Below are 144,179 nucleotides of genomic sequence, written 5' to 3' on the forward strand. Positions count from 1 at the left end.
CAGCCACTTGCCCTCTCTGTGTCTCAGTCTCCCGTGGTGGGATCATAATATCTACCGCCCAGCAGAGCTGAGAGCATTGAATAAATGATTATCTCGAACGCCCTCTGAGCTTCTGGGACAAAGGTGCTATGTAAATGCTCAGTACCCTTCTTCGTCTTCTTCTCATTAGTATTATTCAAACCCAGATGGCATTATTATTGTTGTTGATTGACAGCCCTGCATAGCCCCATTCATGGGTGTCAGAGAGCCAGGCGGTAGTTAACACAAGCAAAAACCATGTTTAAAACAAAGCCCAAGGAACACTCCAATAGTCTGTGCCTTGGGTTGCTATTAAAGCCACAGCAGCTGCGGTGGCAACACGGAGGGACAGGGCAAAGGAAACGCATCCCAGAGCACAAAGAGGGGAAAGTGGGTCTTGACACTGATCATATAATCGTGCTGGGCTTTTATAGACACTGGGAGGCCTCAAACAGAATAAATGCTTGAACTTGATCCACAGTTTACAGGCAGCGGCTGTGAAGGTCTTTGTTGCTGTCACTGCCATGTTAATGACCCAGCTTGGGGCTCTGCCGCCACCGCCACTGCTTCTTCCAAAGAAAACAAATCAAAACGAGGAACTCCATGTCCAGCAATGAGTTTTCCATTATACAAAAATTAAATATAACCCTTTGGTAGCTGGGCTGTCACCTTGCCCTAGTGGAGGCCGATGAAGGCATCAAGGTGCCTGTGAACACTTTGAAGAGCTCTAACCAGTTCATCCACAGGGAGGCCTTGTGTTTTTAATTGCAAATAAACAAATAGAAATCCATGATGGTGCCTTCCAACTCTGAGGATGGTGTCTGCTCTGAGGGAGCCTAGAGGCAGCAGCTGCCGAGGGAGGATAGGACCATTGGCTGATTTCTTTACACCATTCTCTCTCTCTGTATGGATAAGACCCTCCCCAGAGTACATGCTGACCACACAGGAGCTTTAGTATGTGACACTAGAGGACTTGAGTCCTACGGGTAGTCAGGGGGCATACAATTCACAGCCTAGGATTTTGATTATTTATTTGCTGTTGACACAGTAGCTCACGTAGCCCAGGCTGGCCTCACTCGATACGTAGTCAAAGATGACCTTGAACTTCTGATCCTTCTGCTTCCTTCTCACAAATGTTGGGATTCTAGGTAGTGCTGTGAATAGAAGCCAGGGCTTCATGCATGTGAAGCAAGCACTCTCCCAACTACCTTTCCCATGCCCCTCCCACTACACACACAGAAAGGGACGTGTAATGCACCTTTAGTGGGGCATCTGGACAAGTGAGTAGATAACATATCTCTAGGATATGGGCACACGTACATGGGAAGGTGGGTGACTGTTATAAAATATGGTGAGGCAGAAGTAGGGATGGTAAGGCAAGAGAGAAATCTTGGGAGCAGATCACTCTTGGGGAAGGTTTAGGAATGCAGTAGAGGGCATGAAAGTAAGTGAGACATCTGAGGTCCAGGAAGGCTTCCTGGAGGGGGAGGTAAACTGGTCCTTAGAGATGCTGGCTGTCTATGCCCCTCCCTCCATCCCCATTTTTCTTAGATACAGCATTAGGAGCCCAGTGTGTTTCTCCATGAAGCAGAAGGCACCGATCCTAGTCAAGGGGAACATTTCTTTGAGCCAAATGCATTGCAACTTTGCTTTCTTCTCATCTCTGTATTTTATCATGCTTTACATTTGTATCAAACTCTTCTCCCTCACTGGATCCTTCCCGGTGGTCCTTCGATTTACACTAGGAGGGCACCCACACACCCATCCATTCATCCATCCATCTTCCCATCCATCCATCCATCCATCCATCCATCCATCCATCCATCCATCTTCCCATCCATCCATCCATCATCCATCCATCCATCCATCCACCCACCTGGTGGGTCTTTTGCTTGACATCCTTCCTGATGGTCTTTCACTTGACACCAGGAGGGCACCTACACACCCATCCATTCATCCACCCATCTACCCATTCACCCATCTATCCATCCATCCACCTACCACCCTCCCATCCATCTTCCCAACCTTCCTATGGATTCCCTTCCCACACCTTCCTTATAGAAACTGTGTAAGTATACTAGATGCTAATTAATAGGCTCTGTCTTCCAGCAGAGCTGGTTTCTTTCTTGGGTTGGGAACAGCACCCTAGTGGCACAGAGTGTTTTTTTTTAAGATTTATTTACTTTATTTATATGAGTACACTGTCACTGTGTTCACATATGTCAGAAGAGGGTGTCAGATCCCATTACAGATGGTTGTGAGCCACCATGTGGTTGCTGGGAATTGAACTCAGGACCTTTGGAAGAGCAGTCAGTGCTCTTAACCCCTGAGCCATCTCCCCAGCCCTGTGGCACAGAGTGTTAATGCAGAAGCAAGCCCAAGCACTTTTGGCAGCTTCAAAGGGATAGAGATGAGGTAAAAGTTGTGATCTGAGACCAAAAGCAGGTTCCGCAGGAGTCACTGGAGGTGTAAAGGGATGCAGTCTAAAGTAAAGGGTGCAGGAACTGAGAGGAAAATGGGGTGCTGCCATAATATAACACTGGAGCAGTATTGGCAGAAGCTGTAAGGAACTATTAGTGGAAATACACAATGCTCTATGTTAGCGACTTTTCTTGTCATGGTGATAAAATGCTCAACTGAAGCAACTGAAGGAAGGAAGGCTTGATGTGGCTTACAGTTTCAGATGACAAAGTTCATCCTGTCAGGAAAGAACGGAGGGCAGGGTCAGCTTCATCCATGGCAGTGGAGGTTGCAGCCTACCAAGCTCACATCTTGATGGAAAATGGGAGAACACAAGGCCAGAAGCTAGACGAGGTGATAACCCTCAGAGGCCCACCCCCAGTGGCCTACTCCCACCAGTTTGACCTGCCCAACACAGGGAACCAGGTTTTCAAATCCATAAGCCTGTGGGGGTACATTTCACACCCGGACTGGAGCAGGCTCACAGAGACTGTTGGCAGGTACCTGAGGTCTTAAGACGATTGTCTACCACATACTAAAGAATCCTGTGAAAAAGATGTTTTAGGGACTTTGAAAGAGGAAGATCCAATATGGGGTGGCAGCAAGTTTGGCATCAACCTTTCCTGCAGTCACGTGGGAAAGAAGTTGCCCCTAGAGGACAGGGTGATGCAGATAAGGAGATCTCCAGGGTTACAGGGGACTCTGGCTGCTTCTTGCTATAGTGGAACTTGAGGCAGGGGGATAGCTCAAACTAGAGACTAAGGAAGCAGGTTTTCCAGAGTTTGAAACCCTCCTGTCCTTCCAGATAGAAGTAGGATGGATGAACAAATGGCTCTGGACAAGATTAAACCTGGGGAATGATGAGGAGAACTTGGTCTGAAGATGGAAAGAGGGTGTGACCGTAGCATCCTCTGTTCAGACCTTGGAAGAAGCTGAGGGAAAGCCCTGGAGAGTGGCTCATTCAGAATAAAATGGAGAACAGGATGGCAGGACGTTTAAGACTCCTGGGCAGCAGCTGGGGCTGGAGAGATGGCTCAGTGATTAAGACACTAACTTCCCCTGCAGAGGACCCAGGTTCAATACCCAGCACCCGCACGGAAGTTCACACCCTCTGAGACTCCAGTTCCAATGGATTTGACACTCTCTTCTGGCAGTCAGGGGTACCAGACACAGATATGCCACAGACATACATGCAGACAAACACTCTTACACATAATATAAATATAAGTATTTTTTTAAGAATTCTAAGTAGATTCAACAGGAGCTCAAGGTTGAGAGTGGTTTACCTGGGAGAGAGGCATTGCTGTGACCTTTTCTCATGCTGTGAGCTAAAAAATGTACAAGGTTTTTTGTTTGTTTTATTTTATTACCTTTTCTGTCATGTGGTATATACTAAAAACATCTTCTAAATTGTGACTGACATATGGGAAGAGGAAGTGGGAGTATTCTAGATGCTTTCTAGTGATGATGTTTTTAGTGAACGTTTTGTTTACAGAGTGGTGTCATTGGGAGGGTGGTTTGACAGCATCAGGACAAGACTTCTAATGGCTGTGTTAAAGATGCCTGTCCCCAGAAGGCATCCTACATCTGAAATGTAACCCTTCCTGTGTCTTGGGATCACCCCTGAGAGAGCCCAAGGCCAAAAGCTGAAGTTTCTTATTGTCAGGACAACTGCATCTGAAGACCAGTGAGCAGGCCATGGAAGAGTTGGTCCACTATGGACTGAAGAAAAGATTCTACCAAAAACATTTGCTCATCTGCTCTCTTTCTAATCCTTCGAGAAAGCCACAGAATCCAGACCTAAGGATTACCATAGGTGTGTACATCCCAATCTACACAAGACATATGCAAAGACGGTACAAGGTCCTGCCTGCAAAATGTATTTATGAGGGAAGAGGAGGCCTGCTCTTTTCCAGGATGGCACAGCTCTGGGTGGAGCTTGGACGAGCAGCGTGACAGTGACATAACAGCCTCACTCACAGCCTTGGCTTCAGGTGTCGTCTGAGATGTCAGACTTGCTGCTCTGGAGGCCATCACCCCAGCAGTTGGTTCTGTGCTGTGCAGGCACTCCTGGATATTGAGAGATGAGGATATACACGGCTCTTTTAAGCGATCAAGACACTATGTATTGCTAAAGGATGATGACCAAAGAACTAGCAAAGAAGTAGACACAGAGTCTTGCTGTTTGGATCTGAACTGATCCCTGTTCATCATTCTGAGCTCTTGTTTCTATGGCTGGTGAGGATGCTTGGGGAGGCTGCAGAACCATGAGGAGGTAGCAGCTGCTGGAGCCAAGCTGCTGGGAGTTTTCTTTGGGGGTCTGCTCTCAAAACTAGCTTCTCGTGACACAGTCTCTCTCGACTTCCTGGCCCACCGTGCTCTGAGAAGCCTCTGCTATGCCTTCCTGTCCCCATAAACTGAACTGTCCCACCATGGTAGGCCAAAAACCTTTGAAACTGTGAGCCAAAGGAAACCTTTGTTGTTTCTGCCAGGTTTTGGTGACAGTAAGGTAAATAATAGAGCAAGAAGCATGCGCAGGGTGGCAGCATCGCCCATAGAGGCAGAGTTGTTAGTAGGCCACCAGATGTCCCAGAAAGCAATGGTCACAGTAAAGGGGAAGGATAAAATGCTATTTGGCAAGCCCTAGTTCCGCCTTAAACCTGAGAATGGAGACACAGGCGCACAGCTCCAGAGATTTTTCTGGAGTTCATTACTTCCTGGGGTATCTCTACCTGAGCCTTGAAGCCTGACTCGAAGTCAGGCAAACTCAGGGTGGTAGAGAGGGCTTAGCATGGAAGGAGAAACAAAAAAACAGCCATGGATGAACAGGTAGTCTAAGGTGTACGGGCAGGGCTCTGAGCCGGGCAACTCACAGTGCTCTGTGATATGTAGAAGTTGTATTGGTCCCTGTGCATGTAAACCTTCAGCTCTCGTCTGGCACAACCTCGCTGTGGGATGCAGGGATTGGGAAAATCCTGTTCTGTGATAACTCCATATACTGTGGTGTTTATGGACATAAGGCTGCCCTTTCCTCCCATCTAGCAGGCAGAAATCTGCGGGTGAGGTAGGAGTGAGACATTTATTACATTGTGATAGTTGAAAGATGGACTTTCAGAAGTTAAGCGGTGATGGTATGTCTTTATAGTGCTAGCACTTGGGAAGCTGAAGCAAGGGCACTGCAAGTTCAAGGCCAGCCTGGGAGAAAAAGGAAGTTTAAGGCTACTCCGGAATAGAATATTCAGTTATTTTTTTCGGGAAGCATCTTCCATTGCTGCCCAAACCTATTTTTTTTTTTTTTGGACAAAGTTCATGCTTTGCTTCTGGCATAGCAGGTTGTCCATGAGATCAAGGCTCCCAACAAGGTGGACATCGGAGCATCATGGATCCCTGTTCACTGCCCCAGAATTAGGATGTAGGACCTGGGCTGGGGCAGCAGCTTTAAAGGCCAGGGGTTCCCACTGACCTCAGGCAAGATGGCTGCCATTGTGTAGATGATAAGCCATCCCCTAGAGTAATCTTGTAACAGGGACACACGTGCTTTCATACCTGTGTTGTCAGCCGACAGAGACCCCGCTCTTTCCTTAAGGCTCTGGTTCTTAGATGTGGGCCCAGAAGAGACTACTCAGTGCTGGTGTTACTGGTTAACTCTGGTTCTGGGTGACCAGTATGGTCACCAGAGATGCAGCTGGCTCCTGAACCCCTGACTCTGAGTTAGAACAACTTAAGCCGTGTTGTATATAGTACTCAATAAACCGGGTATGGTGATGTATGCCCTTCATCCTAGCATTTAGGGGGTGGGAGGAACTAAGGCAGTAGAGCAGCCACGAGTTTGAGAATAGGCTATAGAGTGAGCTCCAGGCTATCTATCCCGGGCTACAGAATAAGATCATGTTTCAAATGAGCGAACACACACGCACACACACCCCCCCACACACACACACACACACCCACACACACACATCTTGAAGATACCTTGGGAATAAGCTTATTATCTTTGTATACATTACAAGTTGAAATGATAATGTGCTAACATTTTGGTTGTAGTGGGTCAACTACAAACATGTATATTAATATCATATATTTTCTTTTATTATTATTAACTGCTACTAGAGGTGGACCCCTGGTCATCCTCTTTTCAAAGCACAGGCTCTGGTGCTGAGCTACACTCTGGCCTAACTCTTTCTAATGCATTAAAGTATATAATTTTTGAATGTAGCCGATAGAAGCTTCAAGTTCACACAGCGATCTATTCTGTACGTATTTGTGATGAATGTGGCTGTTGTAGAACTTAACTCTATTCCTAGTGCGTGATGGAGCTACTACGCATGGTGTGAGGTGAAGCTAAATGTCAATGGTTTGTGTGTGGAGCTGTGATTGGTGCCTTTCCTTAAAGCTACGGTCTTTCCCTAGTGGCTACTATTTTGTCTATTTTGTTCTTTTTTATTCTCTTCTCTCTCCCTTTTCCCTTTCCCACCCCCCTCCCCCCTCCCACACCCTCTCTAGACCAGACTGACCTTGAGCTCTGAGATCCCCCTGCCTCTGCTTCCCGAGTGCTGGTATTAAAGGTGTGAGCCATTTCTGCCCATTGATTTCTGTTTTAAACATGTATGGTTGCTTAGCAATAAAAATCAAAATGGTAAGCCCAAAGCATTTTCTTTTCCTTTCTTTTCTTAAGATTCCAAGCTTTCTTCCCTCTTCCTCCTGCGCTGTATTCTGGGTGTCCCCACTCTCCAGCTCAGCAGGAGAGATGGCCAGCCTTGGAAGAAAGGCAGCCTGCTGACTTTGGTGTTAAGTTGGTGTTACACTGCGTATGCATTATGTAGAATGCAGAGGCTGGGTCTCCACATTCTAAGTGGTCTTAAGCTAAACTCTAAATCATTTCCAGGGATTTAACCATGGATTCAAAATCTGTCTCTTGGAAGTAAAACATTGATTGGGGGCAAGTTATTAATAATTATCCATTAAATATGGCACTGTGAAATAAAGCTGGGGGGTTTTAATTAGACATGTGCAGAAACAGCAATTTGGAGAATTTTAAGTCTGGATTTGTTAAATCGTCAGAGAAGAAGACAGGATCTCATGAGTTAAATCCAGATTTTCAGAGAGGTGAGATCCTGGAAGCAAGGAGCAAAGTTCAAGTGGCAGAATGAGAATAGCATATTAAACTGCTCTCCTGCCCAAGCTTCCAGCATGGGGGCTTTGCCGGGTACATCCCTTGCTTTGCACAGGGCATGCTCTCCCAGTAAGAGCCCTTGGCCTGGTGGGAGTGCTGCAGGGGGACTGTTGGCCAGGCCGTTCTGGGAGGAGCCTCTAGAGGGATGCAGACAGGCACCAGAAGGAGGCTGTGGTTTTAGGGGATTTGCTTCTTTGTTTAATTCCTTTTTTGAATGCATTAAATTTCTTTTCCCAGCAGATGCACAGATTTGAGATGAAATTAAGATTTTTTTTTTTAACAGCAAAAACCCTACTCAGTTGACTTGACAGTGTGACTGAGCTGGGGGGCAGGGAGTGACTCTAGTCACTTTCTGAAGATGAAAAGAAAACTCTTCTGTTTGTCTCAGGCCACCATATCTTTTTTTTTCTCTTATTTTGCTGTAGAGAAAGGGAAAAAAAAAGAGCTGGAAGGATTCAGGGAAAGTTGGGCAATTAGGCAAACACTGCTGTCTGCACACTACAGCACTGCCTCCCAATGTCCTTGACAACTGACCTCCTTGTCAAAAATGGACTCAAATGTACCCCCCACCCCAGATCAAACTCTAATCTGCGGGAGAGACACGTTGGGATTTTATAAACAGCAAAGCTATTAAACACACTGGAGCCTGAAGCAGCTGAGTGCTTTCTATCATGTTTCGAGCCCTCTGAAAATAAGAGGGTTACCCGTGCTGACATCTGTCTGTTCTTCGGTAAAGCACACAGCCTGAGGAACGAAATGCGATTGCTTTCTCCTGTGCCTCAACAGCCCCCAGGCCCCCAGCACCATACTTCTATGAGGGGTTTCTTAGGAGAGCACAACTGGCTTTGTGTCGCCAGTTTACAACCCAGAGGGTAGAAGTTTTACCAGGAAAAGCCATGTTCTGTTTCATGTCTGTGTTTCTAAGTGCAGTTGAGTAAGGACAGCGCATTAGCAGAAGCACAGTGACTGTTACTGCAGAGACAACAGCACAACAATAAAGCATGTGTTTTCTCTTTTTCCCACATGCTTCCTCCTTGTCATTCACTCCCTCGCTCCCTCTCTACCTCCCCCGCTCACCCATTACGCCCTCATGGAGTGTCTAGCTCTAGCTGAGCCCTTTACTGACCTCCAGTCATGTGGCTATGGCTTGAACAGCATTTGACTTGAGGAAGCGCTCAGCCCCACTGGGGAGATACTGAGAACTAAAACTTTTTTTTTTTGACTACTTAAGCAGTCTTTAATGAAACCGTGCACGAGATTTCTACTCTTGCATCGTCTTGATCGTTTCTTCCTTGTATTTGCCTTTTTTCTACTTGTCGGGACTTGGCTTTCCTTTCCAGGATCCTCTTGCTGTCCTTGTCCAACTTTAGCCTGCTAATACCCACCATGATGGGATAGAGGCCCACATGGAAAGTTGGGCCATTAGCCTTCTCTCGCTGGACTCGTTCGATATACAGGACGCATTTCTTCCTGTACACTTGGACCACTTTGCCAATCTGCTGGCCTCTGTAGTGTCCTCAGACAACCTGAATGTCATCATCCTTTCGAACAGGCATAGACTAAACGTTATACTTCTGTCTCAGCAATTTGGAAAGAGGGGAAAACATGATCTTCCAGATGTGAGAAGGTGCATTGAAATGCCGTTTGCGGTTCTTGCTTCGGTCAGAAGTCACGAAGGGATAGAACTTCATTTTGGCGGCTACAATCCAGGAAGCTTGATAACATAAGCAATGGGAAAAGGTGAACAATAGTAGACTAGGAAAAGTGCTCTATGGTAGTACGCAATAGTACTCTCTTGCCCCGAGAAGAAATAAACAAGTTTATATGTAGGATTGGGAGCCAGCTTCCCTGCTGAAATGACTTCTGAAAGATTAAAGGTACAGCAAGAGAGCTGTGTGGCAGAGGAGACAGCACATGCAGACAGGTCATCCCTCAGTGTCCACCCATGGGGTGGCTGCCAGGATCTTCTGCAAATACCAAGACCCATGGATACTCTAGTTCCTTCTGTGAGCCAGTGCACTGTTTTACAGAGCACTTTAAATCATCTCTCGACTGTGAGTGGCACCCTGAGAATACTGCTGGAAGTAACTGTCATCTGCATTGCTCTGCGAATCAAGACAAGAAAAGTATGTGGGGGCTGGGGCGATGGCTCAGCAGTTAAGAGTACCTGTTGCTTTTGCACTTGTGGATCTGGGTTCAATTCCCAGCACCTCCGTGGTAGTTTACAACTATCTCTAACTCTATTTCTGGAAAGCCAATGCCCTCTTCTGACCTTTGTGGCTACCAGGCATACATGTGGTGCTCATATATACAGGCAAAACACTCATACACATAACAGAAAGTTTTTAAATTTAAAAATTAAAAGTACATGCACTAGAGAGAGAGAGACAGAGACAGGGAAAGAGAGCGACAGAGAGAAAGAGACAGAAAGATAGAATGAGAGAATGAGAGAGAGAGAGAGAGAGAATGAGAGAGAGAGACAGAGACAGAGACAGAGACAGAGAATGAATTAAAACTCAAGTACTCAAGTACAATGATGATCAGGTCTCTTCTGAAATCATACCACCAATGTCCACTGGCCAAAGAAATCTCACAAACAAGACTAGAATAAAGGAGGGAGAGACAGATTCTAATACACACAGACACAGACACAGACACAGACACACGTACACAGACACACACACACACACACACACACACACACACACACACACACGCACACACACACAGGAAGCATATGGCAGACACATTGCAAAGGACACACAGGTAGAGATAGGATGAATTCGTGGCAAACCACACAAGATCAGGAGGAGCACCTGCTAACAATCGAGGCTGGGATCAACTAACACGGTGAGTGAAATCCAACCATGCATCAGACCAGAACCACCCACGGGGACAGCATAAAGCCAAAGCTTTAAGATCAAGGATGAGAAAAACAAATTCCAATTCCCAAAAGAATGTTGAGCGGCAACATTCGTATTTGATAATAATGTTAATTTAGCTAAACGGACAGAGAAAAAGAGGAACATCAGGTAATAAAAAATGGATCCCACAAGTTAATGAAGCAATCATGATATTGCATGTACCTAACAATTCTTTATTTTTGGTTTTTTTAAACAGGATCTTACTATGTAGTTTTGACCGTCCTAGAACTCATTCTGTAGACCAGGCTGGCCTTGAACTCACAGAGATCAACCTGCCTCTGCTTCTTGGGTGCTGGGATTAAAGGTGTGTACCACCATTTCTCAGCTCTAATAATATATTTTAATGATATAAGAAATATAATGATATAATAAATTTATAAAAAACAGTCTTGACATTGCTCTACCAGAAAATGAGCCCAATAATCTATAACTTTTGAAGAATGTAATCATAACTTTATTTATTAAATTTATATAGACTCCTGTATGCAACACATTAAGATTATAAAGCTTTCATATTGAGATATTTATAAGATTGGTTTTGTTAATAATTTATATCACACACATTTTGGCCATCGTACACTTACTTAGACATCCACAAACAAAATAGAGAGCTTTAAAAGAAAGTGAAACAAATCATGAAAGAAAACTGTCTTCAAAAACAGAAATAGATTCACAGTTAATATTTGGATTCAAGAGGAACCGTAATGGAAAGTCTAAAATAATCTAAACTAAATCTTTAGTTTAATAAATAAACTAAATTGAGTGGAATAAGAGAGTGATTAAACTGTATTTAACATATTTACATATATGCATATATAACTTAATTTATATATAATTTAACTGTATGAAATACAAGAAGTTCTGCATTTGCCCTCTATTGAAAATGCAAGGTAAATTGAGTGTGGTGGCTCTCGCCTGTGCTCAGGAGGCTGAGGTAAGATCTCAGGCCTTAGGCACATCCTCCATCCCTGAGTTTTTACAACCCCACAGTAGATTTCAGTGCGTCTTCTTGACATGTGGAGGAGAGAATGGGGAACAGCTCCACAGTGGCACTGTCTTTATAGCCAGAACTGCTTATCTCTGAGCATCTTCAGTGCGAAAAGTAAGCCTCCGCCTCACGTCTGTTGCTCTTCAGCCTGTTGTCATACTCGTAACCAAGCCTCATCCCACGAGCACAAAGAAGGCACATTAGCTTAATGAAGCATGTTTATTAAAAAATATATTGCAACATTGATTGTAATGCCCAACACCCGTGTGAGATCCCTGCTGAACTCCCACTACGGATGATCTAGAATGAACCTTTATACCTAAGCCAAGAAAGGAGTGTTGCTGTACTTGAAGTCTTAGCTAATACAAAAAGACATGGGAATGAGTAATAGGCGTGAGAACTTTAAAGTAAAAGGAGAACTGCCCTATTTACAGGTGACATGACATGCTCTACTGGACTTCATAAATTGTCAGCATCAAGTGTTCTCTAAACTTAATCTTAGACCAACAAAGAAATCAATACTTTACCTGTCTCCAGGAAAGCGCAATTACAAGTATAGAGTTAAAATGTACAAAAATTCACAAAATGTCTCTATACATAAGTGGTGATAGGTTATTGAAGGAAATGAAAGACACCCGACTTGTTAATTAGGATGCTTTTAAATGTAAGCTAACATATCCAACAGGAAATGTCTTAAAAATATTTTTAGGTCTAGGTATAGAGCGTTTTCCTGGCATTCATGAAGCTCTAGTTCCATCTCAATCAATGTAAGATCAGTTAATCATCGATCAGGCAATCAATCAATCAATCACTAATGTACGCACAGCCTGATGGCTCAACAAGTAAACAAGGTGACCACCAAGCCTGATGACCTAGATTCAAATTCTGGAACCCATATGGTAAAAGGAGAGAACTGACTGCCAACACTGTCCTGTAATCTCTAAATATATTCGCAAGCATACACACAAAGACACAAATAAGTGTATTTTTAAAAGTGTTTTACACAATAAGACGTCTAATCTAACTGAACTGGGTCCAGGATTGGTTAGCTTGGCAACTCAAACATGCCATCAAACTTCTTTCAGGCTGTCTCCAACTTTATTTTCAATCACTCCAGCATGGTTTTATGCCCAAGTCTCTCCTCCCAGTAGGGTGAACTTCACATGGAGTCTTCACATGGCTGTTATTATCATGTATCCACTCAAAGTTAAGCCTTTTCTATAAAACGCTACTGTGTGTGTCACTGTCATCAAGAGATGATGAACGGTACCTCAGACCTGCACAGTATCTATTCAGAGAGGAGAGTTTCCTGCCAGAAGAAGAGGGGCAGGGTGCAGTCATTGCTGTGGGGTAGACAATCGGCAGACCCTGCAAATAAGAGATGAAGGAACCACTGTTACTACAACTCCCCATGATCTATGAGTGAAGTCTAATTGATATAAATAACATATGAGGACAAAAGGGCAAGAATAGCTACAACAGTTCTATAGGGGGGAGATGAGGGGGACTTGATCTACCAGAGATCAAACATCTTGAAGAGCCATGCTGGTTCAGATGGCAGGGCTTTTGCACAGGACAGAATAGGCATGGGACCATGATTATTTGAAAGTTGGCTTGTGGCAGAGGTAGCATTATCTTATTCTTTAAGTCAATGTTTCTGTGATGGCTAATCCTACTTGTCAGTTTGACACCCCTGGGAAGGGGGAACCTCAGCTGAAGAATTTCTTCTACCGTGTTGCCCTGTGGGCATCACTGTGGGGGAATTTTCTTGATTGCTATTTGATGTAGAAGCATTAAGCCCACTATGGGCGGTGCCATCCCTAGGCATTTTGGCCAGGGCTATATAGAGTAGCTGATTGTAGATAAATCTAGGAGCAACCAGGAAGCAGTGTTTTCCCATATTTACTGTTTTCTGATCCTGCCTTATGCTTTGGCTTCCCTTCAGAATAGGCTGAAGTCTCTAATAGGAGACAAAGTATTTTCCTCCCCAGGTTGTTTTGGCCTGTGTTTTATCATTGCAACAGAAAGTTAACTGGGAGAGTTTTGAAAAGAAGCACAATAGTCAAATCTTTGACTCCACTGATCAGAATGAACAGTATACTCTTCCCAAACTTCAAAAATACTGTGTTCTCTCACAGGCCGTGAGTTCTAGGACCACCCAAGATGCCCTACCAGAAAGGAAAGGCATTTAGGAAGCAGCTATTTCAAGCTTTTTTTTTCAATGAACACATTGTGTCTACTGCTTCAACCCATATTTCATTTCCTCCCAGGGTTTGGAAATGGATACTAATCTCTTGTCCCCAGTTCCTGTTCAACTGGGTTAAGAGTCAGTGTGGGAGAGATGAAGAAGTTATGAAGAATTCAAACCAGGAGGCTGGCAGGACCAGATGTGCCTTTTATACAGATTGTTGGGCCACAAGAGGATAGGATACAAAAGCACAATAACAGATAATCTTACCCTCAAGGGTTTACAAACCTACCTGAATGGATTCTGAATACACACAGAAGAACAAGAAACCGTGCTTGCTGGCTCACGAAACAAAAGCCTGGGAACTCAGAGAGGGAGGAGGGGGTCTTCGCTTCATGGAAGCTGTTAGGGAGGAGCTGGGGACTGGGCTTGGCCAATTTACTCATCACTTTGGAGCTCAAATTTCTTTTTAATTAATTAGCTAACTATTTGGGGTGTGTGTGTGTGTGTGTGTGTGTGTGTGTGTGTGTGTGTGTGTATGTGTGTACATGCTACAGCATGTATGGAGATCAAAGAACAAGTTCTAGGAATCTGTTTCATCTTCCCATCTTGTTGAGGCAGGATATGTCTCATTCCCACTGAGTGGTGCACTCCAGGCTGTCTGGCTTCTGAGGTTCCAGGTGATTCTGCTTCCCACCTCACTCCAGCAGCTCTAGGATTGTAGACTCACACCATCAGACCTAGCATTTTAGGTGGGTTCCAGGGATGGAGCTCAGCTAGTCATTGCACAGCAAGAGACTTTCTCTGCTGAGCCATCATGCCATCCTTGAACTGGATTCTTGCCTATAAGAGTGGAATAATGTCCCTTCCTAGCCCAAAGCTGTTCTAAGAATTATGTGATGTGCCTTGGATCTCTGAACTATAACACGTACTCATACCAACAGTAAAGTGAATGACATTGGCTTCTTTGTCACTTGTAGTCATATTCATCATGACCCCTTTACAAATGAGGGAAGGAGCACCCAGTCTTCCTGCTGGAAGGAACATAGGAGTTTCTACACACATTCTTCATCCAAGTGGCTGTCTTGTCTCCAACTGTCCACTTTCCAGGACTGCTTCTCTTTTCCATTGTAAGGTTCCTTAGTCCGCTGCTGTGCTGCAGGAATTTTTAATCCATGGGGATGAAACCAGACTCCCTCCCACTGCATCTCTGTCCATAGTTTGACCTGTGGGAGCCACACAAAATGACCTTACTCCCTTCCCCATTTGACAGCATTGTGGGAATTGATGGACGGCTGTCAGGGCTCCTCTGTTGTATCAGCCTTCACAGGTGTTGGAACTGCCCGTCTTGTGACATGGTTTCTGGGACAATTCACTAACCCAGTGTCCTTGGTTTGCCCATTACTTTGTCAGTAAATTCTTTAACATGAGGATGCCACCTTCGCTGCCACTTCTAACCAGAGAGAGTGTAAATGTTCAAGAGTGAGGCATTTGAAACCAAGCATGTTCCTAACAGAGTAATGCATATCTATCAAAGCTGTGTTTTCAAAGACTATATAGTGACATGAGGGAGATAGTCATTGTCTAATGAGGAAATGATTATTCTACTGTGAAACGGAATCAACTCCATGGTCTTGCATGTTCTAGACAACCTATTTACTTCTGAGCTATACCCCCAGCCCCAATACCAAGTTCGTTGGTGCAGAATGTAAGTACATAAACCTCACTTTAGATAGTTCTCTCCACGTAGCTCCTTGAGGCATGCAAAATAAAAAATTGATGAACAAACAAAATGCTAACCAATCAACTAACCAACCAATCAAACAAACCTTCAGGGATATATAGTAAGCAGACAATAGTTGCTTATGTTGTGTGTAATTTTAAAACTCCATGGTATCACCTTCTTGGGCTGTGCTCTCACTCAGCTCAGCTCCATGAATTCACTGCCACTGGTCCCACTCCAGTCATAGCTCTGCCAATGGCCAGCTTGTTCTCTGACCTCTAAGAGCTGCCATCAGTCCTCCAACCCCTCCTGGCTCGCTCCACCAAACCCCCAACAACTGCCCAGGCTGCGCCCTTTCTTTTGTTCACTTGAGTCACTGCAGAGGGAAAACACCAGACAGCTTTCATATTAAAACCAGTCAGATAACTCAATGGCTGGGTGAAGAATATCCTGCCCTATCCTCCTTCAAAGGAGGAGACCTACCTGTCTCATGCTCCTCTCTCCAAAGCCTGGCTGAAAAGCCCATTCTCTATATATTTCCCTCCTCTTCCTCCTGGGACCCAGAAATTCCACCTCTACACCTTTGCCCAGTGATTGGTTTCTGCCGTCTTTATTGACATAATCAAGGGTCATTAGGGAACCAGATTTTAGTTATCAGCTCCTCCCTATAGTTTACATGGTGGCGGTACAGTAACTTTTCTCTTATTTCAATTGCTCTGCCCTTTGTGATGATAACTGTATTTTTCTTTTCATGACTTAAAAGACATTACAAATTTGACAGTGGAGGAGAAACATGGTACCCATAACAAGTCATGATGCTCAAGTGGCAACAAGGCCAACAACAGCCCCAGCCTCCCCACCCTCGCTCTGAACAAATTCCTATCAAACATTAAGGTTTGTTCATTTTTTGTTGTTGCCTGTTTGTTTGTCTTGCATCTGGACCAAGAATTGTTTCTCTGGTCATGCTGAGATTTTCTTAATAATTTTTTTTCAAGTTGTTTTGCCTTAGTGCTTCAAAGAACTGAGTTGTTTTTTTTTTTTCAGTTTGTTTTTTCTTTTTTAACCACAATAAAGAGCCTTTGTTTCCCTTCATTCCACCGTGCTCTGTGTCTTTTGGCTTCTTGTTGGTGGGAGCCCATCCTGTCTCTGATGCAAGGCAGAGTGTCAGTTACTCTGCTTGCTTTGTGTCTGTCACTGGACCCAAACAAGAGTTGGTGGCATCCTGTTCAGTCCTTCCCTGAGTTAATGAGACTCTGTTGGCTTTCTGGGTACAGCGGTTGGTCCAATGGCACCTTCAACCAGTAGGTTCTTCAGTCTCTAGATATTCAGCTTCTAAGATGTGTTGTCCACAGCCTTGCTGAGAGACTTGCTAAAAAACAACCTTGTGAGTTCTGGATCGCTTTCAAAGGAGGAAAATGAGAGACATGATAGCGCGGTGTGGTTTGTTCTACATCGCTTGCCCTGGCTGCTGGAGATCACCACTTCCTTTGCTAAGCGATTACAATCTCTTTAATAATGTAGGTTAGAGTTTGCTGTGGATCAAAGCTAAGCTAAGCCGGGCAGGGCAGCATTTCACTAACCTACACATTCCTCACTTTCAACAGCTCGGAGAGTTGCCCATCACTAATCCGTTGGCATGAATACCAAGACTCCTGCAAAATTCCTGACGATGTCTCTGTGATTAAATCTCCGAGTTCTTTCCATCCCCAGGAATCTGCCTTAGACCCAAGGTGGGTATTCGTTTTCTGTGAAGCTTCACACCCAGGGCTGCAATTTCCTCTCCCCCATATTTATACCCCCTTTCCCCCTTGGACCATTCTTCTTGGTCAGAGTTGATAGAAGCTAGGTAGGTCTTGGGTAACTCTAGCTGTCTGTCTGTCTGTCATCTGCTGACATTACACCATCTGCTCCGAGCACTGGCCTTCGCTCTTCCCTCTTCTTCCTGCTCCCAACTTGCACAAAGCTGCTCTTGCTGTCACTGGTCAGTCTCTGCAAGTCTCAGGCTTGTTTTGAGCCCTAGTCTTGGAATGTTATAGCCCTGGACCCCTCCCTTTCTCCTTTAGTTACGTTTCCCTCTTTCCCCTTTGAAAACCTGAGAGAAGGTTCTGGAGAGCTTCTCGTCACTCTTTTGTCAGGACCACTGGTGAATACATTGCCAGAACTTAATTTTGGAGATGTTGTTGCTTTACTATGGCCGCTGTGCTCTTTGGAAGAACACATGAGTAAGAAGACAGAAAGAATCTCTTTAGGTTTGCATCATACGATAGCTCCAAGGGGAGTCGGGCGAGTAGCTGGCCCGGTGGTGTGCCTTTTAGGATGAACATGCTAAATTTCCCCGGAAAATTGTGTGACAAGTGAAATTTTAAAAAGTGTTTCTTAGGGTGTGGAAGAAGGGTTAGTTTCAGTTTACTGTGCAAGGAGAAAGAGGGGAGAATGGAGAGAGCAGAGAAAGAAGGAAACTGGGGCTAGGTTTCCAGCTGCCTCACCTTCGGATCAATCCTTGAAGCTCTGTCCTGATATTAGAGGAGGGAACGGAGCACGGGTTACATGACTTTGGATAACCTTGCTTACAACACAGAACCTAGAGCCAGGAGTCAGGCCCAGGCAGTTCGCCTGGACTCTTCACTCTCACAGGTGGCTCATAGGCAGCTTATGGGACTGCTCAGCCCAGAAATGGGGTTCACTGTGATCATTTAAGAATTCAAACTTTACATCAAACTCTAGATTGATTGCTTCTTTTGAAGATTTCAGGACCCATGTTTCTGCTTGGTAGGAACCTTTAACACCAGGCTCAATCCCTTCAGAGAGTTGGGCTCACTCTAGCTCCTAATATTCCCCATGTTTTTGTTTATTTACGTTCTCTTCTGGGCCTTGATAGACATCAGAGTCTGGAGTGCTGCTTCCCACTTCCCGTGGACAACTCGTCCCTTTTCCTGGTTTCCAAAAGAAAGCCTTTGGCATTATAGAAAAGGAGAAAGCAAAAACAGTGAAAAGTCAACTATATGACTGCTATGCTACACTGAGGTTAGCATTGTTAAGCCCCTGGAAAATGGCAGCCCAGAAACTTGAGGGGTTCTAAAATGTCTGGGATTCATTTCCTCAGCTCATCTCTGGCCCCTTCATTCCCAATGACGTATCCACTTTCAGCACCATGTTCTCAAACCAGAGTCTAATGAGGACACCACCGGAGACTGTAGAACCTCTAAGAGTGGCTTCTGAGACAGGAGGGCACCAGCGAGGAGAGCATTTATTGTGGACTCTTGAAGTTGTAAGATAAATGAGGCTCCATAGAATGAAGAGGACAAGTGAAATCTGAAAAGCCACGTGAAGGGAAACACTGTTTATTTGTTCATTCTCTGATATTTATATCTTGCTGGATACCTTTTTATTCTGTGTCCACTATGCACACAACTAGACAATGGTAACTCTGGCAATTCAAGTGATCTAGATGGTGAGAACTTGTATATGAGCAGATAGATAAATGTCTTTACTACAGAGGACTGTATGTTAGTAAAGAGGTTGGAAGACAGGGTTGGGATGAGAGCAAGGACACTGTGTTCAAGTTTCGTAGGTGGTTCTGGTGGATTTCAGCAGATAAGAGTGCCAACAGAAATCTGGACAGGAAGGACTGTTCTGGAGGATGTTTAAGCCACATTCAGTAGAGCCTCTGGGCTTTTTAACGAGGCTGGAACTGGGAAGACGTCTATCACTCTTGAAGTTGAATTATGTGCATTTTAAAATTACCAAATGTATGTGAATCTCAGAGGGTCAGGGGTGGAATGTAATAGTTTGAACTGAACCATTTTAGGGGCTTATGCTTTACATGCTCAGAAACCAGCTGTAGTGTATTTTAAGGACTGTGGAGCTTATAGAAGGGGGCACAGTCAAGAAGAGCTCTTACTGCTCTAACAGATGAAGTGGGCTTGGTTCCCAGAACCAAGGGGGTATGACACCATCTTCTGACTTCCATGGGCACTTGTATGAACTTGATACATAGAAACTGATATAGGTGGACTTGCGCACACACACACACACACACACACACACACACACACACACACACACACACACACAAAACCAAATAAATAAAAAGAAGAAGGTAGAGCCTGACTGGCAAAAGTAGACCACTAGAGGTGAGCCTTTGAAGGTTATATATTTCTGGTTCTGGCTTTCTTCCCTGAGAAGTTCAATGGACAAGTCCCCACACATGTTCCCACTGACACAACTCTTCTAGTCGCCCTTCCTGCCATGAGGAACTGAAATCTCTGAAACCACTGGACAAAATAAAAATTTGCACCCTTATATTACTTTTGTCAGGTATTTGCTCATAGTAATATGCCCCCAACCTTGTGTGTGAGCATGTGTGTGTTGTGTGTGTGTGTATGTGTGTATGTGTGCATGCACATGCATGTGTGTGCAAGTCTACCTATATAAGTTTCTATGTATCAAGTTCATGCACTTACAAGCACATACATGTAGGAGTGAAAGAGGCAATAAAGACAGAAATAAGGCATTGGACTTGTGAGTCTCTGTGTCTCACAAAACAGTGAAAATATCTGTACCTGTGTGGAAGACTAGGATGCAGAGTGTGTCCTAAAGGACAAAGCCATGAGCAGAGAGCAAAGAGGTGGCTCGAGGCTGAAGAGCACTTATTGCTTTATCAGAGGATATGAGTGCAGATCCCAGCACCTATGGAGAGTTAAAAGCACTTTCTCCTTTCACAGGGAGCCCAGGTTCAATTTCCAGTACCAACATGATGGCTCTCAACCATCTGTAACTCCAGTCCCAGACATTCCGATGTCCTCTTCTGGTCTCTGCACACACATGCGGCATAGTCACACATTCAAATGATACACATAAAATCAAAATTAAAGCTAAAAAATCCAAAACCAAAACATGGGTAAAAATCCAACTACCCAGGGAGGCCTAGTGGGGAGTAAGGCTGAGAACCATCATGAAATTTAGAGAAAAATCCCTGATTCGTAGAGAGCAGGAACAGTGGAGGATTTGGGGCAGGCACCCAATCCCAGAGGCTTGAGATGTGATGGAAGGAAGGAAGGACAGGAAGAGGGTGTAAGGTCTTACATGTTTCAGTTGTGTACCCAGGACAGGAAAGCGAAGCATATAGTGACCCTAAGAAACAAGCAAATAATCCCAAGGAAGTCCAGGACGCCAGCAGGAAAAGGACCCACAGAGAGGAACAGGTAAATGCTTGGGGGTAGCAATGAACCTGTTCTTTCTTGGGTCTTCTGTCCAGCTTTTCCTTGAAGCACCGTGTAAGCTCCGTGTGGCAGGACAAGGGATGTTTCTAGAACTTTCGTTTGCTCAGTTGACTTTGTACAGTGAGGGATGGGAAGCTGAGACGTTGTCTCTTAAACGCCCCCTCACACGCCCCCATCTGCTGGGGTGGGTGCTTCCTGTGCCTTTGGAGACACCAACTCGGAATGCCACCATCAAATCTTCTTTGTGACCTTTGCTTCTTAGGAACTCTCCTGAGGTCCACGAAGTCTGGATGCACATGTTTCTCTGAGACTCGAGGCGGCACAGCATGGGTCCAGTTGGTGTGAGATACTTGAGTCTCCTGGTGTTGATGACTTTAGGGATGGCCTGATGTATTGGGGAGTAACAGGTCACTGTGCCATGGGCTCTGAAACATTTCCTTGGATCCACCAAATAAAAACCTGTTTGAACCCTCAGAGGCCAAATCTTTACCCACAGCATCCTTCATCTTACTTTCCTACTGTTGATTTCCTGTATAGCCTTAGACAAGGTCTATGAAGTCCTCAGAGCTACAATCCCAGCAGCGTGTTTTGTATTTGTTTGTTTTGTTTTTAACTCTGAGGGGGGGGGCTGGAGGAGAAAACTTTCATTTTTATAAAACATAATAGTTGTATTGGTTCTTTGGGGATTTCCCATCATGCACCTCATCATGCTCATTTTCTAGCCCTTCTCTACCTGTCCTGACCCCTGTGACCTCTTCCCCCCAAATAAAACAAAAGAAAAATTAAAACAACAACAATAAAAACCAAGTTTGTGTTATGAATATATTCTCTCGAGCATAGTCAAACTCTCTGGTCATCCCCTTAAATAGAATTGAATCCTTCCTCTCCTTACTCTCAAGAAGCCATCAATTGTGGAGAGCTCAGTTTGTTATCCCACCTCCAATAAGGATAAGAGCAACCTTATCACACTTTTTAATAGTTCCCTTTGATGGCTTCCTCTTTAGGCTGCTATTTTGGGGTAGGGGGTGGAGGGGTAGGAGGCTGTCACAGAAGCCTTCCATGTTCCTCTTTCTTAACCACGCATATCTGCAAAAGTAGCTTCCTTGCTCTTTACAATCAGTGGGAGCGTGGATCATGAACTTCCACACGGTTTCTGGCTACATGGCAGACCATGAACACGGCCCCTGGCTGGAGTCGGACGACAGATCCAGAGAAGACCCTCTGGCATCATCATGACCTCAAGTGGCAGCACGGGCTACTCACATCAATATGTCTCCCTGTGGCAGTGTAGCCCACATTACAGCAAAATGGCGTCAGGCTGCAGTGGAAACCAGGGATGTCCACACGGCCATCAGTGACGGCAAAAACTATGGACATCGACACAGACCCAGGTTGCACCAGGACCTTGGATTCACACTTGGCCCTCAGCAACAGCACAGACTTGGACATTACTGACACGGCCTCGGGTGGCAGCATGGGCCACCCACGTCACTACAGACTCCAGCAGTAGCAATGCCAAGGGAGTTTAAAACAGCTGCGGGCGCCAGTGCAAACCACGACATCTACATGGCCTCCAGTGGTAACCCAGACCCTGGACCTCAGCCCCAGACATGGTCCTTGATGGCAGCACAGATCCAGACATCACCATGGCCTTAGGTTACGGTGCAGGTCACTCACATTAGCCCGGTTCTCACTGCTCTTACACCCTGTCTCGGCTTCCATTCTGCCTCTCTCCACAGTACCCGTAGGTACCTCCGTGTTTTTTCTGTCTTTTCCATCTCTCCATTATGTACTTGTTAATTCTAGCGGTGCCTGCCGCCTGCTTACTTATTTGTAGATGTATTGATTCATGCTTAAAGTTTAGGAAATGGAATTTTAAGAATCAGGCATTCACTTAGGGAAAAGATCGCTTCATGTCATAAAAACGATATTGTTCAACTCCTGGCTTGTGCCAGTCATCAACCCACATGCTTGGCCTGGCTTATCCCTTTGACTACTTAAGACAAATTAGTAAGTATTTATCAGCTAGATTTGTTTAAGATGTAGAAATGAAGCCTTAGAAGAAGTCATAGACTGGAGACCCAGAGCTGGAAAGCCGCACTGGGTTCAGTCCGAATCCTACTCCTCAAATGCCTGTTGCTATGGAGATGAAAGTGCCTGCTGCGATTTAATGAGGTGGCTGTTTTGTTTTGACCGCAGCGGCTCAGCTTCCTGTCACTATCAGCTATCACAGACACCTGAGAGAATGAACTCAGGAGGAAGGAGGTTCGTTTTGGGCTCACAGTTCTGGGGATGCTGGTTCCTGATGGTTTCCTTGGTGCTTTGGACCTGCGATGACACACTGTGGAGGAACATGTAACGGGATAAAACCCCAGTTGATGGCTATTGAGCCAGACTTCACGGTTGGGGCTCCACAACCTCCCTCAAGGGATCAGCCCCAACCCCCCTCAACCCCTTGGATCTAAACACCTCTTCCTAGGCCACCCCTTGAAGGTTCCATAGCCTCTCAATAGCTCTGCTGCTATATGGCTGAATAGAAAATGTCCTCCATAAGTCTGTGTATCTAAGCACTTGGTCCTCAGCTGCTGGTGCTGTGGGTCGCCGGAGACGAGCCTTGAAGGCTATTCCTGTGTCTGTTCTCTATTCTTGTACGCGGATGGCAGTTCCTGGAATCAAAAGAAGCTGGGTAGGACACACCTCGCAGTAACAAATCATCTTCTCTTACATTTAGTGGCAGCCAGCCCCAGTCATAAAGGATGCAAAAACCTCCACGAATGTGTGACCTGCTTACCTGTCTCTTCCCTAACACTACCAACGTCTTGTGTCAAGGTCTGCGAATTTTTACAATTTTGCTTTGTTTTGGTTTTCGTAGGTGAATTAAAAAATATTATTTTATGCGTATGGTTGTTTTGCCTCCATATAGGACATTAGAGTCCCTGAAACTGAGTTACAGAGGGTTGCGAGGCACAGCACAGATGCTGCAAATCAAACTAGGACTCTCAGCAGGATCAGCAACTGTCCTTACCGCTGAGCCTTCTCTCTAGCCCCCTGTAGTTGAATTTTTTTTGAAAGACTTTATTTTTTTTTGCTTGAGGATTTTCTTCTTCTGGTTCTGGGAGCTGGACTCAGGGCCTCACCCAGTCAGTCAGACAAGCACCCTGCCACTGAGCAACATGACCAGCTTTACCCCCTCACCCACCGTGCTGAAGTTTTACTGACTGTCACTTCCCATGTAAAGTCACAGCAGTGGCGGGAACCTAAGTGATCTGTTCAGAGTACTTACAAGGGCTGAGAGATGACTCGGCTTTTGAGAGTGCTTGTTCCTCTTGCAGAGTACCCAGGTTTGGTCGCCAGCACCTGCAAGGTAGCGTACAATCATCTGTAAGTCCAGTTCCAAGAGGTCCAGGGTCTTCTGAACTTCTCAAGCACCACACGCACACCTGATGCACATGCAAGCCTGTTCGCCTGCAAAACACTCAAAAAAAAATTCTAAATTAGAAAAAAAAAGCAGACTTGTAAGTTATAACTTGATGAATATTGTGGAGGCAGTGGTATTTTCCCCCATTTTGTGCATCAATATATTTATACTTTCCATGTTGGTTGAGAGTTATACATGGTATATAACATAGGACACTGGAAAGTCCTTTCTCCTCCTTAGTAAATGTGAGTAGGGGTTAGGGATATAGCTCATGTCATAGATTGCTGCTTCAGAATACCCCAGGCCTTGGTTAGATCTGAGCACTGGATAAAACCGGTAGTGACAGCACACGCCTATAATCCCAGCACTAGAGAGCTAGGAGGGTCACAAGTACAAGGGCATCCTTGGCTACACAACGAATTCATGGGAAGACTGAGATGCAAGAGAGACCCCGATCAACTAACCAAAATGCCACTCCCTAAATAAAATATAAATAACCAACTAAAACGCTACTCACTAAATAAAACACATGTTTGGCCTTCGATCTGCAGATTGAAGCTACGTCTGACGTTAGGTATTCGGCACAGTGGAGAGAGTGCCTGCTTCATGTGCGTAAGAGTTTGATGCCCAGCTCTGAGAAGCAGGGGGAGGGTGGGGAGAAGATCGCCCATCAAGCTGCTTTGACCCCACAGGAAGGGTAAGCTGGGTGAATTCCCAGTGAGTTAGACTCAGTCCTGAACCTGTTCATATTTCTGGCTATTCTGGAACTCTTCTCGGGTCCCCCTCACAGGGTCTTTGTTTTCCCTTATTTACTAAAATCTTTGCCTTGCCTTCAAGTAAAACAGATTTGTTTTTTAGAGTTAACTCATCTTGCAATGGCTCTACTTCCTATGAACCCTAAGCTGAAAAATACAAACACTTTTTTGCGTTAATTACTCAAACATTCTGATTAGGAGGCAAAATGCTGATAGTGATTTCAAATTCATGCCATCTTCCTCCAGGAACTCCCTGAGTGTCACGCAGAAAACTGATCATCTCTGAGTAGGCGGAAGGACAGGTCTCAGACATGTGAATCCATAAGGGGGAAATCCCGTCGAGCATCCACACCCGGCTGGCACAAGGTATTGTGATGAGTTATCAGGGATGTTCTTGGAACACGGAGATGTGGGGTAAGGAGACTGCTGCAGCTCTGGGCGTCTACACCTCCTACAGGAGGATTGGAACTCGGTGCGGCCTGAGTACAGGGCTGGTGTCTGGCTGAGAGACACAGCTGCTGAGATAGGACACCTTAGGGAGCTGACCTTAGCCAAAGGCCCAGAGTACCATGCATAGGACACACATGTTCAGGGAGTGATTCGGGGTGCAGGGTTTTGTCCTCCAGAGTAATAGAAGATACAATTGTAATGACCATGGTGTCCAAATTTTATGGTCCCCAGGTGCTGCAGTAAGCTTTCTGGATTCTCAGTCAAATGGTGTACAGGGTTGTCAAGGTGGATTAGCAGGAGCTTGCCACCAAGCCTGACGATCTAAGTTCAATCCCTGGACCCACATGGCAGAAGGAAAGATGGACTTGCACAAGTTGTCACCTGACCTCCACAGCCTTGCTGTGTGGCATGTTAGCATACACACAAACACATACAGAATAAATAAACAAATCACCGTAAAATAACGGGTGGTCAGAATAAAAGAGGAGAGGAAAAAAAGTCTATTGAGAGGACAATCAAGAGCCAAGAGAAGTAAGAAAAGTAAGTAGGAAAATGTTTGCTGACTTAGGACACAGAAGCCATTAGACCTTCATGTGACCTTCAACTTCATCCGCTCCAAGAGCCTTATTTCACAGATGGGGCCAAATCAGACTAAAACAAAATCAAAAGCTGCCTGTGCTCTCCAGGCTAGCGAATGGCAAAGCCAGGGCTGGAAACCAGTGTGGCGCGCTTTTCACCCCCCTTAATAAATTCAAATCTCCAGACTTAGACAAATCACGTCCCAGGTTGTTCAAAGGACTCCCAGAACCATTGTCAATAACCTTTGAAAAAGCATGGAGAATGGGGGAACTGTTAGCAGACAAGAGAAGGACAAAGTTGTCCCCGTTTTCAAAAGGGGGGAAGGGGCATATTACAAAAACTATAAGCCAGTCAGCCCGACAATTACTCCTGGCAGAATTCTAGAACAGAATTTTAAAAAGCTATTTACTCCACAAACATTATTATAATAATAGAAACGAAGGGGAAATAACCCACAATTTCGCCACTTTTAACCCATCAACTGAACAGACTAGTAAGTAGACTCTTTGTACGTCTTTAGAAAAGCAGAGATCGCTCCGAGCCAACCCCAAATCTTTGGAACAAAACATGTCTTCATTTATTCCTTTTTTGATAGGGATATTAGATTGGTAGAGAGAAGAGACATCAAAACTATCCTTGCTTTCAGCCTGGCCTTTGGCGAGACCCCTCGTAATTGCAGTGTGATAAGACAGGAACTGGCGGCTGGCCAGGAGGACAGGCGAGGCTGGGCTGGCCCTTACACCTGCAGAGGGCTGATTAGCGTGTGGAGCAGCCTGAAGAGACACTGGTGGGGGCATGAGTTCTCTTATGCTTTCAGGAGAATATATTCTTTTTGTCTTAGAGAAGATAGTCATCAGATTTCCTTGTGTCACAAAAGAGAACAACCGGCGTGAGGGCTAAGCGGATAACCAGTAACAGTAACAAATGGTTATCGATCGCTCACTAGGTGCTATGAATTGTGGGAAATAGACTTTTCCTAATTATCACATAGCACTTGTAACCCACCTACCGAGAAGGTAGCAATAATATCTCTCTCCATTTTAGAGAAAGCTTGAGGGAATTAAGTCTTTTGTTCAAGTTCACAAACAGGGCAGGCATGTGAGGAAAAGAGGGAAAGAACAGACTTTTGCATGCCAGAATATCTCGTAGCCGACCCAGTACTACACAGTTCTCAGTAAGTCGCCCAACTTAAAACCTTATGACGACATCAGGTTTAATGCTTGTATTTTGGTTTTTGAAATGAATTGTATGGGTTTCGAAGTGACTGAGTGAGACGAGAGCTTACTGTGCAAGCATGAGTGTGGACCCCCAGCTCCTGTAAAAGTTGACTGCTGTGGCACAGGTCTGTAACCCGAGCCCTCAGAGGCTGAACAGGGTGACTGTCTCTTACTGGCCGGCCAGCCTAGCTGAATCTGTGAACTCCAGGTTTAATAAGAAACCCTGTCTCAAATACACCCAGTATTGACCCCTGGCCATACACACACACACACACACACACACACACGCGCACATGCGCGCATATGTGTGCATGCACACACATGCACATGTACACTTACATATAACCTACATCTCTCTCTCACACACACATGCATGCATGCACACACATGCATAAACATAGCACACACATAGCACATCCATGCACAAGCACACACATATGTGCACACACCTGCACAAATGCACACACACACACACACACACACACACACACACACAGGATTTCATATACAACAATGACATAGGACTCTTAGTTGACCAACAGTTCCAAAGAGAAATCATGAAAGTTAATCATATTTTGGCCCCAATCATAGAAACACAGCAAGACATACCACTGTTGACAAGATCGTAACATTTTAATGGTAAAGCAGCCACACTTTGGCTCTAAGAAAGAACATTCAAGCTCTTGGAAACATCTAGAAACTCAGAAGGCTACTTGCTTCTCTGAGTGGGCAGTTCTAGCATCTGAAAGAGTTTAAACAGATTGGGGGGGGCGGGGTTGTAATGTGGAGATTCATGTAGAATCAGGGAGGAAAGCTGAGGCCTGGCGAATTCCTTTAAAATCCCAGCTTTGTCCCTAGATGTTAAGATATCAGAACTTGGTTGGTGATTATAGATCCAACAGTGAACTGTCTATCAAAGAACCTCCAAATGACCCCATTGTACATCGAAGCAATCTTACTACCCCAGTCTACATTGGCATGAAGTGGTTGAGAGACATCCTATATCAGAATATAAGACTCATCACCTTTGATCACAGTGACCCAGCAAATGTTCCTGACGACCTACCTCTGATTTTGACAGATTGTTTTAAGGGACTTCTAGTTCAAGTTGTTAAACTTTTACTTTTAAGTACACATTAGAACTACAATTCCCACCGTCCTGGATAAAGCAATATGGACAGCAGAATCCTTTGGAAATGGCCTTCACAAAAGCTAGCTTGTCCATCCAAAAAACCACAGGAACTCTCTGGCTTATTAGAAAGTTTGTGCCTGCGGCTTAGTCTCTTCGTCCGCTTATCAGGAAAACCGTCGCCTGTGTAACAGCGCCATCTTGTGTTGGAAATAAGCAAGACTTCCAGTCGCAGAGGAAAAGAGACCACCCATTCTGTACCCAGAAAAGACAGATTGGAAGAAACTCCAAGTCAAATATTGTATGCCCCAAGCCATCTAGGCAAGATTTATACAACATCGTTTTTCAAGCATGGACGCTTTCTGTCCTCACTCTGAGTAGAAGACCAGATAACTAGAGCCGTGGGAAACATCCTTCGGAAGAATAAAAAGGAAAGCACTCAATGTGCGAGATCATAGTGGAATTTTTTTTCCTTTTAGTTTCGCTTTCTTAGAACCCCTGGCATGTTCAGACATGAACAGTGTGACTAGAAAATGTTCAGAGAAAATGTGACTACAGGCCTTTGGAAGAGGTCAGACATCACCCTGCAGGGCAAGACTGGTGCCGGTGCAAGGAGCAGACCGTAAGCTGCATGCAATGCTCTAGCAGAGGCTGAGGGTTCTGGTTTTCCCCTCAGCACAGCGCTTTTTGAGAACTGGTTGCCAGGTGGGTCTCGTTCAATGCTACGCCAAACTATTCCAAATCATATTTGCTTTATTGGGCTTTGGGGAATACAGTATCATATGCGTTTCTATTGCAGCGTTGGTCTTAGTCAGGGTCTGGAATAATATCAAGAATCGTCTATTAAAAATAATATATTAGGAGTTATGCCAAATCTTGCACATAGGTGGGGCAGGGGGTGACTTCCGAGATCCTTTCTCTGTGACTTGGGGCGATCCATGAGGTATAGTATGGTGATCTGTCCCAAAGGGTCCAGCGGGTGCTGGGTGAGTTTCCAGGTCAGTTCTTTGGCACCAATGTAAGTTGGTCTCAGCGCAGGCGTTCCTGCAGCTTCCTGTCTTCCATTTTGTCTGGGTGGCTTGTGCCTTTGTAAGCCATTTGTGTGGGAACATTTGAGTCTTCTGTCTGTGGGAAAACTCAAAAAAACAGAGATAAGAACATTTGCAAACCGGTGGGAGCCTTGGTAAGGATGAGCCTTACATCTGATTGTCTCTTACTACAGACAATTTCCCTCCCTTTCCCCTGAAGCAGCAAGTCACAAGCAAGAAAGGGCTTCAAAGCCGGAGGCCAATGTGGCCTTTTGTGTCCTAAGAGACAGGTTTATTTAAACATGAAAGGCTAGAGGTTTTTTCCTAACAAAATGGGAACTGAAAGTGTAATGAAGAAAACCCCTGCCCCCACCCAGTGGCACAGCGCTACCAACGCCAGTCAACACAGTTTAACTATGGGCATCCTGGGATCTAGGAATAGTGGGCAGCTTTCAGAGCTTTCAGAGAGGCTCTGGACCCCTGAAAGCCCTGGGAAGGAAGAAGGGAGCCAGAAGGAAGACAAATGGGAGGAGAAAAAAAAGATTCTAGCTTTTAAAAAGTAACCGTTCAGATTTACTGATGGATAATTCACTCACCCTAAAACATGCTCAGTTCACTAACTTCTAGTGTGAAGGTACCCAGCCTTGAGAGAAAAGGTAAAAGAACACTGTAAGCCAGGAGTGGGGTGGGGGCACCACACCCTTCCCCATGTGGTATCCTTTATAGTAGGGGTAACGGAAAAATACAGCTTTAAATGCAGGTCATGCTTTCTTGCCTCTGACCTGATGGCATTATTAACCAACAGAGGCACCCCTTCCAACCCCATTGACTGGTGGTGGGGGGAGGCCAAAACTCCTCCCTCAGACGTGTGCTTGACTTGGCAAGCAGAGGCCTTGGCCACCAAGGATTAGCTACCAGGAAAGAGTGCCTCTGGAGCTGAGAGTCAGGAAGAGGAGCAAAGAGCTAGGGTAAGGGTCACAGGCAATGCCACAGCAAGTGACAGGTTTTTTTTTGTTTTGTTTTGTTTTTGAGAAAGAAATGCATATGTCGTTCTTGGGAGGATACCCCAATCCATTTGGGGTTGAATAGTTAGAAGAGGGTGGCTTAAAACCACACGGAGAGATCGTGTAAGGGAGCCATGAGAGTTTGGGGCTCTAGAGTGAAGTACCAAAGTTAAGCTTCCTTTCCCTTGAGCACAATAACTTTTCTGTACCTTGGTTTCCTTGCAAGAAGAATAGGTGCTATTTCATGAGATCGTTGGTCCTTACACATATATACATCTATAAATTCATGGATACACACACACTACTCCCAAAGTTCTCTCTCTCTCTCTCTCTCTCTCTCTCTCTCTCTCTCTCTCTCTATTGTTGCTATGTAGGAATTTTGCATTGACTGCCTCCTCTGCCTGAACACATCGTTAAGATCTCTATGAACTGTTCACTCCTATCTCTTCTGAGCTGTTCCCAAATGTTCCCTTTCCCAGGCCTATCCTGGGTCCTCAGAATGCTATTTACCCTGAACTCTGTAACGCACTTATTTATCACACATGTTGTCAGCTTCCTCTCCGCTCCATCTTGAGGCCTTCTGAAGCCTCGGATGTAAGTAGCACAAAGGTAGGGGTTTTTGTTTGTTTGTGTTTTTTAGTGCTTACTGACCTATGACAGAGAGAGAGAGAGAGAGAGAGAGAGAGAGAGAGAGAGAGAGAGAGAGAGAGAGAGCGCCTCAGACATGGAAGGCACCCCATAAATATTTGGAGAATGAAGAATTGAGGAGTAACTCAAACTAGATAATTGACTGCAATCCCTTGATGTCCCTGGGTGTGCTAAGGAACAAGCTGGACCCAGAGACCTGGAGTGGACTAAGTGTGGGCAATCCAGCCTCCACCTGCTCTCTCCTCTCTACTCCAAAGCTTTCTTTCCCTCACCTTCTCGCTTGCTTTCCTAGATGCCCTCTCAGGCTAGCTTTGTTTTTGCAAGCTTCCTGTTTTCCATATCAAAGCCTCAGGCACCCTTTCCTGAGTCCCTCCTGCTATCTCTGCTCCGGTCTTTAAAGTCTAAAAAAGATCCCATGATGTGGTCTCGATGACCAAAACCTGGATGTGCTGTTCCTTGAAGGAAAGCCCCAGCCGGGAATGGGAATGGGGCGGCTCTGGGCTCTTTTCAGAGCGCTGCATCCTCTAATTAGGATAGACACACATCTCAGCTGCTGCTTTTGCCGGCTGCTGTGAGCTGAATGCTGATGTCCATCTTTGTGCTTGGATAATTTCCCCCAGCAGCTAAGGCTAATAATCACCGGTATTTTCAATAGAGTCCTTCCAGTGAGTGTGGGGAGTTACTTAGCACTTCATTTTTTTTTAAAGGTCGAATTTAATTCCTTGTCATGTTTCCTAATTAAAATCTGTGGGGATTGCATTTTGATGTTTTTTAAAGAGAATTCCTTCCCAGGAATGCTTATCTCGGCTTCTGCAAATGTTTCACCTGCTTCTTTCACCTCTTAATTCCTGTTGGGGTTGTTAACTGTCAGACTTCAACAGCAGGGCAGACTCTGGGGCCTGGCCCCATTGTTGGCTCCTTCTCAGACAGCGGCTGGGTCTTTACATTCAGTAGGTGCAAATGTGCTTTCTCCAGCACTCCCTCGCTCTTCTGTCGGCCCCTCCTCTCCCCCTTTGAGCCTTCTTCCAGGCCCCTCTCCTTTCTGATACAAGAATCTGTCCATCATCTCCTTTCCTGGTGCCCCTCAAGTTCTGGCCACGAATGTGGCAGTTAGAAAAGCAACCAGGGGAAGGGGGTGAGACAGGGGAATGGGCATGAATATAATCAAAGTATGCTACAGGCATGTGGGAAATGATCACAATGAAATCCAGCTAATGTGTGGTATTAAGCTACAGCGTTAACATTGGAGAAACTGAACGGTTGGATGGAAGTCCTATATAGCCTGATTAGTTTTTCTCTTTAATTCTATCAAATTAAAAGGCATTCTGGGATTCAAAGGTAGGAAGGCTCACTTAGGTGGGAGGAAAGGGAAGACAGTGATGCCTAATACCTGGAAAAAGGGAAAGGAAGAGAGGGAGGGAGGGAGGGAGTGGGCAGGGAAATGAAAGAACTGAAAATTATGGTAATAATATTAAAATAATATGCAATGTTGCATCCTGTATCCTAGCGTTTGCTTGGCTCTCTTTTCTCCTTATTGGCTTAGGAGAAATGTATCCTCCACCCCCATAACTTCAATCTGAGCCTGCACATTCATCAGTGCATCTGATAATTTTCAGGTTCCCTAGTGGGGTTTCTTTCCTCTTCTTTATCTCTGATCTATTGGTTTCCATTCTGCATTTTCTCCAACCCTCCCCCAGGCATTCAAAGACCTAAAACATCTTCCAATCACCCAGTAATCCCCAGGCTGGGTTAGAAGGTTGGTTTATTCTCATACAAACACTGGAACCTGAGAGGTAGAAAAAACAGTCTAGTCTTCCTTAGGACCATGTGATCAGCGCACATGGTTGTCAGAGCTCTGGCTCTGGGTCTACAGTCCAGTGAAACAGAGAGGTGACCCCTGCTGGGTGTTGTGCTATTACCTAAGAAGGAAACTGCACACATTTCACATGGAAGGTGGTTTCTCAGAAAGCCGTGACAGGTTGAACCCCAATGATTAGCACCCACCTCCCCTGAAACTGGGAGGCAGTAATGAAGTCATTCTCCACTGGAATATTTTAGAGAGTTTAAGATTCGTTTCATTCTTCAGCAAAGTAAGATGCAAGTCTTCCTAACTCATGACTCCAAATACCTGAAAGGGCTCAGGCAGGTCCAGTGAGGAAGAGAGCCAATCTGTGAGTTTTATTCATAGAATAATGTTTGTTGCCTGCAAATAAGATCATATTCTAAAACCTCAGAAAATTAATGTATGCCTTAAACACACTATTATTTATAAATCAGTTTCTTTCTGTCCCTAGTTTAGTACATGAAAGGCTATTAAATTCTATCAGTTGCTTCTTCTAGTTCATTGTTCTATCTGCTTCCAACTGGGCCATCAATATAAAGAATGACATGAAGAGATTTACTAATCTCCTATCTGCCCTCACATTCCTGAAATTAACTGTACTTGTCATAGTGTATTTGTTTTATAAGACTTTCTTAGTTCGATTTACCTTTTACCTATTATTATAATTTATACTGGGTATGATGGCATATGACTGTAATCTCAGCCTTTGAGGGAGGGGAAGTTTGAAGTGACCTTGAGCTACACAAACAGATCCTGATTACTTTGAATAAGCTGTAGTATCAGGATGGTGCTAGCCTTGGGAAGGGAGCAGTAGCAATTGAAGCAGCTTTGGGATTAGTCTTCTTCGAAGGCCAAGTAGGTCTCTACAAGGCAAGTTAACTATGGAAGTTAGGACAAAAATCTTCTGTGGGTTAGGGGTTAGACCACATTTCCTTAAACCTTAGAGTTATCAGGGTAGTTTGACATGGTACATTTATAAAAGCCAACAGCTTTCCTGAATTAATGAAAACTATTTCACTTGAAAAAAAAGCTATAATATATCCAGAACAAACACTTATGGATTGTTGTAAAAATATCTTTAAGGTATTTAAAGATACCAGAGAGTTTTAGGCAGTAGAGGCATAACCCAGTGGTGGAACATTGTTTGGCATATGTGAGGGTCTGGGTTCAAAAACCCAGACCACCCCAACTCCCGACACATGAGCTGGACACAGGAAGAACTGTTTGCTGGATGAGAACTCATTGTTTAAAAAAAAAAACTGAAAAAGAAAATTAGGAGATGTTCCTTATGAAAGAGCGAGTATACTGGGAATCTATATGTTATAATAGCATAGGAACAAGCAGGTGATTAGAAGACAGGTAAGAGTGTTCAGAAATACACATATATGCAGGTGCATGCAAATTTAGCAAACGCACTTCAAAGTAGTAAGTTAAAAAGAATTATGCTATGTAGTATATATTTGGGCAACTGATTAACCATATGGCAACATTTTTTCTTTAGTTTCTTATTGCACAGTATCATTTCTAAGAATTAGTTCTAAAGAGGTTAATGAATGAATGTCTGAACAAAAAGTGATTATTTAGAGTAACCTTTGTTACATAGTAACTTGTGTCTGTTACAGTAGATTTCTTCAGGTATGTGTACAAAATGCAACCTATGGAACACTATCAGTCTAAAGAAATAGACTCACACATATGGGAGCGGAAAAGGTCGTATTAAAACGTAAAAAAGGAAAATATCAGGTTCTAAATCCGTGGGTATTCTTTGGCCTTTTTTTTTTTTTTTTAAATACACCTACAATCTCTCACTACTTCTTCGTCTTTAAGAATATTTGACCTATTTGTGACCTTAACTTTCAAGGCATTCTAGGTAAACGTGCTTGGAGACCTCCATATTTGCTATTGCTGTCTAAAATTTCACGTTATGTGTTCTTGCGTTTCCAAACTACTTTTTGCTTTCTTGATTCTAAAATCCACAAGGACAGAGACAACATATAGGTCAGTGTGGAGTTCCAAGCCCAGTGACGCATGGTCAATAGCTCAAATTTTGTTTTCTAGATTGCAAACACCTAAGTACTTGGTTTCAGCAAGCTCGTTTACACCCTAAGTAGAACTATCATCATGTCCAATTCAAGGGAGAAGGAAACAAGAGTATGGAAGCTTAACCCAATTGTAGTCGGTAGAGCTGGCCTAGTACTTGGCCACTAGACTCAGTATAAGGAGATATTAATAAACGTGGGTTCTGCATGGAGGAAATGCAACCTGCCAAGCTCGAGGATCACATAGTGGGAAGGATGGCTAGCTTTAAACAGCTTTATCATACAGGTAAAGGCCCTCCCCCGACGACTTGCGCGGAAGTTCCCGGGGTGCCGTAGGGGCGGAGCGATTTTGTGGTGGGCGGGACCACCACTGATTGGCTGGATCCAGGCGGAAGTCGGAAGGTTCGATGGTCCGAAGACGCCAGCTTGTGACGGGGAGGGGGAGAAGGAAGGCTTCCGTAAAGGGTTCCTTTCGGTCCTTTCGCTCCCGGGGACCCTCGGAAAAAGCCCACCATACCGACCCCACGGCTAGCCCCTCCCCCAGGCTCTCTCCGCTCGATTTCGCACCGTTATGTGGGAAGCGAATCCGGTGAGTAGCCGGCGGGACGGGGCGGGCCCAGTGGGCGGGGTTGCCTGAGAAGGGCGGGAGGCGTTCCCGGGAACTCGCCCCCGCGGTGCCTCAGGCTCAGGGTTTGCGTTCCGGGGTCGTGGGTGTCCCGGGTCGCGGGGCCTACCGCGGGCCTCAGGCTGTCAATTTTGAGCCATGGGAGCGTTCGATGGCCACGCTATTGCTTTATTTATTGTTGATGTTACTTCCGGGGGCTTCTCCGTCTTCGTTTTTTTTCCTCATTATTTTATCTTTTGTATTTTGTATTTTGCTTTCCAGTTCAAGTTACTGGCTTTCGAACCTGCTAATTCCTTTCGATCCCCGCGTCCTCTTTGTCCCTTCTTCTTTTTGGAGCTACAGGGCTTTGAGGATCCTCTTTGAGTTTCAGGGGATGACGTTCTTAAATGTTTTCTTTCCGTGGTTAGAACAATGATCTGGAATCCTTCTTTGTTTTCAGTAGGTCTTATGTCTGCAGGCTTTTTTTTTTTTTTTTTTTTGGTAATATTTTGTCTTCATTCATTCATTCATTCATTCATGCATTCAAACTCCAACCCGCCTCGAATGAGGATTGAGATTTGTCAAGAATATTCAGATCTTGTTATGGAAATGTAGTGAGAAAAATGTACACTGAAGTTAAAACTTCGGAGTTGATGGGCAGAATTGCATTTCAAGAAGTTTGTGGACTTAATTTGTGAAACAGACTCAGAAGCTGAGCTAACCCTTGACTTGACTTCAATAACCCTCTAAGTCAATACTTGAAATAACCCGTTTGCTCCTCCTCACAAAACTAGTAATCTACTTCCTACTTATATGCTTATTTCGAGTTAAGTGTATCAGTTAATTCCCCCATTTCTAAAAGTTTGTACTTGGTTAGAAATGAGCCCATAGATTGGGATTGGGTCCACATTGTGGTTCTTTTTCCATTGCATCCCACCTTGACAGTCACCAGATATTTTTGATTTGTACACTAATATTGTAATCAGATTGGGACAGAGGAAAGTACAAGGTTGGATGTGATTTTTAGCAAGATGTTTAGCATTGGGATAAAACTTGCTTATAGCTTACAGTTCATACATATAGTTCATACACACACTCTACTCGCTGTTATCTATTAAGTATCTTCATCTCATGTCCGTATCCATCTCTATGTGTGTATATATGGATGGTTGGCTTTCACCAGCATCCCCTTTCTCTTGATTTCCCCACAACAAACAAGCGTCAGCAGTGTATATATTCTCTTCAAGGTCATATATTTCAAATCCTCTGAATTGTTTCTATATGAATATGTTTTGTTTAGTGTAGTATATTCAACTAGAGAACAGGTCCTGTTGCATGACGCATGCTTGTTGAACTCTTGACAGTGACTGGCAAAGGAATAATGCACTAAGAGCTCTCTGCTCACCCTGTTCGTCTTTGCTTCAGGGTCACACTTATATCAGTACTATTGGGCCATTTAGACCCTGGTGGGAATTACAAAGGATCTAGTGAACATCTCATGTATTTGGTTTGTTATAAAACCATTTTCTTGAAAAGAAAGGGGGGGAGGACCCACTCCTCTGTGAAATCATGAGTAAGACAAGCTGACTTTTGTTAATTATAGTGGGCACACAGCCTTGTGTTCTTTGTCCTCTGTGCCATCCTCATATGGCTGAGTGCTATTTTGTTTTATCTGCCAGTACTGGTTTGTTTTGGTTTTGGGTTTAGTTGTTTGTTTCCCCTTTCTTTTCCTGTGAGTACCGGTATGTTGTCAATAGACATAGCTTAGTGTTTGAAAAAAATATTTCATTATATGTTTATGGTTGTTTTGATCACCTGTATGTTTGTGTACTGCACTCATGCAGTGCCCTCAGATGCCAGAAGAGGGCATTAAATTCCCTGGAACTGGAATGAGCTGCCATTTGGGTGGTGGGAATCAAACCCTGGTCCTCTGGAGGAGCAGCCATTTTCTCAAGCATGGAACCATCTCCAGCCACAACAGCTTAATTTTGATTTTATTTCATTTATTTTTTTAAATAAACTTCACATTCATGGGTTTCACTAATAAATTGTGATTTTTCTTTTGAGAGAAGGGGCATCTGGGAGACTTGTCTAGCTTTGCCCAGGGAATAAAATTGACATCCTAAGCCATGAACATCTGGGAAGATTTAAAATTCAAGTAGAAAAGTAAAGCAAACTCTAAGCACTGTGTACTTTAAAAATCAGTACAGACAGCATTTGCTTCCTGATCAGATTCTTTTTGTTCTGAAAGAAGGTTTTGTTAAATGATTTTGTCTAGTTGTCTCTTGTAGTTTTATATATATATATATATATATATATATATATATATATATATAATCAAAAAGTTTTGGTATATATAAAACATAGGTACATAGAACTGAAAAGTAACAGACATTTGTTTAAGAATTAGTTAGGGTTTTATTGCTGTGAAGAGACATCAGAACCATGGCAACTCTTATGAAGGAAAGTATTTAATTGGTTCTGGCTTATGGAACTTTAGTCCATTATTATCATGGTAGAAAACGTGCCAGTACAAAGGCAGACATGGTGCTGGAGAAGGAGCTGAAAGTCTACATCCAGGTTGGCAGCCAGCAGAAGAGAGAGATGCACTGGGCCTGGCTTGAGCATCTGAGACCTCAAAGCCCACCCCCAGTGACATACTTCCTCTCACAAAGCCACACCTACTCTAACAAGGCCACACCTCCTAATAGTGCTACTCTCTGAGCGTATGAGGGCCATTCAAAACCCAAGAGCACACACTCTTTATTACACTGACATCGTCTTTATAGAACTTGTTAAATTCTTCCAAAAGTCATTTCTGTTTATTGACTCATCCTGCTAGAATACTGAGTTAGAAAACTGTTCTCCCAGGCTCATACAGCATAGGTTTCTTCATGGCCCTCTCTCTGCTCCGTGTTGATCCTTGGTGCAGTCAGCTTTCTGTGTTAGCCCCTGCTTTGACTGTAGGGCCTTCCTTTTCACGATTTTGTATTCACAGTTGCTTCCCATTTCCTTGGAGCTGTGCTTTTGTCTCTAATCCTGTCAGGCTGCTTGAAAGACTGATCATATACCTGTCATTTTTAGCCATAATCCACTCCTGCAGGCTGGCTTCTGCCAACACTGCTTCTAGGAGGTCCCTAGATGCCAATTACATATTCCCCCTAAACCTTCCTCTTCATTGTTCCTGGAACTATATACTTACTTGGGTTTCTTCTGTTACCCCTTTCTATTTTTTTCCATCTTTATTAAATTGTGTATTTCTTATTTACATTTCATGTAATGTTATTCCCTTACCCGGTTTCCAGGCCAACATCCCCCTAACCCCTCACTCTCCCCTTCTATATGAGTGTTCCCCTCCTCATCCTCCCCCCATTATCACCCTCCCCCCAAGAATTCCATTCACTGGGGGCCCAGCCTTGGCAGGACCAAGGGCTTCCCCTTCCACTGGTGCCCTTACTGGGTTATTCATTGCTACCTATGCAGTTGGAGTCTAGGGTCAGTCCATGTATAGTCTTTGGGTAGTGGCTTAGTCCCTGGAACCCCTTTCTATTTTTATTGCTTTTATTTATTTGTTTGTTTGTTCATTGTGGGTGGGTGCATGCACACTCAAACCATGGAACAGTAAAATATTAGGACAGCTTGTAGGAGTCAGTCCTCTCCCTCCACCATGTATGTGGGTTGTGGGGATCCAGGTCGTCAGGATTGGTGGCGAGTGCCTTTGCTGCCAAGCCATCCTGCCTTCTGAATTTCTTCTTCCTGAGATTTGCTTTTCAGTTACAGTTCTGGGCTAAGCTGCAGGACCTCTTGAAACAGCCCATCTTTGTTGTTGTTTAGTTGGCTGTTTTTTTTCCTCAGCACATCCTTTTCTTGGTAAGCTCCACGGCTCTCATGTGAGCAAACCTGCTAAGGGTCATCCTTAGACTTGATTTCTCTCACTGCTTGTCCCTCTGATGAACTGAATCCTTGTTCATTAGTTCATTTCACCCAGCAAGTCATCAGGTGGTGACTCTGATACTCGAAGAGGGGAGTACAAACGTGAAGTAAATCAGAGCCTGCCCCATGAGCCCATGAGGACCTTTAGGGTATGCAGTGTGACTTGTGGGAAGAAAGTGGTATCTGAGGAAGTCTGGGCTGCTGGGAAGACCTGTTGAACTAAGATATATTTGTGTAAATCATTCTAGATGGAACCATGTGAGACGGCCAAAGCAAGCAAAATGACCCAAACCCAGGAAATGGAAAGTGGATGTCAAGTACAGAGAAAGTGTGTCTAAGACCAAAGAGGGAAGGGTTGTCATAGTTACTGTTCTATTGCTGTGAAGAGACACCATGACTAAGGCAACTCTTACAAAAGAAAGCAATTAATTGGGGGCTGACTTACAGTTTCAGAGGTTTAATCCATTTTCATCATGGTGGGGGACATGTCAGTATGCAGGCAGGTGCTGGAGCAGTAACTGAGAGTTAACATGAGAGTATCCTGATCTGTAGAGGAGGGGAGGGGGCTGTGGGGGAGAGACCTGGCATGGGCTTTAGAAACCTCAGAGCCCACTGACAGTGATGGTCTTCTTTCAACAAGAATACACTTCCTCATCCTTTCAAACAGCTTCGCTCCCTGGTAACTAAGCAGTCACATACAGGAGCCTATAGGGGTCATTCTTATTCAAACCACTATATTTGCTCCCTGTCCCCATAGGCTTGTAGTCATATCGTAATGTGAAAATGCAGTCAGCCCAACATCAGTAGTCCCCACAGTCTCATGGTGTAAAAGTTCAAAGTATTTCTTAGACTCATGGCATTCTCTTAATTATAACCCTTGTAAAATCAAACTCAAAAAGGAGACCACAGACTTTGAACACACAGTGGCACAGGATCCACGTTCCTGTTCCAAAAGGGAGGAAATGGAGCATAGTGAGGAAATGCTGGACCAAAGCAAGACTGAAAACCATTGGGGCAAACTCCAAACTCTTTATTACCATGTCTGATGTCAATGGACTCCTCAGCTCTCCCATTCCGTTCAGCTTTGTTGACTTCGTCACACTTTTCTGTGTTTGGCTGGCTCCACTCTTGGTCTGCAGCTGCTCTTGGCAGGTATCCCGTGACTCTAGCATCTGCAACATCTTAGTGCCTCCAGTGAAATCCAAGCTTCACCTTCACAGCTTCACTCAGGGACCTCTCTGGGCCTCCATTCAGCAACACCCTTGACACAGACCTGGCCTCAGCAACTTTCCTCAGTGAAGGAGGGAGATTCTACAACCCCTTTCTGTATTCTTGACTCTAAAGCTGGAACCAGGTGGCTGAACCTCTCAGTGGGTCTGGTAGTTGGCCCCTCCTTCAGTTCCATTTGCGTTAGCTTTCTGTTGGTGATGGATTCCTTCATTGCTTAATCTTTAATCTCTTTTCACAAATCGGAGTCTTACCTGGATGGGGTCTTTCCCCAGGGCACCCTTCCTTTTATTCTATGTAGCATCAAACTTTTCTTTAAGCTTTTTATTGCCACAAACACTGGACTTGGCTCCAATAAAACCTTCCATGGTGCCCCTCTTCTCCTCAGACTACATTTTAGTTGGTTCCTTGTCCTGCTTGCCCCTTTCCACTATAGATCTGTGGAAGAGTGACTACTAATAACCATACATGGTCATTACTAGGCTATCTTAAAATCTTCTCTGCCAACACCATTAATCCAAATCTCTTCAGTTTAGCCTCAGGTAGATTTTTAAGATGAGGGCACAAAGCAACCACATTCTTTGCCAAAATATCACAAGGATAGTCTCTAGGGTGTACTAATGTCCTTCCCCTTGAGACCTCTTGAGCTAGGCCCACATTGCTTTCAGCACTGCTATCCTCAATGTTCCTACTAGGGTGGCTCATTAAGTCTCAATTAAAGCATTCAGCTGCTTTCCCAATCCAAGCTCCTTAAATCTACATTTCCCATAACAATAAGTGTGCTCAAGCCTTTCATAGCCATACCCCACTCCCAGCACCGACTCCTGTCTTAGTCACTGTTCTGTTGCTGTGAAGAGACACCATCACCAGTTCAACTCATCAAAGAAAACAATCAATCGGAGCTTGCCTACACTTTCAGAGTTAATCCATTATCATGGTGGGGAATGTGGCAGCGTGTGTTTTACATCCTTACCTGAAGTTGGAGAGACAGAAATGCTAGAGAGGAGAGAGACTGAGACAGACCTGGCAGTTGGGCTTTAGAAACCTCAACGCCCACCCCTAGTGACATACTTCCTTCTACAAGGCCACACTCCCAAATGCATCTAATTCTTTGAAACAGTACACTCCCTGGTGACTAAGTGATTAAATATATGAGCCTATGGGGGCCATTCTTGTTCAAACCACAACAAGGGCATTGGCAACAAACGTGTGGGCTGTTTCTTCCGAGTCAGAAAGTACATTTTCCACATACTCACAGGTTGGGGTGAAGATGGGTGTCCTGACGGTGTAGCTTGATCTCCCAGGTTTCTAGGAATAACAGTTGTCTCTGTCTTCCAGGCATTCTTTATAATTTTTCTTACAGTATTTAGTTAAGCTTGGAGGATAGCCCGAATCTGTAGTTGTTAAGAAGCAGAAGCCCTGGATCGGGAACATCAAAACAACAGCAGAAGAATGTACGCAGTGACACTGTGCAGCTGGCGCCTTGCTGCGTAGGGTTGCGCTTGGAGTATCTAATACTTTGGTTTTCTAAGAGTTGTTCTTCTGATTAATTATCCTGTAATGATCTTGATCTACGTGCATCACTAAGGCTCAAAGCACAGTAATTTTCTAAGTACCAACCCGTGTTTGAAATCTAGAACTTTCTAGTTCTAGAACACTGACTAGTTCCAGAATGGAGGATATTCATTGAGTAGAAAAGGCCCTGTGAAGAATACCCTGGGAGTCAGAGGTTAAGGAAGAATTCCTTATTTAAAACAACCCCAGACTTACATGTGGCACAACACTTGTGTTTCTAGAACTTTTTCCTAGTGGTCTGTCCCATAATCATGAATAGGGAGGTGATGTGTCTGTCTGCAGCACTGAAGGGCTTAACTGTAGGAAGGGTGGCAGATGTAGGGTGTAGGCCGAAGACTTGGTTTGTGATGGAGATTTGGAGCAACGAGTGGCCAACTGTCTGAGTCTGACCCACTGAGTTTAAAATAAAAATGCTAAAATCTTTGGTTAATACCATTCACACTCCACAAACTGAATCTTCTGTTCAAATAACCTTTGTTAGCACTTGCTCAACTTTAGATCCAGCGACCAGTTGATGACTGTGAGGGTTTATGATTAGCCTTTATGGGTTTTCAGTGTGATGTAGAAAGACAAATCTAACATAAATATTCACAGATAAACCCTAAGTCCAATTGTGGAAGAAAAAACTGTGAAGGAAAAAGAATGGCAGTGTAGAAAGAGCTCAGGGATAGGCTGGGAAATCAGGGAGGGCATCCTGTGAGTGTGGTGGTGTTTAGAGATACCGAGGACTGCTCAAGAGCTAACCAGATGAAGGTTACCTGGGAGGTAGAGCAGTGGATAGCACATGAGAAGCACATGAGGCTGAATGGAACAAGACCAATTAGAACCAAACAAATATTTGAGGCAGGAACACAGGGAAACAGGAAGCGGGCTGTACATCTCTGTGGAACATGGCTGGAACTTTCAAGTTCATGCTGAATGAAAATTCAGCAGTTAATCAGTTTTCCCTAAGATAGGATGATGGCGAATCTTGGTTATTAGTTTGACATACCTGGGAAGAGGGAACCTCCGTTGAAGACTCTCCTCCATCAGATTGGTCTGTGGGGCACTTTTTGATTGTTATTGATAGAGGAGGACCGCTCCACTGTGGCTAGTACTGTCCCTAGGCGGGTGGGTCTGGGCTGTGTAACAGGTAACTGAACGTGAACCTGGAGCAAGCCAGTAAACAGTGTTCCTCCTTAACCTCTGCTTCAAGCTCTTGCCTTGTCTTCCCTCAGTGATGGACTGTAAGCTGTGAGATGAAGCAAACCCATTCCTCCCCAGGTTTCTTTTGATTGTGATGTTTATTGAAGAACAGAAACCAAACTTGGACAAATAGGGAGATTTGCTTGTTTGATCCAGATGTGGCCTGATGCAATCACAAGAGGCCTTCTAAGTTCAAGATGGGAGCAAAGAAGCACCAGGGCACAGACAAGACAGAGTCAAGGCTTAGGAGGTAAAGGGAGGGGCAGCAAGTCAAGGTTGCTGGCTCAGCTTCCACAGTTGGAGAATCTTATTTTAAGTCATGAAGCTTGTAATACGCTTTCCCAGGAGCAGCAGAAGAACATAAACAGGGAGGAGCCAAGAGGCTGTTAGAGACCAGTTCAGAGGCTCTACCATGGGGCGAGTGTCAGAGGCTCTACCACAGGGAGGAGTGTCAGAGGCTCTACCATGGGGCAGAGTACAGGAGAAAATGTTTCATACTAGGTAGGTGGTGTTGGGAAGACAGAGAAATGAAGGGATTCAAGCTACACTTGAATGACAAATGCTAGATGCTTGGAATCGAACCCAAGGCCATAGCAGTGCTCTGTCACTGAGCCATGTCTTTAGCCAAGGAGTTTTCTTTGGGATCCACAAAGTCTAATGTGTTAATATGATTTGGATGAAGTCATACTGTGCTCCTCAAAGGTTCATGTGTTAAAAGCTTGGTCTCCCTAGGTATTACTGTCTAGGGCAGTAGTTTTCAACCTGTGGGTCAGAACCTCTTTGGGGGTCACAGATCAGATACCCTGAATATCAGATGTTTACATCACAACTCATAGCAAACTATAGTTATAAAGTAACAACAAAACAGTTCTATGGCTGGAGGTCACCGTAACATGAGGGGCTATCTTAAAGGGTCACAGCATTAGGAAGGGTGAGAATCTGGAGCTCAACATGGAGCACAGGGGAAAATCTGACATGGATTAAAGAAGCAGACACAGTCAGTGGTGAAAGAAACTTTTATTAGTGGTGAGGGAATACACTTGCAGCAAGCACACGAAAAATCTCCCACAAAGTAGAGGGGTCCTCAGGAAGCCAAAGCCTGTTGTTTAGGGCTGGGCTATTTTAAAGTCCTTGAAGTGTCTTTCTTCTCTAATTTGGGGTTCATCAAATTTGAAGAGAGACCTGGTGGCTGAATGGCCTCCAGCAGTTTATAACATGTCCTGCTGGCCTTGAACTTGTTGAACCATCACCAGGGGCCCATGGGTGGGAATAAGCCAATAAGGCCTTTGTTTTAAGCTTTGTCTCAGGTCAGGAGGGTGAGGAAGAAGTCCATATCTTGGAAGTTGTCCATCTTTATTACACTATTATGGCTCCTCTCCCTCTATGTTTACCCATTTAAGGAGTCTGTCTCCTAGCCCCTCTATGCTATTGGGACACAGTGGGTACTTTAAGAGGCAGAGCTCAGTAGGAGTTTCTTAGGTGCCGTGGGTATGGAGACGCTCCCATAAGCCCCTCGAGGTCTTGCAGGAAGGGATCAGGCCTGGTTCTGCCTGTCCTGCCTGCCTCTCATTTGGGATGCTTGCTGTCCTGACAATTACTTTCATCCATGTCACCTTCAGCCACCATGAGCCCAGAGGCTGTGCCCTTGGACCCTCTGAGCCCTGAGCTTGCAGCTAGTCAGGTTAAATGTGCCCATGTGGCATCAAGGACTAAGGCTGAGAAAGGAGCTGGGAATTGAAATAGAAGTTTTAGCTCCTAAGATTTCCGGCGAGATCCTGGGGAAAGCGTACCTTTTGCACTCCTGCAAATAGCAGCATTGTGTATGTACACATGTCATTATTAGTGCCGGTTGGCTTTGTTTTGAGAAAAGACCTCTGGAGCCCAGGGTGGGCTCAGGCTTGTGGCAATCCTCCTGTTTCAGCCTCTCAAGTACCGTGCTTACATATGTGTACCATTCTATTAGGCTTAGATCACCATTTTTTACATTTTAGATAATAGAATTCACTTAATATGTTTATTATTGAAAAAGGCATTATTGCAACCTTTTATAATGTGCCTATATTTAATTTGATTCTGGTTGCCCAAGGTATATTAGACCCAGATGCTTTGATTTTTTTTCCTCCCCTAGTAAGTGTTTTACTAAATTAAAAAGTCCCATGCCCTAAGTGCTGGTTGTCCAGAATTGCATTTGCTTGCTCTGTGAGGTGTATTGGACTAAAGATCAGACACAGCTTGAGATGCCGTGAGGAGATTTCTCCCTGAGGACTCTTTCTAGCTCTCTGTCAAACTAAACAACAGTCTTACAGAATTAAACAGTTCTGGGTGTGTTCCAAGCACAGGAGCAAAGGGGTTCTTCAGTCATCTCTTGGCCGCATCAGTGTCAGGAAACAATAACAGCTCGGTAGGGTCTGGAAACCTACCATCTCTTCTCAGCATTAAAACTTGGAGTATTAGTGGGGCTGGGGTGGAGCTCGCTGGTAGACAGCTTGCCTGACATACCCAAGGCCCTGAGTCTCCAAAACTACATAAACTAGGCATGGTGGTACATGCCTGGAATCCTTGGGCTAGGAGGGGGCAGGTAGGGGGATCAGAAGTCCCAGGTTGTCCCTTTACAATATAGTGAGTTTGAAGCTAGTCTGAACTGCATAAGATCTTTAAAAATGGAGTATTTGGGCTTGAAGTTGTAGATTGGGGTTCTTTAAAACTCTATATGCACCATGGGGTGAAGGGGACTCACTGCATGCAAGAGAGGCGATCACAGCTCGTCTCCATCATAGTTTGGAACTTGAGGAAGTGAGCTTTTGCCTTGAGAGACGCACAGGAGCACGACTGAGGCCTGCGCCTCCTTACGCCAGTTTGAGCAGATATTTATGCCTGGGGTGGGTCGTCTGCTTCCCCTGGTGATGTGGGGCTACATGCAAGTCAGCCACATGGGGACTGTGAATCCAGTGATTCTCAGCAGAAGCCCTGGCCCCTGAGCTCAGGTGACCTCGTGGCTGCAGTGTTTTCTGAGAGGCAGCTGTGTGCTGTGTTCTGGGAAGGGACACTGAAGCTCGCACATGCTTTCTCTGGACTTCATCATGTGTGTGTGTGTGTGTGTGTGTGTGTGTGTGTGTGTGTGTGTCCTTCTGCTGAGTGTATTCTCTTGTCCATAATAAACACCTACAACTCCAACAGCTGAGTCCTAGAAAGTCATTGACCCTGAAGCAGAGTGCCTCAGATATGCAGGAGACATCTGAAAACAAGATCCAGCTGTGTAGCCCAGGCTGACTCGAATCTCTAATGCTGAAATTACAGGTGGGTGCTACCATGTGTGGCTCCGATATACACCTCCCTGAAAGACTCAACACTTTTCCTTAAGGTCAAGAGCAGGGCGGGCATGCCCAATCCTTCTTGGGAATTCCTTTAGAAGTTCTAGGATAAGAAAGCAAGACAAGGAAAGGAAAAGATACATGACACACAAGTGCAGGGCACACAGATGTGTGCTAGGAGGAAGAAGTGAAACCCACAAGTCCGTCTCTAAGCCTGTGCCCCTGTTGTGAGGCAGTACGGCTGTTCACCCATTGCAGAGTACTTGCCCATCTGTCTGCAGCCAGGCTGACTACTCTTTCTGGTGGCGTTGCTTTCAGAGTCAGTCCCTCAAGTAAGTTTTCCATGCTGGCTATTAACACTTTTCAAATCCAGAATTTCTAGTTGTCCTAATCTCCATTGTTGTTGTATCTGTGTGCCACTCCAAAGCGAGTACTTGAGAGAGGAGTTGTTGGGAAAAGAACCAGCTTTATTCAAGGCCAGAGTACTGAGAAACGGGATGAACCTTCCGTTACAAAGCAGATGTTTATAAGGAGGCGAGGGGCTCAAGGGTGGTGTTCTTTGCTCTGACCAGATCGTGACAGTCAGCCTTCACTCACGGGACCAGTTCCAGAGCTTCTTGGACAAGCACTCTTTTCTGCAAGTTAAAACTCAAGGCACTTTATATGCATTGTGTCTGTCCATGCCCAGATGTTATCTGAAGGCCACCAGATGTTTTGGGTTCCATAAATCCAGAGAAAGTGTTAATGTTTTAGTGATTTTGGTGACTTTCATTTAGAATGTTAGACAAGGGAGATGACATAACCCTGCAAATGGTACTACTTCTAAAAGGAACGGCTACTGCTATACCGTTCTTTAACTTTAGATAATTAATTGACAAGGTCTCCTTTTGAAGTCCAGGCTAACCTGAAACATGCTTTGTAGTCCAGGTTGGCCTTAAACTTTCCAGCTTTGTGCCTCAGGCTCAGAGACGAAAGACTTGCCACCACCCTGTGCAGTCACCATCTCTTTAGGAATGGTCTCTCGTGAGACATTTTCATCATCAATTGCCCTATTTTTAGTTACATGTTTTATACATTCGTGTGTGTGTGTGTGTGTGTGTGTGTGTGTGTGTGTGTGTAGACATGGGTATTCAGTGAAAGTAATTAAATGGTTTATTTTGAGACAGAGCCTCCCCATACAACCTGGGCTAGGCTTGAGCTCACGGTGCTCCTGCCTCGGCCTCCTGAGTGTTGGGGTCAGGGGCAAACAACCCCATATCTGAACCCTGTTTTATTCGATCAGTTCTGACCTATCTTAGCCACTGGAGTTTGGGTCCCATCTCTGTGTGAGGGTTGGGTACTTGGCTGAACTAGTGTATGAGTGCAGCCTTCCTCACACTGCTCTCACCTCCGGTCCTGACTGCTGAGGCAGCACTTGCAGGTTAAGGTTGGCTGAAGTCCCCAAGCAGTCAGCTGCTTACTCATTACTTTGGTTGTGAGTGGCTGGGAGATTGCTCTCGTGGCTGAGTGGGGCTTTGGCAGGGAATGCGTGGGGTGCTGTATTACTATTTACCCAGAAAGTCGTTATGAGGTTTCCTTTTGGGTCACTCCCAAGAGGACCTAATCAGGGGATTATCTTGTGTGTGTGTGTGTGTGTGTGTGTGTGTGTGTGTGTGTGTGTGTGTGTAAGTGTAAACCTGGATAATCAGTCTTCCACATTGCTGAGGGCGACTGAGCTATATGTTTAATTTGATGAAAATGCTGTAATGAAACCCATTGCTTTGTAAACTAACATAAAATTAATCCTTGGGGATGGCGAGATGGCCTAAAGAGCCTTACTGCTACACTCGATGACCTGAGCCTGATCTCTGGGATCCATGTGGCAAAGGGAGAGAAATGACTCTTGAAAATTGGCCTCTGGCCTCCACACGTGAGCCAGACATACAAGATCAGGGCACAGAGATGCGTGCATAGCACATACTAAGTAAAACAATCAACTTCTGCTGCCAATGGATCAGAATAGCATCCTCTGTGGTCTGTCCGTGTGAGCGATGTTGAAGTCCTTTGCCTATCTTACGTTTCTTCCTTTGTAGATGGGCATAGATGCCATGTAGGAACACTTTCAGGTCTGCCCAGTATCTTGTTCCATTCTTCCCTAGATGGGTACAGGCCAAGAGCTCTAACATCCCTTCGTCTCTTTTGATCTAAGAGGGCCCCTTGCTGCTGCCTCCCCTTCTCTGTAGGATCTGCTGGCTCCATGGTTCTGCTTCAGTCCACACCTCCCTTTCTGTGGTTTTTCATGAAGCTGTTCAGTTTCTCAGAATCCCCTTAGTCTCGGGGTCTTCTACTCTCTCTTCCACATACTCCTGCTCCTTCAGGCAGAGATGTACCCGTCCTTCCTTGTGTTCATTTGCTTTTGAGCTGGGTCCCAGTGTCACTGCACCTGCAGCTGAGGGTGGAAGCCTCTTTTGTAAGAGTGACATTGTAGTCCTTGAAAAGGCACTGGGTGAGGGAGCTAGCAGCCCTTTACTATCTTGGCTTCTTCGTCTTAGCCTGAAACTTCTCCCAGGGAGCCACTTGGACTGGTGATGGTCAGGATACAGTGTCTCTGGGTTCCTGATTTAAATAGACCTTCCGCCATTTGTGTGAACTAGGAGAGGGAGTTTTTCCTTTGTTCTCTCTCTGAAATAGAGCTGTCTCATGGGCTGAGGAGAGCACCAACAGCCCGATCTTCCTCGGTCTGGGGGTGCAGGGGCCCCATCTTTGAGCACAGAAGAGCCAGCAGGACAGACGATGTTCATTTTCTTGTGTGTCACTCACAGAACCTTCTGCGCATACTCTCCAGAGTTAAATGACTTTTGAAAACAGTTTTACTAGTTGAAAAGCTGATCTTTTAGGAAAGGGTCCACTTCCAGATGTCCTTATTCTGTTAGTCTGAAAGGTTCACCCCTGACCAGCATTTAGTAGCAGGTTTTGGAAACACATGCATGTGCGTGCTTGCACTCTGCCTCTATCTCTGTCTCTGTCTCTCTCCCTCTTCCCCTCTCTCCCTCTTCCCCTCTCTCCCTTTTCCCCTCTCTCCCTCTCTCCCCTCTCTTGCTCTCTCGCTCTTTCACTCTGTCTTTCCTGATAACCTGATTCCATTCCTGAGACCCACGTGGTGAAAACAGAGAACCAACATCCACAAGTTGTCTAATGACATCCACACATGTGCATGTCTGTGTGTGGCTCATGAATGCCTATATACATGCAATATGTAAACAAATGTTACTTTGTGTACGTACACGGAAGTGTGTATGCTTTGAGACAGTGTCTCCCAACATACTTGCCTTGAACTTGTCTTTTCCTGTGTCAGCCCCACAAGTCCTGGGAATTCAGCTGTGCCATAATACCAAGTCCTGATTCTTCTTTATAGAGTGGCAAAAGTGTCTTCATCACCAACTGTGACTTCCTCAAGTATGCTAATAAAATAACTTACATTTATAGTAACATTCTTACTAGAAATGATAAGTCTGGAATGCAGCATTGCATTCTGGGATATGGACCAGGAGTTGACTTGAACTCATCTGCCCTGTGCTTTACCGCTGTGGTTGTGTGATTCAGACGGAGTGTGCCCCGGTGCTGTGAACACGGATGGATGACCGTGCAGACAGCCTCCACCAGTATGCACATTTGACACCATGAGAAATGCTTTGCCACTTGAAGCAGCTGTTTCTTCTTTGCAGCCTTCTGCACAGGAAGTGCCATTTTCTCGAAGTTAGGAACAGGAAGATCAGGCCAGATGTGGCATTGTAACCGAACTGGCCTATTCATCTATTGTGCATTAAGTGTCGCCTTTGTGCTGGATGGCTTGCATGTGTTCTTTTGATTACCTGTAGACATGTTCTAACTAGAGCTGTGGTTACTATGGTGACAGCATTCTAAAGTGTTGTATTTAAGCCAAATTATATAAAATAGCCATTCCTTTGGAGAGGAAACTCACTATAAAACATGCTGTGGTATTTTATGGGATGAGATGAATTGTTTGAAAGGAAGCTAGCACATCTGTGAAGCTTGGCAGCAGAGGAGTAGAGGCCTGGCTGTCAGTGTAAATGAGACCGTGGGGTGGGCACCTGGAGGGTGACAGAATTCTAGCAGGCCTCAGGGGCTTCTTTAATCTTCTCTGTACTGTACATGTTGCAATTCTAGACAAAATAATCATATTATTTTCTGCTTTGTAATTTCCTAGATTTTAATTGGAAAATCCTGTATATAAGGTTGTGGAGGAGAAAATAGTGTGAATTGTAACCAAAAACTGGCCTAGCCAGTCAAGGCTATTTATGGCAAAGAGTTCCCCTCCCTCCCTCCCTCCCTCTCTCCCTCTCCCTCCTTTTCCCAGGCACTTCCTCATTCCCTCCCTCACTCACTCATTTTCTATTCTCCTTTTCTTCCCTTCCTTTCTCCCTTACTTCTCCTTCCTCCCTCCTTCTTTCCTTCTCTCCCTCCCTTCCTTCTCTCCCTCCCTTCCGTTTCTCTGTGTTAACCTTGAACTCTAGTCTTACCCCAGCCTCAGTCGGGTAAGCCAGGACAGCTCAGGCAGAGTCATAGGGCCGAGCACACACTGTGTTGTAGCCATGGGAGGGAACCTTTCTGCTAACCCTGTCCCTTTTCTAAGAGAGAGTACTGACCCTGTAGGCCAGTATTACCTTAGGTATTTGCTTCTCGTCTCTGTTTCCAAAACTAAACCTGCCTTGCCCTGGCTTTCTTTCTCCATGTCCTGCAGTGAAATGGCCGAGCGGGGTGAACAGTGCTGGAAGAAGAAAGCAGGAGTGTGGAATAGCTAACGGGACAGTGGGTCTTTACATGTTAAGTCATCGTCTTTATTATCTGGTCAAAACACATAAGGTAAATGAATGCTTCATTCTAACCTGAAGCCCCCAATCCCAGGCCATTCTGTGCTTTCGTTTCTTAGCAGCTAATCAACTTGTAAGACATGAAGGAGTAAAAACAAGGACACAATCAGAAAAGCAATCCTTGGAGAGTTTCTAGGCATGAATAAGAAAATCAAAATAAATGAGCCCCTGTCCCAGAGCCCAGGTACTCACAATAACTACCCAGTGAGCAAGGAACTCTAGTTTCTGTTTTCTGTGGGGAAATGTGACCTAGACAAAATAAGGAAAACTAATCCCGGGTTACGTAGCTTCTACATTTTATATGACGACTTAAAAGTATTTTCTAGTTTATCAAGCAGTACAGATTCTTTGTTAAAAACAACCAAAGGTGTGTAGATGTGTACAAGATTTTATACCACTCACACCACACACCACACAGACACACACACACACACCACACAGACACATTCACACACACACAATGCACACCACACAGACACACACACACCACACAGACACATACACACACACAGACACACACACACCACACACCACACACCACACAGACACACCACATACCACACAGACACACACACACACCACACAGACACATACACACACACACCACACAGACACATATACACACACACAGACACACAATGCACACCACACAGACACACACACACCCCTCTGAGAGATACATTATAAAATGATAGCATTGGTTCACTGGGAAGGGAAGGTAAGACAATGACAAGGATCAAAGTGTGGTGGGCAGACACACTGCAGCAGAAGTACTCTGAGTTCTTGCAAGGAGGATGTCATGTTAGTCATGCACATTTATTTGTTTGTTAAATGTATTCATTTATTTATTGGATTTTTGAGACAGAATCTTCTATGTAGCCCTGGCTGTCTTAGAACTCTCTAGGTAAACCAGACAGGCCTTGAACTCAGAGATCCACTTGCCTCTGGCTCCTGAGTGCTAGGACTAAAGGCATGCACCACTAGGCCCAGAGCTTTGTTTTGATTTCTCTACACCCCCTTTCTCAGGAGCTGCAGAGCTTGTCTGTCATAGTCTAGACTGGATGTGAACATCCAAGTACTACCAAGGCCTGACCCTGCTCAGCTTCAGAGATCAGGCCTGTTCAGGGCAATATAGCCATAGTTAGGCTGCTTGTGCAAATTTAGATCAATAATTTAAAAACCTTTAAGAGTGATGAGAGGAAGTCAAATTCCAAATGAAATTAAATCATTTTTATCAGCCACTGGGTCTCTTTTCTGGTGGTTTCATCGCACTTTCTACCCAAGAACATCAGTTTTTCTTTTCAAAGATTAGGTACGCATCAGTTAATGTTTGAGTCAGCACTATAAAACTCATTGATCGTGAGGCAAAAAGGAGCATAACGTGTTGCATATGCGTACAGACCCTGCGGCTAGTCTGCCTGAGCTTAGCTTCCTATTGCGGAATCTCTCTGCCTCAGTTCTTGATTTATCCTACGAGTACCTGTCTTATACAGGCTGTTGTTAAGCCTAAATAAGTTACCTCTGCGGTTCTCAGGCGAGCTTGACACGTAGTAAGGGCCATATGAGAGTTAGAGATTGTCATCATTGCAGCCCTTACCCTCTGGGTGCTAAGAAAACTCTGTGACAGGTATCTATCATATCTATTCAAACTTCCCTATGTACCTGCACACATGCACACACTCCTGCATATAGCCACGTGTTTATGAAAGCAGTATAGATATATTTAATCAAAACTTTGTTGTGTTATTCTTTACTTTTATAGCCTTTTAATGCTTTACGCCATATTTTAGCAATGTCTCTTCATACCATTAAATGAGATGACTATTTGAAGTAGAAACCAGGATACATCTGATCTTAAGCAGGTGTGATGCAGGGGCTCCTAACAAGGCAATGATGACCCTCTTCCTGGGCCTCCGTGGGTACTGACCTTTCCCACCTGAGCAGGATTATCAGTCTGATATGTTTGTCAAGCTGCTTCCAAGGGCCAGGATGCAGATAGCTGCCATGTGTCACTGTGGGAAAGACATTGAGTCTGGCTCTTGGTAATAAAATAGAATGCCCCATAGAAAGTCCATTGGTTCTTAATGGCTGTTTCCTTCTCTGCCTCTCACTGGCTCTCCAGAGATGTTTCACAAGACAGAGGAATTCTTTCCCAAGAAGACAGAGAGTGATGTGGATGACATGGACACATCGGACACACAGTGGGGCTGGTTCTACCTGGCAGAGTGTGGAAAGTGGCACATGTTTCAGGTACCCTGCCCCAAGTTTGACAGGCAAGGGCTTGCTGATGTATACAGTCGTATTCCTGGAAAACTGGAGAGAACCAGCCCTAACGGGAACCAGAGTAGCTAGAAGTCTGTGTCCTCCCTTGGCTGTAACCTCTCAGAAGGAGCAGTGAACTTAGACAGGGAGCATGCCTGGGCCATGGACTAGGGCTTCATCTGGTAGAAGCAGGGAGGGAAGAGCCGGTCCGTGTTAAGCACCTGCTCTGGGTGTCATGCTAGGTACTGTATGCGTCCTGTGTGTCCTCACAACAGTCCAAGGTAGATGGCTCTTCTCCACCTTCTGTCACAGAACAGGAACTCAGGAAAGTACACCCGCTCATAAAGTAGCTAAGGCTTGAATGCCCAAGCAAGACCTTGTAGTTTGGGGATGTTTTTCCTCCCATTTTACAGTTACCAGACTGGTGAAAGGTTTACTTTGAGCCACTTAGAGTAATCCTGAGGAATTTGTGAAAAGGCTGTTAGAGAGACCTTGTCCCAGTAGCTGCTTTCCCAAGCACAGTCTTGGTGGCCTCTCCCTGTGTGTGTGGGAGGTAGAGTAGCAGGCAGTAGGACCCCTCATTCTCAGGCACTGTGACCTCAGCTCCACTTCTGCGGCCAAGCCCTTACTGTGAACAGCTGGTAAATGCAACTTTCTGGTTTGTCTTAAAGCCGGATACCAACATTCAATGTTCAGTTAGCAGTGAAGATATCGAAAAAAGCTTCAAAACAAACCCTTGTGGCTCCATTTCCTTTACTACTTCCAAATTCAGCTACAAGATAGACTTTGCAGGTATGTTTCCCCTCCTAGTCGTGTGTTTCTAGAATATTCCTAGACTATCGGCACAATGCAGTGTGCAGCTCTGAAGCGCAGGATTAGCCCAGATGTCTTGAAGCATGAAGTAAACCCTCCTGTTCTCTGCAGAAGTAGCTCAGTAAAAACTGCAGTTAGACTCTTGAGCAGCACTGCTGTGATAAAGCATGTTTCTATGTTCTCGTGTGTTAGCATATGTGCTGTTGGCCGTGTGTTCTAAGTTCATGTAAAGTTCTTTATAACTCTTGTTTTTTGTGTTTTGTTTTGTTTTGTTTTTTGAGGTGAGATCTCCCTGTATTGCTGGTCTGGTCTTAAACTCACAATCCTCCTGCCTCAGCCCCTGGAGTAGCTGGATTGCAGGCCTGTAATACTGTGCCTGGCTTATAGCTCTCAATTTCCTCTGCACTCCAGCAGCCTGGAGACTGCCTTCAATTGGGAAACTTTTTAATCTTAAAAATCAAGCTGATAATAAAAGAGAAAGTCACTGCTGGCTGGTGACTTTCTTAAGGCAAAGTGAGGCCATGTGACCTTCCTGTTGATACTGAGGTCAAATGGCTGCCTCTTCAGTGGCTGCTGCTTGTGGTGGTTCCTCATTCACTGGTTCTTTCCTAGATGAGCCTAGCTGATGTGCAGATCGGCCTCAGTTCGGATGCACGGTGCTCTGTGTCTCACCGCAGTCTGGGGTCACCTTACCAGGTGCCTCACAAAAGCACTGTTGAATTCAGTCTGTAAGTCCTAGGCCGCCTTCACAGTGTGTATGGCTTGATGTGAAGGAGGTGAGTGGGGCAGCTTCTTAATAACTGTGTATCTAGTAGTGCCACACCTTAGCCCTCCAGCTCTTCTTTTCCAGTAGCTGAGCTGTGACTGTCCAACCATGGTACTGCTGTGCTGAGGACGGAGCATAAGGCCTGAAGTGCTTTCCCAGAAGTGGTAAAGGGTTTGGTATGGACAGTGTAGACACAGTGTAGACACATAGCTAAGAAACACCAGCCTACAAACGTGCTTTCCTTGCACATGCTGATTATCAAGACAAAATCAAAGAATAGGTGATAAATTAAAAAAGAATGTAAACCATTCTGTTTTGACTTTCAACCAGTCCTGACTTTAAAACCTAGCATTAGGCAAACAGGCTGCCCACGGGGGATGCTGACATTGGTGTTTCTGTTCTAGGCGAGGCAGAAGGTGTTGGGCAGATGTTACCAGAGTTCTGTACTAGTGTGGATGCAAGCACAGTTTTGGAGGCAAAACAGACGCAGTGTGATGTGCACAGACTCAGGCTTCAGAAAGGGGATACGCTTGTTAAAGTATGTGGTAGATATTCAGCAGGCCACTGTGTCTAAGAATACTCACCAGTGAACTATACGCCCTGGAAGATTCCCTCCAGGAAATGGAATTTATCCAGAATGGTTTCGTAGACGCTCGGAATGCACTTTAGTTGGTAGAGTACTGGCCTAGTGTGCATGAAACTCGAGCCCAGCATCAACCAGGCTTGCTCGCACATGCCTGAAATCCCAGCACTCAGGACATAGAGGCAGGAGGGTCATGTTGTAGGCTTAGCTACTTAATGAGTTCTGGGCCATCTTTGCCTACAGGAGACCCCATATCAAAAAAAAAAAAAATCCTTGCGAAAGTATGACAGTGGTGTGTGGCAGTTTTCCACATGTTTTCGGGGTTCTCAACCCCAGTCACCCTGCCACTGACCAGCTTCTCTATTTGAAAGTTCTGGAAAGTAAATTCAAATGGAGACAGCTGTGATGGTGACAGCACAGGTTTTGTGTCATGTACTGAAATGATCTTGCTTTTCCCTGAACGGTAACAGTGCTCTGGGTGTGCTGAATCTAGGAGAGTACAGGAGCGGTAGAGCACGCTTAACACCAGCATTTGACAAGTGCACTGGCATCAAGTGCGTAACCTGGCTAGTATCATGCTAAGATTACAGCTTAGCTGGGAGATGATAAACAGGACCTAGTAAATGCTGCCATGTCTGAGGTGTAGACAGAAGACACTGACTAGATAGTGGTCTTCTGCTACTGGGATCTGTGGCCAGGTCCCCGTCCCTACCCCTGCCTTTGGTTTAGGTGTTCAGTTTAAAGAGGAGTAAGGAAAAAACATACACAGTTTTGAAATTATATGCATCGTGCAGATGTTATATGGAAACAACCTCTTTCTAATTTTCAAATTCTTAGGGAAGCCAGAGTGCACTTCTCCGTGTATCAAATCTTTATGATTTTGTTCTATACTCTTAACTTCCCTGCCTTTAGGACTCTTGTATTTTGGTGTCATTCTAACAGAGGTACACCTTGCATGTGGAGCAGCCTGTGAGATGAGCATCTAGGTGTGGGCCTTAGATCAAGCACTGAAGGAGGGCCCTGCCTGGCGCCTTTTCCACATGATAAAGGGGTCACATACCAGCCATCAGCTCTCCCCAAAGCTATGTAACCTTCATGTATTGTGGCTACTAATCTGTACGACACTTCAGAGCACCATATGCATCTGCGGCTAATCTGATATGTCTGTCTTTGTCTTCAGAAATGAAGCAGATGAATCTTGTCACTGGAAAACAGCGCCTAATAAAAAGGGCTCCCTTCTCCATCAGTGCCTTCAGGTATTGTAAAGGGGTAGGACGAAGGGCGGGGCTTCCCTTTCCCTGCTCTTTCTTACTCTTTGGCAGAACACCGGGTAGACTGACATTCATGTCATGGAGTGACCCTTGCAGTATTAATCCTCACCTCCGCTGACAGACTTACCTTCTGCCTTCATTCTTGCTTGTCATGTGTAATTTTCTTCCGTCCGTAGGCTAGTGTGCGCGGGAATTACAAGATGCTGTGTGGTTTTTGCTTAAAGTAGCCTGTTGAGCTTATGTTTGAATTTAAACTGGACATATGCTCAGAGAATTTTCCAGATATTTGACCATAAATCTTAGAGAACTGCCCACTTGGTCTACCCCTGCACTGATGCACGTCCGCCTTAGACATCTGCTTGTACATCCGTATATCTTGGATATGACTCCAGTCCACAGTGACCAAAAGCCTTTGGTCCACCATGGGCCGCAGTGCAGCGCCTTCCCTGTTGCTGGGGTGCATGATTTCCTTTGGTTCCCTTTGCCATATATAGACTGAAGAAAGAATTGCGAAGAGCCAGAGGCAATAAATATTTTATTTGTTGCACATGGGAATGGAAAACAAGAAAAAAAATTAATAGTATATCTCCTTTTTTTCTAGAACAATCCCTCAAGCAAATATTGATTTTTTTTTCTATTCAGAGAACTTAAGAGGCAGCTCAGAAGCGTGGGAGTGTGGAAACTGTAAGGAGTCCTCTTGGGCTCCTTCCAGGGATTTCTTGGAAAAGTAGAGCAAAGGAAGGGGTTGAGGGAGCTAGAAAATAAATAAATACTTTTCCTTTATCATAATTTAAAAAATAATGATGGTTTTCTTGCATCTCTGGGACACAGAGAATATGTTCTTACCTGCTGCACCATGTCTGCATTCCTCGGTGCCAGGAACAGAATGCAGCAGTCCCTCATCCTCTAAGGTGTGGAGTCTGGGGGTGAGCCACAGTAATGGGAGGTAGCAGTAGGTACGTTGTTATGCCTGGTGTCCCTTCCATGGGGAGGAGAGGTACACGCTGAGCCAAACAGTTTCTTCTGTCCAGGACGATACAAACTGTACAACAAAGGCAGGAAGGAAGGACCAACGGACAGGGGTGGTGTGGGCGGGTGTTTAGGGGCGTGTGACCAGTGCTGAGGACAGCAGTGGAGGCAGGAATGACAAGGGATGAGTTAACTAGAGAAGCCCAGGGGGTGATGAGCAGGAGGTGCTGATACAGAAAGCTTGACTGCAGGATGGCGCTGGGCACTCACTGCAAGCCTGACATGAGTGTGCCCTGTGAAGGCCATGGATTCACACTGGTTATTTAAACCATTCCCGATAGCTGAAAGACACGTTGGACACAGTGGGGGTGGGAGGATGGGAGTGCTTTGGAAAAACAACTCAGTGTTGAAATTAATTTAAATAATAACTCCTATAGTATTTGAAGTTCTTCTAGAACTCCCTCAAGAAAATTGGAATGTTCCCACTGTCACACTCATAATGAAGAAAAATACGAGTTTATGCCAGACTCCTTTGTTAGCAGACTGATGGAAATGCAAAAGCAGGCTAAGGTGTTTTTCTGGAGAGGTTACTGGACAATAGGTGCCCTCCACATTCCTGGCCAGAAGGTTAATGAGTACAACATCCCAAGACTCCATTGGGCATTCATCCATCACAGCTGTCAATAAATGCATCCTTTGATTCTGGAGTCCCACTTCAGAGACGTCCTTCCCGGGCACATGAGAAACAGATGGGTAGATCTGTTCTTTGCTGCATTCAGAACAGAGTAGCAGAAGTTGAAGCTAAGTGTCACCAGAAGCATGCAGTTAAATTAATCATGGTTCTGTCACTCAGCTCTCCTGTTATTTGGACCCCAAGCCCTCAGGAACTGCTCACTTCTTCCTGCACCAGTGCAGAGCCCCACTGGGTAATCTCTAGATGACACACCAAGCCCCTAGTGACTAAAGGAGGCCTAAGGAAGATACTCCACACAGACGTACTTCAGCTCCCCTTCCCTGGGCCTGGGATGCATGTTTTCCTTTATGCTTCCCCTGGCCGTGCACAGATGGGTGGAATTGTGTGTTTGTGTGTGTGTGTGTGTGCAGCAGAGCAGGCCTTGAGTGTTGACTAGATGTGGCCATGTGCTGCACTTCCCATGGCCTCAAGAACGAGGAGACTGGGTCCATACTGATAACGGGCTTGATAAGAATTGATTAAATGAACACAAATGGGTGTTTTGTGCTGGGTAAAAATTCTGAACCCAAGGAAGCTCTGAAAGGACATCTGGGTCTATAAACAATGACTTACCTGGTGGTGGTGGCGCACGCCTTTAGTCCCAGCACTTGGGAGGCAGATGCAGGTGGATCTCTGAGTTCGAAGCCAGCCTGGTCTACAGAGCAAGTTCTAGGACAGCCAGAGATACACAGAGAAACCTTGTGTTAAACAAACAAACAAAAGTGGAACACAGTGAGTGTGTGGAGATGGAGTGTAACAGCTGACAGAACATTGTCTGCAGCCAGAGAGAGGGTCCCACTTTGACCTTCTTGGCACTCGTGGAACATTCTTGAATGGTTCCCAGCACCCACACACATACCTCACAACTGATTGTGACTGCAGCTCCAGGGGCTTGGACGCCCTCCTCTGCCTGCTGCAGCCACCTGCACATGTGTAGCACACTTGTACACAGATACACACACATACAAATAAAATCTTTAAAAAATTATATATGGTATTAGGGTTTTTTCTAAAAGTTTTATGAAATTTGACAAAAAAGAGCTAAAGATAGGTTTGAAGTTTGTGTCTTTCACTAACTTTTGATTTCCAAGGAAGGTTGGTGTGCCTGTTGACCGTTAGCTTCTGAACCTCTCACCGTCCTCTCTCTGTGTCCTGTGGCAGGACTGTATCTGATAGGTTTTAAGATTTGCTGCTGGGCATCTGCACTGAGCAAGTCAGGATGCACTGTATGCAGAAACAGTCGGCAGAATAGGGAGGGCTGGGTCAGGCCTTGTGGGGCAGAGGAAGGGGAAGCTGACCCATCCTGGAGGACAGCAATGGCTGCTGGGGTTCTCAGTTTCATTCAGTAGGAATATGAAGAAACACTTTTGGGTTTTTTTTAATCAGCCTAAGTTTTCTTAGAAATCCCTTTTCTTTGGCTAAAATAGTCTTCACGTTTTATAGAAATTTCAACAAAATAAATTGAATTTCCTGTTTTGAAATGTAAAAGCTGTGTAGATTTGTATATACCCACCATACTTTATAGCTCGACATGTAAAAATTAGGAAACATAGTCATTCAGTAAATATTTCTAAGTGAAGTCAAGGGTTAAACTTAATCACATTTGTCAAATGCCTTGTAAACAGAAAACTCAGCTGTGGAGGAAAGGCTAAATCCCCGACATGATTATAACCTGCTTCTGACGCTCTGCTCTGTCTTTTGCTGTTTGAAGTTACATCTGTGAAAATGAGGCCATCCCCATGCCAACACACTGGGAGAACGTGAATCCTGACGTTCCCTACCAGGTAGAGCAGGTGGGCTGTAGGGCAGTCGGTCCTGGGCCATCGGTGGACAGTTCCTGCTAACCGGTGTGATCTTCCTCTCCCAGCTGGTTTCCCTGCAGAACCAAACACACGAGTATAATGAAGTTGCCAGTCTTTTTGGGAAAACAATGGACCGGAACCGAATTAAAAGGATTCAAAGGATTCAAAACTTAGACTTATGGGAGTTCTTTTGCAGGTAAGCCAGTTTCTCCTCCCTCTCTTCTCTGTGTCTCCTCTCACTCTTCTAAGTTGTAGGGCTGGCCACACACACAGGTTCGCTGTACTGACTTAAAAAGCAAGCAGAAAACAAAGAGTTAGACTCTTCTTCCTGTAGCCTTTCGCTTGCTTTGTTTGAAAGCTGCTCTTCTCTTGCCATACCGTAATTTTATTTTACATTTATTATCTTATTTGATGTGTATGACTGTTTTGCCCCCATGTATGTCTGAAGAGGAGGTCTGTGTCCTAGTTCTGGAGTAACAGGCAGTTGTGAACCACCATGTGGGTCCTGCAAAGCACTAAGTGCTCTTAACCACTGAGCCGTCTCTGTAGCCCCTCGCTGGCCTCTCAGCCCTCCTCCATCCTGGGGATGTGGGGAAGCGCAGTGGGAGAGGCTTGTTCTCTGCTGGGCCCAGCATTGCATCTTGGTTGAAGTGGAGCTTTCCCGTGGCTTTGCTCGCTTCAGTCCTTAGATTGAATTAGAAATCTCTGACTTAAATTAGAAATGCTGACTTAAAAAACAAACAAAACCCAAACACTTACACTATCCTTCCGGTAGCTTTTTGCTTGTTTTGTTTGAAAGAACACTTTGTAATTTACTTTCAGATTCCTTGCTTCATTCAGAGTTTATGCTGTGGATTTTAAAATCTCTATTCATTACCAAATCTAAGTTAGAAATGACTGTTAGAACCCTCAATGTGCCTCTAATCTAAAAATAAAGCTCATTACATTAAATTTAATTTGTTTCCCAAACTAACCTGTTGTATTGTACTTTTGTAATAAATATTACTTAAAATAAGTGGTTCTCTGAAATATTTTAAATAAACATTTGTAGATGTGATTTGATTTCTGGTATTTTTATTATAAGCTTTTAAGGATTTATTCCAAAAAAAATTTCTAATGAACACAGAATTAGGAGTCTACCATCATAAGCACCATTGTCCTTGTGATCTTGTTCAGTATTTGTTAAGGTTTGCCCCACAAGCCAGGTAAGGAAGCATACCGGGCTATCCCAGTACACAGAAAACTGAGACAGGAGAATTGTGAGTTCAAGGGCAACAGAGCAAGTTTGGGGCCAGATCACACAACTACATAATGAGACCCTGTTTCAGAGAGACAATCAAATAAACATTCATCAAAAACAGACGAAGATAGCAGCATAACTGGTTTTTTTGTTACTGAAAATTATTCAAAGCAGTTCCCAGCCTGTCACCCGTTTCATTTGCATGTACTTGAGAATTAAACTGACTTTCCTTTGGTGATTGTTATAGTTTTGTTTCCTGTTGCTATGGTAAGGTATCTGGACCAAAACAGCTTAAGGGAGAATGTTTATTTGGTCACAGTTCCAGATTACAGTCCATCATTTCAGGAAAGTCAAGTGGTAAGGAAGGTACAAATGTTGAAGCAGTCACATTATACCCATAGTCAAGTTAAAAACGAATGCATGCATGCCAGTGCTTAGCTTGCTTTCTCCACTCTTACCAGTTCAAATCCTCCTGCCTAGGGAATGGTGCCACCCACAGTGGACCATCCCAATTAACCTAATCAAGAAAATCCATCAAAGACATGCCCACAGATCAACCTAATCTAAACTATTCCTCAGTGAGATTCCATCCCCAGGTGATTCCACAATCAGAGCTAAGCATTACAGTAATGGTATATGGAATTCTTCTGTGGTCCCAACTCAGTTTGTTCCAGATATTCTTGTAAGAATTTATAAAAATAGTGGGACTTTCAGCTTGTGCTTTTTATAGTGTTGAGTATTTGACCAAACACCTTTTATTTATTTATAGTCACTCTTTTTACCTGAATTTAGAAGGTTTTATTCAGTTTGTTTGGGAGAAGATAGAAGCCTCTGCTCCCGTGATTTTATTCTTTCAATGAATAGTTTGTCTAAAGTGAATTGGTGAAACCCTTATGTATTCTTTTTTAAAAATTAGATTTATTTATTTTATACGTATTGACTTTTTCCTACATGTATATAGTGTATACCACATGCATGTCTAGTGCCCATGGATGTTAAAAAAAGGGCATCAAGTCCCCAGGGACCAGAATTACAGGTGATTGTGAGCTACAATGTGGCTTCTAGGTCCTGAACCAGGTCCTCTGCAAGAGCAACAAGTGACATTAACTACTTAGCCATTTCTCCAGCGCCTGCTATATGTTCTTTTTAAGAGTAATAATTCTTATTTTTTATATATATTGGTGTTTTGCCTACATGTATGCCTGTAAGGATGTGGGATCCTGGGGTTATAAGCTGCCAGTTAGGTCCTGGGAATTTAATCTGGGTCCTCTGGAAGAGCAGTGAGTGCTCTTAACCACTGAGCCACCTCTCCAGCCCATATTGATTGTTCTTACTTAAGCCTATGAACTGGTCTCCTTCATGTGTCAGAGCTCTCAATAAAGCCATGTAGTAAATGTAGTACCGAGTCCTACAGCATTCATACTAAGAGCTCACTAGACATTTTCCTTGGTTTGTGCCCTTTGTAATCTTCTGTAATATCAACCACAGACACCTGCCATGACAGCGTGAACACCGAGGCTTACGGTAAAGGCAGCCTGTCACTCTGACATCTCTCTCCCTGCAGAACTAAAATAGCCTCATGGGTCTCCTTGACATGGAGACTGTGACTCACCATCTGGATAACCAGGCCCTGAGTGAGTCCACTCTGCTCCATATTGGACATTAGTTTCTTACTTCCTTTCCCCCACAGGTAGTCTGATCCACCACTTTATGATAGGAAGTATTGTAAGTTCTTGGGATTTGATGGTGTATAAGTCCGTAAGTCAAAGAATCAGGCCTCTGCCAACCTGAGATGTATGGGTAAGCACAGGTTACCATGGAAACACAAAGGGCATCAATTCACCCTTGCCTATAAAAGGAGGATGTTTGTTGTGGCATGGGAGGTACCAGGGAAAATGGCCTAAAGCTGCTGTTATTTGCACTAGGCTGGGAGTGGAGAGCAGCTCAGACATGGGGATATCATGACCCAAAATTTATATGAAAATGTCACAGAAAAATTCAGAGATTTTCAAATAGAAGAGCATTAGGGTGAGTGGCATTAAAAACCTAGCCAAGAAGTAGAGTGCAGGAGCTAATAGTGCTGCTGGCTGGCTGTTCGTCTTCCCTCTATAGCCTGTCAGTTAAAACGATCTAGGCTACAGAGTACAATTAGCAGGACCTTCCATACAACAGTTTATAAGCCACGCTGGTCATGTTTTATTGCTTCTTCTTCTTGGGTGTTTTCCTGAAACAATGGAAAGTCTGGAGGGAGGGAAGGAAATAGGAAGACAGAGAAAGAGAGAACATTCATTCATTCATTCATTCATTCATTCGTGTTTACAATGATAATTCACCAGGTAATATTGTAGAAAAAGCCATAAGGTAGTGGCTGTCAGCTGGGAGTGATTTTTTTTTTCTACCAGGAACCTTTGATAGCAAGGAGGCATTTTTGATTGTCCTGTGGTAGAGTGTAGGGGCTATTGGTAGATGGCAGATAGAGGCCAGAAATAATACACAGGTCAGCCTCCACAACAAGGACCTCTCCACCCTCAAATAGCAGTTCTGCTAATGCTGTGAGCCCTAGAATCACAGCTTGAAGCAGGGGGACCAGTTTAGGAAATGATTCTGTAATTAAACCGAGACTTTGGATGGCCTCTCAACCAAGACAGTGAATGCAGTGTTGGAGCAATGGCAATGATTTGGAGGTATTCAGGATATAAGATCATAGGGCTTGATGCGTTATTTTGTTTGCACACTGAGGGAGTGAGGGAGACTGACAAGGCCACTCTTAGATGTTGGTTTTTTTCACCTTACTTAACTAGAGGAGTGGAAAGCACACTTGGTCTTCGTAGAGATGGGAGGGATAAGCAGCAGATACTCAGTGCTTGCATGTGGAAGTTGATGTAGACTAGTGATGAAGGCTAGAAGATAAAGGGTACTACCAACAAGGGGTCTAAAGTGTGTGTGTGTGTGTGTGAGAGAGACAGACAGACAGACAGAGACAGACTGGAGAGGATGAGCAGAGGTAGATAGTGAGACAGGGAGCAGCAGAAGCTAATGGAACCAGAGGGGTTGTCTGCAGGGCTGCATCCCGAAGTGCCAGGGAAGGTGAATACAGGGCATGTCCTCAGGTTTGCACCAAACCCTGATGAAAAGGAAAGTAATTTTGGGTGTTGTGTCATGTGGACAAGTAAAAGTTGACAACTTCTGTAGGAATCTTGGCACTGGGGGGTGTGTGTGGAGAGGACATAAATAAAGTGGGCAGGAAGAAGAGCGGATTTGGTTCTTATTACCATCGTTTCTATAATGGTTAACAATGGGAAGGAACCTATAAACAGGAGAGGTGAGAACATAAAGGCAGAGGGCGGTGGGGTGACTAAACTCTCAAGGAGCATGATGGGATGGGATTCAGTGACCATGTGGCAGAAAGGAGGGAGACACATGTCGAGGAGAGAGCCTGGCTAGCCTGCAGACCTCAAAGCCACTTTTGGTTTCTATGGTGAAGCAAATGAAGTCACCTACATAGAGTGAAATCCTAGAGGTGTGGATAAAGGGAAAGAAATAAGAGGAGCTTATGTGGCCACCATAGGAAGTGGGGGGCAGAAGAACTTCGAACCACAGGGTTTCCTGCTCTGAGGGTTAAGCCTCAGGTGAATGTGGAGTGTGTGAGTGTCTGGAGGGGTCCTGCAGAAGTTGCCTGTGGCTTAGAGGTACAGTTGGAAGGGCAGCAAGGGGAGATGGCTGCAGCAGTCAGAGTTGCCAGGACCCCGGTCTTGATGAGGATGTGGGTTTTGATCAAGCAGAAGATGTCAGACTTGGCTTTGGGGTTCTTCAACGTGTAGAGGGATCCATCACCCAATCTAGATCCCCAGACTCAGAACCCCTGTTTCTGCCTGCTGTTTGTATCTGTAAAGAGTTCTATGGTGGTTCTGGTGTTCATCTGAAATGGAAGACAGTGGCTCTAAACTCGGATGAACATGCTCAGTCCAGAGCGTGGAGACACTGCTGCTCTGAGGTAGTGTGTGGGCCAGGCACTGGGCCTTTTCGGAACATTGGTACTCACAGGAAAGGGATGTTGAGACATCTTTGAGAGCTGGGTACTGTTATGGTTTGTATATGCTTGGCCCAAGGAGTGACACCATTAGAAGATGTGGCCTTGTTGGAGTGGGTGTGGCCTTTTGGGGTAGGTGTGGCCTTGTTGGGGTAGGTGTGGCCTTGTGGGGGTAGGTGTGTCACTGGGTGTGGGCTTTAAGACCCTCATCCTAGCTGCCTAGACGCTACTATTTTGCTGGCAGCCTTCAGATGAAGATGTAGAACTCTCAGTTCCTCCTGCCTGGATGCTGCCACGCTCCTGCCTTGATAATAATTAACTGAACCTCTGAGCCTGTAAGCCAGCCCCAATTAAATGTTGTTCTTCTAAGAGTTGCCTTGGTCGGTAGTGTCTGTTCACAGCAGTAAAACCCCAACTAAGACAGGTACCGTAGTACTTTGTGTAGATTCAGAAGTGGATGTCTGATCCTCTGGCAAGGTTGGGAAGCATTTACTGTAATCTTAGGTCTTTTCTTGCAAGTTTACCTTGATTCAAGTTTCTAGAAGACCAAAAGCATGGTCTGTGAGCCCACATTTCCTGTTATATTAGTAGGGGTGCAAACCTTTAAGCACCCTGTCTACTCTGGTTCTGCCTGGTATGTGCGATTCCTCCATTCCAGTAGCCACTCAGTATTTCGTGCTCAGTGCCAGACTCCACATTCCAAACCAAGGTTCACTTTGGGTCATTAAACTCCAGTGCTGAAGACTTGTGGCCGATCTCCCTTTCCAAAATTCACTTTGGGAAGTATTAACAAGTAAGCATCCTTGTCGTGTGTGTGTGTGTGTTATGAATTTATGCACACCACAGGTTCGAGAAGCCCTCAGAGGCAAGAGGGCCCCAGAACTCTTGGACCTGGAGTTAGAAGTGATCATGAGCCATCTGATGGGGTGCCGGGACCTGAACCCAGGTCCTCTGCAAAGAGTAGTAAGAGCTTTTAGCCTCTGAGCCATCTCTCCAGCCCCAGACACCTTGATTCTTAGAGTGCAATCTCATTACATCATTACAGCTCATAACTCATTGCAGCTCATAAAACCCGACCTTAGCAGTGAATGTATTAATCATGTGATTGCTTTAACGAAGCAACAACCATGGCATAGACTAATGAATGTTGAACTTAATAAGTTTACCAATATTATATGTGGGAAAGCTCTTTGGATTATTTAACTGGGCCTCTGTAAAGTGGCTGCAAAAGTTTCTTATGGTGGGAGCAATATTTTCCAAGTGATGGTGCAAAAAGAAAGAGTAGTAGGCCCTTAGAAGCTCTTTGCAAAGAGCTGGATGTCAAACTTGCTTGCTTCTTGAGCCCTTCAACATGCCAGGTACACAGATGAAAATGTAGGTTTGCTAATCAGGCTCAGGATAGATTCAAAACCAGAACTCGTAGCTTGACTTCTGAGTCAACTCAAGTCCAGAAGACCCAGGAAGTCGAAAATGAGCCTAAACGAATAGGTAATTTCTTAAAAGCATTCTTTCCCACTATCTGGTAAAGGGAATTGCATGTGCAGTGCTAAAAAGCAATGAGTCAGTTCTCAGACACAGTCCTAGAAAAAGAAACTGGGTAGAATTTCTTAGTGAGAAATGCACTTTTGTTGTGTGAATGAAAGAGTTGTTGGCTGCGTGCCCTTCTAATATGAGCCGTGGTCTGGAAGGACGGTTGCTCCTTATCAAAGCCTGTACACTGAATTTTGATACATATTCCTCGATGATGCCTTAAGAGTGTGCATTTCATTTCTGAAAACCATTAGAATGCATATCTTTCAGTTGCCTGTTATGATTAAATTTGTCCATTTATAATATGAATATTATATTTTGTTACTTAAATTTTACTTTTAAAACTGAAACAAGCCTAAAGAATTAGGTTTATCTTTCAGTTGTTCAGATGATTACATGGGAGAGGTCTGATTTGAAAAATCTCGAGAATTTTATTTGGCCCCATATAGCATGGTGGCCATTTCATGGCACTATTAGCTCAGTTCACTGGTTCTGGTCCCACCAGTGTTTGATGATACCTGGACTGGTTGGTCCCTACCAATGCTAGTAAGCTGAGGTAGCCAGCAAATTCGGTTTAAGTTTTGCTATGGAGAAGGGTCTGGAAGCTTTGCTAAAGTGTGAGGAACAGCTAGGGGAATAATGTGTCTTTTCCAGAGAACAAAGCTGGGGGATTATTCACAGTTTTGGGGTGGCTATCTATGAAGTCATTTATGAAAGAAAAGAGCTGCTCTGGGTTTAGAAGAACATCCCAGGCCAATCAGTACACAGAGAGGCGGGTTCTAGTGCAGTGTTGGGATGAATGTACTTTGTTGGAGTTACAGCTGATGACAGGGCGATCTGGCCCCAAGTCCTCGGCCCTACAATGGATTGAAGCCGCGGCCTGTCCATCCAGTGGTTAGTTACAGAAGAACTCTGTGCCCCAGCCCTCTATCGAACCCTGCTCTTTAAGGTTATAAACAGCACCCCCTGGTATACTCCGAGTGTGCAGACGCATTTCTGTGCACTAAGTTTTTAAGGAAAGGCTCAGGCACAGCTCAGGTGAGCTGGCAGAGAAGTCAGAGGGTGCACTATTTTAAATATCTTCCTGGTGAAGTATTTCAAAACCCCACGTACCACAAACAGCTTGCAAACCCCTGCATGGCCATCATCAGATTTGACATTTCCGACCTTGACTCATCACCTTCATCTCACATCTCCCGAGGGGCAACAACAGGTTTATTCCATCCCATCCCGTTCTTGTCTCCCCTCAAAAAGAGACGCTTTCTTGCCTGTAGATTTGTACTTTTATTTCCTGGGTGGGCATGTAGATCTGTATAATTAATACACTGTATTACATTGTGAAATACATTGATTTTTTTTCCCCACATTCTATTTGGGCTTATTATCTTTTGTATTTACAGTGCACATGGACATAGTTTAACTTTTGTTTTTGTGAGTCAAGGTCTCACTATGTAGCTATGGCCGTCCTGGAATGCACTGTGTAGACTAGGCTGGCCTCAAACTCACGAAGATTTTCATGCTTCTGTCTTCCAAGTACCGGAACAACTTCCACCATCCGTGGCTCCTACTTTTGAGTTTTCTATGTAAATAGATAAGTATCCATTCTTCTGTGAAAGATTTTAGGCTTTTGGTTTTATCTTTTCCGGCATTACTATGACCAGCCCTCCGTCTCTGCACTGGAGATGTGTTTGCTGAGAAGAATGCTGAACTCTAGTTTGATGTTCCGGAAGGTTCAAAATCCAGCTGATCAAAGTCAGCTGATCAGACTTTGGGGATAAAAAGATTAAGACGCAGTTCCAACTCTGAGAAAGATTTCTTCATCTAAGACCTAAGAACTTGGGGTTATTTGCTTATAGCCTCATTTTTAGACATCTATAATGCCTGCTCTAGGCCATCGATTCTTTCCTTCCTTCCTTCCCCCTCCCTCCCCTTCCTTCTTCCTCCCTCCCTCCCTCTCTCCCTCCCTCCCCTTCTCTCTTGTCATCTTCGTCCCACAGTGCTGAGGAATGGACCCAGGCTCTTCCCAACATGCCAGAGTTCTACCACTGAGCCACATGCCCACTCTTTTAACATAATTTTCAGCCTTTAATCACAATGTAACTATACATTTTTTTGAAACTCATGCAACCTAAACTAACTTCAAAATCATTTAAAAAAAAAAAGCTGAGGGTAGCCTTGAATTCTTGATTCTCCTGTCTCTGTGTCTTGTACCATGGGATCGCAGACATTAAGCACCATACCTAGCTGATAGCTGTCATCTCAAATGAGATGGCTTTTATGTATCCAAGAGCATTTGAAATAGTTTCTCTGCTCTGTCCACTCATATGAGTTCTATTTTTGTCTCATCCTTTCTATTAAACTTTGCCTTTAACATTTTAACTTAATAATTACTGCTCACCGGTATATTTTTCTGTGCTTTTGTATCTGGATGTTTTATGATTTTAGGAAAAAGGCTCAGCTCAAGAAAAAGAGAGGTGTCCCCCAGATCAATGAGCAAATGCTGTTTCACGGCACCAGCAGTGAATTTGTGGAAGCAATTTGCATTCACAACTTTGACTGGAGAATCAATGGTGTGCACGGTGCTGTCTTTGGAAAAGGTAATAATGCGAGTCTCTGTCCAGGCTCAGTCAGAGGGGAGAGTTCCCCCTCTGGAGAAAGTCGGTTGCTCTATGATTCAGAGTTGGCAGTAATGAAGCTAGAAGTTACCAGACTAAGCATTCTAGACAAACCTCAGTGCTTCTGAGCCACAGAAAAGCACACAGGGTGGAAGCGAGGCATGCACATCTGCCATATTCAATAGTTTTTGGTCACCCAGGTGGGATGGCGTGTGCCAGAGAGGCCTTACGGCATCTGTAGTGCTGAGTCAGCCCTTCCCATGGATGAGCCTACACACTGAGCTGCTCTGCAGCAAGTGCCTAGAGTGACAGAAACAGATTACTCTCTAGCATAGCTACCAGGAGCTTTGGTATCTTGGTTGGTTGGTTTTGCTTGTTAGAAAATGATGGGTAAGAGGGATAGGCAAGATCCCAGTGTGCACTAAAGGGAGAAGTGGGGGAAGCACCATCTTACTTCCAGTGCAGGACAAGTGTCAGCTCTCCGAGAGCGTCATGATGTCACTCAAATAGATAGGGATGGGTGAGGAGGACAAGGGGTGTGCGTTTGCTCTCCCAGTCTGTCCTTTGCCATGTGGGGCTAGGATTTGAAACAGTGAGTTAATTTAAGAATACGTACTGAAAAGCTGCTCACTTTAGCTGTAAGAGGTCAGAAAGGTCTGGCTGGCACCAGTTCCATCAATATTGGGTGGTTACGAGACTTTGCAATTCATGCCCCGATTTTTGAGAATTAAGTACATGCTTGACGGTGTCCGTCATTCTCAGAGTGGTGACTGCTATCTTGAGTGTCTGTGACAATAACTGACACGTTCTGGAGTACTCAGGCAGGGCTACAAAACACCCAAGACAGCACAGGAAGAGGAGAGTTTCACTGTGACTCACAGTTCAGACATTTTAGCCCGTGCTGCATTGGCTCTGTAGCCCTGTTTTGAGGCAGACCATCCCAGCAGGGAGTATGTGGTGTAAGGTGAACTAGCCACGCCTCCTGTGAAAAGGCTGTGAAGGTCTGTAATCTGCATTCCCCTTTAGACCATATCCTCTCTTTCGGCTCCATCTTCTAGGCTCCATCTTCTAACGTCCCCACACCTCCCTTAGTACCAGGATCCCAAACCAAGCCCTTTAACACATGGGTCCCAGGGAGACTGAAGACCCAAACCACAGCAGGTACTTTATACAGTCTCAGAATTCCACTCCTCAGCGTAGCTCCTGGTTCTAGAATTACTTCTGGATTGCCCCCATGTCATAGCCAGCAGCTTCTTGGGTTTGAGCTTCTCAGGTAGACCAATATGGTACAGAGCTTGGCTGGATGCTGGGTGAGGGCTGTAGGGAGGGGCTGAGGAAGGACACAGCTCAGGAGGAGGGCCTCCAGGTGAAATTCTGACCTGCCACACTTCTCACCAGGGAATGGTTTTGTGTTTTATTTACTAGATTTTCATGTAAGCTCTCTTTTGGAAATGCAAGTTTGGCACCCAGTTTCTCAGGGGCACAGGAGGGCACTGGTGAGGCCTGATATACCACAGTTGCCTCCACAGGATGGGGGAGGGGAGATTATGTCCTCTTCTTCAGTTTGCAGAGGAGGAGGTCCACACTTGCCCCTGTGATGTGACTCATGCCTGTCAGAATGCTGTTCCCCTGACAGTCAGAATGTTGTCTCCTGGGTGTCATGTTTTCTCCCGAGTAACCTTGGCCCTTTCTGTTGAAGGAACCTATTTCGCTAGAGATGCGGCGTACTCCAGTCGTTTCTGCAAAGATGACATCAAGCACGGGAACACATTCCAGATTCATGGGGTCAGCTTGCAGCAGCGACATCTGTTCAGAACCTATAAATCCATGTTTCTTGCTCGAGTGCTAATTGGTGATTACATAAATGGAGACTCGAAATACATGAGACCTCCTTCCAAAGATGGGAGCTATGTGAATTTGTATGACAGCTGTGTGGATGACACCTGGAACCCCAAGATCTTTGTGGTTTTTGATGCCAACCAGATCTACCCTGAGTACCTAATAGACTTCCACTGACCCTGCCTCCCAGGCTCAGTGGTCAAAGCTTTGCTCTCTCACCGCAGGAGGACTTGACCCCCTGTCTAGCCGCTAATAGAAATATTGGATACTTTTGAAACAGATACAGAAAAGAATGCGGCCTAAGTATATAAAGAAGTACTGGCTGTCAGGTTGGTTATATGTTGTTCTGTTTCTGTCTGTTCCGGTTTTGTCAAAGACCGATGCTGTTGCCACCTTAACATACAGGAGAGAGAGGTACTTCTCAAAGCCGAGTAGGATAAGTCTCATTACCATGGCCAGGCAGACTTCAAAGTACACACACACATGTGACCGGGTCAAATGATTTTTGTTTTTGTACCCTATTAGGACAACTGGCCCTTTATAAATTGAATTTTGGCATTACTATCTATCAATGAGCATGTGACTTTGTTGGCCCTTCTGAGGGGGCATTTAAAACCCGGAAACAGCCCCTGGTGCTCAGCGAAGTAAGAAACAAAGGACACCGTCTGCTGTGCTAGGAGACAAGCTAGCAGAAGAGAGACCAGGACAGAGCCTGCTTCCCACTGCTATAGGAAGGCGGTCTGTAACCCCAGAGCAGCGCACACCCTTCTCACACACCTCCCACAGTTGAGCTGACCACTGCCACGGAGGGTCAGTAGCTCCCAGTGCAGCCCTCCAGCAGTCTGTGGTCCATGCTCACGTTATTTATTTCTTCATTTCCAAGCCCTGCAGTGATCACTCCTAAGAGGTTTTATAGGTCCTGCCACAACCCCTGAGAGACACATAGCTGTTCCCCAGTGATTCCTAAGATCCACGCGTGTTGGTGGGTGGTATCTTTCTGTTTTGAACGATTGCAGAGAACATGAGATGCTGGGTAGAAGTCTGATTTCTCCTTTAGAGTAGTGATTGACAGCTTCCAACCCATGAGCAGCTACGTACAACTTAGAATTGTACTCACGGCTTGGTGTACTGGTCTCCTTGCCTGCTGTTCTGTCCTGAAGATGTAGATCTGTACCAGCTAACTGCCCGTTGGTGTCCTAGCAGAGACTCAGGCATGATGCTGTCTAGGTGTTCAAGTATCAGACAGGGAGCTGCCTGGATGATTGTCTCCTCAGCCTGCTTTTTCCATGATTCCTTATGGGAAAGACCGTTTCCTCCAGCCCTTCACCCAGAACCTTTTCCTAACTCTTACTACTGAATCTCGTCTCCAGTATCCCCATCCAGCTCTGGGTGCAAGTAAGTGAACACATTTAGCTTCTAGTGCCTCCGTGTGTATTGTGCTCTTCCATCACTCAGATCCGGAAGCATCTAGAAGTAATATGTGTGTGGAACAGGATTAGGGACAATGGTTCTTTTTTTTTTTTTTTTTTTTTTTTGGTTCTTTTTTTCGGGGCTGGGGACTGAACCCAGGGCCTTGCGCTTCCTAGGCAAGCGCTCTACCACTGAGCTAAATCCCCAGCCCCAGGGACAGTGGTTTTAAGGATGGCAATTCTTTCAGCTTCGTATGTCACCAGGTTTTCCTTATAGCCCGGAATGAGAGTAATTGTGCAGTGGGAAGTACCTGAACGGCACTCGGGAAAACGTGTGCACAGTGCTGCGGCACATCGTGGCAGCCATGATGTCCTGGCTCAGATGTGTCGGCCCGCCATTGGTTTAAGAACGGATAGGAAGGACACATTTCAAAACCAACAGTGGTCCCTGCAGAAGTGCCTGAATGCCTGCTCGCCCACAGAATCAGTGTTAGGGGCATTAGGAGGTCAGACCAAACAGTCTCTCTCCTAGCTCTTTTCTTCTATTTTTGTTTTGTTTTTTGTGTTTGTTTGTTTGTGTTTGTTTTTCTAGACAGGGTTTCTCTGTGTAGCCCTGCTGTCTTGGAACTCTCTCTGTAGACCAAACTGGCATGCGACGTGTTTGTCCTCTTACGTGGCTGTCTCCCTCTGCCCAGTTCCAGGCACACTTCTCTTAATACTTGAATGGAATGTAGTTGGGGTTGTTTCCTTTTAGACTTGTGTATCTGTGCCAAGGTGACTGAGAACGCAGGCAGTCTGTGCAGTCACCCTCCCTCGTTGGCTTGCATGAAGAAGGTGGGGTTGTGTCACAGTGACCACCGTCAGAAAGCATTGCACTGCTGTTGTTGGAAGGGACTGCCAGCCTCCCCTCCTTTAAAAGGAAGAAGTGATTTCAGTATGTGTTTTAAAATATAATAATGTAGAATTCACTCGTGTTAAAGTTTTACTGCCTTGTCTGTTACGTGTATAGAAGGGTCTTATCCCCTCTGCGCATCCAGTAGAGTGGGAGGGAGAGTAAAGGGAGCCGTTACAGAGTGGCACGCTATGCCACCAAGCTGGCTGAATAAACTCCATTGAGTACAAACCTGTCTTTTTTCTCTGTGGGGAGTCTAGCCTTGGGGTAAAAAATAAATGTGTTTATGGGAAAACATTTTCCTAAATCTTTTATCTCCCACCAGGAATGTTTGAGATTAGTGGATTACTTCATTTCTAGACTGGTGGTGGTGGTGATGGAGATTTCTCATATTTAATGTCTGAGTGTATTGTTTCTATAATTGTTGATTAAAGTTTTCTGTATCGGGTCTTGGCTACCTGTGTGTGCTATATGTGTGCTTCTGGTTTCTGGGCCTTGGTTCCCACCTGAGTCTCCCTCTCCCAATTCACAGACCGTCAGGGAGTTTCCGTAGACCTTGCTCTGGGGCACTACTTGGTCTTGGTTTTGGTCGTTGTGAGCAGTGGCTGATCAAGTCGCCTGGGGATGAAGCCATGTCCTCTGCTCTGTTAGGAATTATGAATAGATCAAGGCCTGGTGGATGCACTACCCTTCCCTCAGGGTTCGTGGCTCAGAGGATCAGTTCCAGGGCACACTAGCCTCTCCCACTGGCTGGCACTCCCAGCAGTCTCCGGTCGGTCAGCTTTGCTGAACAGGATAATGAACAGTGTGCTAGGCCAGCCTCTGGGTCTGTGTCTGTCTAAATGCCCAATGGTAGTGAGCTTCACTGCGGTAAAAGTAAGGTGACTTTTGGTTGGTAGTAAGCGTGCTATCTTCATAGGTGCTTCTGACTCAGCAAGGGTTTGAAGGGATCATCTAAGAATCTCCTGAGAAGTGAGCTTATACTGTGCCTGGGGCTGTACTTCTCAGATTCCCTTCTCTCCTCAGGGGGTGGGGTCTTGCCTTTTCATTTCTTTTTTTTTTTTTCTTTTTCTTTTTTTTTTTTTTTTTTGAGATAATGTCTTTGAGATAGTCCATGCTGGCCTCAAACTTCATACACAGCTGAGGCTAGTTAGCTAATTCACAAGTCATCAGATTACAGGATATGCCACCCTGCTCAATCTGCTTTTTATTAATATTAATATTAAAATACCTTGGGCAGCCTGGAGAAATGGCTCAGTGCTTTAGAATACCTACTACTCTTCCAGAGGTCCTGAGCTGGGTCCTTACACCAACTGTGGGTGGCTCACAGCGGTCTGTAACTCCAGTCATAGGGCAGTTGGAACCCATGGGCATCCCCCCCCACACACATGTGAACACATGAATGCACATACAATAAAATTGAAAATAAATTAAATAATTTGGGGACCTGGGAGATGATTCAGTTGATAAAGTGCTTGCTGCACAAGCAGGGAAACCTGAATTTAGACTCCTACAGCTCATGCGAAGAGCCAGGCATGGGGGTACATGCCAGTGGTCCCAGTACTGAGCAAGTGGAGACAGGAGGATCTCCCGGATTTTCTGGTTCTATAAACTGAGAACATGACCACTCCATGGTATGGTTGAGGGGAAGGCTTTTATTGTAGGTCTGAGAGAGAATAGCCAGAGGTATCTGGAAGAGTCAGAGTAGAGAGAGAAAGCAGTAGACTGAACTTAGCCAGCAGGCTGGACCAGACCACAGAGCAGAGCAGAGAGATGGAGATGGTGTGGGCAAAAGAGAGAGCCCGGCCAGATTAGCAGGGTTATAAGGAGAACGAGATGTGGGGAGAGAAGCTCCGGACCTGGAGAAGTTTAGGGTAGGGGAGGAGATGAGAAGGGCCAGCCAGGGTACCAGCTTGGACACTGAACTGGGTAACAGGTACTCATGATGCCTGAGGGAGCCTGGAGGCTGGCATGTGCTTTTGTATGCTAATAGGCACCTCCTCCTGTAGCTATCTGTCCCTTTTGCCAGCGGTAGGGGATATGGCTCCTTTGGACCGAAGGGAACCAGTTTCACAAGTTTCCTGAGGAACACTGGCTTTTGTCTTAACTACCAGAATTGGAGGAGATCGGTTCCTTTGGACCTGACACCGAGTGGCCTTTTGCTGAGTCAGCTCTAAGGTCATTAAGAGGCCCTGCCTCGAAAAACTTGGGAGAGACTGATAGAAGAAGACACCGTGAAGTGCACCTCTGGAGGGCCTCCAGATGCATTTATGTACACACACACACACACACACACACACACACACACACACTGCTTACTATATAGATGACTTCTTAGTGAAATTATACTTTCAGATAAAGAGAAAATATAAAAGGTTATGGAAGATAAAAAAGAAAGTAAAACATTCTTAGAGTCTCACTGTGTTGCCCAGGAATCAACCACCATGTCTGAGAAAAATTGTTTTGGTGGGTACTTCGGCAAACTGGCATCGCACACGCATGTGTGTGTGTGCGTGTGTGCGTGTGTGCATGTGTGTGTGTGTGTGTGAGAGAGAGATTGATTGATTGATTGATTGATTGATTTTTATTTGTGTGTCTGTTGAATATGTGCCACATGTATTCAGGTGTCCTTGGAGGCCGGACGAGGGCTTTAGAATACTCTAGAGTTCTGGGAGGTTCTGATGTGGGATCTGGGAACTGAACTCAGTTCAGGTTTAGTGTGAGTAATACAGGCAGCTAGGATCTCACAGGTCATCTTTTTTTTTTTTTTTTTTTTTTTTTTTTTTTTTGGTTCTTTTTTTCGGAGCTGGGGACCGAACCCAGGGCCTTGCGCTTCCTAGGCAAGCGCTCTACCACTGAGCTAAATCCCCAGCCCCTCTCACAGGTCATCTTTTATCTTTACTTTCTCTCAAGGTAGTTTCTCTTCTTCCCCCAACCTGCTGGAAGGATGGAGAGCCCGGGGAGAGTGTAAGCAGCCTCCCTCTCTGCCTTGCCTTTTCCTTACTGACCTGTGCTTGCTCTGCCAGGTAGGAAGTCTTCCTCACACCACCCAGCCGCTTCTCCCTGCGACTGATCTAAGTTTCCTGCCGAAAGGTTGCACAATCCTCTCTCTGGCTCTGTCTGGCTTCCACTCTTCAGTGCTGCAGGCTATGAGGACTTGGCTTGCAGTTAACTCTCACCATGAGGCCTGTAGTTTGGAATTTAACACTGGTCTTGCTCCTTTTCAAGTGGCTTCTCTTGAGAGCAGAACACAGGGTTTACGCCAAAGACATTAGCATTTCCTGCAGCTTCCGAGGTGTGCTGTGCCCACCATGAGCCATCAGACAGCAGGCTGCTCCTTGCCTGGCTTACGCTGACTTCACTGTGGTGCTGGAGCTCAGGAGAGGCTCAGTGCAGAATTGTGTTCAAATTGCTTTGCAGTGTTAATTACATATCCAGATGGCACGCCTTGGATTTTTCCATCTCCCTTTAGAGATACCTTTTCCTGTGGGTCTGATTATGCCGCATTGTCTCTTAAATACCAGGGAAGCTGTCAGGTAATAAAGCTCTACTTGATTAAGAGTCGGAGTTGGCGGTAAGGCCGTTTCCCCCACTTAGACCAGGTAGCAATTGGGGAGCCAGCTGATCTGGCTTTACAGTTTGACTCGGTGTGACCTTGGGTGACTCACCAGAGGGCCAAGGTGAATTTAATGAAAAGCCAAACAGAAAAAGGCAGAAGATCTGAGCCCACAACTGGCCTTGGCTAGGTGCTGTCTGTCTGTCAGGAGGACTTTCCAGTTTGGGTGAAGAAATTACAGCCGGAAGCATCGGGAAGTGGGCAGGGAGGGAGTGCTTGGTTTTAAATACTGCTGTCTGAGCTACTGACTTGAGTTCCTTCGGAAGTCATTAGATGCGTTTTGATTTGGATAGGGACGGAATTTCCAGCAAGTGCTGGAGTAGGAAGAAGGAAAGATTGCCCTGGCCCTTGAATTCAGACTGGCCACTCAGCAGTTCTCCTGTGCCCCTCAGGTTCATAACTCTGGGCTCCTCCCTGTGGGGTGCCACTCAGGGAACCAGTTGAACCTGGTCTCTGTGTGCATGTTAATAGGAAGGACATGCATCAAGAGGAAAGTCACTGGCCACCTAGAAAACCGAGGACAGAAGTGACCTCTGAGGCCACCAGCACATACGTGATTTAACGTATCCTAGACAGATCTTTTTTTTTTTTAAAAAATGTATGTTTGTCTGTCTGTCTGTCTCTCTGTATGTATGTATGTATGCATGTACGTTTGTATGTGCACGCACATCTATGCAGGTTGCTCAATGAGACCAGAAGATGGCGCCAGTGTCAGATCTCCCGGAGCTGGAATTTAGAGGTCGTTACCACCAGACTTAGGTGCTGGCACGTGAGCTCAAGTCCTCCGCACAGGCCCCTAAAGCCAAGCCAGCTCTCTGGCCCCAGGCAGGACTTCCAAAACTACTCTTTCTTATCCAAGAAAATTGTAGGCAACCCTGGGTATCTAGATATATGAGATAGACATATAAATCAAACGCGTACTGATAATCATAAATTTATTTTAAAGTAATTCTGTGGTATACATATAATTTCACCACGTATGAAAGACAAGACAAATACTGCACACCAACAAGATGCATACGTGTTTGTTTATTTACTCATAGGGAACTGAACCTGGGCTGAACACGCAGCCCTGGAGGGGGTGGAGCATCTTACCACTGTTCACTTGGTCAATATTTTGATTTTTACAAGCACCAGTGCTGAGAATTCCACTTTGTATTGATGGGTAGCACAAAACGGTAGAAGTCTGTTTGGAGCCATTTTAGAAATTGCTGGAAATTCTATCTGAATCCAAAGCCAAAATGCATTTAATGATTTTTTTTCTTTTTGTGAACTCAGTGCCTCAGACAACAAGAATCTAAAGGCATTCTAACCCAACCTGAAGACATAGCTCTATATGCTGAACAGCGGGAGTAGGAAGATTTAGAGTTCATGTTTTATATAAATGAAGGCATCATGGTTCTGTAAATATGGGGAAACTTTGTGCAAAATAATGGGGTACATGGGAGAGGAGAAGGGATCCTGAAAAGGGGGCTGGAGAGATGGCTCCGTGGGTAAGAACACGGGGTGATCTTCCAGAGGACCTGGGTTTGGTTCCCAGCACTCACATGGCCGATCACAACCCTCCCTATCTCCAGCCTCTGGCCTCTGAGGCCACCAGCACACACGTGGTACATACACACATACACAGGCAAGATACCCATACAAGTGCAGTCACTTCAAGAGGAGAGCGCCGTAAATACACCTCTCAAGTGTGAGCTTGCGTGCCAGGCAGTGAGAGCTCACTAGCATTTCGTCGTACGTCAGCTTGCACATTGCAAAGCATGGTGCAGCGTGTGGAGAGCAGACAGGAGATGCCGTGACCCTGGGCGTTGTAGCGCAGGTGAGCACTGTCCAAAGCGCACTAAGCAAGTTTGTCATGTATCTGATTCTGAACTTATGTTTTGGTCCTTGCATGTTTTAGAAACCTTTTACCACGTTTCCCATGACGGTCACATTCATTTATGTGACTCTCACCCTCATTTCAGTTTAATGCAGCCCTCGATAGAGTCACAGCCACAGGTTCTAAGAAGCTGAGCCCCGGGGAATAAGAGAAAGTGTCCCCGAAGAGTGGCATTTGGATGTAGAGACAAGAAGGTATAGGATGGCCCCCTAGCCATACCCACCTCGTCCATACCCTTGGTAAGAAAACAGGCTGAAGCCGAAGGCAGCCAGAAGGCGTTTGACTCAAAACCCTCAAAATATCTTGACCCCCAAAGCTCTGAACCTGTTGCAGGATATTTGCTCTCACTGTGAACCCTAAAGTTGCATCATTTACTGAGAAAACCTAGTTCCAGTTGCGGTGTGGTTCAGCCTTAGCAAGAGCTTTCTGTTTACTGTGAACAGGATTAAATAAAGTAACAACCATAGGGCAAGAGGCAGAATGGGGTTATTGAGAAAGAAACAGAGTAAGAGAGTCAGGAGGACTAATAGACACACAGGAAGTCGAAGGAGAGGGGCCTTCCATTTGAAGGACTTTTGAGAAGGCGTGGAGGAGAGCTAGCTTTTCCTTTTGTCAGCCAAGGAGGAAGGTCAGCTGGGTGCCTTCTCTCCTCTCTGAGCTAACAGGCGTCCACCCCAGCTTCTGAGTCTCTATTAGTAAAATCAAATGTTTGAGATTTTGATAACAAACAACATATATTTGGCCTGGGGACTCGTTCTCCAGGGAGCCTTGCCGAGTACTGAGGAGTATGTGGGGGAGAGAAGGGATCCCGCAGACCCCTTACGATCAAGACGTTGATGAGTCTTGGAAGCCTCCTGCCACCAGTCATGCCTCTCTGCTTGGGACAAGCGTGCCTTGCTGCTGCCTTGCAAACTGTTTATCAAAACTGAGACTCTGGAGTCCTGCGTAGGTGGATTCCTGGCCTTGGGGAGGAGCCTGAGCCTCCCTGAGCTTCTGTTTCTTTGCAGCATGGCTAACCCCAGAAGGTGACTAGGAAAATGATATGGCACAGCACCCAGAAGGACTTGGGAAGTGTAATGGGAGACGCTGTCAAAGATGCTCTTCCTCAGGAAGGGCGCTGCACCTGCCACAGCCCTCGGACAGCCAGGGCTCCCATGGGCATCAGACTGTGCTTGGAGTCAGGAGCAGGCTTTTCTCCCCCACACTCACATTTGCTAGTCTAGTGTCTTGTAGCCAGATCCCACCCGGATGGACTCTGTAAGCTAACCCAGTCAGCCTTCCTACTTACCACAGCAGAGGGGCCACACAGCAGGAGCGCTGTGGTTGTTCTAGGGAAGAGAATGAGGGAGCTTTGGGGACGGGTCTTGTGATTGGGTCCTGTTATTTGTGGCTGGTCTGAGGAACTGAGATTCGAGTTAGACTGGATACTGTCGGAGAGTAGGATTTGGGATGTCTTACACGTCATCTCTAGACTGGCTCCGGATGAGCTGTCATTGTTAAGAGTGGCTATTTAATATTTGCATTCAGTGGGTGGCACAGTGACCTCATCTTTGTCTGCTTAGACAAAATTAAACGATGGCCTTGCCTTGTCTCGGTTCTTCACGGGCTCAGTAACCTTGTCTGACTGGGTGCTTTCTGGGTGAGTGTGTCGAAGAGCTTAGCTGTGAGTGCCAGGCTGCAGCCAAATGTCAGCGCTGCTCTTGTTTTGTCTCTGTTTTTCTTTCTCTACTTATCTTTTATTTCAGCTCTTTTTCTCCCAACATGGAGTCCTACGTGAGTATGTTCATTCATTCCACAAACCACTCTCTTTTCCACATACTAATACAGTACAAAATACAGGACACTTCAATAGGAGGCCTACCTGGAAGGAACTCCAGTAGAGTAGGCAAGAATCAGAGGATATGTAGTCACCTAGTCATTTTGATCGTTCCTAGGCCTTGCTGGGCTTTCCACAGAGAATCTTGTGTCTGGATTTTCCTCAGGACAGAAGTTCCTACCTGCTAAGGACCACATGGTTAAAGTGAATTCCTTCCTGGATCTGTGGTCTCTTTCCTTGTGTATTCCAATGCTCAGACTCAAGTCTACCCTCAAAGTTCCCAGCCTCTGCTATGGTTCCTAGCCTCTGTTATGGTTCCTAGCCTCTGTTATGGTTCCTAGCCTCTGTTATGGTTCCTAGCCTCTGTTATGGTTCCTAGCCTCTGCTATGGTTCCTAGCCTCTGTTATGGTTCCTAGCCTCTGCCATGGTTCCTAACCTCTGCTATGGTTCCTAGCCTCTGCCATGGTTCCTAACCTCTGCTATGGTTCCTAACCTCTGCTATGGTTCCTAGCCTCCGCTATGGTTCCCAGCCTCTCCATGGTTAGTCTGTGAGTGATTTCCCAGTCCCCCCCCCCTTATATGATAATACACTGCTCAAAAGACAGTTAGGAAGGAAAGGGTTTATTTAGTCTTATGACTCTATCACTGAGAGAATCCAGGCCAGGAACTCCAGGCAGGCAGGTAGGAACCTGGAGGCAGGAATTGCAGCTGAGACCTTGGAGGAGTGCTGCTTGTTCTAAGGTTAGACCACCTGCCCACAGGTGGCAACACCCCTAATGGACTGGCTGCTAATCACCAGTGGGCAAGAAGATGTCCCACTGACTTGCCTACAGGCCAAAGTAATGGGAGCAAGTCTCCAATTGGGATCTCCCTTCCCAGGTGACTCCAGTTTGTGTTAAGTTGATAAAAGGAAAACGAACACCCCTAACCAGCACGGGTGATGGAGGCCAACTGTGATGTCTTGCCTACTCTTACTACTCTCTTCTCAAAAGAACCCTTTATTTTGCATGAAAGAAACTTCTTTTCAATTAATTTTTCAAAAATTCTGTGCGTATACATGTGTGTACACATGCACTTGTGTGTCTGTGGCATGGGGGTTGTGTAAGCCATTCGTATCCAGGTGCCTACAAGGCCAGAAGAGCCCACGTGACCACCTGGATTACAGGTGATTGTGAACTACCCTATTTGATAGGTCTCCCTATAGAGTAGAAGGACTCAACCACTGAGCCATCTCTCCAACCCGAAAAGGATATCTTAATTAGGCACACGACTTGACACCGATTACATTTTCTGACTGGCTTTACTGTTTGGGTTTGTTTTATCCAGGTGAAACATTAAAAAAGGTGTCCTGGGAGGTTTTATTACAGGTCAGTGTCTACACCAACAGTTCTCTACCTGTAGGTCAACAGATCAATTATCTACCCTTAGGGGTCACATATCAATTATCCTGTATACAAGATATTTACATTATGATTCATAACAGTAGCAAAATAACAGTTGTGAAGTAGCAATGAAATAATCGTATAACTGTGGGTCAATATAACACAAGGAACTGTATTAAAGGGTTGCAGTATTCTGAAGGTTGAGGACCAGGTCGTCACAGAGCTGTGGAATGACAGCTGCAACCACTAGGTGGCAGCATCTAACTTGAGAACTGGGTCAGCAAAGATTAACTTTAATATTTAAATTTTAGGGGAAGGTGAACGGACTCTCCAGAAACCGTGTAGTCCATTTCCTGCCATCAGGCTGCGGAGCCTTGTTTGTTTCGGTCGAGTTGTGTATTTAGTCCATTTATAGCAATTACTGGGGAAAGTGAGCCCCACCCTAATAATAGCCCAGCCTCGTAGTTGTCAATCTGGTGAGTTTCCTTAAACCACCTCACATACTAAATAACAGTTCACTTGTGTGTTTTCCTCAGGCGACATGTGGCTCAATCCAGAAAAATAATTCTGGCACTTTCTGAGCTGATGAACATTGGTTGTTTCTGTGAATCCCCTGCCCTCCAAGAAACCTTACTCCCTCCCCTCATCCTTAATCTTTTAATCTTCTTCCCAGCACTGCTTGTCCTGCTGCCCTGGTTGGCACATATGGCCCCTCACTTCAAGAGCCTGCAGGCTTTACCATCCTCCTAATGCAAATAAGATAACCACGTCTCAGTTTTCCACTCAGCAGCTCAGAGCACCTGGGCACTCAGCACCTGGGCACTCAGAGCACCCGGGCACTCAGCACCTGGGCACTCAGAGCACCTGGGCACTCAGCACCTGGCACTCAGCACCTAGGCACTTAGAGCACCCGGGCACTCAGGTGGGACTTCCCCTACTCTTTACCTTAAAACTGGAGCCTGTGATGTGTCAGCCTACCCACCCCATACAGCTTCTCTTGAGGCCTGAGCTGTTGCACATGGGCAAGCTAAAGCGTTTAAAGCAGTAGTGTGTATATTGTTCCTACAAAATGGAGGCAAGGTCAGGTTATTTGTCACAGTGAAGGGACAGTGAAGAACTGTCTGGTGTATCAATGTCAGAGCCAGGCTTAGTCCCTCCCCTTCCCTTCCTGTATCTTCATTCTCTTGCTGCAATCTTACGAGTGTGGCATCTTTGTTGCTCTGTAGCCATGGTGGCTGCACTTCCTAACAATTTTGTGTTAGAAATTCCAGGTACCCTAGTCAGCCACTGGCATATGTTCACCCTACTTAGAGACTCTAATTTATGACTTACCAGCTACACAGAAGTTGACCTGATTCTCAGAACTACTGTCCCTCATCCTTTAGTGTTGCTGAGGGAGATCCTGAGAGTGTGGGGGGGTGTGAACCCCTTGGCATGGGGTCTGATATTTGCTAGCTGCTCAGTACTTAGCTGGGTTAGTCCAAGAGCAGGGCCTCAGTAGTCATGGTTAAAGGCCCAGATGGTCTGGAGAAACGTGGTACCAGATCTCCCACCCATCTGTTCCTGAAGACAATATGGATGTGGGCACACAAGAACCACCCTTTTCACAGCTTCTAGATGCTCGTACTGTCCAGTTCAGTGCCCTGATGTCATTGTTCTGGAAAATCCTCTTGAGCCGTGTCTCTGTGGCAACTCTCCAATGCCTCAAACGTCAGCATTTACATCGTTGGCTTTACAAATACTTTGCTCAAGTTGGAATCGAACACTACCTCTTCTACCGAGCTGCCAACTCACGCCCTTGCCTGAGCCCTGGTTCCACATCCATGATGAGATGCAGGCTTCATGGTCCCTTTCAGATCTACGCATAGCTTCTTCCCTCTTGACTCCTTTGGTGATCCATGGTGGGAATGAGATATGAACCCTGCGAAGAGGCTATCGCTGATCGACCTTCTGGTTCAGGGCCAGACTTGGGCAGAAAAAGTGCAGAACAGTCACAACTTTAGCATACAAAATACACAAACGTGAAGGGCTCAGCGATGGTTGATGGGGTGGGCTTACAGCGTAGGCCCCTGGATGGTCTGGGAGAGCACTGGTTCTCTCTCTTGCCTCATGAGTTGGAGAAGTCTACTCCATTCTAACCTGAGGATGATGATGGGGTGGGGGATACACTTATGCTTGCTCCCACTGTGTCCATGTGGTCTCTAGCCTTTAATAGCTGAGCCATCTCTCTAGAAGCTTAGGTGATCACAGGCAGAAAACAACCACGGAGGTATTTGGATTTTGAAACAGTGTCCCCAAATGTGTGGTCAACACAGTGGAAGTTGTCATTGACACTGTTTCCTGTGGGAAAAGAAGTTGCCATGGGGTACTGTATTAGGCGCCTAGGAGGTGAGCATCACACCCTCATCGTCTCTGCGAAAATAGGTGAGGGAGGCTGAGACAAGGACAGTCATTATTAAAAGGTCATGTGCAAAGGGCTGGCCTCCGCAACAGAGCTCTCCTGGGAGGAGGAAGGCATCCACCGTGACCTGCTCCTCACTGGTTCTAGGTATGCTGAAGCTGCGTCAACTGTGTTGTGGTCTGGTTATTATGAGTCAATACATTATTCTTTCTAGGATATTCTGTAGGCCTGCAATCCCAGCTCTCTAGAGGTGAGGCAGGAGGTCTATGAGTTCAAGGCTAACCTGGGCTACATGTTTCTAGGACAGTCTCAGAGTTATACTGAGACTCCCTGGCCCAAGCTGGCTGGTTTGGTTTTCTGACACATTCAACCTAACCGAAAGAACAGAAAGACAGCTATGAGTTTGATGTATTGCATTTTTAGAAGACTCCCCCACCTCAACCTTAACTGAACACAACAGAAAAGTCAGAAAGGTTCAATACTGTGTATTTTCTCTCATTTCTGGTTTCTCAGTGTTTCATAGATATTTAATCTCATGTATATATGACACGGATGTAGAAATGTAACTCTCTAGAGGAACAAAAGAAGCTACAAAGAAAAAGGGGGAGGGTGTGTTCAACCTTCAGGATATATGGTGAAAACTTAGAGTAGGTAAAATTGAAAGGGTGTGTGTGTTAACACTGATGGGGGATAGGGGAGGGAGGAAGAGAGGGAAACAGAGGAGGGGAGTGGTGAAAGACCAAGGACCAGGTGGAGAACAGCAGTTTCCAAGAGCATGCAGAGGGGGTGGGAGCAGTTGGTGGGCACTCCAGCCCTGCGAGCCTCACGATTCACAGCCAGAAGCAGATTGTCTATTGAAGCCCATTGGACCATAGCTAGCTGTGGGGTTTCCTAACTGCTGTAGGTCACATCCTCTGCGATCTGCCTCATAAACCTTTCAAGGATGGGACCAGGGCCCATCTTTATTACTCACCTATCAGCCATCCCTCACAGCTTCCTGTCCCCCAGAAATCCTTCTTGTGCTTAGAACCTAAAATCTCATGACCTCAGGTTTAAATCTCTTCTTCGGGGTGAAATCCCACATTTTCTAGCCATCCATCATCTGATGAATACCATGCTTTTTGTTTTTGAAGCTCTCCTAAGATCTACCCATATGTCCTATGGAAAGTGGCGCCAATGCAGACATGGTCATGGTGCTACAGATCTGACATGGCGAGGATCAGTGTGGGAAGATTAACAGCTGAGTACAATACCGACTTCCCTGCTGGGCACTCTTGCATGTGAAAACAGTAACAACAAAATCCCAGATTTCTTTTCTTCAAAAATTAAAAAGAAAACCCACAAACATACAATATGTAATTATACCATTGCATTTTTAATTAAAATTTTATTTGTGTGTGTATGTGTATGTGTGTGTGCCTGTGTGTTTGTGTGTGTGCCCCTCTGTGTGTGTGCGCCTGTGTGTTTGTGTGTGTGCCCCCTCTCTGTGTGTGTGTGCCTCTGTGTGTGTACCTGTGTGTGTACCTGTGCCTCTGTGTGTGTACCTGTGTGTGTACCTGTGCCTCTGTGTGTGTGTGTATGCCTGTGTGTGTTTGTGTCTGTGTGTGTGTCTGTGTGTGAGTGTGTGTGCCTGTGTGTGTGTATGCCTGTGTGTTTCTGTCTGTGTGTGTGAGTGTGTGTGTTTGTGTGAGTGTGTGTTTGTGTGAGTGAGTGTGTGTTTGTGTGTGTGAGTGTGTGTTTGTGTGTGTGTGCCTGCCTGTCCGTGTGTGTGTGCCTGTGTCTCTGTGTGTGTATGTGAGTATGTGTGTGTGTGAGTGTGTGTGTGTGAGTGTGTTGTGAGTGTGTGTGAATGTGTGTGTGTGAATGTGTGTGTGTGAGTGTGTGTGAATGTGTGTGTGTGTGTGTGTGTGTGTTTGTGCATGCCTGTGGAAGCTTGGGAGAGGTAGCAAATATGTTGGAGCAGGAGTCACAGGCAGTTGTGATCCACCTTACAAATGTACTGGGAACCAAACTCAGGACCCCTGGAAGAACAGCCAGTGCTCTTAACTGCTGAACCATCTCTCTAGCTCCTAGCCTTGCATTTTTAAGCCTAAACAAAGGCTTTTACGTTGCCTCAAATTTGTTTTCATCTACACAAAAGATCGTACCACAGCACATGGGTAAGTCTGCAGATAAACCAGCCTCCAGAAAGGGAGATGTTAAATATCTTATAATCCATATACGATGCAGTCTCGGGTGCATTGTGAAAACCATCTTCCTGAGGAATATTTGATTTCATAGCAGTATGCTTGTGGTGTAATGTTAGGGAAAATGAGGAGCTCAGACTACATGTAACCGAAGGTCCAAATTCCTTCCACAAGAGAAGGGACAGAGTGTTCCTATTAAATTTTATCTGATTTGGATTAACTCATGATTCCATCCTGAAGAACTACTTCTTCCCCTTAATTCTACTGCTCTACCATCGCCATCGTTCATGCCTCTGTGTCATCCGGAAATTGGTACACCAAATAGGACATAAAGGTGGTTGTACCATTGGGCAAATAGGCAGTGGGAATGCCCTGCATTCAAGGTCAGAGTAACCCAGAACTACCTGAAAGTGTTATTGAGTGATTATTCGACTCTATTACAGTGTATTCCTCGGAAAGACACCCAGGCTGGAAGCCTCTCTAGGGATCACATTAGGGGCTTCAAAGTCAGTGGTCCTCCATTGAGCATGTGCAGAAGCATGGGGTTTCACCCCCCAACCAAAAAGATCCATCTGTCTCTTCACCGTTTGCTAGACTTGTGCTGGAGGCTGGGGAATGGTTGTGTAAGGCCGAGTGTCTGGTGAGGGTCTGCACCCAGATTCTCCATGCCTGCTACAAAGAACAAACCAACCTCTGTCTCCTATAAGGACACTGATGTCATTTCATGAATACGCTTCATGACCTCATGACCTCCCAACCTCATGGGGAAGTAGGTTTTCAACATAAAAAAATTGAGGACAGCACTAATATTCAGGCCATAAAGAACGTTTTTGCCCTGATTCTGATCATTTGCCCAGCAGTTCATAGTCTGAATTCCCTGTGCTCCATTGTATGATTTCAACCAAGACCTGTAACCTAGGCTACTGTCTCCCCATCTACAAAGCGGGACTTACTTTCTGTGAGGGGTCTAGTGTCTGGTCTCTGGAGAGAGGTGTGGTACAAACAAGACACTCTTGAACTCTGCTGCTAGAGAAGACAAGTGGATTAGAGTGAAGCTTTTTCCTCTTACAAGCTAAGTGCCTGGAGAGAGCCTCAGATGGGAATTAGGCTCCAACAGCACAATGTGAAAAATAGGAAAGACTGGAGAAAGAGGAGGAGGGGCCCTTCTGACAAACGGAGATGCATAGCATCTGCAGACACCTTCTGTGTTGATGACAGGGAAAGAATGATCCGCTTACATGCCACGTAGACATTCTTTGTCCTCAAAATGTCATTTATTTTCACGGAGTTCTCGAAGACAGAAGGTGTCCACATGTCTGCACAGCATCAGTCAAGCAACGGCTAAGCCAGTGACCTTAATACTGCCTGAAGGCTTCCAGGAGGGCAGCACTTAGAGTCCAAGGATGCTCAATGGTAAATATTTTAAAAGCATAGCATCTCTTTTCGTTTTCTTTTGAGTTTCTCTTTGTAGCCCTGTTGTCCTGGAACTTACTATGTATACCAGACTGGCCTTGAACTCAAAAATCCTCCTGGTTCTGTTTCCTGAGATTAAAAGCATGTGCCACCATGTCTGACAGCACAGCATTTCTTGCCTTGAAATTACTACCCTAGCAACTGGTATTCTTGTCCAACAACATATTATATAGATTAAAAAGACGACCACCCAAGATATTGTATTCAAATTACTTAACGGATTCTAAATCACTTCGAGATTTTTGCTCAATTCTATAGTTTGATTGTTTCCTCTAAAGTCCATGGGTCAAAAGCTTAATCTACAACACTGATGGGAGGTGGTACCTAAAGGGAGAGATTCGGGTCACTGGGTTAAAGCCCTGTGTCATTATAAGAGGGCTTTTCAGATTGGGTTCACTCCTCCTGCTTTCCTTTATGTGAGGGAGGACACAGCAAGAAAGACCTTCATCAGAGTTTGCTAATGTCTTGCCTTTGGAACTGTGAAAAACAGAGACTTAAAAATCACTCAGTCTTGGGCATTTTGCTATAGCCACACACTGCAGAGCATAGAACTCATGGTCTGATTTTTATTAGCGTGTTGAGGTATCAGGTTCAGAGAGGCCAGGCCATTGAAAGACGTTTTAAATATCAGCACAAGCCAAGAGAAGAGGATGCCATGCATGTGGATTTGTGGCCTTTATTGCAGTTTTTCTGGGGAAAGAAGGGATGGTACAAGTGAGAGGGATAGGCTAAGGACTTAGAGCAAGTATGGGATTGGGTAGTTTGAATTTCATTCACGCTCTGGGGTAGGAAAATGGCTTCTGGTGTTCAGTATCTTGTCCTACGGTGATTTTGGACAGGGGATTTTGGATAGTTAGTGCTGTCTAACTATATGGCAGCTAAAGGGGGTGACTGAGATGGGGCTTTGGCATTGCTCAGCGTGTGCATGGATGAGAGGTCAGAGAAGCCTTCCCTTTTGGAAGGGCAGTCTCTGTGGCCAGCAAGGTCCCCAGGATGTCAGAGTACATCAAATATAGAAAACAAGAAGCATAACTTGTGGCTTAGTCTCTGAGAGCCCCCATGGGCCCAGGTTTGTTGACTCTGGAGGTCTTCCATGCTGTCTTTGACCCCTATGGCTCCCTTAGTCCTTCCCCCCACTATTCCACAAGTCTCCCTGACTCTGCCTAATGTTTGACTGTGTGTCTCTGTATCCACCAGCTTCTGGATGAAAGCTCTCAGAGGATAGTTATGCTAGGCTCTGTCTACAAGCATAGCACAATATCTTTAATAGTATCAGGGGTTGGGCTCCCTCCTTGGGGTAGGTCTCAATTGGACCAGTCATGGCTTGACCATTCTCTCAATCTCTGCTCCATCTCTATCCCTGCACATCTTGTTGGCAGGACAAATTTTAGGTTGAAGGTCTTATGGGTGGATTACTGTCCTCTTCTCTCCATTGGAAGCCCCTCCTGGTTACATGAAGTGGCCTCTTCAGTCTCCATACCCCCCTAGGGTCATTCCCATAGGCTCCCAGGTTCCCCACCCCAGGTTTCCAGCTAGTCCCAAAGATGACCCCTCTACACCACTGATTCCTGCTCTCTCTCTCTCTCTCTCTCTCTCTCTCTCTCTCTCTCTCCCTCTCTCCCTCTCTCCCTCTCTCCCTCTCTCTCTCTGCCCTCCTCAAGCCCTCTCTCACACCCCAGCTCTCTCTACACGGCCGATCTTCATTCATGTTCCCTTCCCCACCACCCCTCTCATCCTGTTACCTCAATCCATCCACCTCCAATGTCTGCTTTATGTCCCCTTCAGAGTGAGATCCAAGCATCTTTCCTTGAGCCCTCCCTATTACTTAGCTTCTTTGGGTCTGTGATTTGTAGCATGAGTATCCTGTACTTTATGGCTAAAGTACTTCATCTGCTTATAAGTGAGTGCATGCCAGGCATGTCTGTCTGGGGCTGGGTTACCTCACTCAGGATAATATTTCCTAGTTCTATCCATTTGTCTGCAAATTTCATGATGTCTTTGTTTCTAATAGCTGAGTAGTATTCTGTTGTGTAAATGTACCACACTTTCTTTGTCTATTCTTCAGTTGAGAGACATCTAGGCTGTTTCCAGTTTCTGGCTACTATGAATGAAGCCATTATGAACAAAGTTGAGCAAGTGTTCTTGTGGTATGGTGGGGCATCTTTTGGGTATTCGCCCAGGAGTGGGATAGCAGGGTCTTGAGGTAGAACTATTCTCAACTTTCTGAGAAACTGCCACATTGATTTCCGAAGGAACACGTGAACTCTTAAAGATAATGGGAAGCATTTATTTACCAGCCAGTGGGTGTAGAGAGAATCTCTTATAAGTGCCACTTGTCAATAAAAAAGCTGATGACCAATGAGCTGAGGCAGGAAATAGGAGGTGGGGCATTGGCAGGAAGAGAGATGATTCTGGGAAATAGTAAAAGATAAAAGAAAAGAGTGATGGGGGACAAGGCAAGAGGAGAGACGAGTCAGGAGATGACCAAAGAGACAGAGGTAAACCAACAGAGGAACTTGGAGAGACACTGAGATGAGGAAAAAAGAACAGGCGGGGACTGAAGAAAAGGTAACTAACCAGTGGTAGCTAGTCAGAAAATAAGCCAAAGTTTCTGTCCTAGGCATTTCATAATAACTAATTAGTCTCAAAGCCGTCACTCCGGGAGCCGAGGCTGGAAAAAAAAACTTAAAATTTAAAAATGATTTTTATAAGTGGACTACCAGGAAACTTGCCCAAATTGTGTTCTTGGCTTACCATTCTTGGCTTTTTATGCTCAAACCCCATGTTCTGATGGGCACACTTCAATTAGCAAGAACAGTTAGCAATGGACAGACCTGCAGAAGCCAAGGCAAGGCTGATACATTTAGGACTTTCCCAGAAACCTGGGCTGTGATGGGTCAGGTTGTTGACCTCATCCTGGCACATTCTGGGGGTCTGTGTGCTGGACTCTCAGGTCAGAATGGTGCTGCCATGCCTTCTAACATGCCATCCGTTGTGCTAAGGCCTGGGGTCCTTCACAGTAGGTGATTACAGAGAAAATGATGACTGGGGTGACCACATTCAAGAATACCAGAGAAGTTACCATTAACATGGTCTTCCATTCCTCCTCAGAGTACGCGAGTGCCCTTGGTGGGTTCCGGAAAAGGACCAAAGGCAACCTGACCACCATCAGCTGGAAAATGTTTCTTACTCATGTCTGCAGGTCACAAGTTTGACGTCTTTCCCTCCTCTGCTGCACATACTCCATACTGTGACAGTTGCTTGTCATTTGAGAGACAACAGAAAAATTACCATCAACTTTTGTACGGTTATATTTTTCAAAATCTACTTTAATAAGTGCACCTAAATGCTTTAACCTCCCTTCTAGCCTTCCACCCAGCACAGGTAACAGAAAGGAAAGGTTAATAGGGCAAAGAGGATGAGGACCTGTTTAGAAATGGTTCTTTGGGGCAATTCCAGTCTGTGGTGTCAGGATACCAGCAGTTCAGTTCACACGAATCAGCTAGATCCACTTGCAAACAACATACATAAACCAGCAAAGGTAGTTCGAGCCAGAAGAAACCAGGGGGCTCTCTCAGCTGGCCCACGTCTGCAGAAGCAGCAAGAAGCTGCCAAAATGACACCAGAAGGTCTTTGGTGCATTTCTCTCTACAAGTCACGACAAACAATAACCAGCAAAGAGTGGCAAGGGGAACCAATACCACACAGTGTTGCTCACTGTCTGTTGGGTTATATTTATACCCTTTCCAAACGTCATGTGTTCTCTCAGGCGTCCGCTCTAGCAAAACATCACATACCCATTTCTCCAGGCAGCTTCCAGAAAAACACCACATGTCTGTTCTCAGAGAAACGTCCTCTCATGTGTCTACTTCAGCCAAAACATCCTCTCATAAGAAAGCTTCCAGAAAAAAACATCACACAACGGAGTCTCCAAAGAAACCAGAAATTTCCACTTCAAACTTCTCTTTCCTTCTTTACGGTTTCATAGATAAGAGTCTCATTCTTACTGTCCGCTTTACCTGTGGTCATTTCCCTCTTCCTCACGGCACATCTGGAGCCTTCTACCTTTTCCTGGAAGCCGTTTAGAGATTCTCTTTGGTTGCACTTTGAGGTCACTGTTATTGTAATATAAAAGTCCTTTGAACAGTGTGGTAGCACCCACCTACTATCCCAGCATTGGAAGATAAAGATGGGAGGATGAGAGGTCAAGGCCTTCCTCAACTACACAGTACATTTCAAACCAGTTCAGACTTACACACGTGTGCATGGGCACATACATGCACCCGCACACATACCCATACCTATACAGAGACACATACACATGCACACACACACACACACACACACACACACGCTTACACATGCACATACAGGCATACACATGCATGCACACATGCATGCACACACACACATAAAGAAAAAATTGCTTAAAGAAAAATGCTGTGATACTGTAAGTCAGTCTTATAATCAGGACAGCTACTAGGTAGCATATATGATGGGGATTCACTCACACATCCCAGGCAAGGCAGAACAGGGCATTGTAAAGTTTCCTAGGCCACCTCAGGAATGTTGACACTTTAAAATTCATGAATTATCTGTGAGATATTTTATCCATTTCCAAATATTTCATCTTAACATTTTCTATACCGTCGTTGAGTGCGAGTTATGGAAAACATGAAAATCACAGATAAGGAGTGATGGAAGACTACTTTGCAACACAGATGTTTTAGTTAGACTCCAGGAAGGAATGCCTGCCATAGCTTTAGACACAGAATTGATGTCCGAAGTAATCGCTTGAGTAACTTCAACAGCAAAAAAACAGGCCAGTGCCGAGGCAGCCTGCTAGGGCGGGTGTGCAGCAGAAGGTACCCTTATTGATCTCCTCCTGGGTACACCAGGGCTTGTCCTTAGATAAGCTTTTCTCAGAAGACTGCTGCATGCCCTATCTCCCTAGCAAGCTCATAACTGTGTATACAATAGACTCAAAAGGAAGGTTATTTAGAATGAACAAGCAAATGAGTACTGTCTTCCCAAGCCCTTCTACCTTACCTTTCTTTTTTTGCCTCTAAGCCCCTCCCTACCCAGCTCAGACATTGATGCTCCCTGCTCTGTTTGCATGTTGTCAAACCACGTTGCTTTTCTGTGAAAATGCAGAGTTTAAAAATCATACCTGAAGATGAATTCCGTACTAATGGGATAGTAATCTCTAGTCTCTCACTGATTATCTCCCCTCACCCTGGCCATGCATTCACACATCATCACACAATCACAGCAAGCAAATGAAAGCTTAGAGCGTGGTAAGCCCAAGGTCAAAAAGTTAATAATGAGGTAAGTCTACCTCTTCCCAGAGCCCAGCACCTGTGATCACTCTCATGCAGGAATAGCTATGCACGTGAAGAGTGGGAAGAGAAGAGCCCAGGCACATAAATCTCCAGGGGACTTGTAAGCTCTGTGTCCTCGAATAAAAGAGACATAAATTGATGTGTGAAGAGTTCATTCCACTCACAATGAACTCAGTCCTGGGGCTGGAGAGATACCTCAGTGCTTAAGAGAGTTTGCTCCTTGTGCAGAGGACCAGAGTTCCATTCCAGCACTCTCATCAGGCACCTCATAGTAGTTCTGGCCCTCGGTGAATCCAGTACCTTCTTTGGGACACACACACACACACACACACACACACACACACACACACACACGCACCCCAAATATCTTTTTTAAAAAACTGCTGTGATGCCCTGCTCATTCCTGGCTACTGCTTACAGCCTGTAGGGTACAAAGTGGTCCCCCATTGTCTACTAGGGTGCACACTGCCAGACTCCAGAAGCTTCAGTGGCACTCAGGCCCTGTAACTGCCTTTCGTCTGTTCAAAGAGTTCATTTTCATCCCCTTCCTGGCTTACCAGCATCTGGGAGTGCGAGTGCTCTGTCATCACTGCACTCTGACAAGCCGTTTCCCCTTCTTCCGTTCCGTTTGCTCTTGCCTTAAATCTTTAACCACTCCCTCCTCCCCTCATGGGGGAGATTCTGATCAGACCCGGGTCACAGAGGATGAAGGCGCTAGTGTTTTTTAGCTGCTATATCAGAACTGGCAATTCTTCAACACGAAGTGCAAGGTGCCCAGGGCCTTCTGTCATGAGTTCTCTCCGTGAATCTCCTGCCTTTCACACAAACAGGAGGTTTCTTTTTATAGAAAGTAGTCAGTTCTCTCCCTGAAGGTGTGGTGTTGTTCACTGGAAAAGGAGGTGGTAATTTGTGTATCATTTTTCCTGGTTCCAATAACACTGAGGCAATCTTCAGCTGAAGCCTGAGACTGTAAGCCCCAGAGTGGGCAGCAGGGAGGGGAATCAGCAATGCAGGCTGATGGCGGGGTCCCACTCATCCCTTCCCTGTAGCAGCAGAGAAAGATAGAAACTACAGGAGCATGAGAAGGAAAAGAAGCCCCTTGCCCTGGGATCTAGTTTGCCTGTCTTACTGAGAGTTCAACACAACTAATAAAGCGAGACTTGCTTATGGGGACAATGCGTGCCTTTTAATGTGCCTTCAAAACGACATCTCAAGTGAGGATGCTGAAGACAGCAAGCGACCTGTGCTCCTGTGGGCAAACCGTGTGGAATCTGTAGTCTTTACCATGTTAGCGCTCCCCCCTCTCTCCGAAACCCAGTGTGCCTCAGAAAGCCACCTTATCAATTCTGTCCACAAAGGAAAATTTTAAGATTGAAAAAATAAGTAAGAAGCCGGAGAAATGGTTCAGGGGTTAAGAGCACTGAATGATCATCCAGAGGACCCAGATTTGACTCCCAACATCCGCATGGCTCGCCGCCATCTGTAATTCTAGTTTCAGGGCATCTAACGCCCTCTTCTGGTCTCCTTGGGCACTACATGACTGTGGCACACAGACATACATGCAGGCAGAACACCCATGCACATAAAATAAATTTAAAAAAAAATAGGCAAGTCAGATCATATATTTTACATTTTAAAAAAATTGTTTTCCTTTTTGTTTTTTGCTTAGTCTTTCAACCTTATAAATGACATCCTCTAAGGGATGTAACTCAGGAAGCCGCAGAATCACATACAGCCATCGAAGAGTGTGCCCCTTCCAGCAGTAATTCTGTCTAAATGCTTAATAAACTCACCGGCTCTGCTTCACCCTGGGTTGCCTTGGAGATGTGATGGGAAGGGTCCTCAGGCTGCCGGTGGCTGTTGGTCTGTGTCTCCCACCTTTACTGACCCCACCATTGCCATCTCCCATGGGTGAAGGTTGATGAGGCAGGAGGGACTGGAACTTTGCAAAGCACCTACTTTGCAAAGATAACCAACTCTGGGCATGTATTCGTCAGACACTGGCAATCTTTGAGGGTAAGGCCTGTGCTCTGGGCATTATGGTTAGGAATCTGGACCTGAAGCCAGGCAACCTGGCTCTCAGTCCTGTCTGTAGCAATAGCTGCCTGGGTGGCTTCTCGGCACCCTAGTTCCCTCATCAGTCAAGTGACATCCTCTCCTGAGCTGCTGGGATGATGGCTCCATGAACTTATATGCAAGAGTACTCAGGACATAGTATCTAACACCAGGCCTGGGCTCCATGAGTATCAGAACAGGTGACAGCATCCTCTCAGGTACTTGGAATGACTCCATTGTGGCATCCTTACCAGTAAGTACTGAAAGAAGGGACCAAGAGAGAATGGTAGCTAATTCAAAGGGTTGACAAAGAAGGAAGGAATAGAGTTGTGTGTGGTTCTTGTAACGGTATCCTGTTTAAGCATTTCTGTGTGTGATAAAGGCCTGGAAGCTGGACATGAGGAAGAACCTGGCTCACAAGCTCTACGTGCTAATCCTCTTTGAAAGCACACCATTGCACTCACTAGGGGGCGCGTGCTGCCTTTAGTGAGTTCTGAGAGGGCTGTATCTTGAGCTCAAGACCCTTCTGTTTGCTTGCTCCTCCCACTTCTGGGGAGTTTAATAGCTGAGTATCTCAACTGTGAGTCATGCTCTCCCGTGTTATTTACTTATGCCTGCACCTAACACTGAAGGTCCCCTGTGTCCTCCCTCACGTGATTCCAAGTGTTAATATCAGACTGTGCATATGTAGAGTCCGCAGACAACTTGAGTCTGTAGTCATCAGAGACGAGTCACCTGATTGGCCCCCACACATCAGACATGTTATACGTCTTTGCTTCAGCGTGTTCTAATATCACGTGTCTGCATGTGCCCGTGTGTCCTGTGGCACCAAACCTTAAAAATTAAAGCTGACCCTGTGCAATGCCTTGTTTCTCCTCCTCCACAGGCCTTCCAGCTTCCTGGGCTCCTTCTGCCTCCCTAGAATTGTCATGACTAGAATACTTAACTCGCCCAGTGTCAGGGGCACTTCAATGCCTGGAAGTCCAAGGAAGAAAAGGAGAAAATGGCTGCGCTACCTCTCATCTATACACGAGTCTTTCTCTCACCCTCGAGGCCCTGTAGGGGAGGAAGAGCGCTTCTCAACTTCTGTGTGCGCGGTGTATGCATGTGTGTGTTTGTGTGTGGGGGGTAGGGTTGCCTGCTTGTGCAGATGTGGAAGCCAGAGGTCAACACTGGGTGTCTTCCTCTGCTGCCACCCACTTCGTTTTTCCTTTTTTTGAGATAGGGTCTCCCAGGGAACCTGGGGTTTGCCATTTGTGTTGGCTGGCTGGCCAGGGAGCTCCCACATTCTACCAGTTCCCGTTCTCCAGCAGCAGAGCTGCAGATGTGCACTGCCTGCTTTTACAGGGAAGTCTGGGCATCCGGACTCGGGTCTCGTGCCTTCATGACTGGCATGCCACTCACTGAGTCATCTCCCCAGCTCCCTTCTCAACCTTTAATCCCCTCTCTTTTAATCGTGCTGAGCAGATAGCCAATAAGTGTGTCAGAAAGCCAATTTATCAAGTGGAGAGAACTAGAAAAAAATCGTCCTGAGTGAGGTAACCCAGGCCCAGAAGGACAAATACGGTGTGTGCTCACTTATAAGTGGACGTTAGCTGTAAGGTGAAGGGCAACCACGCTACCAGCCACAGACCCAGAGAGGCTGAGCCACAAGAGGGCTCCATGTGCAGGACAGATGAATCTCTCGGGAAGGGGAATTAGAATAGATAGTGCAGGTTGGAGGGAACAGGAAGGATCGTGTGTGTTGGTGGGGGGGAGAATGGGGGAGAGAATACTGGGAATTGGGGGGCATTAGAGGGGCAAGGCTCAAACCTTGGGCAATGGAAACTCCCAGGAATCTATGAGGGTAACTCTAGCAAAGACTCCTGGTAATGGGGGATACAGAGCCTAAACCAGCCGTCTCCTTTAACCAGGCAAGACTTCCAGTAGAAGGATTTGGACACCAACCTGGCCACAAAACCTTCAACCTACAATTTGTCCTGCCTGCAAGATGTGCTGGGGTAAAGGTGTCATAGAAATTGTGTGAGTGGCTAACCAATGACTGGTGCAATCTGAGACCCACGACAGGTGAGGAGGTCTACCCTGACACTGCCCAGAGGGTAGATCTCCTCACGTGTCGTGGGTCCAAACACGTGAAGGAGTGTTTTCCTGAACCAGAAACTGGAGAGACCAGAGACCTAGAATAGAACCAAGCATGACAGGGAGAAAAGTCAATGAAATGAAACGATTTCTAGTGACATTCTGCTACACCTGTAGACAGGAGCCTAGCACGATCGTCTTCAGAGAGGTTCCTTCCAGCAGCTGCTGGAAACAGATGCAGAAACTGACAGCCTTAGGCAGAGCTCCCCGAATCCTGCAAAAGAGGGGAGAAGCACTATAGGAGCCAGAGTGGTCAAGGACACCAAAGAAAGTGCATAAAATCAGCTAACCTGGGCTCACAGGGGCTCACAGAGACTGAGCTAGAAATCAGGGAGTTTGAGTGGGTCTGACCTTCTGCATAGATGTTACAGTTGTGTAGCTTGATCTTCTTGTGGGACTCCTAGCAGTAGAAGTAGGACCTGACTCTGACACTTTGCCTGAATTTGGGGCCCTTTTTCTCCTACTGGGTGCCCCCTCCAGCCTTAATATAAGGGGAGTTGCTCTCAGACTCCTGCCCTCCCCCAGCCTCAGTCCCCTGAATGCTGAGGTTACAAGCAGACACCAAGCCCACCCCATGGCAAACGTTCTCATTTTCCTACAGCTCCCCCATCTTCCCTCACGGGCTCCCCATTTAGTCCCCATTCCCCGACCTAAGTTCTCACTGGCCTAGCTAATTCCCATCTCTTTCCTGGATAGCCTCCTTCTTGTCAGGCTTTCTTCTTGATCGACACCTAGTCTAGGGCTAGCATTTAAGTTAGGTGCACACTCTGACCCCACAAGGCTGCCTGGCCTGCAGCTTCAAAGGATAAAGGGAGAGGAGCTGAAAGTGCTCTTAGAGGCAGTAGTGAAGGAAGCAACAGTGTTACAGAACATAGCAGACAACCCTCAGAGAGAGGGCGACTCTGCACTGTACCATCAGATAGAGGGTTGGCCTGGCACCCAGGGTGTGACTCAGTGGTATAGTAGAGCCTGCGTAAAGCAGAGAGCTCTGTTACAGGCACTGACAAGTACTAAAGCATCCCTAGCTGTTGGGTAATTTACCATTACCTACCCATGGAACTGTTCCACACCCTGCACACCGTAACTCACTTGACCTTCTATGATGTCACATTTGAGTTGCCTGGCTCCGCAAATTCAGTTCGGGGTGAGTGCCCAAGTGTCAATGAAATTCAAACCTAACAGAGAGTGTGGCAACCCTGCGTATCCCCATTTTACAGATGAGGACATTAAGGCACAGGGACAGCTGGAACACAGCATGGAGCTAGATGTGACAGAGCCAACCAGCTTCAGGGTCTGCGTTCTGATCAATTGTGTCACACTTCTGCCTTTATGCCTGCAGCAATGGCAGGGATGGACACACACACACACACACACACACACACACACACACACACACCCCAATGAAGAAATCCCACTATCTTCCTCTATTCTTGTTAATGTCTTTTGAAAGAGCAAATGAAGTGGAAACATAAGGGTCCTTTGGAGAGTCAGTTGTGCCGGAAGGTGTTTTGCTGGGGCACACACATGAAGAAGTGTTTTCCTGAAGCAGACACAGGTGAAAGGCTAAGGCAGACTTGTGAAGAAAGGTTTAGCTGAAGCAGACACAAGGTGAAAGGGTGTTCTGGTAACATAAGCACAGGAAGACACGTGATGAAGGTTTCTTTGCTAATGACGTACTTGTGTTAGTCTGTCTTACATTGCATAATTGAGCTGCATTTGTCAGGACTCCATAGAGAGAAATGCACCAAAAAACTTCTGGTGATGTGCCAAGGGTTCTTGCCCCTTCCAAGGACTCAGGCTGATTGGCAGAGTGATGTCAGTTGAGGCAAGACGTGTAGCAAGGCAAGACTCGGGGAGGACACGTGACATTTGGAAGGAATGTAAATAAGCCCATCGCACAGTGACAGGCCGAGCTAGCTTGCTGATAGAGCTGGCTGTGCAGCCCTCGCTGGCCTTTCGTCTTTGCTGATCTTTGCTTCGCCGAGGGAGGCACAGCCAAGAACTTCTGGCATTCCTGCTGGCCCTTCCTACTGACTCATGCCAAGGCTGAGGCCTGGCTGTCTCTGCTATATCGTGTCACCTCTGATGCTAACCTGACTCTGCCGAACTGCACTGCTGGTGTATCCATGAAGTGTCGGTGAGTAGGTCGAGCTGCTGCTGCCTGCTCACCTGCGAACTGACCTGCTGATTTCCAGACAACACAGATGGGAGTGGCTCCAAAGAACCTTTCTAAACAGGTCCGCTTCCCCAGTATTCTTTCTTTCCCACTACCTCTGGTGGCTGGTGGGCTAAAAAGGAGGTTAAAGTGTTTAAGAGCCATCATTAAAAGTAGGCTTTGAAAAAATTAAAGTTACAAACTGCCCTGAAGTGTTGGATCAATTAAAGTCTAGAGAAGAGACAGAAATCACAGTGAGAATTTGAACAGGAGAAAGTTAATACGAAGACATGTTGTCAACATTATGCAACGTACCCTTGCCTAAGCAAGGGAAAAGAGAATGAAGGGCAGATACCTCATTCATGGCTCAGAGTGGCCATCTTCTGACCTAAAAGACAGTAACAGGAAGGTGCTTGGAACCCTTGCCCCTCCCAACTACAGGGAGATTTCCCAGTTGTCACAGGAACACAGAGCCTGCCCTGCTAGTGCCAAGGACACTGGCTAGAGGCCTCCGTTGTGAAGCAGCTCTGGGCAGCCTGCCACTATTGCACAAAGTAGCTGGGATAACTGCTTGCTCATGGCCTTGCTACAGCACAGGAAACTGAAAACCAGAACAAACCCTCTTCTTTCTCTAGCCTTTCTCTGTTGCTTCCATATCCCCCATTGTTCTGATCCAGCATTGAGCCAGCTGGCAACAGAGAAAGCTCTGTGGTCTTTAGAGTGAGAACTGATATTACAAAGCAGGCCAAGGTGGTGGGTTTGGAGTAGAAAGGTGGTGAATGGCTAACTGGCACAAACAGGAAATTCATTTTTCGATCTTCAAACATCACACACACACACACACACACACACACACACACACACACACACACAAGGCTTGGGTAAACACATCTCTCTGAGTGGATTTATAAACTATAGCCTGCCCTTGGGGCGTTGATTAAGCAAGACAAGGCCACAGAAAGCCCACTGTGGGGAAGAACTCAGAAGGCCAAGTGATTTCCAGGTAAGCAAGTGTTCATTCAGCACAGAGTTAATCGAACTGAGAAGCTCAGTGAGTAGAAATTGAGTCAAAAAATAATAATCAAGCCCAGACAGCTAAGACACCGAGGAGCCTCCTTCATTGAGACTTGAAAGAGACATGATAAACATGTACTACACGAAATGGCACTTACGCCCTGAAGCCCTTGACATTTGAGACTGTAAGAGTGATATGTGAGGAGGCAAGGGCAGGATGTGATGAACTGTGAGGACCCTTCTCCTGCCAGGAGGGATGTTGTCTAAGAGGATGATGGATAGATAGTCCAGGAGGAGGAAAGGGAGGCAAGTGTTGGGCCTCTTGCCTTCAGTCATGAGTGTCATCTTCCTTTACAGACAGCCCTTCCTCTTCCTCTTCCTCTTCCTCTTCCTCTTTTTCTTCTCCTCCTCCTCCCCCTTTTCCTCCTCTTCTTCCTCCTCCTTCTTCAATTCTCAGAGCCATGACTTTGTCGCCTCCACAGCAGCCCCTCTAATTGCACAGTGTCCTCTCAGATTTGCTCTCTCAACAATCATGTCTGTCCTGCAAACTGCTGACTCTCAGCCTTGCTGGGGAAATTGAACACATCATTCTTTGGTTGTGGCAATGTTGCCAAGGTCAGTCCAAGGGGCTGCTTCTATACTGGACATATATGCCTCAACTTCTTCTCCACCTTTACAATGGTGCCTCCTAGTAGTTATAAACCATTTCCCTGCCAGCCCACACTGCTTTGTGCTGATTGCCTCAGAACCTAAACCATCCAGTAGTTATGAAAGTAACCCGTGCCTATAGCTCATAGCTTGGCCTCCATCTCCTTCCTTCGAGAACATGACCTTTTCAAATGTCTTAGTGTGCTTTAGAGTTTTATATTCTAATATAGCCATAAGAGTAATAGAGTTAAAAATAAATTAGGAACACAGTGAGCTGTGAGGTCTCCTTTCACTGTCAGAAGATGAGGGATAGAGTCCTGGGGGAGGATATCTATCTCTATCTCTATCTCTATCTCTATCTCTATCTCTATCTCTATCTCTATCTCTATCTCTATCTCTCTATATCTATATCTATATCTATATCTATATCATCTATATCTATTCAAGTCTGGGATCTCTTGATATGTACATGCTATACTATAGGAACTTTACACTATATGTAGTATAGCATGCCAAAGTGTACAGCAGCTTCTCTGGGTTGAATCTCAGATCTATCACTTATCAGGTTGTTGTTGCTTCTCCAAGGAACATAAACAATCTCTACCCACCCATACAGGGCACTGATAACAGAGCAGGGTAACTCCCACGTTCAAGTCCAGTTGGGTGAACCCATGAGTGTGTGCTTGCTGACAGGAGCTGGAGGGAGGACTTCGTTAAATGAGTACAAGTAACTAAGACACAGTTACGTCACTGGGAGGTCCTCCCACAGCAACAATGCTAGCCCCAGAGAAGATGGAGCACAGAGACTCACCTTCAGTTAACCCTCTACCTGCTGTGTACTCTTGCATCCCCGATCACGTGAAGCTGAAGGGCAGAAGGACGTGCTGGCTCACAGGAAGCCTAGATGGGTGTCCTGTGACCCTCCCCATTTCCTGCTCAGGAATATTGAAAGCTTTATTGCTGTTCTTACAGACCCAGCTACCGTTCTTACAGACCCAGCTGCCGTGCATTGTGGCCCTTGTTTCCCTGCCATGACTAAGGGACCAAGTCATGCTTAGCCTAGAGGAAATTGCTTTGCTACACAAAGGCATGTAAGCTCCTATGAAATGTTCACTTCTGTAGGCTAGTTCTCCTGATGACAATAGTATTGACTTCAGCAGGCTGGAATGGGAATGGGTGTGCATGAAAAATACTTAGCAGCTGCTTTGGTCACTGCCTCCCTTCACCCAAGAATTGAATACATTGGCCACGAGGCAATCCGAGTGGGTGATACCTCAATCACCCCAGATTTATTGGCGATGGTAAGGTTCAATGAGGGTAGGGGAATCCAACAGAGGATGGCCTTCTCAATGAGCTGTGGAGACTGAGGACAGAGTTCAGGAATTGGGAATCTGCTGGAATTGCTAGCACCCTAAGTAGATCCTCCAAACAACTGCAAAGGGGTTTCCTTAAGTACTGATGTATCTCTGGGTAGTCAAAATTCTCCAGGGCTGAGAAAATAATTGCTAGAAACTAGGCCAGAGGTTATCCAAGGTTGGACCAGTTTCCATTCCTCCAGACAGAATGGGAAAGTCTTATAATACACAGGATGTTTGAGAAAAGTATTTTCCTTCATTGTGGACCTTTGTTTTGGGTCTCTTTTTAGCAAACGTCTAAGAGAGTCTCTATAGGAAAACTCATACTGCTATGACCTTAGCCACATGCTAGGACAATTGTGTCCTCTTTGGAAGAGTACAACATAATCCAGCAACCCACACCATGCGATTCAGTGTTACACACACACACACACACACACACACACACACACACACTCCAAACATTCAAGAGTCTGGAAAAATATAACCTATTTTCGATGAGAGAGTTGAGGTAGTTGCCAGGTAATGATCTCAGAGCACTAGTGTAATGGACAAATAGTCAAAGGACATCAAAAAGTAAGAACATAGGAGGAAAATGGAATGCAAAATGAAGTAGAGCATGCAGATAGAAACACATTATTTAAAAGACGAAAACATATTGAATGGTAGTAACTGAAGATTGTAGACTCCAGGAAAGGGCAGACAGGCAGGCAGGTACGCAAAGGATGCCTGCTAAAGTGCACAGAGGAGAAACGAAGAGGAGAGTACCTGTGAATGCCAGGACGCCAGGATGCCACTGGTGGCCAAGATAAGAAGAGAGAGAAAAGAAATCTGGAGAAATAATAGTTAGAAATTACCCTCCCCCAATCAGATTCACAGGTCCTAAGGATCTCATCAAATCCAGTTGGCGTGGACTCAGGGGCCATGACCTCAAGGCACATCACATCCAGTTCCCGAAGGTAAATGACAGAATGGAGAAAAACCCAGAGCAAGAATGCTTGGACTCACTGGCACCGAGGGCACCAGCGTACTCATTGGAGATCGCTCAGGCCAGAAGCACCCTTTAAACACTGAAAGGATTTTTTCTTTTTAAAAAAATTAAAGACGGGGGGGGGGGGAGAAAAACTCTTTCAAAGAGAAAGGGAAACAGCAGCAGGAAAAGCATAACCATCTAAAATGGTGTCTGTTTGGACTTGGCGTGACTCGTGCATGGGTGCCCCACAGACCCCAATACCAGAGGAAACAAATGGCCAAACGGTAAATTCAATGAACCCCCCGCCCAGAACACAAAGGAGACCAAAGTAAATCAAAAGACATCCCATGGTTTTGAGTGAGAAGTCTTCCTAGTGTTAAAATGTCTGTACTGCCTTGTAAAAATCAATTGTATTTTCTTGTACTAAAGCAGACTTCCCCAAAGGGAAATTAAGGAATCCCATTTCCATCAATACCAAAAAAAGAACAAACTACCTAGAAAAGAACTGAACTAAGAAGGTGAGAGTCCTGTGTGCTCAAAACCATAAATCATTGATGAGATGTTCGGAGAGCTACACACATAAACAAAGATATCCCGCGTCTTCAGATCAGAAAAGTCTAAGTGCTATTAAAGAGCCCAGATTTCCTGAAGCAGTTTAGAGAGACAGGATCCTCTTCAAAATCCCTGTGGCAATATTCGACAAAATTAGGGGAAAAAATTCCTATAGGACCACAAAGAACTCTGCACAGTAAAAATGATTTTGAGAAAGAAAAAAGCTAGAAGCTTTACGAATTTAAAGTAATAAAAGCAGCATGTTGCTGACACAAAGACAGACTTACAGACCAACAGAATAGAACACAGAGTCCAGAGATGAGCAGCTACCGCCAAGTTGAGCTCGACGGAGGAGGAGCCAAGAGTACCGTTGATAAAGAATGGTCTCTTCAGCCATCAATGCTGGGAAAATTGGGAGCCCATGTGTGAAAAGCCAGAATTAGACACTGCTTTAGAAAACATCACTCAGAGTGGACCGCAGCCTTATAAACATGAAACCTGGTGCCGTAAAACCCTTGAAAGGTAGCTGAAGGGTCTCGGGACGCCCGACGGCACCAGCAGATTTCTTGGCTTGAGCTCAGCGCAGACAATGGAAGCTGCGATGAAAGGAGAAGCTTCTGCACGGCTTAGGAAATGATCAACAGGTGGAAAGGGCTGCCTGTTGGATGGGAGAGAACATTCTCGAACCTTCCATCGGATGAAGGGCTAATGCCCACAACACACAAGGAGGACCTCCCACTCACTAAGAAGAACCCCAACAATCGAATCCCACAATGAGCGGAGCTGGGCTGGGGAGAGGGCTCAGTGGTTCATGTCACGGCACCGCACCGGCTGCTCTCATGGAGGGGCTGGGTTGGATCCACAGCACTCACACAGTAGCTCACAACCGTCTCTCACTGGAGCTCCAGGGGATTCCATGCCCTCTTCTGGCCTCTGTGAACACATAAGTGTGGTTCACATGCACACAGGCAGGCAAGACACTTATATGCATAAAATAAAAATATAAATTCTTTTAAAAAATAAACAGAGGGAAAAAAAAAGAAAAGAAAAAAAAGGGGTTGGGGATTTGGCTCAGCGGTAGAGCGCTTGCCTAGCAAGCGCAAGGCCCTGGGTTCGGTCCTCAGCTCTGAAAAAAAAATAAACAGAGGATCTTTTTTAAATTGTAAGTTCTCCTATATAGCCCTGGCTGGTGCTGTGATTAAAGACATGTGTCACCACACCCAGCCTAAGGAGGGAATCTTAACAGATACGTGCATGCACAAACACATACACACACACACACAAAACACACACACACACACACACATCAAGAAGACCCTTTTCACTAACAGGAAAAGTGCAAATAAAACCGACAATGAACCATCGCTGTGTGCGTTTTTCGATGAATATTATTTTTAATGCCGATGACTGCCAGCGAGGCTGTGGAGAGCCCTGGGAGAGTGTGGAAACTCATGGCTGCTAAGGAAATCCATGGAGGGGCACCTTAAAAAGTAGAAAGAGGAACGACATATACAGCAATCCCATTTCTAGGTATTGATAGAATGAAATGAAATCAGGATGTCAGAAAGGCGTTAGTCCTCTCCAGTTCTCTGCAGCGCCATTCACAACACCTCAGATATGGAGAGAAGTACAAATATCCATTGGTGGATAAACAGGTAAGAGAATGCGAGAGGCTCGGTGTGTGTGAATAGTGTTCAGCCTTAAAAAGGAAGGAATTCCTGGGGCTGGAGACATTGCTCCAGTGCCATATTAGCACAGTTAATAACCCAAAACATGTGTAAAAAAATAAAAAAAATCCTATGTGTTATTTCCAGGTGAAAACAAGAAGATGCCCAGGGCTTGCCAGCCAGCCTAGACAAACCAGTAAGCTCCACGTTCAGCGAGAAACCTCAGGAAATAATATGGAGAGTGATGGAGAATGATACCCAATCTCTAGCTTCCTTACACGTGTATACACACACACACATACACACACACATACACTCATGCACACACACATGCATACACACATATACACATACACACATATACACACATGCACATACATACATATACACATACATACACACATACACATACATACACACATGTACACATACACACATATACACACATGCACCCACATGCACATATACATACACATATATACATACACACATACATATATAATACATACGTACATAAATACATACATATATACACATACACACATATACACGCACATGCACACACAGGGAGGAAAACTATCATATGACTAGGGATGAACCCTGGAACTGTAGAATTTATGCTAAATGAACTGTGGCATAGTTACTGAAACATAAGACTGCAGATATAGAGGGAGCGTTTTCTATAAGAAATAAAAATCAAATACACAGAAGCAGATGGCAGGGTGGCTAGAATGATGGCTGCTGAGGCCTCAGGGAGGAGGGGGAGGTTGGTGTTCAACAGGCGTAAAGCTTCGTTTCCACAAGGGAAGCAACTAATAGAGAGCAGCACACAATGTTGTGCCTCGACCTAACAGCTCTGTGGTGCACACTAGAAGTTGTTCCGACTGGGTCAGGCAAAATAAGATAAAATAAGCAATAGCAATAACCTTAACCACATAGATCTGACGCTATTTTTATCCAAATAGAAAGAGGAAAATATAGTTAAACTACGGCACTTTTCAGATCACTAGAAGTTAAAAGAATCCATTGCCAATAGATGTGTGCTGAAAGAAATTTAAAGTGAAATTCTTCAGGGAAAGAAGAGTGATGACAAATGTAAATTTGAATCTATAAAAAGAATGACTACTGAAGATAGAACCTATGTGGGTAAGTATAAAAGATAGCTTCTTTCACATTTAAAATTTTTGTATGGACGATTGACTGTCTGAAGCAAAGATTTAAATATAGTGTGAGGTCTATAAATGGGGCACCAAGCTGTAAACAATAACAGGAAGCAAGGAGGAGCAGGCAGGATCTGCCAGGTACTTTTATGTCACAAGAGAAGAAGTACAAGTTCATATAAGGATGAGAATGAAACAGAATTCTAAAAATTATCCAGTTGTGAAGGATGTTAACTGTGTCCGAAGGGAACAGAGGACAGACACGGGGCAAACACAAGCTGGTGACACGATTGTGAGCTGGAACTGAGAGTAATTAAAATAAAATATAATATCTCAACCACCCAGTTCAAACCCAGACCGAGGCCGTTAGTGCATTAACAAAGTAAGACCTGACTCTGCCGCGTCCAGGAAATCCACTGTGATGTTTAAGGTGGACAGAGTGAAGGTGGACAGGCCATACTCTACAATCAATACCAATGACAGGGAAGCTGGGCCGACTAGAGCAGTACTAGACAAGGGATGCTTCAGACCTGGGAATGTTATCCAAGAGATGGAGAGGCCTTCCATGATGATAAAGGAGCTCTCGAGGAAGACAAACAATACTGAATGGATATGGGCTCAAAAGAGAGGGCCAAGTACCGGAACCAGAATCTGATAGAAGGAAATCTGAGATGGGCAAATGCAGATGGAATATTCCTGCCCTCCCACCTCACTTATGGATGGAATAACTAGAAAATAACATAAGCCTGCAGCAGACTCCCAACAACCATGGCCTCGCCGATATTTATAGAACATCCCGTACAACAAGGATATAACAGATGTTGTCTTCAAATCTGCACAAAATGGACTACGAATTGGACCATAAGATTAACTGGTAATAAAGTGGAGGTGACTGGAGTTAAATAGAATATGTTATTTGGCCATGACAGAAAAAAAAACATAAATATACTGAGAAAGATCTCCAAAGAGTTGAAAATTAACTAATTTCTCCAAACCAATGGCCAAAAGGAGATAGAAAAGAATTAGAAAACACCTTAAAGTTATTGAAAATGAGGATATGTATGTTAACATTTGTGAACTCTAACTAAAAAGGGTGCCCAGGAAAGCATTGTTTAATTGATCGTAACTTAGAAAACCTTAAATTAATAATCTAATTCTCTATCTTGCAAGACTACAAAAGGAAGCAAATTAAAATTAAAGTGCTCAGAAAGAAAGGGGGAAGAATGAGGTCAAAGCCTACATCAAATACACTGAAAACAGGCAGGAGAGAGAGAAGACCCAATAGAACGAAGGGAGGCTTCTCTAATGAGCTCCAACGGAGAAGCCTCTGTCCAGCTAGCATGACAGGCAATGAGACACAGACCGCCAATGACAAGGGTAAAAGAGGCACAACTACAGGTCCTATAAACACTGAAAGGATAACCCCGGAATACTATAAAATATAACGGCAATGTATTTGAAAGTTTAAAGGGAATGAAAAGTTGCTGTGAGAACACAGATGCCCAGAGTCCACTGTGATGGCAAGTTTTGTCAACGTGACACATGTGGGAAGAGGAACCCTCAGTTGAGAAGTTGCCTCCATCAGATTGCCCCATGGGCATGTCTGTGGGCATTTTCTTGATTGCCAGTTGCCACTGTGGGTGGTGCCACCTCTGGGCAGGGTGAGCCTGGGGAAAGGTAGGTGATGAAGCCAGAGGAAGTACATAAGTGAGCAGGGTTCCTCCCTGGTCTCTGCTTCAGTTCCTGCCTTGTCGTCTTTTAATCGTGACTGCAACCTGTAGGATCAAATGACTCCTCTAACCCAAGTTGCCTTTGGTCACGGTGTTTCATCTCACCAACAGAAAGCAAGTTAAGATGCACATCCAAGAACATATCACTTACACTTACAATTTTAAAACTTCTACAAACTTCACACCCAGGTGCCTTCAAACTGACAAATTCTGCGAAATATTTAAAGTAGAAATAGTAGCCACACCACACAAACACTTTCTAAATAAGGAGAAGGTATGCTTCCTGTCTGTCTTAGGGTTTCTAATACCGTGGTCAAAAGTAACTTGGGGAGGAAACGGTGTATTTCAGTTTACGACTCTGAGGCCACAGTTCATCACTGAGGGAAGTCAGAGCAAGAAATCCGTGTAGGAACCTGGAGGCGGGGAGTGAAGCAGAGGCCACTGCTTATTGGCTTGTTCTCCATGGGTCACCCAGTCTATTTTTTTTTATATCACCCAGGATCGCCTGCCTGGGGATAGTACTACATGTAATGCACGGGGGTCCTTCCACATCAATTGTTAATTAAGGAAATGCCTGTCTTAGGGTTTCTGTTGTTGTGAAGAGAGACACCATGGACACAGTAACTCTTACAAAGGAGAACATTTCATTGTAGCGAGCTTACAGTTCAGAGGTTTGGGACGTTGTTATCATGCCGTGTCAAGTATGGTGGCACATAGGCTAACACGGTGCTGGAGAAAGGAGCTAAGAGTTCTACATCTTGATTGGCAGGCAGCAGGAAGAAAGAATGACACTGGGCCTGGCTCTCACTTCTGAAGCCTCACAGCCTGCCCGCCGTGGCACACTTCTTCCAACAAGACCATATCTAGTTTGACAAAGCCACACCTCCTAATAGTGCCACTCTCCGAGTATTCTGGGAATTCGGAGTATAGGGAACGACAGTTCCCTACAGACTTGCCTAAAGGTAATCTGATGGAGGCATTTTCTCCACTGAGGTTTCTCTTCCCAGCTAAGTCTTGACCCCCCAAAAACCCACCCTGGATACTTCCCGACTCCTTTTATGAACCCAGCATTAACCTAATGCCAAAACCTAACTTATTACTAGAAAGCCAGTGATCAGTGGCATTTACTAATAGAGATGCAAATGTCATTGACAGACTAGTAGTAAGTTAGATCCAGCAATAGAGACAAAAATTAATATGAGGGGCGGGGAGATGGAACAGTAGGTAAAGTACCTGCCAACCAAGCACGAAGACCTGAATTCAGACCCCAGCAACCGTGTATGAGCTGGGTGGGGGTGGGCTTCTGTGGCTCTGGGTCTTTGGGGTGGAAACAGACAGATCTTCAAGCTCATTGGATAACTTATTAGGATCCGTGAGCTCCAGGTTCAGTGAAAGACTGTCTCCAAAGAATAGGCAGAGTGCGGTAGGGAGATGCTCAGCTGATCTCAGCTTCCTCGTGCACCACACAAACAGCCACGCGCAGGTTGGGCCACACCCACATAAGCATCCGCTGGGGCTGGCTACCACGTGACCTGAGTTTTGACGAACTGGTTTTCAGCAATAGTCACTGGGGCTGGGCACACATGATCCGTTACTCCTTGCGTTTTGACCGGTTGCGGCTCTTGGCAATCGTCTCCGCCCCCAGACGGAAGTTTTAAAGGAAGGAAGTTGGATAGGTGCAAGCTACACGGTTTCACGACTTATCAGAAACTGCGCTAAGCAAGACGGTATGGTATTTTCATTGACAACATTAAAGAAAATAGAGAGATAGACACTCGTGTGTGAGCGACTGACCTTCTTCAAAGTTGCAGATTTGATGGGAGAAACGACAGTCTTTCTAGCCAACAACACAGAAGCAGATGAATAGTTCGTGAAAAGAGGACTCTGGCCTTTCTGCTATGCCACCCACAATGGCTTGCTTTATAAAAAAAACTTACTATAAGAGCTAATTGATTTTAATACCAAACATCAAGATAAAATTATAGAAGACATTTTAGGAAAAAATGGTGCCTAGGGCAACAATTTCTTGGAACACAAAAAACCCAAACTAAAACACTGATGGATCAAACCTTATTAGAATAAAAAACTTCTGTTCTTCAAAAGACAATTTGAGAGGAATTAAGAAGTTAGTCCCAGAAAAAAGAAAGAAGTTAGTCCCGGACTAGGTGAAAATATTTATAAAACATATATGTGATTAAGAAAAAGCTTGTATCCACAATATAAAAAGAAATCAAAGGAAAAGTCCATGCAAAGGCATCCAACATCGTAGAGTTGTTTTAAAGTCATTAAATGAGATGCTACCCACTATAATGGCCATGATTTAAAAAAAAAAAGAACAAAACAACAACTGACAATCTTAGGTGTTGGCAATGGTGTGGGGATAGTTAGAACTTCTACATGTTGCTATGGGTAAGCAGAAATGGTACAGACACTGGAGAACAGAGTTGTAGCTGATCCCAGAGTCCTGCATGACCCAGAAGTCCTACCTCACACAATCATCCAAAGGCAAGAATAATGGGTCTCAAGTGACTCATACATAGCTTTTCTAGGAGCTAAATTCAGAACAGCCCCAGCATAGAAGCAGCGGGGTAGTCACTGTTTGACTAGCAGGATGCTCGCTGCACTGGATTCATCATCGGAATGTACCGATGCCTGCAGCATCGGATCCACTTAGTGGATGGATCTGCTTGCAGGAAAGTCTAGGCACGGCCAAGCTCTCAAGATAAAACCCAGATTAGGGATGTCTGGCATCACAGATTGGGGTTGGGGAAGAAAAGGGTGGAATGGGAGTTTGAGGGAAATTTGGGGGAGTCTGTGTACTAGCTACTTGTGATTGTGAAAATGGGGAAGACACACTTATTAAAACTCATTAAGGTGCTCTCTTAAGGTGGAAGGTGGAAAAATAATGGAATAGTTTCAGCAGTAAAAAAGATAGCCAACTATGGACACACGTGCCAGTGTGTGCAAACACTGAGAGAACACGCCATTGTGCTCGTGTGAACCCCTGACACAGATAAACCCACCCAAGGCAGTGGAATGACAGGCATACTGCATCCGGCTGTGGCTGGAGTTGCTGACCACGAAGGGGACTTGGGTCATTTAGGGGTGAAGGATCCATTTTGATTGTGAGTTGCACAACTGTTTACATTTCCTAAGACCCTTTGGATTGTGTAGAGATTTGCAGTTTTCACTGTGTACAAATTATACCTCAATGATTTTCTCTTTAAAACAGCAAAATTTTTTTTATCTGCATGGGTTCTTTAAAGGTTTTGTTTGTGAAGATCAGCAAAACCTTCCCTTATCTCAACTTTTATAAATACAGGGTTCAGACCCAGGTACCGAGGCTCGCTCCAGCGCTGAGGAGGCTGAAACAGGAGGATGACAAGTTTGAGGTTAGCTTGGGCTATATGGTGAGACTTCATCTCAGGACAAAACAACAACAAAAGCAACTTCTCCAAAGCAAAACAACAACAAGAATAATAACAACAACAACAACAGAGAAAGAGAAAGACAAGTGGGCGGTGAAGGGATGGGTGTGTATGTGTGTGTGTGTGTGTGTGTGTGTGTGTGTGTGTGTGTGTAGAGGCAGTGTTCCAAGCAAGTGTTCTTGGCTGAGATCATACAGTTGGTAAAAAAAAAATTCAGTCTTTTTACCTCTATTCTAGTCTCGGAGCACAACGTAGCAGGATCGATCTTTTATAAATAAGCAAACGGAGTATTGTGTTCCACAGCCAAACCAAACCTAACCATTCCCGAGTCCGTGGTGCTCAACCAAAACCAAGAAGATAAAAAATCCTCTCAGTGGTCCCTGCAGCCATTGGCTGAATGTGTAAATTGCAGCCACTGCCCCACCATTTTCTCCACTCTTCGTTACATTGTAAAAGAAAGCCACTCAGCAGCAGAGAGCAATTCTGGTGGGCAATTCCCAGCTAACCAGCGGAGCTACTGATGGCTTCTATGTGGGGCCTGGGCTTATTGGGTTCACTCAACCAAGAAGCTGCTTTGTCACGGACCTGCGTCTGCCCCTGCTCCCACCCCTACTGCAGTGCGCACGCCCTCAGCCGGGGCCAACTCCGCCTCACAGATGTTCCTGAAACCAGGTGATAGAAGAGATTGACTTCTCTGCACAGAGTCTCATCCGGTCATGAATGGACTACAACTGATATGGGAGGAGCAGAGCTTCCAAGGGGTCTGAGCACGTGAAGTAGAAGAATACCCAGGGGCTCTGCCGTCAGAGGATAACTACAACTGCATTTGTATTTAGTACATTCAACTTTCAGGTCATTCAGTACTTTCGTTGCTGTTCTGGGTTTTCCCACGGGGCCCGTGAGAAACACGTGCGAAACATATTCTGGATAATGTTACCGCGGACGGCCTTAAAAAAAATTAGTTGATGTGGGTAAACTCTTCTTGCTTTGCCTACTTTTCTGGAGGAAATTTCCCAATAGGTCCCTCCTTGAGTCTTCTGACCTCTAGATGGCGCTCGTCTCACTCCATTCAAGGTTTCTGTGGCCACACAGGCTGGGCAGAGGATGGCACAGATGCTAACTGCCACATTCTCCTAAGAGTGTTCCCACTAAGAGAACAGCCTTTCCCTTCCTCGCCCTCTCCTTCCCTCCCTCCCCTTTTCTCTCTCTCCTTTTCTTCCTTCTTCCTTCTTTTCTTTCTTCCTCCTTCCTTTTGTCCCATCAATGTTTGTTAAGGTCCGCGACGTGCCCGCATCGCTACTGCAAGGGCAACGACGATAAAACCCTGATTCCAGTTTCATCTAACAGCGGAGTTCTCTGTGTATTGAGATGAGTGCGAGGCAATTTTAAAGCTCGGAGAGGAAGCAGACAGGAGACCTTGGAATGTTAAGTTGGGCCTAAGTGAGAAGCAGCATGTAGACTATGCTACAGGACGACATGTTTGCTGCACGGAGGAGACATGACTAGAACTCAGTGATGGAAACATTCCGGCCTCCGAGAGGGATAGGGAAGAGCTGCAAAATTAGAACTCCCTCCACTGGCATAGCCTTCTCTTCTGTCTCAAGCCTTCCTTTCTTTCTCAGTGTAATAAATGCCAACATGATCCATCCAATCAGTTACCCAAGCCGCTCCCCACTGAACACCCAGCTTCATTTCCAACTCTCTGCCATTGATCCATTATGTCTAGTCTCTGTGAAACTTAACCTGACTCGGTCTGCTTTTCTTGATCCCCTCTGCCAACACCCGGGGCAAAGCCCAGTGATTTCTCAGCTGTTAGCTCTAACTGCCCTCACCTCATCCCCGCATTCCTAGCTTGTTATAGGAAAGGCTGCTGGTCTTAGGTGTCCGCTAGCACATGAGGCCTGGGCTCCCACGTGTCCTCTGTAACCATTCTGTTTATGCAGCTCCTTGGTCCTCAGTTATTCTCTCTCCTGTTACAGCTCGTCTGTCTTCTAGAACATACCATTATTGACATTCATCTAGTTGTGTTTTCATTAGCTGGCACTGCCATTTAAACACAAGCACCATGGAAGGACAGACATCTCACTACAGTGCCCTCATGGGGACATCTCACTACAGGCCCCGTGTAGGGGAACATGTTTCATGTGGGGACTATGGTAATAGTTCAGGTAAGTGTTACAAGGGTTTGAAGTAAACAGTTGGTATGGGGTTGGGAAGCAGAAGCATCAGTCTATCCTAGAAGACTTGGTGGGTAGACTTAGTGGCTGAAGGAGTCTGGAGAGAAAAGGAAGAAGTAAAAGATAATTAATTCCTAATGGTATCACTGGTGTGATGCTCTTCAGGGAGAGCAGCAGAAGCAACAAGACTGGATGGGGTTAACAAGAAGGACTTCATCTATAGAACAGACTAGGGTTCTAAAAACATCGAACATGCCGAATTAGATTATAGATATTTCCACTTGCCGTCCATGTTTCTGTGATTTTTGCATTCGGTTAAATATATTGGGACAGGGCGGAGATGTGACCAGAATGATGTTATCCCCTGGGGGGAGGGTATATTATTCTTTTTAAAATTATTATTTCTCCAATTTTGAGATTATAATTACATATTTCCCCCTCTCCTTCTCCCTGTAAACTTTCCCATGGAACGTCCTTCCTCTCTTTCAAATTCATGCCTGTTTTCATTACTTTCATACAATAAGTGTGTGTGTGTATTCTTAAATCCACAGATACAGCCTTCATAGTCTGTGCACTGTTAGTCATATGGACATGCTTCCAGGCTTACCACTTGATATGTGATAACCAGTTGGCATGTTCTACCTAGGGAAGACTTTCTCCTATTCTTAGCATCCTTTACATTCTAGTGGCTTTTTGGAGTAGGGCTGTGGCCTCACGAGCTTTCTCCCATCCATGTGTCTATCAGTATCATTGCTGTTAAGCTCAAGGTTAGACAGCCATGTTGGTGACACTTTACGGATGAGGCTTCTGATATTCCTAGGAGACACGAGCTCATTGCAGACTTCCTGTTTCTCTGGTTCCTATAATCTTTCTGCTTCTTCTTCCAAAATGTTCCCCAGGTGCAGGACTTGTGTCATTGATGCATCCTTTGGGGACTGGGCTCCACAATTCTGCATGTTGATTGGTTGTGGTCTATGTAGTGATGAAAAGTTTCCTTGATGAGGGCTGAGGAGCTAGACTCTGCAGAAGGGTATGGAGGATCTGACTGGGTGGAGAGGTTCTGGGGAGGGCACCACAGGCTGGGTCCTGGCAGGAGCCTAGAGGTAGGTTGTGGAGCAGCCTGGGGTAGCCAAATGAAGGGGTGGGGAAGGGTTTGTGGAGGGAAGAATTGGGTAGACTTTTAAATATATGACTTTTGAGTCTACTTCTCTCCATTTCTACTTCAAACTCTTTGACTCTGTCTCTAGAAAGAGTTTCATTTTTATATAATCAAAGAAAATCCCAAAAGGTAGTGTAATTTAACATATCGAGCTTCTGTATAAAATATTTTTTCAGTTTTATAATATGAAGTCATTTTGTCTCCAGACGAAAGTTTAGAGTTTTCCCCCCAAATGCCTTGACATTTTTGAATCTTTAACATGCTGAGAGCGCAGGAGTTTACTAGATCAAAGGAGTAGAAAAGAGTCCAGGCAGAGAGGACTTCAAAGTTCGCACAGTTGAACTGAGCGGTGGAGAAAAGCCCCAGTTGTAGCTTGCCCAGTGCCCGACTCTGAATGGAGCTGGAGGGAGACTTGGCTAATCGTATGTACTCAATGGCACTGGTGACCCCTAACCCCCATTCCATGGCAGTTCTAGCCTTACCTGCCACTACTCTATCAGCCCCTTCATGCTCGTCTGACTTAGAAGTGCAGTGAGTGTGGTGGCTGTCGCAAGCCCTCTTCTGCTCCTCTCCACACCCACTGCAGGATTTCTATGCAAAAAGGTGTTTTGTGTCCACGACACCAGCCGGCTCAAGCCATCTCAGGAAGGGAAAGCAGGTGGAGAGTCAGAGTTGCTTCAGACTTCTTCAGCTCATCTCAAAGTCCGCCTGGGCTCTCCCCGTTTCCTCTATGGGACTGCTTAGAGTAAAATAAACAAGGGTTTCACTGGTTATAAGACTATATGGGGGGCTGGAGAGACGGTTCAGTATATAAGAGCACTGACTGCTCTTCCAGATGTCCTGAGTTCAATTCCCAGCAACCACATGGTGGCTCATAACCATCTGCAATGGGATCTGATGCCCTCTTCTGGTGTGTCTGTGGATGACACTTTATATAGTGTACTCACATAAAAATTAATTAATTAATTAATTAATTAAAAAAAAGACTGTATGGGACATACTACCCGTCTCTCCCATCACTGTGTGGGTAACATAGACCAGTCTACCTGGTATTTGAAACCCAGGCATAACCATCTATCTGAAAGGTCTGTGCCCCGTACCATGAATGGTACTCGTTTCTAATATACCAGAGGGACACATTCCAAGCAAACCCTGCCCCTGGCACTTCTCAGAGAGGACAGAACTTTCACTCAGGAGGGATAAAAAGCTCTAGACATCCATGGCACCGAAAGGCAGAGTTTATTTTATGTTCATAGCCCTCCAGAGACCACCAGATGTTACAGTTCTAGAACTGGGTGAGACCTGACTGTCATCTAGCACAACCACCCATATGCTTGTGGTCATATTGGGAAATTTCTCCTGGCACATTATATGCATCGTGTCAAGGGAGAGCTGAGTCTGGTCTCCATTATTTAAATGCCTTTTGAGTGGAGAGAAGGTTAACCTGCCTGTCTAGAGATGAGTTAAAATCACAGCTGACATTCAATGTCCTACATAATGTGACTCCGGCTTGTATTTATAGACTCATCGGCTTCCCACAAGCAGATGTAGGTTCTGTCTTCCTCCCAAACATACCCGTGCTTCCCCACTTCCAAAAGCCTCTTCCATGCACAGGCCTTCCCTCCAGTCCCTTTTTCCTTTACGCTGGCAACTCTGTCAATCAAAATTCTATCCAACCTTGAGCCATAGTTTAAAGGACACTTTTCCTACAAGGACTTCTCCGTCGTTGTAGCTCAAAGGTTTGTCCCCCTCCCCAAGACTGATGGTGTAGTTGGTGCCTAGGTTCTCACCCATTACCTGATAGTGTGGTCATTTATGCCTCCTATCCATCTCCTGCTTTAGAGTGTGAGTTACTTGAGGGAAAGTCCTTCTTTCTGTCCCTGTATCTCCAAAGCAACTCTGATGGACTTTTCCACCTAATTGGAGCTCACAAAAGTCTGCTGTTGTCTTGGTGATGGTTCCTGTTGCCATGGTGAGACACCGTGACCAAAAGCATCTTGGGGAGGAAAGGGCCTATTGCAGCTTCCACTTCCACTTCACCGTTCATCACCGAAGAAAGTCAGGCAGAAACTCACACAGGGCAGGAACCTGGAAGCAGGGACTGAAGCAGAGGCCAGGGAGGGATGCTGCCCACTGGCTTGCTCCTCCTGGCTTGCTCAACTCGCTTTCTTATACCAACCAGGGCTAGCAGTCCAGGGGTGGCACTGACCACAGTGCCCATCTTGTAGGAACATTTTCCAGTGGATGTTCCTTCCCTTCAAATGATTAGCTTGTGTCGAGTTGACAGAACCAGCCAGGACAGTGGTAAAACGATCAAGGATGAAGAAATGAATTGCTGAGGAAATATGAAATGGTTAGCTAACGGATTCTGGGGTCCTGAAAGACTCAGCTGCTTCTGGCTTGGATGGAAAGAGAGCAGCAGGAGAGAGAAAAATGGGCTGTTTAGCTTTGGGGGCAGCCAGCTGCAGGCCCGGAGAAAAATCTATCTTCCTGTTAGAAAAATAAGAAACCAATAAACCAAACCAAGTTGTCAGAGGAAGTGATGACATCACCCCTTGTTCCTTCACAGGTGTGTCACCCAAGTCAAACTCACATACACATATACATACACATATATACACATACATACACACACATATTCATATACTCACACACTTGTGTACAAGGGACCAGACATCAAGGATGAAGTAGAAGTTTGTATGCATTCAACTGTCGCACAGAAAGTGTCATTCAGGGTTCTCTTTCACCACGTGGTTTTTTTATGATGGAGAAATGGGGCTAGCAACACACAAGCAATAAATAAGTGTTTCTAGTGTTTAGCGCTGTTTTGGTTCAAAGCCAAGATTGTAGATAAGAATTGATTTCAGCTGGATTCATACCATCCCCGGCATTGAAGAGATTTCCTTTCAATGCTGCTGAAAAGGATTGAGCTGGCCGCTGCAAACCTGGCTCATGGCCCCAGAAGTTCTGGCAGGGAAATAGAAGCATCCACAGAAATGGTAGACAGCTGGAAAGGGCATGGCCTGAGCAGGGCTGGCTACGGCAAGGTCCCGAGTAGAGCGGTGTAGGTCAGGAAGAGGGAGAAGAATTTATGTCACGACAGGCTCTCCTTGTCATGGGTGAAGCTCGTCACTCTGAGCTCCCACATCTCCCAGGGCTCATTCATTTTCTGAATCTGTACGGAACTGTAGCTTGCTGTGGCTTGAGTAGGGTTTGATTTTTCTTTGGTTTTGCAGATTTATTGGGATATACTTTCCAATACCTTAAAATCTACCTATGACAAGTGAGCAACTTCATGACCTCTAAGACATTTGTAGAGTTGGACAACCATGATCACAACCCATTTTATAACACTGTCATCCTAGAATCTTTAAAAGTGCCCTCTTGAGGTGAGCCCTCCGCTCCCCGCTTTGTCAGGAATCTGCATTTTATTACCGTGATGTGCTTTTTCCGGACACTGAACACATGGAGAACAGTGTACACTGTAGAGCCTTTGCATTGGCTTTTTAAAGTGTTCTGCTTGAAGTCAATCCATGTCACGCCACATTCTGGTGTTTCATCCTTTCTACATTGCCCAACCACATTGCACTGAATGTCTGAATCAATTCAATGGCAAATCCTTTCTTTAGATTTTTATATCAGTTCCAGTTTGCAACTATAATAAATAATGCTACTGTGAACATTCACTTAGAAGATACTTTTGTTTGTTTTGAACCATTTTCTCTCATTGAAGTTTCTAGAAATTTCTAGACCTCCAGAAAGTTTATGTTTAATTTAAAGAAAAAGAATGGAAGAGAGGAGGATGTGAAAAAGAAGAATAAAAGAAGAAGAAGAGGAAGAAAAAGAAGAAAAAAAAGGAGAGGGAGGAGTAGGGTGAGGAGGAGGAGGAGAAGGGGGAGGGGGAGGGGGAGGGGGAGGAAGAGGAGGAGGAGGAGAAAGACAATGACTCAAGTGAGGTGTTTTTTAAAGTCGGAACCACACTCGTTTCTGCCAGGATCCTACAGGCGCTTTGCTTTCTCCGTGTCTGCATGGAAATCGATTTTTATCTGTTTGTTGCAATTGTTATGTGCGTGTGTTTTGTGCTGCACACTGCAGTGAGACTCCAGTGTGCATCTCCTGATAACTAAGGCTGACGAATGCTGGGCATGCTCTCCTGTATCCCTGCACCAGCCTTAAATCTTCCTTGATGAGGCATTTGCTCGAGTCTTTCATCCATTCTTAAGCTGGCTGTTTGTCATATCAAGCCGTAAAACCTCTATTTATAATCCGGGGATAAATCCTCCATCAGATGTGCATCTTGTAAATATTTTATCTCAATCTATGGCCAGTCCTTTAGTTTAACTTGGGTTGTTTCTCCAAGCAGAGAGCCTCCTACATTTAAGGGTAAAATGTCAGAATTTGCAAGGTTTTCACGCCTCTCGTTTATGGCTCCGTAGAGACTTGCCATGATTCCACCAAGACTTTCCTCCTGGGTTGACTTCTAGAAGAGTTGTAGGTCTTGTGCTCAGACTTCAGCCCATTTTGAGTTAATGGTTATTGTGTGAGATGAGAGACAGATATAGGTTCACCCCTGTTTTGGCCCCTGCTGTTGAAGATTAGCCTTCTGCAGTGAACCATCAGTTGACCATGAATATTAGATTTTATATCTTCTGGATTGTCCATTCTGTTCTAAGAACATCCCATCTTCTACCCCTATCTTTATGTCTCATTGTCTTGGGAATGAAAGCTTTACAATGACTTTTGAAATTGTGAACCACAAGTCCCTCGACCTTATCTCTTACAAAATTATCTTGCTTATTCCAGGTTGTTTTGTAGCTCCGTGTATATTTTAAGACCAACTTGTCACCTCCTATCAAAAAGCATGATGGGGTATGGTATGTTGCCCCTACAGACCGACTTAGGGAGAACTGAGTGTTTGCTTGGTTCTTCTCCTTTGACACAGGGTCCCTTGTAGCTTGGGCTGGCCTCCAACTTAATGTCTACTGGAGGGTGGCCTTGAACTCCTGATGTTTCTGCCTCCACCTCCCAAGCGCTGAGGTCATGAGCATGCAGCAGCACACTTGACTGAAAGTGGATGCCTCAGTCTTGTGAAGATCTGACTTTGCGTTTAAAGTTCTTTTCCCCTTTCTAGCCTCTTAGAGCGGACACCCAGACTGCTGGCTTTGATGTTTCCTCTTCTCTAGTGCACACTCAGTGCTGTAAATCTCCTCACCGCTGCTTCCTTTCACGGCACCCTGCAGGTTTTGATGAAGTCACGTTTAATTTTGACTTAATTTAAAATATTTACACTTTTCTTCCTTGTGCGTTTGGAGAGTTTCCAGCTTTCTTTCTGCTATTGATTTCCAATTCGATCCCATTGTGGAAAGAACATACTTTGGTATGATTTTTTATTCTTTTAAATTTGTTATGGTTTGTTTACAGGCCTTGAGTGTGTTCTGTGGTGACGAGGGTTCCATAGGAGCTTGACAGTAATGGACATTGTACTGCTGCTGGATGAAATAGTCTATAAATGTCAATTAGACTCGGCTGATTAATGGTGCTATTCAGCTCGCTATATCCTTATTGATTTTCTGCTTGCTGGATCTCGGTCCTTGAGGGAAGGGTGCTGACATCTGCAGCCACAACAGCAGGAGTGTTTGTTTCTCCTTTTAGCTCTGTCAGTCTGGGCCTCACCTGTTTTGACACCCAGGTGTCAAGTGCACACAGCAGGGACTGAGCAGTCCCTTCAGGTGCACACAGCAGGGACTGAGCAGTCCCTTCAGTCTATCACCATTATATGCCACGCTGTTAGAGTTCACCTTGCATACACTCAGTATAAATACTGCACCTTTCTTCTCCTTGGTAATATCTGGAACCCTGTTCTTCTTTTGTCTGCGTCTTTGAAATCCATTTCTCATTGATATATAATCCTCTCTCTCTCTCTCTCTCTCTCTCTCTCTCTCTCTCTCTCTCTTCCTCTCTCTCTGCCTCCCTCCCTCCTCATTGTGAAAATCTCTCATTTTATACACACACAATACCATTTACATTTAAAATTAGATCAATAACCAACCGCAAGTATAACTGTCTCCCATGTGCTTCATCTATCCCATGCCCCTTTTCTAACATTCCCCCTTTTCCTGCCTTCTCTGGTTAGAACTGATCATTTTGTGGGATTCCATTTTCTTTCCTGTTTTATCATGTGAAGTGTTCTTTATTAAGTACTTCAGGTGTGACTAAGATGGCTGGGAGACTCTACCTTCGTTCAGAGCGCCTAGACAAAGGAGTTAGATCTGGTCTTGTCCATCGCTGTCTGAAGTGTGCTGTCATGATCAACAGGATGTACCCTACGATAGTGCAGTGTCCATTCTAGGTATTGGAAGCATGCCCATGGCTCCCAGTCGCCCTGAGGATCCTTGAGGTCTAAGACTGAAGAACCTGTGAATAATTCCACTCGTGAAAGAGGCCACCAATAAAGATGTGAAAGTGGATGCTGGAGAAATGGTTCAGTGTTTAAGAATACTGACTTCTCTTCCAGAACATTCAGGATGCTTCTCAGTATACACATGGCAGCTCACAATACCTGTAACTCCAGTTCTAGAAGATCCAATGCCCTCTTCTGGTATCCACAGGTACTGCATGCAAGTTTTATATATATATATATATATATATATATATATATATGTGTGTGTGTGTGTGTGTGTGTGTGTGTGTGTGTGTGTGTATGGGAAACAAAGGTATGTTCTTAAATGCGAGTTTTTTTCTATTGCTTTCATAAGATCATAACCAAAGACGTCTTGGAGAGGAAAATATTTACTTCAGGTTACATATCCCAAATACAGTTTATTACTATGGAAGTCAGGGTAGGAACTGCAGCAGAGGCCATGGAGAAAGATTGCTTATTGGCTTGCTTCCCATGGATTGGTCAGTTTTATTCTTACATAACCAGGACCACTTGCTTAGAGATGGCGCTGCTCACCGTGTTCTGGACCCCACATCAGTGATTCATTAATCTAGAAGGTGCTCCCAGGCTCATCTGCAGGCCAGTTGTATGAAGGACTGGTCTCTATCGGTGTTCCCTCTTCCAAGATGATGCTAGGTTGTATCAGCTTGACAGAGGACTAACCATGGCAGCCAGGAAACGGAAACAACCTGAATGCCCTCAGCAAATGAAAGGATAGTAAAAGCATGGTAGATATATCCAAAGGTATAACTGTAAAGAAAAATGAAATTTTCAGGTAAATGATGGAACTAGAAAATACTATACTGAGTAAGATAACCCAGACAAAGGCCATATTTTTCTCTCATTTGGTTTTTAGCTTTGAATCTTCAAATGTGAATATATAACCTGGAGTAACCTCAGAGACAAGAAAGTTAAAGAGGGCCCATTGGAGTGGGGAGGGCCTCTAAATAAAGGAATATATATATATATATCTTATGGGGTGAATCTTTTAGAAAAAAATATGTTTAGTCATTGGTCACGTGGAAATGTCTTTACTTTGCCTTCATTGTGAAGGATCATTTAGCTGGATATAAAATTTTGATTGACAGTTACTTTTTTTTTTTTAAATTTGTGTTGAATTTATTTTTTTAACTTCCATATTCAACAATCTTAGTATGTGTATAAAATAATGACACATTAATGGACAACACTTCCCTTTTGTCTATCTGTTTTATGACAATACCATCTGAATATAAACATTCTCTCAAGTAAGGAGAGGGAGGTACATAGGATGCAAGAGGTAGCAAATATTACTTAAGTAGAAAAGCTGAAACTTTGAAAACTCATTAGCATCCCTTTCCTGATTATAGAAGCAATAAGCAAAAGACAGGGGAGACATTTCTGACTTTCTGAGCTGCACAGAGACTCTCCATCATAGCAAGCTACACACATGTCTTCAGAGAGTGACAGGGATGCATGTTCCATGCCCAGCAATCAATGTTTGGAAAGTTTCATTTTGACAGAGTTGTGTTTGACACATCCCTGGTCTTGGAAGTAACCCCCACCTATGTTCTTGTAGCTAACTCTGCCAAAACCAACTGCTTCATTAACTTTGATATTTGTTTAATCATAACTTTAATCTGGCATGATTTGTTATCTGGGGTGAAAACTTTTTCTATACAGTAAAAGGTTCACCAAATGCTGGTATGTAGCAATCACTATCTTTTGTTTAATTTTAAAGAAACCCTGAAAAATATAATATTGCTATATGGTCTTGAACATGCTGATAACGTACATGTAAAAGAGACATAGAATTAGCCAGTCCCAGAAGACAGCCAACAGATCCTCTGATAAACTCTGATTAAGGCATCATCAAGAGAAAGATCTTTCCAAGGGAAAGATTTTGAAGGTGAATAAATATAGCATTTTTCATATTAGAGTAAGTAAAAGTATCCAAAAGCCCAACCCCTCTCTCTCTCTGTGTTTGATGTAAATATATCTTCCATAATAAATATGAGTTTTCCCTACTTGTTTTGCTATAAATGATCTTCATTTTGATAACAGAACTGTAGTGGACCATCAAGACTACATTGATGGTGAGGCATCATTTACACAGATCTCCAGCTTCCTGTTTAGAATGTGCATTGTGTTTGTTGTCTATATTACTTGGCTGTTGATAGCTACCTTAGAAAAATTTACACCTCTGTGTTTACTGAGATTTTATCATGCCTGATACTGTCATAGGTTGCCTGTCCCACTCTTATTTCCATTCTTTTTTTTTTCAGTTTTTTTTTCTCAGTTTTTTTTTTTTATTAACTTGAGTATTTCTTATATACATTTCGAGTGTTATTCCCTTTCCTGGTTTCCGGGCAAACATCCCCCTCCCCCCTCCCCTTCCTTATGGGTGTTCCCCTCCCAACCCTCCCCCCATTGCCGCCCTCCCCCCATAGACTAGTTCACTGGGGGTTCAGTCTTAGCAGGACCCAGGGCTTCCCCTTCCACTGGTGCTCTTACTAGGATATTCATTGCTACCTATGGGGTCAGAGTCCAGGGTCAGTCCATGTATAGTCTTTAGGTAGTGGCTTAGTCCCTGGAAGCTCTGGTTGCTTGGCATTGTTGTACTTTTGGGGTCTCGAGCCCCTTCAAGCTCTTCCACTTCTTTCTCTGATTCCTTCAATAGGGGACCTATTCTCAGTTCAGTGGTTTGCTGCTGGCATTCGCCTCTGTATTTGCTGTATTCTGGCTGTGTCTCTCAGGAGAGATCTACATCCGGCTCCTGTCGGTCTGCACTTCTTTGCTTCATCCATCTTGTCTAATTGGGTGGCTGTATATGTATGGGCCACATGTGGGGCAGGCTCTGAATGGGTGTTCCTTCAGTCTCTGTTTTAATCTTTGCCTCTCCCTTCCCTGCCAAGGGTATTCTTTTTCCTCATTTAAAGAAGGAGTGAAGCATTCACATTTTGATCATCCGTCTTGAGTTTCGTTTGTTCTAGGGATCTAGGGTAATTCAAGCATTTGGGCTAATAGCCACTTATCAATGAGTGCATACCATGTATGTCTTTCTGTGATTGGGTTAGCTCACTCAGGATGATATTTTCCAGTTCCAACCATTTGCCTACGAATTTCATAAACTCGTTGTTTTTGATAGCTGAGTAATATTCCATTGTGTAGATGTACCACATTTTCTGTATCCATTCCTCTGTTGAAGGGCATCTGGGTTCTTTCCAGTTTCTGGCTATTATAAATAAGGCTGCGATGAACATAGTGGAGCACGTGTCTCTTTTATATGTTGAGGCATCTTTTGGGTATATGCCCAAGAGAGGTATAGCTGGATCCTCAGGCAGTTCAATGTCCAATTTTCTGAGGAACCTCCAGACTGATTTCCAGAATGGTTTTACCAGTCTGCAATCCCACCAACAATGGAGGAGTGTTCCTCTTTCTCCACATCCTCGCCAGCATCTGCTGTCACCTGAGTTTTTGATCTTAGCCATTCTCACTGGTGTGAGGTGAAATCTCAGGGTTGTTTTGATTTGCATTTCCCTTATGACTAAAGATGTTGAACATTTCTTTAGGTGTTTCTCAGCCATTCGGCATTCCTCAGCTGTGAATTCTTTGTTTAGCTCTGAACCCCATTTTTTAATAGGGTTATTTGTCTCCCTGCGGTCTAACTTCTTGAGTTCTTTGTATATTTTGGATATAAGGCCTCTATCTGTTGTAGGATTGGTAAAGATCTTTTCCCAATCTGTTGGTTGCCGTTTTGTCCTAACCACAGTGTCCTTTGCCTTACAGAAGCTTTGCAGTTTTATGAGATCCCATTTGTCGATTCTTGATCTTAGAGCATAAGCCATTGGTGTTTTGTTCAGGAAATTTTTTCCAGTGCCCATGTGTTCCAGATGTTTCCCTAGTTTTTCTTCTATTAGTTTGAGTGTGTCTGGTTTGATGTGGAGGTCCTTGATCCACTTGGACTTAAGCTTTGTACAGGGTGATAAGCATGGATCGATCTGCATTCTTCTACATGTTGCCCTCCAGTTGAACCAGCACCATTTGCTGAAAATGCTATCTTTTTTCCATTGGATGGTTTTGGCTCCTTTGTCAAAAATCAAGTGACCATAGGTGTGTGGGTTCATTTCTGGGTCTTCAATTCTATTCCATTGGTCTATCTGTCTGTCTCTGTACCAATACCATGCAGTTTTTATCACTATTGCTCTGTAATACTGCTTGAGTTCAGGGATAGTGATTCCCCCTGAAGTCCTTTTATTGTTGAGGATAGCTTTAGCTATCCTGGGTTTTTTGTTATTCCAGATGAATTTGCAAATTGTTCTGTCTAACTCTTTGAAGAATTGGATTGGTATTTTGATGGGGATTGCATTGAATCTGTAGATTGCTTTTGGTAAAATGGCGACAGTTACTTTTTTACTAGTTTGAAAATGAGTGGCATTTTTCTACATCCTTGTATTAGAACTGATCTATTTCTATAGTTTCTATCTTTTTATTCAAATTTTACTCACTGCTGTAATACTTTGTGCTTTAAAACAGAGTTTCTGCTAGCTCCCAGAATATATTTGTAATAGATGTTTTCCAGACTTTGCCTGCTAACCCAATATCTAGTGGCATTTGGGGATGGTTTCTGTTGGCTGCTTTTCCTCCTGAACATAGTAGTATCTTCTGTCACTTTGAACGACTTGTGCTTGGAAACTATGTATTGTACACATTACATTAAAGACCATGGATTTATGTTTACTCTTGAGTAGTGGCAGTATCTGTGTGCTTGTATAGTAACTTGTTTGGCTAAAACCTCAGTCTTCTGCCTCAGCCTTACATATCTGTAAATGTCTCTGTCTTGTAGAGCAATTTCCTCAAGATAATCCCTCCAACTTGTAGCAAAGCTGGTTAAGACACAGGACATTCTAAGGGGGGTAAAAACATTCCATCTTACAAGGAAGCTTGTTAAACTCGGGAAATAAACAATTCAAAGGCTTCAGGAAGTTCCTGAAACTGACCAGATTCGCTATGTCCTTCCCTCTCTAAGTTTATAGAAGCAGAGAGTGCTAGCTCAGAGATACTCCTAGACCAGCTGAATTTTCTAGAGGAAGCATAGATGACTGGGGTTGCCTGGAAGAGATTCAGGCCAACTGAGCTACCTAGAAAGGATTCTCTTCAACCTGCTGAACTGCCTGAAAGCTGTGCAGGGTGCTCCAGGGTTTTCCACTTTAATGAACTGTCACCATGTTAAGGGGGAGAGAGTTGATGATGCAGTGCCTTGAATCACTTCTGTCCTTTTCAGAACCCAGAGTTACACCATAAAACTCACACAATTTCTGTTCTTTTAAGTAAACCCTCATGTACATAAAATAAAAGGGGGGGGGGGGAAATGGCATATCCTTGAATGAATGCTTGAATCAAACTTATAGTTTCATTAAGATGGACCCTTCCCCCAAGTCTGCTTTTGCTTTAGTTTCCTCTGTAGTCTCTAAGCTCCTATGCATGGGAGGCCAGCCTGCTTCTGTCTGTGAAACGGGAATGCATACAACCTTTTGCTAGCCCATGGCACACCAGGACTTTAGCAATCTCTCCATGGCTGCTTCACTTTCTGGTATACGCTGCTAAGTACCTACTAGTCAGCTGACCATGGTCAGCTGTACAATTTCTGACGAGAGAAGCTATTACTTCCATCGTTCCCCTTGCTTCTGGGGTTGCCTCTTAAACTACTACTACTTCAGATCAAGTGAGTATCTTGTGGTGGTCAAAGTCTTTGATGATCTGCCTTGTCCTGACTGAACTATGAGACCACAGAGCTGGAGAGAGAAGTTGGAAGAGCTATGAATACAATAGATTCACACTGATTCCACCCCAGATACCAAAGTTCACAGGAGCAAACACATCTCAGCTTTTTGCCTGCCACCAATCAGTTTCCAGAACAGTGTGCTTGTGCTTGGCATTTTTGAACAAGCCTTGTTTATTGCCTTCAAGAAGGCAGTTTATTAACCTCTTGAGTCTGATGCCAGAAGCTGCTCTCTGAGCCCAGTCTCCTGACTGAGATAAGGGTATGTGCAGGAAAGGGGCTCTGGGACGAACACTTTATAGTCTAGACTCTTTCACCTACAGCTCTCTCTCTCTCTCATTCTCTCTCTCTCTCTCTCTCTCTCTGGGATGGAGATTTTTTTGGATTTCCTCCCATCTTGAACATGTTAGTGTCTAACACAGTTCAGAGCCAGCTAATAATTCTACACAGTGGACCCCCTCCCAAATTAACCAAGGGCTGAAGAAATGGCTCAGTGGTCTGGCTGTTCTTTCAGAGAACTAGCATTTTCTCAGTATTCACCGTTCATGGGCTCACAGCTGCCCGGGACTCCAGCTCCAGGAAATACAGTGCCCTCTTCTGGTCTTTATGGGCAACTACACACACACACACACACACACACACACACACACACACACACACACACACTATAATAAATACTTAGAAAATGAATCCGACCTACTTTTCCTTGGGCCCTGGGATTATTTCTAACTAAATTTTGTGCCCATTGAAGATAACAGGACAGGTTCCTCCTGAAGTGAGGGAATGGGAAGGATGGAAGAACATTGGTTTTTTTTTTTTTTTTCATTCTTTTGTCACCCCGCCCCCACCTGTGTTTTCTTGGACAAGTTGTTTCTTATGTGACATGTTTCCGTCTCTTTCCCCACCATCTTAACATAGAGTCAAATCCCATCTTGGCTCAGTTTTACGGATGAGGTAGTTGAAGAAGCTCCATGGATAGTTTAAAGCTAGATCGTTACTAAATCTCTACCTCTCCTACTGGAGAGATGACTCAACGGGTAGAGCTGCTTGCCCTGTAAGCAGGCTCACCTGACTTTGACCCCCAGACCCGAGTGAAGGGTGGAAGGGAAAAATCAACTTCACAGAGCTGCTTTCTGACTTCCACACACATGCTGTGGCCCATGTGTGTCATCCCCCCAAACCCCAACACACACACACATCCACCACATACACACCACATCACATCACATACATACATACATACATACATACATACATACATACACACACACATGCATACACACCACACACACACACACAGAGAGAGAGAAAGAGAGAGAGAGACAGACAGACAGACAGACAGACAGACAGACACTCACACACACTTTTAAAGAGATTGCAGACATTCGCTATCTCTCAAATTCTACATCTCAACAAGCCAGGGAATGGCTTGGATGTGTGATAGGTGTGATCATGTCTCTTTCTGGACAGGGTTGAGGGGAAGCTCCCCTGGTTGTGAGCTCCCAGTGATGTCTTCAGTCTTCCTGCAGCAGGCAAGTCCAGAGCTGCATTTCTCTAGGCTTAGAGTAGATGTGACAAGGAGTCCCCTCCAGGCGGAACAAACCAGGTTAACAAGGCATCATTACTGGAAAATGATGCTGGGCTCTAAAGCCTGCTTGTGTGAAAGCAGTGAGCAGCTCATGTGGGAAGGCACTTGAGGGCTGTGAAGAGCAGCCTAAAGATTTTTGAATCTCATTCTGCAAACACAGAAGCTATATACACAGGAAGATTTTTTTTTTTATTGTTGTGGGAATTGGCAAATCTTGGGTTGGGTTTTATCAGTTTCTTCATTGGTCAGCTATGCCTAGGGTGGAGGATTGGGTAGAGGAAAGACGCAAGGTGGAGGCCAAGGTCATGGTCAGAGTGAGGCCATGGAAGTCTAGGCTGTGGTTATGCCTTGGAAAAGCAGCTGTGAGCCAAGGAGACAAACGCATTGTGGAGGAAGCTCATGGACCCAGGAGGACCGATGCATTTGTGCAGCCTTAGGAAGCAGCAGTCAAATCCTCTCATAATGCCGATGTTTTCTTCCTATCTGTTTAGCTATTTTTATAGAGTCTCAATTGTTTGTCCTAGAAATAATATCAACAGATGTTGTTTTGATTATTTTTGTATTCTAACGGGTCAAGAGATAGCTGTAGATTTTCTAAATAGATCAGTTTAACTTGTATTTTATCTCTTTAAACAACAAGTTGTTAGATAGGATCATTATTTGATACCCAAAATCTGTTATCGGTTGAATGTACCAGTTTAGAAACACCAAAAGCATGTTTTCTTTTATCAAAACCAAAAGCATGCTATTAAAATCACTGATGTTCCCTGGCTTAATGGTAGAGAAATTAAACAGTTTGAGGCACTCCATAGAGCTGTTGACGGCAGATTTACCTCATCTTCATGGTTGGTTGGCCCCACCAGACTCTAGGCCTGAAGACATTCTGTGGTATACATCACACCCTGCTTGCTGTGATCCACATTTCTGTGTTTATTATAACACAAGAAGTCAGAATACTGTGGCTGGATTTTAGGGTCTTGTAGTTCTCCCGAGATCTATTTTAATTTATGCTTGTGTGTGTGTGCCTCTGAACATAGGGGCCAGAGAGACCTTGGATCCCCTAGGGCTGGGGGTACAGGCAGTTGAGAGCTGCCTGATGTGGGTGCTGAGCACTGAACCTGGGTCCTCTGGAAGAACAAGTACTCTTAATTGCTGACCCATTTCTCCAGCCTTGGCTTTGGGGTTTTATACAGACATGTGTGCACTCATAAGAGAGCAAAAGTAGTGAACATTGTCTGTACATCCCTTCCTCAGACATTTTGTGAACAATGGTCTGCTGGAGGTGAGTCTTCTTTTTTTCATCCACAACCCTGTCTGTACTCTCGGCTTCTGTGGTGATGCGGTAGGAATGCATGAGGAACCTCAGGATTACGCCTTGGTTTTTTAGCTGGTATGGTTTCTTCGGTGGACACCATGATTTTACACACACACACACACACACACACACACACACACACACACACACACACACATAGCCCTTTCTATGCTTCAGATACATGGGGTTCATCATTTTCTGGTAGCAAAACTAATAACCCATGTCAGCCAGTTCCCCACACAGACAGCATTGCTCCAGGATGGAGATGTAAGAAAGCGATATCACCCAGACTGCTTGTCACTGTGGCAAAACTCCCGAACTTCAGGGGAGGAAAGGGTTATTTGAGTTCTGCTTTCTGAGGTGTTAGTCCATAGACTACCTCTGTGGATTCTAGGCTCATGGTGAGTCAGATCATCACCTCAGCAGGAGTTTGTGGCTATCCACCCCATGTCAGAGAGGATGGGGGCAGGGGACCAGAGACAACATATTCCCAACGACCTACTTCCTGCACCTGGGCTGCATCTATTAAAATTTCCAAAACCTGGCAAGATATCACCACCGGGTGGGGAGCAAGCCCTGAATGCATGAACCCTTCTTGGCACAATTCATATCATAACCATAATAGAAGCCATCATCCTGGTGTGGCCACCTGCAAGGCTGAGGTTTACTGATCAAGTCACCCTGGGCCATCACTTCCTCTGTGCTGTATAGGACTGGCTGTGTGACTCCGGTTAGTAACTCCCTGGCTCTGTCTGAGTGACAGGATGCTCTGCCTGCTGGCTGGAACATAGAAAGCTACTGATCATGTCTTACTTGTCTGACTTGCAGGATTCCAGGTCTGAGAATCCCAGAAAGGGGGGCCATGCCTGAGAAAGATCTTCAAGGAGGGACCCCATTCTCACCTCATTTCTTCAGAATAACTACGAGCGTGTAGTCTGACTTCCTCCTGTGATCTCAAACAAAATGGCTCCTTCCTTCCCAACCAATCCCACCATGTGTGTTGTGGAGAAAAAAGTCACTACAGGGTTGCCTCCTCCTGGGAGAGCTGGCCGGCCCTTACCTTTCAGCAGCTGTTGAACGTGACCTTTTCTGTGGGAGGTGGAGCAGAAGCCTGAGGAGTCAATATTGAAGGATCTGTTTGCTTTCTTTGTCTTCTACCTGGTGGGAAAAACAATTGTAGCCACTTGTGATAAGGGCCTCAGAGGAATTTCTGTTCTGGAACAGTAGCGGCTTTGTGATTCTTGAGAGGATGGAGAAATAAGAACCCGGCTTAAGCTGAGCATAGCAAGCGAGTGAGAAAATCCAAGCCAGAGATGCCAGGAAGAAAGTTGCTACAACGCTGAAAGGAGACTCAGGCAGAGGGTAGCTGGCTCATGCCCTTAGAGATGTTCTTACGCAGTTCAAGCCCAGTTACACCGCAGTTCAAGCCCAGTTACACCGTCAGCTCCTCACCCCAGTGGACAGCTCCACTATGCTTTGGATAGGACTGGAGCAACTCTGGAGGCTCCGGTGAGGAAGGTCTGTCCTGTGTGGCAATTCTGAGAGACGGTGATGCCTTTAGGAGTCAGCACAATGGGGTGTCACTAGGAGGGTGCCTCTGCTGGAGAAATGTGTACCATTCTCCCAGCAGACCACAGTTTGTTTCCTAGACAGACAGTGGCTTTCTGTTTCACCGTGAGATTCTCCCCCTACCCCTTGTTTGCATGCGTGCTTCCACCATGATGCCACCCACCGTATTGTTTTGTATCTGGAAGAATCTTATGGAGCCTTGGACTTCTCACACTGTGAACCGATACCCTCTTTTCTCTATATTTTACCCAGCCTTAGGCATTTTGTTACAGCAACAACAATAAAACAAACAACAAAAGCAAACACAACCAGACTGCAAAAGACCTTCTCCAACTCCAGAGAGGAAACAGCTTATACCACAAGCGCCTGAGTGTCACTTAAGCTGTTACTGCATGCAGAACCCTTTTATATTGCCTACTTCCTGGTTTCCCAGGGAAGATGGGAATCACTATTCAGGACTTCCTTCCACTCACTCCCGCAACCTGGCTCTCCTTGCTCTCCTGCCCCGTTTCTGAGTCTCTAGGGCTCCCGCACCTCCCCTAAGCCCTCTACTTCTTCCTGCATCTTCTTTCACCCGAGTCTTGCCTCTTGCTCCCTCTCCATCCCTCTCGCTGCTGGCTTTGGCCTCTGAACATCTGAGAGCCTCTCCCTCTGAGTCTCATCTTCCAGTTCCCCACTAAAAAAGAGCGAAGGCAAACCACACTCAACCAGCCTTTATTCTTAGCCGATGATCTTCAGACTTCCCGGACTTGCCATATGCATTTGCCCGTCTGCGCTCACTCAACTGTCAGAACTCAAATGCCTTCTAGATGTCATGCGTGCAGGCCAGCAGGATGTAGATCCGCTCACCAAACACTCGTGTCCTTTGCATGAATAGCCCACTGATGTCTGTCGCTGGCTTTTCAGCACGGGTGACTGCCTCTGTCCTTTCTCTGAAGTTGGCTGCGTCTGGGCAGGCGGAGGCAACTAAAGGCCAACAGGAGTTTGAGTGAGCAAGGAATTCTGGGTAAGAGACAGAAGGAACGAGTAGAGCTTCGTGAGTATGTGTTTTCTGAATATTTCTATTATATTCAAGACCTGGCAGTGGCTGCCAGGCCGTTGGATTGTGGCCACCATTTAAGGCTATAGTTTCCCCCAAACCAAAGCTGTCCTAACGAAGAACCAGTACATGTGGCTAGCAGCTGGGAAGGTTACATAGCTGGAGCTCGCTGCCTGGATAAGCTTCATTTGACCGAGCCCCTCTCCTTTTGCCATACCTCCCTGCCCCTCTATAGCCACTGCCATACTGCACTGAACTGTTCAGCCCTGGGGCAGACTTCCTCCAATGCTGAGTATTCCTAAGGAGAAGGCCACATCCAAAACTAACTGTCTTCCAATATACAATAAGAATCAGGACTCTGTTCAAAACATTATTAATATTGTCCAAGAATGTGATGGCAGAAAATTAAATCAAGCATCAAGTCCTTCTAATTTCAGGCGCTATGTATGAGTTCATAGGTCACACTTCAATAAAGCTGGCCTTGCCTAGGTCTTATTTGTCACCTATTAGATGCTCAGTGAAGAATAAAGAAGGTTGAAGTTAGTCGGCCTTGGATCATGAAGGCCACATAGCCACGGAAGAATCAGGGATTCTCATCTTTCTTTCCTTCCAGGCTGGACATGTAGCCCAGGGTCAGCATGCTGTGCCTCAGTTTCCCCTATTTATACACAGAAGAGCCATCTTCATTCCATCTCTGCTATGGGAAGAGTAAGAGTGTCCAGTGCATTGGCTGACCTCCGATCATCCTGTGCTGGCCCTGGGCAGTTCTAGAAGGGAATGGTGTCTGCCGATTGGAGACATCTCCTTGAAGGCACAGTGTTTTGTCTTGAAGTGTCTATGTGTGGGGATGGACCATGACAGCCATTTTTCTGTCCTACAAACTGTCATTAGACACAGACTCATAGGGACAGGAAGCAGAGTTATGTCGAGACAGGAGCACGTGGGATTGGGTGAGAAAATCAGCCCCTTCGAGGGAAGTTTCCTATTCTACATAAAGAATGTAATCTACTTCCAGGTGGAGACCCATCCCTGCCTCCTCCCTTAAAGGCTAATGCAATGGGACAAGTCAGAGACCTGGCTAGGAGACCACCCCTAGGAAGGTGGGTTCACCATAAGATAATGTATTTTCCCTTCCCAGAATTCCCAGCCCTCAGTACAGCCCCTACCAGCTAAGTCAGCTTGAAGTTCATTTAGCTGGGTCGGCCTGGGTTTCTGAGCCCAACTCGGAAAGGGGTAATGATTTCCTTTTCCTTTTCTTTTGTGTTTTTCATTCAGATGCTGGCAAAGTCTGAGGAGACTTTGAGCCTCCTTGCTCTTTTTTTTCTTTTAAAGTTTCCCTCCCTGCAATGGGTTGCCTAGGTGACTGACCTCCATTTTCTTCTTCCGGGCAGCTGCAACGTTTACAGTTTACCTTCCCTGGAGTTTTTCTATTACTGTTTGGCTATAAACTGTTCTCATTCTCTTAGTGATGAGACTAAAAACCCCAAGGAGGGATGCCAATTTCCCTGGTGTTGGGTGTTGTGTGATGGTTCAGCTGGAATCCCCAAGAGTCTTTTAGGAGGAGTTCGAATGGCAGCTGACACATAAACATGCCCAGTTAGGAATAGAGAAGGTCGAGGTTAGTCAGCCTTGGATCACGAAGGCCACATAGTTATGGAGACTGAGGAAGCAGGGATTCGTACCTTTTTTTCATTCAAGGCTGGGTTATGTCACCTCTTAATTGGCAAAGAAAAATGAATACGCTCTTCTAATCCTAGATGGCATCAACCGATCACAGTCAATCTTGGCCTGTTACTCCACCTGAGAGAGGTGATGGCTGACCATGACCACAGGCATCAGTAAGAAAGGAGAACTTGGCATTGTCTAATGTGGTAGCTTCCATTCTAACTCCTCCTACAAGACACGTTTGCGGGCATTGTCAAAACATCCCTCTTTAACGTTTAGTTTGATGTTACTTTTAGAATTTCATACAGGAGGACTACATTTACATCATGTCCGCCCCACTCTCTTCCTCCCCCAGCTCTTCTCATGACCCCCAAAGCCCCTTCCAATGCGATGACCTCCTCTTCTTTGATGTTGTATACGTGCACACACCCACAGATGTGCATGTAAATACGGTCTGCTGTGTTCAGTAACTGCTGTTTACATGTTCATGTGTTCAGGGCTGACCACTTGGTGTTGGATAACCAAGCAGGTCGCTTGTCCTTGAAGAAGACTCCTCTCCCTATCTCCACAGCCATCGGTTGCCTGTAGTTCTCTGTCTAAGGGTGGGGCCCTGTGAGGTTTCCCACTCCCATGTTGGGATGTCAGTTGATGTCATTGTGCAGTCCTGTTAGGGTGACCATACTGTTAAGTTGGCATGGCTGCAGATTCCTGTCATATATAGAAGACTCGATCTTGCAGCAGACACTCTGGTCCTCTGGTTCTCACCCACCCCCTTCTGTGATGTTTCCTGAACCTTAGGTCTAGAGTTAGAACTTCTGTGTCACAAGAATCCTTAGCCATCCACTGACAAGAGCTTCAGTAGCTTGCCAAGACTGTAGCTGCCAAGATGGACGGAGTTTCCTTCTCTGGGCTCTTGACTGCTAATGTCTTAACCAGTTAACTGATTAATAGCTCACGAAGCTGTGAGGGGCATGCGATTGCCATCCCATGGGGTGGTTGTTGACATGGAAGCCAGCCCAAGCCTAAGAAGGAAGAGACATTAATAACAAGAATGACTATGGTCATGACCTTAGATGTCTCTGGCCTCGGTTTTCTCCTCTGTAAAATGGACGTAGATGGCTTTGCATCAGACGAGTTCTTGCAGTCCCTTCTTGTCTTAGGCTGTGGGGATGAAAGGGCCTCCTCTCTTAGTATAGCCATTTGAGAAAGGTGAGCGGTCCATCTGACACAATATGGAGACCCACGTTTGCTACCTAGCTGACCAGGTCTCAAGCTTATGCGCCATCTTGTTCCATTCCAACACTGAGGGCAGACACGAGCAAGCATTCTCCAGGACATGGAAGGGAAAACCAGGGCACAGAGCAGGAGAAACTGAGGGAAGAAGTGAGAGGGTATTGACCCCTTCTGAGACGCCTGGGATGGGATGGGATGGTGAGCTAGCCACTGGCTGGCTGCAAGCAGAAAGGATACATTGTGGTCATTTGTATCAATGAGTGTGGATGTCTGTCATTTGTGACCTGGGTTTAGACAGTGTTTCTGTGTGTGAGGCTAATATATAAACTTGCCCAAGGAGGACAGGCCTTCTGCGGAGGGGCAGTGTTTGGAGGAGGGTCTCTAACCTGACGTTTCAGGAAACCTGGAAGGGTAGGTTTCCCACAGGAAGAGATTTAGAAAGGGGGATTCTGGGTAAAAACAGAGGTCTTAGGAGCCAGAAAAAGCCTGGTGTTTGCAACAGGTAGCTGCTTAGTGCTGAGCTGTGTGTTTGAGGGTCAAGTGGGGAGACTGGAAGATGAGTGCATAGCTTGGTAGAGAGCAGTGGACTAGTCTGAAGGGCTATCCTTTAGCACGGAAGCCTTTGAACAGTTATTGAGTGCTTTATTTAAAAGCACGTGTTGCACGGGCTTCAATTATACAAGCATTCCTGCCCACTGTAGAATACGTAAAAAAGGTCAGACAAGCATCAAGAACAAAATCCCCTTGGTTTCTTTCTAAATGCAAAGAGAGCAGTTGGAGCCGGTTTTTCAGGGTGAATGAGCTCACTCCAGAGGGTCCACAAAACTCAGACTGATGCCTGGCTTTTAGTGCAACGAGAGGCTTTGCAGACAGAATCCCTTGGCTCACTGAGTAAGGGTCCTCTAAGGACCACCAAAGGGAGGGAGGGCACAGGAAGTCTTGGGCTCTACAGTCAGCGGCCCCGCCCTTGCCACCCAGACTGCAGGCAGTCACAAGTTGCTTGTCTAGGCTGGGACCCCACGGTAGGATGTAAATCCTGGAGTGCTCGCAGGGGGGCGCTGCTGGGGCTGGACCAGCGGTGCAGCCGGAGGCGGGGACAGTGGAACAGATCCGGCTGGCGGGCGAATTCCTGACAGCTGCGAGCCAGAAGGAAGGGGGACAACTCGCTGCACTGGACCTCCCACCAGGTAATCGGAGGAAGGTCTTGGGAGGCTTCGCCCAAACCCTGTGCTGGGCAACAGAGACAGCACTTCCTGCAGAGCGGCAAAACACATGAGGCTTAAGGGACAGGCTGGCCTGGGCTGCATGTACCCAGGGACAAGCATCTCAGCCTTGGCTTCCCCAGGGGGCCTGGTTAGACCCTCTGCCTGCACTCTAAGTGGGACTATAAAAGCTCAGGAGCACCAGGGTTTAGAAAGATCTCCCACGCCCTCGGACCCACGCACACAGATTCTGTTTTACCGAGGAAACTAAGGCTTACAGTGAAGTGACTAGAAATTCACACTGCTGGCTGGCAGGGGGAGCTGCTGGGAGCCGCTGGCACGTGGGCCAGAACAGGGGTTAAGACTGCTACCTCACATGGAAACAAACTCAGAGAGATGATTAAAACACACACCCACACTGAAAACTTCCCAGAACAGAGGGAGAAATAGGGGTGGAGGGTTCCTGGGGCTTAGCTTCATCCTGATCCCCATTAGTGCTGTGATCTGACTGTATGACTCAGTGATATCTGCCCCAGATGTGTGTGTGTGTGTGTGTGTGTGTGTGTGTGTGTGTGTGTGTGTGTAAGCCCATACATATGTGCCAGAGCACAGTGACGTCTACCCTTGAGTTCGGGAGAGTCTCACAATCGACAGGTCTTTCCACTAACCACATAATCCCTAGGGGGACCCTGTGCTGTTTGCCTCTGTGAAGGAAAGCAGGGACCCCTACAACATTAGCCTTTGACTTCAGAAGGCAGAATGTGTCAATGAGTGGATGTTTACAGAGGTGACAGGTCAAGAGGAAGAACCTGACTGGCACATCACATAAGGTGGTGAGTCTCTGGAAGAAGCTGGTACACAAGAAGTAGTGTTATCAGTGATCAGGCATAGGGGGTGTGCAGCCAGGACAGTTTGTCCATACGAAGTGAGAGTTCAGTTTGAGGGGCCCTGTTCATGGCCCTCTTCAAGTGGAATGACCGTGCATATCCTCGTGGATAATGAATGCTACCCTATAATTTTTTGTTGGAAAACCAGGTGTGACCTCTGCGCTCCCTTGGCCTCTCAGTAATATTACACCATGGATGTACAGGGAGTCTGGAGGAGGTGGTGCTGTTCCTTCTGGAAGGAGGGTGGCTGGCATGTGGCCTTTAGTCCAGATCTTGAGGAAGAAGCTAAGTGTGGGTGCTAAGCTCTGGAAGCAACATCTCTTGAAGGTTGTGCTGAGGAATCAGGAGGTGTAACGGCAAGCTCAATACACTAAGGAGCGTTGGCTGAGGCAGAGGGCGAGAGGGCCTTGAGTGTTTGACCAGGAAGTCCTGGGATTAGTCCTGGGGGTGCCATGATGGCTTCTGTTGGAATGGGGCTCAGAAGCACATGGCATCTGTGGCAGAGATGGAAGGCACTGTTGCTCAAGGCTGCAAGAGAGCTGGGATTGTGACCCTGTGGGCTTGAGCCGGGCTGGTTGGAATGCAGAGTGATGGGTGACACCAGAAATGTTGTGCAAAGAGGGGGATAGGTGGGTGGGTGAAAGTTACAGTGTGGATTCTGTGTTAATTATCACAACAATAATTCCCCTGAGATCATTATTGACCCCATACTGTAGAGGAAGAATCTAGAGTCAGAAAGGTTAAGTGGTTTTTCACACAGCGAATACATGGGGGACAGGGATCTGAGACCACAGGAAGACCCGCTCCAGTAACTATGTAAGTCAGTAACCAAGTGTCAGGTCTTAAGGGGAGGGAGGAGCTTGTGGGGTAGTCGGATAGGTGAAGGAACTTGCTGCTGTGCCTGGTGGCCTGAACTCCATCCCTGGAATCCACATGGTGGAAGGAGAGAGCTGGCTCCTGAAATTTGTCTTCTGTCCATACTCATGCTGTGGAGTGCTTAAATGTAGGGAGGGGGAGCAAAGGAGAGGAAGAAGGGGGGAGGAGGAGGAGGAAGAGGAGGAGGAGGAAGAGGAGGAAGAGGAAGAGGAGGAAGGGGAGGAGGAGGAGGAAGAAGAGGAAGAAGAGGAAGAAGAGGAAGAGGAGGAGGAGGAGGAGGAATAGATTTGTTACCTCAGCCTGTGGCAGGCCCAGCTTTAGGACAGGAACTTGGTGGACCCTTGTGACACTTGCTTAGCTCGCTGTTGGGAGGAAGCTTGAACCTACAGGCTGCTGGGACACTGCCCAGGAGGCTGGGAGAACCTTGGCAGGGTGTGAGGGTGTCAGGCAGTCTCCAGTCTCCAGCAACCCTAGTCTCTGGGTTCCCAGTACCCCTTGCCTTCCTGCCATCCAGAGTGACTACAATGCACATGGGATTCCTAGGGGAAGAACTATTTCTATTTATCAAACTTTCCCAGATCCCGGTTCCCTCCAATGTCTCCCCATGAAAGGGCTAAGTATAATAGTTGCAGAATACCGTGAGTTGCTGTGAGTGGTGCAGAGTAGTCACAGGGTTATAGCATTGGGTGTTGGAAGGACAGATGGGGGCACTATAAATTTAGAAAATCATCGTCTTCGGTCAGTTGTCAGTGACTGACAGAAATGGGTCTAGACCCCGAGGTTTGCAATGCTCAGGTTTTGCCTTCTCCTCCTCCACACAGAGACAAGTGAGTTAGAGAGCAGCCTGCAGACATGCCGCCTCACAGCCCTGGGGTAGTGTATAAACAGCCTCCAGCACCAGGCAGACCATTTCCAGCATGTTCTCTTTTTATCAGTTTACAAACAACACACACACACACACACACACACACACACACACACACCCCAAATACATATTACACATATACCACACACTCCCATCCCACACACACAACATCACATTATATACTTACATATACCACAAAATCACATAGCACAAACACACTGTATACACACCACAACATACATATACCCCACAAACACGTCATACACATACCACCTCCCCACCCGCACCACACAATACACATACATACACCACAAAAACACATACCACATACACACCACATACATACATACACCCCACAAACTCATACCACATACACACACCATACACACATACCACATACACACACACGCACCACATACATACACATATAACCCACAAATACATGTCACATACATACACATGCCCTCCACCACACCATACATATACATATATCACATAAACATATACCATATTTACACACACCATATACAGCACACACACACACACACACACACACACACACATACACACCAGCATACATTGTCCTTCCAGTGTTCACATCACTTCTTTGACCTCTTGAAAAAGCTGGTCTTGCTTTTTCTAAGAAAAATTGTCAAGGCACAGTTTACTGAGAAAGCTAGAACCTCGGCCTATTGGAGTGTGCAAGATAAGGAAGCCTCAGGTAAAGACAACATTTGTGCATGAACTTACAGAGCCCCACAGCACAGGCAGAGATGAGGCCCAAAAGAAGTAGCTGTGGGGGTTGGGGATTTAGCTCAGGGGTAGAGCGCTTGCCTAGCGAGCGCAAGGCCCTGGGTTCGGTCCCCAGCTCCGAAAAAGAAACAAACAAACAAACAAACAAACAAACAAACAAAAGAAGTAGCTGTGGGAGCTGAGGGAGGAAAGACCAAGTGTGGAGAAAACAGGCAAGAGTAACAAGCTCATGACATGGGCAGCTGCTGGCCTGGGCAGAGCCACCTTTGATGATGTACATATTAGATCCCTATCAATCAGGAAGCAACAGAGAGCCAGGTTGACATGATTAGTACCAGGGCAAGAGGACTTTGAGAGTGACAGAACACTGGGAGAAAAGTGAATCCTGCTGTGCTGGTGGTTTTCTTGACATGACAACTGAGCCAGGGAGTGATGGTGTGTATCCCATGACAACCGAGCCAGGGAGTGATGGTGTATCCCATGACAACCGAGCCAGGGAGTGATGGTGTGTCCTCATGACAAGCGAGCCAGGGAGTGATGGTGTGTATCCCATGACAACCGAGCCAGGGAGTGATGGTGTGTGTCCCATGACAACCGAGCCAGGGAGTGATGGTGTGTATCCCATGACAACCGAGTCAGGGAGTGATGGTATGTCTTCATGACAACCGAGCCAGGGAGTGATGGTGTGTGTCCCATGACAACCGAGCCAGGGAGTGATGGTGTGTGTCCCATGACAACCGAGTCAGGGAGTGATGGTGTGTCCTCATGACAACCTAGTCAGGGAGTGATGGTGTGTATCCCATGACAACCGAGCCAGGGAGTGATGGTGTGTCCCCTGACAACCACACCAGGACATGGCTGTGTGTCCTAGGCACTTTCTGGTTGTTTTGTTGGCAGGAGTTTCTTTCTACCTCATCTAGTAAAACCACCTTCCCATTTGGCAGAAAAGTTAACTGAGGAGGAGGGAGGCGAACCACCCTGTCCACATGGTCTTTCTTTGCTCTGCTCCCTTTGAAAAGCAATGGTGGAGGCAGGATTCAAACCCAGACAAATTGGCTGTTTCAGAGTCTGTGTCATAAGCATCTCTGGTCCCTGCTGGGACTTCAGAGTCACCTCCCAGGCTTTGTCTCCCCTTCTCAGCTACTCTCCACGGCTCCTTTCATGTGACTTCACCTGTGGCCACAGGAGGAAGAACATGGTGGGCCTCACGCCCAGCCAGCTGCACACTTTGTGCAAAACAGTTGCTCTTGGCCGTCAGCCTACTCTGCTGTGGCCTGGTTAGTGCTGCGCCCTGTCAGACTAGGGTACTGGGGGTTGAGGTAGATATACTGGTGTCTCTTGAAGGCTGACATTAGGAAGTGGTCCTGCAGGCCCTTTCCTGCCTGTGCAAAGCTCTGTGTGTGTGTGTGTGTGTGTGTGTGTGTGTGTGTGTGTGTGTGTGTGTGTGTATGTGTGTGTGTGTGTCCTCCAGCTTGCGTAACATAGGGGTTTTTTTTTGTGCCAGGTTTCTCTGCAGAAAACGTGTTCCCTATGTCAGTTTATTTTGGCACCCTGCTCTGGCTTCCTCAGAATGCCAGCAGGACACTTTCTTCTCCTGCTGGCTGTTGACACATCCTGGACAGGTGACTGAGGGAGGGCTCTACAGTGGCAGTAGGCTCAGGGTGGGCGGAGCCAGATTCCAGGACTCTCTACCACACTCACACGTTTCTAGAAGATTCTGAAAAGTAGAAGCAAGTTCCAATGTCCAGGGGTTCTGTTGTCATATATCTGGGCCGAAGGTCACTCCAAAAGGTGGGTTACCTGAGAAAACAGAGAAGGAAGCCAGGCCCGAGAGCCTGTGGAATGGAGGATATACCAATTCATTTCTGGTAGTAACAGAACACAGGACTGTGTGAGTCTGAAAGAAGATAGACGCATTCTGGATCATCACTCTGGAGTCTCAGGTCCAGGTCTGCAGGCCCCACTGGTTCAAATCACCTGACAGAAGCCCTCTGAGGAGGGAAGGGATTGTTTTTGCCCCCAGTTTGGGGATAAAGTCCATCGTGGCAGAGAAAGCATTGTAGCAAGAATAGATCTAGCTATGGTGGCAGGAGTAGAGGCAGCTGGTCACACTGCATCTATAGCCAGGAAGCAGAGAGAGATGAATGCTGGTAACCACTGGCTCTCCTTTGTATTCAGTCTACAACCCCAGTCCATGGAGCCATGCTGCCTACTTTCAGGGTGGGTCTTCCTTCCTCAGGTAAAATCCTTTGGAAACAGCCAAAACTTTATCTCCTGTAGGTAATTCCAAATCAAATCTGCTTGATGGTGACTACTGAACTATGAGCGGGACAGGACATCATGTAGCAAGAGACAGGGAACTGCGTGTCTCTCTTCCTCTTATAAAGCCACTAGGGGACCCTGTGAGACC

At 45.4% G+C, this 144,179-nt stretch overlaps 2 protein-coding genes, 2 long non-coding RNA genes and 1 pseudogene across 20 annotated transcripts in view; 3 read left to right on the plus strand and 2 right to left on the minus strand.

The window, feature by feature from the left end:
- Positions 1 to 8,912: 8,912 nt before the first annotated feature.
- Positions 8,913 to 9,342, minus strand: Rpl26-ps6 (ribosomal protein L26, pseudogene 6; annotated as a pseudogene).
- A 7,318-nt stretch (positions 9,343 to 16,660) lies between these two features.
- On the plus strand, positions 16,661 to 21,515 carry LOC120102394 (uncharacterized). Of its 2 annotated transcripts, XR_015686151.1 has the most exons (4): positions 16,661 to 16,991; positions 17,079 to 17,204; positions 20,569 to 20,678; positions 20,959 to 21,513. It is a non-coding gene; the product is annotated as an uncharacterized LOC120102394 (long non-coding RNA). The 2 variants fall into 2 exon arrangements; XR_015686150.1 differs by lacking the exon at positions 16,661 to 16,991 and having other exon boundaries at positions 17,012 to 17,204; positions 20,959 to 21,515.
- A 6,214-nt stretch (positions 21,516 to 27,729) lies between these two features.
- Positions 27,730 to 30,062, minus strand: LOC148006346 (uncharacterized). Its single transcript, XR_015686152.1, has 2 exons — positions 29,869 to 30,062; positions 27,730 to 29,369 (listed from the first exon to the last, which is right to left on the minus strand). It is a non-coding gene; the product is annotated as an uncharacterized LOC148006346 (long non-coding RNA).
- On the plus strand, positions 28,493 to 74,714 carry Parp11 (poly (ADP-ribose) polymerase family, member 11). Of its 15 annotated transcripts, none has more exons than XM_087658910.1 (9): positions 28,502 to 28,949; positions 51,383 to 51,504; positions 53,635 to 53,762; positions 54,446 to 54,566; positions 57,117 to 57,192; positions 60,621 to 60,693; positions 60,777 to 60,907; positions 69,957 to 70,108; positions 71,826 to 74,714. In XM_087658910.1, the coding sequence occupies exons 3-9, from the start codon at positions 53,637 to 53,639 to the stop codon at positions 72,140 to 72,142; spliced, it is 996 nt and encodes a 331-aa protein (XP_087515036.1). In that variant the 5' UTR covers positions 28,502 to 28,949; positions 51,383 to 51,504; positions 53,635 to 53,636; the 3' UTR covers positions 72,143 to 74,714.
- A 63,578-nt stretch (positions 74,715 to 138,292) lies between these two features.
- Positions 138,293 to 144,179, plus strand: part of Cracr2a (calcium release activated channel regulator 2A) — a 113,963-nt gene continuing 108,076 nt past the window's right edge. For both annotated transcript variants that reach the window (NM_001431846.1, NM_001431848.1), the window contains 1 exon segment: positions 138,293 to 138,373. The gene's annotated coding sequence lies outside the window, so the exon portion shown is untranslated.

Source organism: Rattus norvegicus, chromosome 4 (genome assembly GCF_021556685.1).
Source record: "Rattus norvegicus strain SHRSP/BbbUtx chromosome 4, alternate assembly SHRSP_T2T, whole genome shotgun sequence".
NCBI classification, from domain to species: domain Eukaryota; kingdom Metazoa; phylum Chordata; class Mammalia; order Rodentia; family Muridae; genus Rattus; species Rattus norvegicus.

What these genes read in the sequence shown, in the direction of transcription:
- Parp11 (XM_087658910.1), top strand. Translation starts at nt 53,637, where the DNA reads ATGTTTCACAAGACAGAGGAATTCTTTCCCAAGAAGACAGAGAGTGAT. An exon ending in GAAAGTGGCACATGTTTCAG is followed by an intron (nt 53,763 to 54,445) that starts GTACCCTGCCCC and finishes TTTGTCTTAAAG; the next exon opens with CCGGATACCAACATTCAATG. An exon ending in TTCTCCATCAGTGCCTTCAG is followed by an intron (nt 57,193 to 60,620) that starts GTATTGTAAAGG and finishes TGCTGTTTGAAG; the next exon opens with TTACATCTGTGAAAATGAGG.